The 136,239-nt window shown below is 36.5% G+C and overlaps 1 protein-coding gene across 1 annotated transcript; it reads left to right on the top strand.

Moving 5' to 3' along the window:
- Positions 1-16,696: 16,696 nt before the first annotated feature.
- MIB1 (MIB E3 ubiquitin protein ligase 1) lies at positions 16,697-128,885 on the top strand. Its single transcript, XM_061169637.1, has 21 exons — positions 16,697-17,020; positions 35,775-35,946; positions 37,749-37,878; positions 43,696-43,800; positions 45,702-45,768; positions 47,070-47,274; positions 53,699-53,882; positions 60,100-60,244; positions 61,881-62,014; positions 68,057-68,164; positions 78,733-78,930; positions 81,081-81,232; positions 105,607-105,739; positions 108,855-108,941; positions 111,060-111,221; positions 113,401-113,582; positions 115,007-115,199; positions 119,954-120,032; positions 123,861-123,974; positions 125,389-125,489; positions 127,969-128,885. The coding sequence occupies exons 1-21, from the start codon at positions 16,792-16,794 to the stop codon at positions 128,107-128,109; spliced, it is 3,021 nt and encodes a 1,006-aa protein (XP_061025620.1). The 5' UTR covers positions 16,697-16,791; the 3' UTR covers positions 128,110-128,885.
- Positions 128,886-136,239: the final 7,354 nt, after the last annotated feature.

Raw genomic sequence — 136,239 nt, 5'->3', positions numbered from 1 at the left:
ACAGACAGAAAGAAAAAGAGAAACGATCATATGGGTTTCAATTGAAGTGGTTGAGGTCAAAATTATCTTAATAGAACTTCAATAACTAGCCTTCATGCAAAGATGCAGCTTTCTGATCATATGTAGTTGGAAAGAGAAAGATTTTTGGCCACCTTGACATCTGTGAAAACACTCTGCCCTGTTAATTCCCAAATACCTTGTTTACAAGTAAACGTACCCATAGTAGGCAAGTGTGGAGTGGTCATGTGAAACACTGCAAGAATGTGATAAAATCAGTTCTTAAGCAAGGCAACTCATTTAAGTTAAAAAAAAAAAGAAAGAAAGAAAGAAAAGAAAAGGAAAAGAGAATAGTATGTTCTTATGTTCTCAGTTGAGTACCTCCAAACTTACCTGTATACACACTCACACTTGTATGACTGATGGGATATGGTCCTTGGGGACATAGAAAGGGGAGGATGATACCCAAACACAGGCGAAGGCAATGTCCTTTCCTACTTCATCAAAGATCATAACCTATGGTAGGCAGAATTCTAAGATGTCCTCCTCTCAAGATTCCTCCCCGTTATGTTCAGGTTTACCTCGGAGATATTGTGCTTGGTTCCAGATCACTGCAATAAAGCAAGTATCACAATAGAGCAAGTCACACAAATTTTTTGGTTTCCCAGTGCATATAAAAGTTATGTTTACACTATACTTTAGTCTATTAAATGTGTAATAATAGCATTATGTCTAAAAAATGTACATACCTTAATCGAAAAATACTTTATTGCTAAAAAAAAAGTTAACCATCACCTGACAAAGCAGGGTTGCCACAAACCTTCAATGTGTAAGAATGCAATATCTACAAAGTGGAATGAAACAAAGCACAATAAAATGACGTATGCCTGTACTCACCCTTGTATAATCCCCTCCCCTTGGGTGTGGGTGGGATGTGTGAATATGATGGGATATCATTTCTGTGATTATGTTACATTTTATGGCAAAGGTGAAGCGATTTTACAGGTATAACCAAGGTCTGTAATCAGTTGACTTTGAGTAATCAAAGGGGAGATTATCCTGGTTGGACTGACCTAATCAGATGAGCCCTTTAAAGGAGGGTCCAGGGGTCAGACATGGAAGAAGTCGGAGATTCTTTCTTCTGCTGAACTTTAAGAAGCAAGGCTCCATGAGTTCTAAAGCTGCAAGAAAATGAATTCTCCAAATAACTACGTGAACTTGGAAGAGGACCCTGAGCCTTAGATAAGAGTACAGCCTTGGGACTTCCCTGTCGGTCCAGTGGTTAAGACACGCCTTCCAATGCTGGGAGTGCGGATTCAATCCCTCGTTGGGGAGCTAAGATCCCACATGCCTTGCGGCCAAAAAACCAAAACATAAGACAGAAGCAATATTGTAACAAATTCAATAAAGACTTTAAAAATGGTCCACATCAAAAAAAAACTTAAAAAAAAAAAAAAGAGTACAGCCTTGGGAATTCCCTGGCGGTCCAGTGGTTAGGACTTGGTGCTTTCACTGCCGTGGTGAGGGTTCAATCAATCCCTGGACCCTCCCCCACCAAAAAAAAGAGTATAGCCTTGACCATTGAGTAGAATGTTAGCAGTGAGTTTTTTATAAATCCCCTTTATCATGGTGAGGAAATTCCTTTCTACTCCTAGTTTGTTGAAAGTTTTCATCATGAAAAGGTGTTGGATATTTTCAAATGCTTTTTCTGCATCAAATGAGATGATCATGTGGGGTTTTTTCCCTTCATTCTGGTAATGTGGTATAGTTTTCATATGTTGAACCACCCTTGTGTTCTAGGATAAATCCCACTTGGTCATGATGTATACTCCTCTAACTGTGCTGCTGGATTAGGTTTGCTACTATTTTGTTGAAGTTTTTTTTTCACCTATATTCATAAGGGATATTGGTCTCTAGTTTCCCTTTTTTGTGTTGGTTTTGTCTGGCTTTGGTATCAGGGTAATGCTGGTGTCATGAATGAATTAGGAAATTCTTCTTCCTTTTTTTAAATTTTTCGGAGGAGTTTGAGAAGCGTTGGTGCTAATTCTTTAAATGTTTGGTAGAGTTCACTGGTGAGTCTTCTGGCCCTAGGCTTTTTTGGGGGGGAAGGTTTTTGATTTCTGATTCAATCTTTTACTTGTTATAAGTCTGTTCAAATTCTTCTAATTTTTTCTTGAGTCAGTTTTGGTAGTATGTGTTTTTCTAGGAGTTTGTCCATTTCATTTAGATTATCTAATTTGTCAGCATACAGTTGTTCATAGTATTTTTTTATAATCCCTTTTATTTCTGGAAGGTCTCCACTTTCAATCTGATTTTAGTAATTTACATCTTCTCTGTTTTTCTTAGTCAGTCTAGGTAAAAGTTTGTCCCTTTTGTTGTTTTCGAAGAACCAACTTCTGGTTTCACTGGTTTTGTTTTTTTATTCTTTATTTCATTTATCTCTGGTCTAATCTTTATTATTTCCTTCCTTCTGCTAGCTGTGGGTATAGCTTGCTTTTCTCTTTCTAGTTTCTTAGGGCATAATTTTAGATTATTGATTTGAGATCTCTCTTCTTTTATAATGTAAGCATTTTCAGCTATAAATTTCTCTCTGAGCACTGCTTTTGTTGTATTCCCATGAGTTTTGATATGTTTTCATTTTCATTCATCCTAAATTATTTTCTAATCTTACTTTTGATTTCTTCTTTGACCCACAGATTGTTTAAGAGTATGTTGTTTAGATGTAGAGAATGGACTTGAGGACACGGGGAGGGGGAAGGGTAAGCTGGGACAAAGTGAGAGAGTAGCACTGACATATATACACTACCAAAAGTAAATAGATAGCTAGTGGGAAGCAGCTGCATGGCACAGGGAGATCAGCTCGGTGCTTTGCGACCACCTAGAGAGGTGGGATAAGGAGAGTGGGAGGGAGATGCAAGAGGGAGGGGATATGGGGATATACATATGCATATAGATGATTCACTTTGTTATAAAGCAGAAACTAACACAATACTGTAAAGCAATTATACGCCAATAAAGATGTTTAAAAAAAAAAGAGTGTTTTGTTTAATTTCCACATATTTGTAAATTTCCAAGTTTCCTTCTGTTACTAATTTCTAGTTTCATTCTATTGTGGCCATATAAGATACTTTGTATGATTTCAGTCTTTTAAATTTATTGAGACTTGTTTTGTGGCTTAACATATGGTCCATCCTGGAGAAATTTCCATGTTTAGTTGACAAGAATATGTATTCTGTTGTTGTTGGGTGGGGTGTTCTATAGATGTCTGTTAGGTCTATTGGCTTAGAGTGTTGAATCTTTATTTCCTTATTGATCTTCTGTGAGGTTGTTCATCTATTACTGATATAGCGTATTGGAGTCTTCAACTGTTATTGTAGAGCTGTTTATCCCTTCAATTCTGCCAGTTTTTGCTCATATATTTTAGGGCTCTGTTGTTAGGTGGATATATGTTTATAACTGTTATATCTTCTTGAAGGACTGACCTTCTTATCAATATATAATGTCTTTCTTTGTCTTTTGTATCAATTTTTTACTTAAAGTTTTTATTTTAAGCTATTAATCTAGCTACCCAGCTCTCTTTTGGTTACTATTTGCATGTTGTAGTCGATTGAATAGTGACTGTAAAAAGATGTGTCTAAGTCCTGATACTTGTGAATGTAACCTTAGTTGGAAATAAGGTCTTTGCTGCAGCTGGGTTAAGGGTCTTGAGATGAGATCATCTTGATCTTAGGGTGGGCCTTAAATCCAATGATAGATGACCCTACAAGAGAAAGGAAAGGCATATTTTAGAGATACACAGAAAAGAAGGTAATGTGAAATGGAGGCACAGATTGGAGTGATGTATCTACCAGCCACGGAATACCAAGGATGCTAGGAGCCACCAGCAGCTAGGAGAGAGGCATGGGATGGATTTTCCCCCAGCAACTGGAAGGAACTAGTCTGGCTGATACCTTTATTGTGGACTTCTGGTCTCCAGAACTGCAGGAGAATAAATTTCCATTGTTTTCAGCCACCCAGGCTGTGGTAATTTGTCATAGAGAACTAATACACATGGAATATATTTTTTCCATCCTTTCATTTTCCACCTATTTGTATCTCTGATACTAAAGTGAATCTCTTAGACAGCATATGGTTGGATCATGTTTTGTAATTATTTTTTATCCATTCAGTCAATCTCTGCCTTGTTTTTAAAGACAGCTTTACTGAGGGACTTCCCTGGTGGTCCAGTGGTTAAGACTCCGTGCTTCCACTGCAGGGGGCACGGGTTCAATCCCTGGTCAGGGAACTAAGATCCCATATGCCGTGTGGTGTGGCCAAAAACCAAACAAACAAAAACAAAATAATAAATAGCATTAAAAACAGCTTTACTGAGGTATAATTCACATACCATACAATTACAGCGCTTAAAGTGTACAATTCAATGGTTTTTAGTATATTACATCATAAATTTTAAAAAACTATAAATAAATACATATTTATGTAGTAAATACATGTGCTGTCATTATATGTATTATATGTGGTCAAATACGTATAACAAAATTTGTCACTTTAACCATTTTTTTAAAATTAGTTAATTTATTTTTGGCTGCGTTGGGTCTTTGTTGCTGCACACGGGCTTTCTCTAGTTGTGGCGAGCAGGGGCCACTCTTTGTTGCGGTGCATGGGCTTCTTATTGCATGGCTTCTCTTGTTGCAGAGCATGGGCTCTAGGCGCGTGGGCTTCAGTAGTTGTGTCACTCGGGCTAAGTAGTTGTGGCTTGCGGGCTCTAGAGTGCAGGTTCAGTAGTTGTGGCGCACGGGTTTAGTTGCTCCGTGGCACGTGGGATCTTCCCGGACCAGGGCTCAAACCCGTGTCCCCTGTATTGGCAGGTGGATTCTTAACCACTGCACAACCAGGGAAGTCCCTAACCATTTTTAAGTGTAATACTCAGTGACATTAATTACATTTCAATGTTGTGCAATCATCACCACTTCCATTTCCAAAACTTTTTCATTGCCCCAAGCAGAAACTCTGTAACCACTGAGCAATAACTCCTCATTGCCTTTCCACCAACCTCTTCGGTAACTTCTAATCTATTTGCTATCTCTGTGACTTTGACTATTATAGGTACCTTATATAACTGGAGTCATACAATATTTATCCTTTTCTATATGGCATATTTCACTTATTATAATGTCTTCAAGGTTCACCCATGTTCTAGCATCAGAACTTCACTTGTTTTTATGGCTAAATAATATTCCATTGTATGTATATACCACATTTTGTTTATCCATTCATCTGTTGATGAACACTTGGGTTGTTTCCACCTTTCGGCTACTGTGAATAATGCTGCAATGAACATTGTCATACAAATATTTGTTTGAGCGAATGCTTTCAATTTCTTTGGGTATATACCTAGGAGTGGAATTGCTGGATCATATTGTAATTCTTGTTTCATTTTCTTTTTGTTGTGTCAAAACATACATAGCGGGCTTCCCTGGCGGTGCAGTGATTGGGAGTCTGCCTGCCAGTGCAGGGGACACGGGTTCGAGCCCTGGTCCGGGAAGATCCCACATGCCGCGGAGCAGCTAAGCCCGTGCACCACAACTACTGAGCCTGTGCTCTAGAGCCCACGAGCCACAACTACTGAATCCCGCGTGCCTAGAGCCCGTGCTCCGCAACAAGAGAAGCCACCGCAATGAGAAGCCCGCACACCGCAATGAAGAGTAGCCCCCGCTCGCCACAACTAGAGAAAGCCTGCACGCAGCAACAAAGACCCAATGCAGCCAAAAATAAATAAATAAAATAAATAAATTACAAAACAAAACAAAACATACATAGCATAACATTTATCATTTTAACCATTTTTAAGTGTACACTTTAGTGGCATTCACTGTGTTCGGATTGTTATGCAACCATCACCATCACTCATCTCTCATCTTCCCATCAGAATATCCCAGTGAAATGTTGTAAGTGTGGTGGATCTTGAGGGTAGAGAAGTAATAGATAAGGGAAAGTTTGTATGGTTTAGCACTAGGAATTATAATTGCACTCACTGTCAGTTGGCAACTTTTTCTGTGATGGAATGCCTGAGGGGACTCAAAAGGGTTCATGGTAACACGAGGAACTGCTGGAATTTATATGTTGAGCATCTGAACACATGCCAACAGGGAGGGAAGGATTGCTCTCTCATCTTCCTGGGAACAAAACAAAACAGGGCTTCCCTGGTGGCTCAGCGGTTAAGAATCCCCCTGCTGATGTAGGGGACATGGGTTCAAGCCCCGGTCCGGGAAGATCCCACATGCCGTGGAGCAACTAAGCCCGTGTGCCACAACTACTGAGCCTGCGCTCTAGAGCCCGCGAGCTGCAACTACCGAGCCCACGTGCCACAACTACTGAAGCCCACACGCCTAGAGCCCGTGCTCCGCCGCAAGAGAAGCCACCGCAATGAGAAGCCCGTGCACGGCAATGAAGAGTAGACCCCGTTCGTCACAACTAGAGAAAGCCCGTGCGCAGCAACGAAGACCCAACACAGCCAAAAATAAATTAATTAATTAATTTAAAAAAAAATCTAAGATTTCACAAGAGTCTTATTACATTACATATCAAGTTCTCACGGTTGGTGAATCTAATTTGGAAGGACCAAAGAAAAGAAGCGCTGTTTGTTGGCTGGGATCGGAGGAGATGGGGGGATGACGCAAGTGTGCCTCAGCTCCCAGAGACGGATTCTGACAGGCAACAGGTGTGTGGGGGCTGATACTGTCCCTACTTCTGAGCGGAGTGCCTTCAAGAGCCAGCATGGCGCGCACGTCAAAGATTATGGCCCCTATAGGCTTGCGTTTCTGACAAGTTTGGCCACAGAAGTGCTTGCAGTGACTCCTTAGACACCAAACTTTGGCGCTTCTCAAACCTAAGCATGTTGGGATATGTTAAAAAAATGAACCAAGAACCATTATATGTACAAATATTATTAATGCCTTTATCTTACAGGTGAAGTAACTGGGATCAGAGAAGTTAGGTGATTTGCTGAGGCTCACAGAGCTGGCAAGCCTCAGCGTTAGCTAGAACCAGTCTCTTCACTTCAGTGCTCATTTCATTCTACCACATTGTTTCTATTCAAAAGGTTGACACTGTCTAAAATGTCAGATGATTTTCTCTGAATCTGTTTCAGAATTCAAACAATTTCAGCTTAAGCATTGCACGATATGTTCCAACGTACTCATTAGTATTCATTTTCCAAAACATTTTTTTTTTCTCGAGCATTTATTCCACTTTCTTTGGCACTGGTATCCTTGCTTCTACTGCTAGACCAACTGCTTTGGGTAGAGCTGACACCCCATCTAACTTAAGAGTGACATGAAACCCAGGCCTATCATGACCTCAGAGTTTGATTCAAGGATAGGTACACTTTCCATTCAGAGTCACTGTCTCACAAGGAGACTTTTGCTGAGAGTGTTGGGAGGGGGCGGGGAACCTCTTTTCTGCTAGAACTTCTAGCAGGAAGGATGAATGAAGCCAGGAGCTTGAGGCCACTTTGACTATAAAGGAAGCCAAGAAAAGGAAAGGCAGAAATGAGAACTGGAGAAAACCTGAATCCTAAAGATGTCGTTTGAGTTCCTAAGCCAAAACACGCATTAAACTAGAACTTCTTTTTTTTTTTTTTCTTTCAGTTATATGATCTAAGAGATTTCCCCTTTTGGTTAAGCCAATTTGAGTTGAATTTTCTGTCTTTTGAAATAAAAAGGTCCAACTAATATAACATTGTTTTGATTGTTTAGAAAAAATAATTTTAGGAAGGAAGAGGATGGAAATCACTAGAGAGTAAAATTTTAAAATATTATATCTAATTATGAGTCAAGAACTTGAATTAGTTAGGACTGCTTTCAGCTTCAAGTTACAAAAACAACTAAACAAGAAGGATCTAAAAACAACTTAAACAAGAAGGATATTTTTGTTTTCATATAAAAGAAGTCTAGAAGCAGAAAAGCAAGGAAGTACCAGGGTTGGTTAACTCATCAGTGCAGTATCATTGAGGACCCAGAATCCCTTCTGTGGGCATAGATTGGGACCCTGAGACTTAGAATGAAGGCATTTGGATTCAGACAAATCTGAGAAACTTGAACGCTCATGTCCCCCTTAGATTCTTCCTTCCTTTCTTTCTTCCTTTCTTCTTTCCTTTCTTTCTTTCCTTTCTTTCTTCCTTCCTTCCTTCCTTTCTTTTCTTTCTTTCTTTCTTTCTTTCTTTTTCTTTCTTTCTTTCTCTTTTTCTTTCTACTTCTTATTTTAAAACTTTAAGACTCATAATAAGTTGCAAAAATAGTATAGAATTCCTGTGTACCCTTTGCTCAGTTTCCTCCAAAGATAATATCTTACATAAACATAGTACCTTGTAAAAAGTAGGAAACTGACACTGATACAGTATTATTAACTCAGATGTAGGCTTTATTCAGATTTTGCCCGTTTTTACACGCCCTCCTTTTTTTCTTTTGAGTGTACAGTTCTATGAAATTTTATCATATGTGTGGATTCAAGTAACTATCACCACAGTCAGGATTCAGAACTGTTCCATCACCACAAAGAAACCCTTGTGTTGCCCCCAATAGTCATACCCTTCCCTCAGCTCTAACCCCTGGGAACTATTGATCTGTTCTGTATAACTTTGTCACTTTAAGAATGTTATATACATGGAATTACGCAGTATGTAATCCTTTGAGATAATGCCCTTGAGATCCATCCAAGTGGTTGTGTGCATTTCATTCCTCTGAGCTTTCTTTGCCAACCAAAATACTCCTTTTCCCCATGTCTCAGGAGACTAGCTTTCTATTTATTGAAGACACTGTAGTGAATTCATCTGAAGTAGTTCGTCCTCTGACTTGGGAGAAGAAAGATCATAAGCGCCATCCCTACCTCCCAACAAATTGCAAGATTTTTCAAATTTATATTGTCAGAGACCTGAGAATATATAGGGAATGGATTCTCCAAGCGCCTGACAAAAAACAAAAAGGAGAACTTAACATTGGACTGGGATGAATTTAACATGGGAGCACTTTCCAGAGTTTTCAGATACAATGTGTAGTTCAAGCTGCAGATTGGTTGATAATGGTGGCTTATTTTCAGTAGGTTGAGAGGCCAAAACTTCCCTGGTATAATTTCAAGGAAGGAACCCAAAAGCTTCAGAAGCAGGAAAAATTGTCCCAGAGGACACTCTTTTCACTAAGACGTTGAGAAATGCATTGGAATATTTGGAATAGTTCATTTATGTTCTAGTAAAACTTAATGGTAGATTACATGTATTAGTTAGGATCAGTAGCGTCTTTAAAAAGCTCACTGATGGCTGCCAGCTATAGGTCAGGGTTGATGGTGGGAGATTTCACCATTTAAATAGGTTCCTTGACTTCAAGCCACAGTAACAGGCCAGGTATCAGTGCTTAACCACCAGAGACTAGGTGAACGCAGATACTAAGATGGGCCAATAGGATCAGAGTGGCAGTCAGAATGCTTTAACTCACATAGCTCCATGGTGGTGGCTATTAATCACAGTGAATTAAATAGATGGGCACCTCACTTAAACACTTTTAGATCTATACAATCAGAAAGATTCTAGCTCTGGTAGGCATAGACCTGAGTCAGCACAGTGAAGAGCCATGGCCTTTCATCCAGTGTGTGGATATACACCATTTCACAGGTTCTTGAATAGAGAAGAGGTTGGGTCTTCTTGAGAAAGCCCTGTGACACAGCCAAAAATTTATCCTATAACTCTCCTTCCTTTTTTTCTCTCCCCCCAAAACCAGCAGCCGTTTTCCAGAGTGAATGGGCACTAGGGAAAGGGAAATTTCTCTTTGAGGAATTTCTACATACTGGCTATGAGTATGCCAATCCTTGTGGGCACCCAAGTAGCCACTGGAATCCATTGGTCAGAGTGGTAGCTTACGGAGGTCACGTGGTTAATCCAGTTTTGGCTCTAGCACACTGTACAATGATTTCAGGGAACTAACTATGGTTAGTTCCCTAGTTCCTGAATGCGTAGTTGGAACAGACATACTTGGCAACTGGAAGAATATGCATATTGGCGCCCTCATCTATGGAGGGAAACATAATAGTAAGAAAGTCCAAATGGAAGTCCTGTAACTGCCCTTCCTTATCAAAACAATAAACCAAAAGCAAATTACATCCCTAGGGGAGTTGCAGAGATTAGTGCAACCATCAAAGACTTGAAAAATGCAGGGAGAGTGATTCCTATCACCACCACCCCCACCCATTTAAGTTGCTCTTTAGCCTGCAAAGGAAGATGGCTCTTGCGTATTATTACAAACTTAATCAGGTGGTGACTCAATTGTTGCTACTGTTTTTAGATGTGGTCTCTCTAATGGAGCATATCAATGTGTAGCTCCAGCTATTGCCGATCTACAAAATGCTTTGTTCTCAGTACAATTTGACAGGCATCATCACAAACATATTGCTTTCATCTAGCAGGAGCAGCTGCACATCTTCAATGTCTTTCCTCAGGGCTATGTAAAGTCTACTGCTCTCTGTCATAATCTAGTTTGTAGAGACCTTGATTCCCTTACCATCCCACAGAACATCATGCTGATCCATTACAGTGATGACATTATATTGATTTGACTTGGTGGGCCAGAAGTGTCAAGAGCCCTAGATGCCTTAGTAAGACACATGAATACCAGTGGATGGCAGATAATCTAGGAAAATTTAGATCCTATCACTTTGATAAAGTTGCCAGGAGTCCAGTGGTCTGGGGCATATCAGAATATCCTCTGTAAAATAAAAGGCAAATTGTACCTTTAGCTGCTAAGAAAGAGGTAAAAACACTTGAGGCTTTTTGTATTTTAGAGGCAAGATATATCACATTTATATTGCTTTGTATAAGCCAGTTTTGAGTAGTTCCTAAAATAAGAGAAAACTCTGAAGCAGGTCCAGACTGCAGGGCAAGCTTCTCTGTCATGTGGGCCATATGACCCAGCAAGGCCCATATGTTACATATCTGTGACAGACTGTCATACAATATGAATCCTCTGTCAGATGTTGATAGTAGAATCCCAGTGCAAAACTCTAGGGTTTAGTTCAAAATTATGCCCTCTTCTTTCAATAAGTATTCTCCCTTTGAGAAATAGCTCCTGCTTTCTTCTAGGTTGTGGTTGAAACTAAATGCCTGACCATGGAACACCAACTGAGATATGTGCTTTGAACATGTGACCAATAGATGGTGCTCCCATAGTCATAATCAATAGGTTCAGGAATCAAGGGGTTGACATGGCTCTTTTCATTCTTACACTAGTAGATAACCACCCTGGAAAAATGTTTTGATTCCTATTTCTACACCTGTGTGTTTTACTGGTTATAAGAACTTATTTCCCAAGTGAGGAGTGTTTCCACCAGAGGATACCAAAATATTTCCACTGTATTGGAGGTTGAGACTGACACTTGAACATTTTGGGTTTTTCAAACCACTAAACCAACAAGCAGAGAAGAGAGTTGACTGTACTGACTGAGGGATGGGTCCCAATTATTGAGTGGAAATGGGATTCTTGCTACCAAAAAGGTTAAGAAAGGACTGTGTTTGGAATCTAGAGATTCTTTGGGGGTACATTTTGGAATAGTTCATTTATGTTCTAGTAAAACTTAATGATAGACTACATGTATTAGTTAGGGTTCTCCAGAAAAACAGAACCAATAGGATGTACACATGTATACACACACATCTTCATATATATAATATATACAAATATATAAAATATACTATGTATATTTTAGTATACATAGTATATCATACTATGTATGATAATATATAAGTAGACACATCTTTATATATAATGAAGAGACTTACTATAAGGAATTGGTTCATGGATTATGGAGGCTGAGGAGCCCAAAGATCTTCAGTTGGTAAGCTGGAGATGCAGGAGCGCTAATGCATGAAGTCTGAGTCCAAAGGCTTGAGTACTAGGAAAGCTGATGACAGGTGTAAGGTCCAGTCTAAAAGTCCACAGACTCAAAACCCAAGAAGAGTTGATGTTTTGGGCTGAGTCCAGGGCCAGAAAAAAACCCAATGTCCCAGCTCAAGTAGTAAGGCAGGAGAAGTTCCCTCTTATTCAGACGTTTTGTTCTATTTAGGTCTTCAATTGTTTAAAAGAGGCCCACTCATATTAGGGAGGGAAATCTGCTTTACTCAGTCTGCTGATTCAAATGTTAGTCTCACCCGGACACACATACACTCACAGATACACCCAGAATAATGTCTGATCAAATGTTTGGGTACCCTGTGGCCCAGTCTAGTTGACACATAAAATTAATTATCACAGTACAACAACCCACTAAGAACTGAGTGAAGTCCTTCAAAAATGAAGATTTGGACCACCTGCCAGGTATGGGACTACAGTCAGCTGACATGCTGGCAGAGGGAAAAGGAAATGTGGGCTGTGTAATGGAAAGAGGGAGTTATAAACATCAACTATGGTATTGTGAGCAGTAACAGAAATGAGGACAGTAACAGCTATGCTTATTTTCTTCCTTTCTTGTTGTATTAGTTTCCAAGCGCTGCTGTAAGAAATTATCACAAACTTCGTGGATTAAGACAACAGACATTTATTTTTTCACAGTTCTGGAGCCTAGAAATCCAAAATCAAGGTGTTGTCAGGGCTGTGCTCTCTCTTTGAAGGCAGCAGGGAAGGATCGTTCCTTGCTTATTCCTGGTTGCTGGCAATCCTTGGCATTCTTGTTTTACAGGAGCATCACTCCAATCTCTGCCTCTGTTGTCACATGGCCTTCGTCCCCATATGTCTGTGTGCCCAAATCTCCTTTTCCCTTCCCCTGTAAGGACACCAGTCATTGGATTCAGGGCCCACTCTATTCCAGTATGATCTTATCTTAACTTGATTACATCTACGAACACTCTTTTTTCAAATAAGGTCATATTCATAGGTATCAGGGCTTATCTTTTTGGAGGACGTAATTCAATGTGCAACACTTTTTTTTTTTTAAACTTATATATTTTTCATTTTTATTTATTTAATTTATCTTGGTTGCACCAGGTCTTAGTTGTGGCATGTGTGCTCCTTAGTTGCGGCATGCATGTGGGACCTAGTTCCCTGACCAGGGATTGAACCCGAGTCCTCTGCATTGGAGGGCGGATTCTTAACCACTGCACCAGCAGGGAAGTCCTGTGCAACACTTTTTATGCATAAGACCAATTATTTTCCTCCTTCTCATTTCCCAGACTATTTTTTTTATTGAGGTATAAGTGACATACAACCTTATATTAGTTTCAGGTGTACAACTTAGTGATTCGATATTTGTATATATTGCAAAATGATCATCAAAATAAGTTAACATCTGTCACCACACATAATTACTGAATTTTTTTTTCTTGTGATGAGCACTTTTGAGATCTATTCTTGTAGCAACTTTCAAATACACAATATGGTATTACTAACTATAGTCGTCATGCTGTACATTACATCCCCATGACTTATTTATTTTATAACTGGAAGTATGTACCTTTGACCTCCTTCACCCAATTCACCCACCCTCCAATCACTGCCTCTGGCAACCACCAATCTATTTTCTGTAACTATGAGCTTGTTGTTGTGGTGTGTCTACTTTGGAGAATACTAATTTAAACATCCAGGGATGCAGAAGATGATCTATTGGAGTGAAGGAAGAAAGTATGAAAACTTTCCTGTTTCTTTGGTATCTTATCCTCTTGTAATTTCTATTTTTGAGTATGTTATATAACGTAACATGCTAATACGTATATAAGTTATACATTAATAAGTACACATATTGGAAGTACATGTTCAAAAATTTTGTACTGAAAGGATGTATGATCAAAATATTTAGAGACCATTGGCAAACTGAATTAATTTAAGGGCCTTGAAATAGTCTTAGCAACATGATAGTGTTATAAATTCACAATGTATTTAATAAGGGGATGGATGGATAAGAGTGTTTAATATACAGAAATTCATCCAGTATTATATGGGTTATAGTTTTCGCTTTTTTCTTAACTTCCTCTGAAATCCTGGACAAGTTACTTAATCAGTGCTGGCCTCATTTTCTTCTTATCAAATATGTGGATTAGGTTAATTTGATTAATTGTGCTCAGTGGTACTCCAGAGGTTTTGATGAGCTTCTGCAGAGCCCCTGCAAAGGCAGGAGGAAGGGAAGACTACAGGCAGGTACCAGCCTTGTTATATTGCTGGACCGTCGGGGAATTCCTGAATTGCTTCATCTAGAGCGCCTAGCTCCCATTATAAGTCAGGGTAAGAACAGAGGATTTGTCAAGCGGCAGGGAAGGGATGGGGGAAGAAAAGAAAAGAAAACCACTGGGCTAGATCACTTCTTAAGATCCTTTTCCATTTTAAGGACAAATGAAATTCAAAGTTATTATAACAAATCTCTGGTATTGAGAATAAAAGCCTGTCTAAATATGAGATGATGTCTTCATAAGTATAAAACTCCTGGGTGAGATAAACACAATCAAACATATGGAAAGCCATTATCAATAGACTGGGTTTGATGTAAAATGCAAGGTTGCACTATTGTCTTATCATCTCAGTTGGCCTTTTCTCGAGTTAGCTTACTTTACAAAGTCAACCACAGTATAACTTGTGCAGTGGCTATATTTTTTTCTAAAAATCTTTTATCAACTTATTAATGCATGTGATCAGTTTAACTGGTGAACAAGAAAAGAAGGAAACCAGAAAAAAACCCAGAGAGAAAAGAAAGAGTTGGCAGAGAAAGAATAGCACATTTAACACTTCCAGGATGAAAATGCTTTGAAATAGACTACATATTTGGCTGCTTATTTTGAACAAATATTTTAACTGCTTAGTTTCTAAAATAAGCTCTGTTTGGCCTTTGGGATTCCATATTGGTATTTTCCTGTTTCACTGACATGAAAAATTAAGAACATTTATTTCACTACATAATTATTCACTGGTTACTCTTTTTTTTTTTTTTTTCCCACTGGTTACTCTTTAACACCCCCTTTCTTTCCACTTGATTATTCGTTCCTGCTGGAGTATTCCTTGCTCCCTTGGCTCTCAGGAAAAGCAACAGTATGCTAACAATGCATCCGTGTGGGCTGTGAACCAATGACTTTAAATCCTACGCACCATGATGTCATTTAAGTAATGGCAGCCAGAAACCACTCTTACAGTCCTCTTATTTTGTTGTGTTTCTGTGATTGGGGGCCGAATTATGTAATGGATGGGCAAGATGTTGTTAAAATGGGCAATATGCTTGTGAAGTCTCTCCCAGGAGCTTGTGCTGTTTGGAGTCTACTTACCACCCTGACTCCACATAAAGGCAAGACACACATCATTCAGTAACATTCTGCTCAGTTTAGAAACACATCACTAATTACCCACTGTGGTCTGAAATACTTTCAATTTACGTATACAGAAATACAGGTTGCCCTTAGTCTATGTCATAATCTGTCCTATTCCCCACCCCGTTAAAAAAGAAAACTACATAAACACCCTACTATATATAAAATAGATAACTAATAAGGACCTACTGTTATAGTACAGGAAGCTCTACTCAGTACTCTGTAATGGCCTATATGGGAAAAGAATCTAAAAAAGAGGAGATACATGTATATGTATAATAGATTCACTTTGCTGTACACCTGAAATTAACACAACATTGTAAATCAACTATACTCCAATAAAAATTAAAAACAAAAAGACTAAAACGTTATGTAATCCCAAATTCACACTGAGTACATCCAGGTACGCTAGAACTTGATGAAAGACTGACCTCACCAGAGGTACCGGGTCTCAGCAGCCCAGACCACATCCGGATCCTCACAACCTCCAGTCCACCTCAATATCGGCCAGACGCACTTCCTTGCCCCGCCCCTTCCCTCACAGCCAATGGGACGCGCGGCACAACCGGTCCGCAACAACTCCAGGGAACCGCCCCTCCATCGTCTCAGACTGGGCTGGGCGTCTGCCCCTTAGCTTTCCAGGACGTGCGCATGCGCACCCTCGCAGGGCCTTGGCGAGGCGCTTAGGGAGCGATTTTCCTCTGCTTTCTTTCTCCAGTCGCGCGACTCTCCAAAACCCTTACACCGTACTGTTACTGGGGAGCCCTCTCCTAATCCCTCAGAGAACGTGCTGCTGCGGCCTTCGGTGCGCCAGTACCCGGATGTGGCGCCGCTCTCGCCCGGCGGGGACTCTGTTGCTGGGCGGAGCGCGGCGGCGTGCGCGGGGGCAGAGAGAAGGGGGCCGCTGGGCCCGGGCGCTCGCCGGACGCCGGCAGGTACCATCACTGCCCACGGGGGAGGAGGCGGCGCCGGCGCTCGGGCGTCCACCCCGGAGCGAGGGCCCGGGGGAGAAACTAGGCCGGCAGTTAAGCTTGCTCCCCGCCGCCCGCGCCGTCTCCCCGGGGCTAACCTCCCCCGGCCCCCTGTGCTCCCCGCGCTCCCGGTCGGGGGAGAGCGTGGTCTCCTGGCGGCCGTCGCTGTAGCCCGGCCGGGGAGCCCGGAGGAAGCGGGGGAGTCCCCGCCCACGGCCCCCTCCTCTCTGCCCTCCCGCCGCCGCCGCCTCGGAGCTGCTGCAGTCCGGCTTCCAGTCCGAGCGGGGGGCGCGGCGGCGGCGGCGACGGCTGGGGAGCGGCTGTGGGCTCGGCGGGGACCGCGCCGCCGCCCCCGTGAGTTATTCTCACGTCCCCCGGGGCTCGCTGCCGCCCCCGCCGGCGCCAAGAGTCCGGCCCGGGCCCAACTCCCTCACGGGTCCCCCGGCGGCGGCGGCGGCGGCGGCGGCGGCGGCGGCGGCAGAGCCCACCGCTCGGGCCCCGATGAGTAACTCCAGGAATAACCGGGTGATGGTGGAAGGGGTCGGGGCCCGAGTGGTGCGCGGCCCGGACTGGAAGTGGGGGAAGCAGGACGGCGGCGAGGGCCATGTGGGCACGGTCCGGAGCTTCGAGAGCCCCGAGGAGGTGGTGGTGGTGTGGGACAACGGCACCGCCGCCAACTACCGCTGCTCCGGGGCCTACGACCTGCGTATCCTGGACAGCGCGCCCACGGGTAAGCGGCGGCCACCTGGCCCGGGGCCTGCGCGCGTGGGGGCAGGGGCGAGGCGGGGTGCGGGGGCGTCGGGCGGCCTGGGAGAAGCCCGCGGTGGAACGCCTACCGTGCAGCGCCTGGCTGGAGGGAGCGGAGAAGGAGCCAAAGGGAATTTTAGGTTCAATACCTGGTAAACAAAAAGTTGCAAAAAAGATCCCTCTTCTCTTCCCTCCGTCCCATCCCCAAGGGAAATGATGGCTGCACCATCACGGGGATGCTTTCAAGCCTGGAAGGCACAAAGCACCGGGAAGACCACAGACACTTCCCCTCCTCCTTCTTCTCTAGGGAAGGGGTCTGGAGAGGCCTGTCTAATAAGCCATTGAAATTAATCAGCCACCGAGTGATGAGTGTCTGAAGGGAGGCTTGCCTTGCCATATGGTGTTTAGTTGACCGGTTACAATTGCCGAGGGGCCGTTGGTACCTCGGATTTGTTGCGATACCCTTTTTTCCTCCTCATCTAACACATAGAAAGACTTGGAGTTCAGTAGCTGAATGCTGCTACTTAGTACCCTGTGGAATGATTTTTCATTTTAATTGTTTCGTTGTATATCTTTATACCAATAGAGGGAAAAACAGCCTAAGCTGTTGAACCCTTTCTTTGTGTTAAATACTCTTTTCAAGTGGAAGATAGGTATAGGGGACACCTGATATCTTTTAACATCTCAGTTCATTTGTAAGGTTATGTCAGAGACTTATCCATTAACACAGCAATGAGTCAGTGTCCTTCTTGATTCACCAAATTTCAGGGAACTGTTTGCTATTGACTCTAGAATTTTTATATAATATGATAAACTGAAAGCTTGCTCTCAAAATAATTTAATCGAATTCATTTTCACATAGATTTATCCTTGGTACTCTGTTCAGTAGGAAATAGTTTCAAATTTAAAATTTGATAATTTTCGGAATGCTTAAATAAGCTATTTTTAAAGCTTTATGATTGAGTTCGGCAGAACCTAACAAATCCTGAAATGGGTACATAGTTATTGTTAGCACCAATAAAAAGGAAATTAACACAAGGCAATTCAATTTTTGAATAGATAATTCATAAAATTGTGTTTCTTTGCTGGCTTTTTAAACATTGCAGAGGATTTATGTGCAGGACCAACACGGTACAAAAAGGGGCCACCATTGTTATCAGTTTCTTGTGTGTTCTTACAGAATACTCATTGCAAGCATATGTATTAACGTATTGTAAATCTGCAACCCTTTTAAGGCCCAGTGGTAATAAATTACTATATTCTTTTCTGTGCTTTTGCTTCTTAACTTAATAGTACCTATTAGTGATTGTTCCATGTTTGCACATAGATGTCTGCCTTATTCTTTCACAGCTGCATAATATTACAGTGATTGGATGCAGTAATTTATTTAACCAGTGCTTTGTTGATGGGCATTTGTATTCTTTCAGGTTTTCTTATTACAGTGATGCATTGAATGAATCCTTGTACATATATCCTGTGCATGTGTACTGAGTACTTTGGAAGTGGAATTGCTGCATCAAAGAGTGCACATATTTAATATTTTGAGAGATGTTGACTAAATGCCTTGCGAAGACATTTTACCAATTTACCCTCCTACAACACTGTGTGGGGCATATTCCTGTTTCTGCACACTCTTAAAGTTTTATCCTGCTAGCTAAAGCTAAAGTTTGAGCTCAATAATTTGGAGGCATCTTGGGATCAGTAATTGTAGGTTTATGGGGAATTTTAAATATCTTTCCAGGGTAAAGGTAAAGTGTAACAAATCCTGTACTACAGCAATTTTTGAAGGGATATTCATGTTGTCTGTCTGTTTTCTAGTATGGAGTATATCTGTCGTGTAAATTGTTTTATTATCTTATGTAAAAACAGGTGTTTTTCAGAGGTTTAAAAATCTTAATTTACTTTACAGGATAATTTTACACATTATTTAATTTGTTGGTATGTATCAATTCATCTTGTTCATTTGATTCTGTTAGCAAACATTTTAAAAACACTTCTGCAGAAAATTAATGTTAAGCAAATAAAGCAAGAAAGTAAAGTTTCTTTAAAAAGAAAACGTATGGTATGTTAAAATGTAGAACAGTACTGTTTGTTGTTTAGGACAGGGTTTCTCAGTTTTGGCACTATTGCTGTTTTGGACCGATTAGATGATTCTTTGCTGGAAGGGGCTGTCCTGTGCACTGTGGCAGCATCCCTGGTCTCTACCCACTGGTTGCAGTTATGATAACCCAACATTTTTCAGACATTGCCAGGTATGATTGCTGCGGGTTGGTACTCATTGGTTTGGGGATATGTACATATGTGGTAAAAGTATACCAAAAAATAATAATAAATGCCAAGTTCAAGGGAGTGGATATCTTTACACTGAAGGAAGTGGAGTGTAGTAGTTTTTTGGGTAAGTTTTATGTCTTAAACTGGGTGGTGGTACATAGGTGTGTGTTATATTTTTATGCCTTTTGTATTCTTAAATTTCATAGTTAGTTTTAAAAAGTCTTGTAATATTTATCAGGACAACTGAGATTGCCTTTGGTTATTCATTCTTTGTTCCTTACTTGTTACCCACATTATATGAACAGAAAATTTATTGCAGTCTGTTTCGGAATTAAGAAATGGGTAGCTTTTAAAATAAAATTCTGTGAAACTTTCCTGAGAATTAAGGATTCTGGAATGGTTGAGTCATTTTGAATCTTTCTGATATTTCTATACTGTGTGTTGGAGATTTTGTCTGAGGGTTGTATGTGGGGTCTGTAACATTTTGGCACAGAAGCTTTTTTTTTTTTTTTCTTTCAGGTGACACATGATAAATTTGAATTTATGGTCTAGGATAGTCAAACCTTGAGAAGAGGAGCATTTAGTGTATATTTGAATGATATAACTTCTATCTTGTATCCAGATATATTTGGTTAATTTGTAGTGAGCAAGAAGATCGTGAAAATATATATGTTATTGGTGAATTAGTTTGGAGTTAATTTTGTGAAGTCTGTAATCAAGTAGGTATAGTTGACCTTTTATCATTTAGGTACTGATTTTATAGGATTTGGGGAGAAATGTGTTTTTACTTAATGCTTGTTTTTTGGTCACTTGACTACAGTGTTGTATTGTTACCAGAGAAAGAGTGGAGAAAATAAATGTGGGTTTCCTATTAAAGTTCTTTCTACCTTCCTGGGTATGGATAACGAAAGTTAGGAGTATAGATGATTAGGTTTATTTAAAACTAGCTGGTATTTTTGGTCCAGGCTGTTTGGGGGCAGTTCTTTGTACTTTTCTTCCACCCCTAGCAAAGAGTGCTTCTTAGGTCATTTGTGGACCAGCTCCTTAGACGTCATTATGCAATTGAAGGTCTAGAAGTGCTGACCCTGGATAAAAAGTGAAATGGATTAATAACCCTCAGCGTTGCCTTTCTGAGGCCTCCTGTTTCTTTTCTGATCTGTTTCTAGAAGTACAGGAGAAAAGAGTGTTATCAGGGGACAGAGTCTTAGGAAAAAACAGGACTTGTGTGAACAATGTTTGGGGAATAGGATGCCAGACCTGGAAAGGATGAGATTTTGTGAGAGGTTTTTTACTAATGGCATCTGTAAGGAAAACTTGATTTTCCTATAGATCCTATCTATTTTAAATACTTATGTAAAATGTCTTTTCCTTTTTATCTTCATCTGCTAAAACAATGTTTTAAGTGATGAAAGTCCATCTAGTTTTAATACTCCTTGTAAATTGCAGCTTGGTTGAACTGAGGACCTCAAGAAATCAACTTGAAGATCTCAAGAAATAGTTATCCCTCTGTCAGTACTTCTCAAACAGACAGTAAGCATGCAGATTAACTGGGAACCTTCAAAAATAGACATTCTCATTCAGTAGGTATGGGATTCAGCAAGAGTAGTTTAAAAGCGCCCAGGTGATGGAGATGATGCTGGCTCATGGACACACTTTGAATAGCAGGATGCTAAGTGACTGCTTGTCTTTTGAGATGTCCAGGCTCTTTGTTGTTTCCTTTTCCCCTCAACTGATTCCACGCCTTCATTGTTTGTTAGTAATATATGTCTTCAGTTTTGGAGACTGACATTATTGGGCAGGAAGAAGGGGAGGAAATAAAGGAACATGAAACAGCTTTCTTTTTTTTTTTTTAAAAAAAACTACTCTTTTTAAAAAATTTATTTATTTTATTTTATTTATTTTGGCTGTGTTGGGTCCTAGTTGCTGCGTGTAGGTTTTCTCTAGTTTCCACGAGAGGGGGGCTACTCTTCGTTGTGGTGCGCGGGCTTATTGCAGTGGCTTCTCTTGTTGCGGAGCATGGGCTCTAGGTGCGCGGGCTTCAGTAGTTGTGGCACCCGGGCTCAGTAGTTGTGGCTTGTGGGCTCTAGAGCGCAGGCTCAGTCGTTGGGATGCACAGGCTTAGTTGCTCCGCGGCATGTGGGATCTTCCCGGACCAGGGCTCAAACCCGAGTCCCCTGCATTGGCAGGCGGATTCTTAATCACTGTGCCACCAGGGAAGTCCCGAAACAGCTTTCTAATATATGTATTTGTTTGCAAATATAATGCTGTCTTAATATATATTTTCGTCCTAAACTTTACAGCCTTATCCCTCTGGTTGGATTAGGTACTGCTTTTGGATGTATTTCCCGGTAGCTGCCCACCAGGTTCTCTCTTCCACCTTCCTTAATTGCTAGGCAGTGTGATCACAGCGCACTCTGTGCTTCTGTCTACTGCCACAGGTATGCTGTGTTGTAATTGTCTTTTGCATGAGATTATTAGTTTGAGAGGAAGGAGTGTGTGTGTGTGTTCCTTGTATCTCCATTTTCTAGCAAAGCCATAGCTCTGGATGAATATTTTCTGAATAAAATGCTCTTTTCAAAGAACTTTGGACTCATTTGATCTGCGGTTAGGTAGATGTTATCCTAACACAGATAAAAGGGAACTAAGGCTTGGAGAGATGAAGAAACTTGTCCAGTCACAAAGCTGGTGAATGGCAGATGTAGGGATGAAAACTCAGTTCATTGCTTTTCCTCATCATTCTCTCTTCCATTTATAGTATAGTAGTTCAGAAATGATCACCATTTGTATTACTTTTCCTGAGGGAAAATTGATTAGGAAATTTAAATAATTTATTCTAGTCTGTGATATGGTTATTTGATTAACTTAATGTAACATTGTTGGAGATTAATGGTTTTTCTGTGTGTATCCAACATGACAGGTAGTTTATTACATGTAATTATCTTTAGCCTCCTTTAAGAAAACATTTTCAGTCCTGTGAAAGAGTTTTTGCAAAGTAATTGCTGTCAAAGCAAGTAATTGAGCTGCACATGAGGCTGTCAGATTCTCCATCTCAGCTGGTCAGCCTTTACTATATGGTATTGTTTTTTTGCTTTATTGGGGTTCTTCATCTTTTATGTTTTCTTTGTTCCAAACAGTGGCTCCAAGTCCCAGTCATCCTGCACTCTTGAAGCCAAGCTCTGCCCTTGGCAGAAGATGTGACATGGTCATGTCTCTAAACTATCAGATCTTACTGAAACTCACCTTGTTCATAAAGCTTCTTTTGTTTTATGAGAAAAATTGGCTTATTAATATTTATGTTTGTATGTGTGTGCTCAGGGGCAACATAGATACTTACATTACCTGGTGTGGGAGAAAATTTTCAATTAGAAGTTAGAAGCCAGCTAGCTAGCTTTTTCGTTTAGCAATGAAATAAATGGATTATATCAATTTAAATATAAATTTCCCTCTACCTTTGAAAATTTGATTTAATGTTAATAGTAAAGAGCTAATATCTATTCATACAGCTAAATCACAGCTAACCTGGGAAATACAAATTAAAAAAATAGATTTCACCCCATTCAGATTGATTAAAAGTCTAAAAATAGTATGCATTGGTAAAGAATATGGGGAAATCAGAACTCTCAAGTTACTGGTGGGATTGTAAATTAGTACAACTACTTTGAGAAGCAGTTTGGCAACATCTTGTAAATTAAAAAAAAAAAAATTCATGTATCCTGTAGTTGAGAAAATTTACTTCTAAATGTTATGTCACGAGATTCTCAAGCACACATCCATAAAGAGATATGTATAAAGAAATTCACTCTAGTCTTGTTTATAAAAGCAGTAATTTGAAATGACTGAAAATTTATATGTAAAGTATATTATGTTGCATGAGTCCCATACAATAAAATATTATCAGTTAAAATGAAAGAATTAGCCTATATTTACCAGATGTATGGTGAGTGAAAAAGTAGATTTCAAAGAGATACTGTAGATAATACTGTGTTTTTTATGTAAGTTTGGAAAAAGACTACAAGTTTTTTTTTATGGAAAATATATGTAGAAAAAGGATAAAGACTTAGACTGAAAGGATCTAACCTCAGGGTGGTATTTTGGTATTTTGCTTTTCATCTCATCAAATTATTGTTTTTCTTTTTCATGAGAGCAATGTGATTTTTCTTCATTGTTTTTGGAAATCTTGGTTTAGTATGTTAGTAAATCAAGTCTGATTCTAAATTGAGTTTGTTTCCATTCTTGATTTTGTTGGACGCATTAGCTCTCAGGAGACCTCACGAAGATAGACGATAGAGCCAAAGGGAAGAAGTGCATTTCTGATGTGTGCTTGCTGGTTATTAAGCTGTTGTCTCTTGCCTTCAGCTCACCCTCTGTGCTCCTACCCCTGAGGCTGGTCTGGGAGTCTGCACGTGGTATTTTTCCTTTGTCAGCTGGATCCCTGTTGGCTCTGCCAATAGGGGGCGCTGGATGGAGACTGGAAGGCTTGGGGGTGGGAAGGGATACACTCTTTCTTGTTTTGCTTGCTCTTCCTTCAGGTATCATTTCACTGAGCAGGATTTCAGTGTCAGTATTTGATTCCAGTTTGCTTATTTCCAACACCATCAGAAGTAGCCTGATGTGCGCCCCCCCCGCCCTGTGACCCTGGCACCTGCCAGTTGCAACCCCTCTTTAAAGGTCTGGATCCCAGCCCTATGAGACCCCTCCTTAAAACCTCTTCCTTTTTTTTTTTTTAATACGCCATGATTTATTATTTTTTTAAAATTTATTTACTTATTTTTATTTTTGGCTGCATTGGGTCTTTGTTGCTGCGCACGGGCTTTCTCTAGTTGTGGTGAGCGGGGGCTACTCTTTGTTGCAGTGTGCCTGCTTCTTATTGCAGTGGCTTCTCTTGTTGTGGAGCACAGGCTCTAGGCGCGTGGGTTTCAGTAGTTGCGGCTCGCGGGCTATAGAGCACGGGCTCAGTAGTTGTGGCACATGGGCTTAGTTGCTCTGGGGCATGTGGGATCTTTCCAGACCAGGGCTTGAACCCGTGTCCCCTGCATTGGCAGGCGGATTCTTAACCACTGCGCCACCAGGGAATTCCCCGCCTCTTACATTTTAGTAATACTATTTTTTCATTGTTTCCCCATTTCTAGAAGTGGTGTGGTTTCCTGTCTCCTGACTGGACCCTGATTAATACAGTGTGTTTACCAAATCTCAGTCTTATTTTTCTATCCCATTTATCAGTTAAGTAAACATTTTTATTGAAATTTAGCTAGTAATTTTCCATCTTTTCTGATGCTGATCAATTCTAACAAACGAATTGGACCGTGTTTCACTTTTACATTGTGAATAAATAAATTCAGAATCCACTGAATTTAAAATGAAATAAAAGTGATTTTCTTTTATGGATGCATATATTAGAGTTTATTGGTGATACACATTGTTTCAGCATTAAAGACCATATAATGATGGAAGTATCTCCAAATGTCAGTTTTCACCGTGCTTACTCTAGTTTCTTTTGGACTGCATTTATTTTCTTATTTATTGTCAGACATCACCTTTACCTGGAAGGGATAGATTAAATGGTATAATTTAAAAATATATGTATCTTCTAGGGAACACACCGTTAACAACCACTTTTCATTCCAGAAAAGGTGTGCAATTTGGGAGTACTTATTTTATTAAAAAAAAATGGAACTATTCTTAATTTTGACTCTCAAGCACTTTGTTGCAAGATAATCAACAACATGTTGTTTTGTATCATTAGGAGGTGCTCCACAAGACTGCTTAACTAGGCACAAAATAGGTGCAGCCCATTTTAATGTGCAAGAAGTGAGCAACAGTGTTATTTAGACCCTCACGCTGTCAAACTCCCACTCACCTTTAGTACACCTTGTATTCCATGTGTGATTTTTTTTCTTTTTTTTGTGGAGACCCACTGAGGGTGCTAATATCAGCTGAATAATGTACAATTAATAACCTAATTTCATTCATAGATTTTTAGCAAAATAGTAAATATAGGGAATTCCCTGGCAGTCCAGTGGTTGAGACTCTGAGCTTTCACTGCTGAGGGCCTGGGTTCAATCCCTGGTCAGGACCTAAGATCCCACAGCTGTGTGGTGTGGCCAAAAAAAAAAAAGGAAAAAAGAAAAATAGTGAATATAAAAGTATTAATGGAGGTCCACAACCCTTTATTCAGAATGCTTGGGACTGAATTTATAAACTTTTGTTAATGCCCACTTCCAGGTCCACAGCAGCACCCTGTCATCAGATACACCAATATTTCTGCAGGAAGCATATGAATGGTTATGCTAAGGGGGTAAATAAAGACTACACAGCCTCTTGTTTGTTCAGATCAGGATTTACCACTAAGTGAGTTTCCTGCTCATTTACAAAAAACTTAAGAGTTTTGGGATTTTGGAACAGATAAGAGATTGTGGGCTTATCTCTTTAATTTCAGAGGATCATCTTTTGTATTTCCTGGGTCACGTACTTCACTTTGAAAACCATTGCACTGTCATCAAGCAGGAGCTTATGCATTTTAAGTATCTGTAGGGAAATGGCTTTTTTAGAACACTCCTCCTTCTCCTAAGCCCATTTCTTTACTCATATACTTTCATATGTCCCCGTACCAATTTAGCTTGCCTTTTTTTATCATCATGTTTGCATTACAGCCATTAAACCACCTCCTCAGATGGAACTAGGAACACAGGAACAATTTCGATCTTTGCCCATAGATGAGCTCTATGTAAATAAGTTCTTGTGAAATAGTCTGGTACCTAAGTTATCTTTAAAACTTTGTTTCTGAGGGAAAATGGTTCTGAATTCTAAACAACCGGCTTTTAAATGAACTTGAAGAACGCAACTAAGATAAGGTGGGGTTTAAATTAATGGAGGAGATAATGGAACACAGCAGGTAGTCCAGACATTCATTTCTGGCTTTGGAGTGCCTTTGGGAGCATATTTACTTTTGTAGATGCTTGCTGTGGTTAGGGTTAGGTTATATTCTCTAAGCACACTCATGATAAGAGTATATAGCTTTCTCCTGGGGTGGATTTATCTTCTTGATGATAATTTTGTTCCGAAAAAATCAAGAAATGGGGTAGAAACGTTTTGATATTAAAACAAATCATTATTTGAATTTTGGGAGTTTTGCAGGGCTAGTGATAATAAATCATAAAAGTTTGAGATTGTAATATTTTACATTGTGGTGCCTTGCTCACCCCTCTTTCCCAGTCTCTTATCATGGAGTAGTGGAAAATGCACGAGCTTAGTAGGGAAGTCAAGGTATTTGTTCATTCTAGATTTTCTCACGTGGCCTCGTTAACTAGGGGAATGGACTAACATTTACTGAGCTCCCATCATGTGTCAGGAACTATACTAAGCTTTTTACATACTTTATCTCATTTAATCCTCATAAAAGTGTTGTTTGATAGCCTTCATTTTACTTAGGAGAAAACAGGCTATGAGAAATGAACTAATTTGCCCAAGATTTCATAAGTAATTGGTTGATGGTTGAGATTCAAATCTAGGTTTGTCAGTCTTTTTTTTCCCCCTACCTATAACATTAGTCTCTTTAAAACTTTAATTCTTCACCTGTAAAATGAAGTTGGAGTAGGTCAAGGTACACAGGTGTTTTGCTTGTAAAATGAAAAAATGAATTTTTATCTGTTAGGAAAAAAATAAAGTGGATAAAATTCTTATTTTTGTTTGACCTCATTAATTTTCTACTCTTGTGTAACAAGTGCTAAAAATAACAAATACATTACTAAAATTGCCAGTTGTATGCCTTATTTGATGCCTTGTTTCTTTTGTTGGGACTGTGTAAGGCATGATTGTAATTTTATTATGCAAGCTTATAATAAAGTAGAGTAGCAGAGGCTGCAAAAATGGATGAGAGAATAACTTGTCCAACAGAAAAGATATGATGAAAGAGTTCTAGATTTTGGGTGAGGCACTTTCAAAGACATCTCCTTAACTCATAACAGGAGTTGGTTGGAAGTAGATGGTGTTTCACTCTATAACACTTTTGAAATTAACTAAGAAGTAGATAATCTTTTCAATTTTAAAAATGTATCTCTTTGAGATTTATTTGAATATTAGAATAGGATTTAATAACTTATATTTTGAGTGCAGAAGGTTGAATGGGGAACATGATGCCCTAGATATGTAATTATTCTTCAAATAAAATCAGAGCTAAGTAGAGGGAAAAACCCTGGTAGGGTAAGAGCATAAGAGGCCAAGCTTTGTAATCAGACTCCTCACATGGGTTTGAATTTGAGCCTGCCACTTACTAACGTGTGACTTCATATCCTCAATTTCTTCATCTATAAATGAGGATAATAATGCCTACCTTTTGGTATTGCTGAGAAAGTTAATAAAATATATGTGAAGTACCTAGCTTGGTACCGATTTAAGTAGTGGTTAGTATTATTAATAATAACAATACTATTTTCACTAATTTACTGTTTCTCAAGAGTAAGGAATGTGGAGTACACCAACCAGCTGGCAGGTCACAAAGGCCTCACCCTCAGTAGGAATTTTAATTACATTTCAGCCAATTTCTAAACCATAAGTACTTTGATGGTTCAGGGAGAATAAGATGCATACTCTAGTTGGTTAACCCTCTTTAATCTCTGTAAACTTTTTGTCACATTGATTTGGGGTTAAAATTGAATGAATCCATAAATCAGAAATAGGAATTCTTGGTTGGTTGAGTGACATCAGCAAATGGTTATGCCACAATAAGTAATTGCTTTTAAACACTGGTTAATGACTTGTAAATTATTCTTTAAGGTTAGGTAAAATCTTTTAATTAGGGCAAAAGGTTAGAGGATTAACTAGGCACTGTACTGGTCTACTAGGAATGCTTATTTTTTATTTTAAAAATGTTTTAAAATTTCTTACATAGTATTTAAGATGTCCAAGTGGATAAGTGATTAATAAATAACTGAACCTATCTAGAAATAAAGCATTTCTAATGTTTAAAACACTCTCTGTACTTCTTCCCAATTTCATTCCCTTCCTCTCCTAAAGTAACCACTGTATAGAAATTAGTAATTCCCATGGGTTTCTTTACATTTATGCTGTGTTGTATATATCCGTAAACAGTGCATAATACTTTATTTGCAACATTCTGTATTCTTGAATAATTTTTAAAATTCAGCATTATGGTTGAAGGATTCATCCATGTTGAATTGTGTGGCTCTTGAGCGTTCATTTTAGGTATTCCATTGTATACCTAATACATATCTTCACTCTCTTGTTAATGAACATTTACATTGTTTACTTTTTCTTTTGCTCTTATACAAAGTGATAATTCACATATTCTTGTTCCATGTTTAAGTGCTTCACATAATGAACTGCTTGTAGTGAGAACCTTCTCTCTTTCAATCATTTCTTCTCTCTAGAAATTTAACATTTTACTTAAATAAATCAGTGCTTTATGAATTTGAGCTGTTTTTCTTGGCTCTTTTAAGAACTTGTGGTTATTGATCTTGACCATAGTGTTTTACTGGTCTCATAAAATTTGCCAACAAAAAGACTTAAGCTATGTAAATTCTCTAAGTTATTGAATTTAGGTGAGATGTCATTAAAATGTAGAGCAGATGGTCATTTGAGTATTAGAATGAGTCAAAAGCTATCATCAGGTGGTTCATTTAACGGTGGCAGATGTCTTCATAAAGCTTAGCAAAGGGAAAGAGTGTTAACTCTCTAGGGTGATATGGTATTCTGTAGGAAGGAGAAAAAGCATTCATGGGTTTAGTCAGGGAATTAAATTTTATTGAATTTTTAAGGAATAACTCTTGCCAGGGCTAAGGAGGTTTAGAATGGAAGGGAATGCTTTTAGTTGAGAATGAATTGGGTGGATGAAGTAAAGGGAAACAAAAAAGCTACCAGAGTGAGAGACCAGTAAAATGTTGGCCTTGTTCATTTAATCCTTTTTCCTTTTTTATGTTTTCTTTAAATGTCATCTTTTGTTTTAAAGTCAGTTAATTGCATTCTCATTAAAAATTCTGTACTGCTCATTTTGGTAGTGGAGTGGGTTGCTTTGTTTACTTTTTCCAATTCTCAGCATTAGTCTGTTTCACAGCTGTTCAGTAGCTTTGTTGGCATTTGAACTGTGGGAACCAAGAAAGGATTTGGATGTGCTTTTGTGTGCATTAGTGGTCTTCCTGAAGTATTCTTTAAAACCGTGAATTGTAGAAGTTTTTTATTTTTTTTTGACCAGTTATCACATTGTATGTTTAAATGGTTGCTTTTAAAGAAAGCCTGTACTCAGATTAAGAGCTCATGAATGTTATTGTATTTTGGAGAAAATGAACTTAGAGATGAAAAATATGTAAATAGGGGAACAGCTGAAAACTGGGCTTTTCCTTTTCTGGTCAAGTGAGGAGGTTGGGATACATTTTCCTTTTGCCTTTCATCAGTCAGCACTCATTTGTAGAGCTGTGCAGGTAAATTAGGATATACCTCTTAGTGTGTATTGGATACCCATTTGTTTAGTGTATTTGACTTTTTGTGATGGCATAGGAGACCTATTTTAGACCTGTTCAGAAACTTAACTACTGTGTGGACATTTACTGTTACTGCTATTTGACGTTAATTAGGATGTTTTTGGTCATGATGCTTTCCTGTGGTAAGACAAATTAGACTCTTAAGGCACGTGGCAATAAGGAGTGTACTTATTAGCTATATATTTTCTTTTCATAAGCACAGAATACTCAGTTAGGGTAAGGGTTAAAAGACGTAAAAACTTCTGAGTAGCAGTGTACCACATTGCTAAAGTAACTATTTGAAAGTTGGTTTCTGTAAGTACTTGGAGTTCCTCATGTTTTTGTTTATTTTTAGCTTTTATTTATAAGTGACATATACCAGCATTTCTGATGCTTATACTGCATATTAAATGCCCTTTCTCGCCCAGCTGCTTCCTAGAATTAATACATACCCAGTGTAGAAAACTTGGAAAACCCCAAAGGGCGATCCTGTCAAGCACATTTTGGGGGATATCTTTCTAGTTTTTCTGGGCACATGTGTTATATGTATAATGTAATTTATGTGCCAAAGTGCTCTATTGTAATTCTTTGCATACTGCTTTATAAAATAATAATACAGTTTACCATCTCAGTAGCATTTCTTCTACAACATGGTTTAATAACTGCATAGAATTTGTATGGATTACCTTAGTTTACACATAGATAGCCGCATCCCCATCTTTTCAACATGTTATGTTAAATTTTTATTTACTGCAAACAATTTAGTATCATGAGATGTACCTTTTAAATTTGAAGACAGGGTCCAAATCTTTTAAAGCATTTGAAACATTTTGCAAGTACCTTCCATAGAGATTGTATCAATTTCTGTTTCCCTCTCAGCAGTATGACTGGCTCTCTTGACACCATCTTCATGTACACTGACATATTATTTTTAATCTGTTCCAATTTAAGAGGATAAAGTTGGTATCTCTTGTTTTGTATTTTCTTTTTAAAATTATGAAATTAATATACTTATAATAAAACTAAACAATTGAAAAGTGTATATAGAAAAAATGTGAAGGTGCCCTCTCCTTCCTCATCTGTGTACCCTCAACTACTGTCAGCAGTTTGGAGGCGTTTCCAGGTTTTCTCTATTTATACACTTCTACATGTGTGTGTGACTTCTAGGTTTTGTGTCATGCTTAGAGAGACTTTACTCAGAACTGTAAAAGATGCTGTTCAACTGTTTTTTCTAGCACTTGTATGGTTTTCTTTTTTTCATATTTAGCTCTTTAATTTATCCATATTTTTGCTATGCTGTACTGCAGGGAACTGTAATTTAATAACGATTGTAACTTATTTTTAACTTGCTTTGTTCTAGTTGCAATGGTTACACAACAAATACCCCCAAACTTAGTGGTGTGAAACAGTTTCTATGCTCAGGGCTTCTACCCCTCAGGGATTTGGAGAGGCTCAGTGGGGAATGGCTTGCCTCTGCTCCACAGTATCTAGGGCCCCAGCTAGGAGAGTCAAACAGTGAAGGGGCTGCACAGCCAGGCTTCCTCGGGCATCTCTTGATACCTCTTTATGGCCTCGCCAAGTGGTCTCCGCTCTGTGGCAGCTTCAGGGTAGCCAGACTTAGTATGAAAGAGCTGCCAAGGCATGTGGGGGCATGAATCCTGAGGGGGAGGGAGAGACGTGGACAGACAGGTGGCACAGACGTCATATGGTGTCACTTCTGCCACCTTCTATTAACCAAGGCAGTTGCAGATGTCCCCCCAGGATCAGTGGGGAGGAAAACAGACCCGCCTCTTGATGGCCACTTGTCATTCATTGTCCTCTTGTCAGAAGAGCACTTGGGGTGGATATAGATCGGTGAGGCTTTCTTTGGAAAATACAATCTGCCACACCTTTCCTCCATTTTAAGTATATACTCGGTTTTCCAGGAATGTGCCTGATATAAAATGCATAAATAAAGCAGGGGTGTACCTGTATTTCAGTATTTAAATTGATGAATTAAAAAAAACCTCATATTGTGATTCTTGCTATTTCTTATTAAAAAGTGCAATTTTATGAAAATTTAAAATTCATTTTAGTAGGCTTGCATCAGACAATTATGACAGTTCTTCAAAATCTTTGTCTGTTGATAGGTTTTAGAATTTACCTTAAAAAATATATTTATGTGAGCTAGGATAATTTCTTTCTTAACTTTGTAGACTTTTGCTATTTGTGTTAGGAGATAATATCAGGAGTAATTACAAAATTATGTTTTCAAAGTGAACATTATAAGGAATGGTTATATATTGATTTAAAGCAAAATATAGCAAATTCTTAGTAACCCATGGGATGATTAGCCAGGTTATGGATTATTTGGTACTTAAAAAAAAAATCCTTCTGTGATTGAAAAACACCAAACAAATCCTTTTCTGTGTATTCATTTATACACCCCAAAAGGAAGAATAGATTTGGCCTTTTGATTTATATTGTAAAAGACTGAAGCATGCAATACTAGTGAACGCTGGTAGCTCTGAGTTGTGCAGCTATAAATTTGGTTTTTAATTTTAGTTTACAGTCTGTTAGACTAGAGTATAATTTCTTTTGGACCTATGGCTGATGATAATTTTCATGATTGATGCAGTCAGAATTAGCCATAGTTTAGAATGAGAAGTGGTGGATGAACTACTCTTGTGTAGGACTGTCTCACGTGGCAGTTGTGTCCTCTGTTGCTATTCTGGAGTGAAAACAATTAAAGGAACGGAGCGGGACAGGTACAGCTGCAGGGAAGCCATACACTTGGGGGAAAACCTGAGATAAAAGAGTAATTAGCAAATGGAGAGGGCGGGTAATTTGCTAAAATGGGGGTAATCCACACATGAATAATTGAATATTTTCTGTATGCAGTCTCTGGGAAATTGAGAAATTTATTGAGTTCTTTAATTTTTGTATAAGTATTGCTGAATTTGCCTGGGGTATGTGATGACTTTGATCATTAAATTATTTAAATAGATGACTAGTACATTTAATATATCTATATTAAGATTAAATTAATTGCAGTATAATTCTTTATACTTACTTTTATGCTAATGCCTTTCAGAGTATGTTTACCTCTATTATATCACTTTAGCTTCACAGTGTCCCTTTCCATATTGTCTTAGTCTGCTTGGGATGCCATAACAATCTACCACAGACTGGCTGATTTAAACAACAGGAATTTATTTCTCACAGTACTAGAGGCTGGGTAGTCCAAGTTCAGGGGGGTGGCCACTTCGGTTCCCTATTGAGGGCTCTCTCCTTGGCTTGCAGATAGCTGCCTTCTTGCTTTGTTTTCACATGACAGAGAAAGAGAGAGAGAGAGACACTTTGGTCTCTCTTCCTCTTCTTAGAAAGACACTAATCCCATCATGGGAGTCCCACCCTCATTGCCTCATCTAAACCTAATTACCTCCCAAAGGCCTTATCTCCAAATATCATCACATTGGAGGTTAGGGATTTTGGGGGGAACCTCCCAGTCCATAACATCTATGAAAGGAAGTATTTTCTCAATTTATAGATGAGAATATTGGTCCCAGAGTAGTTTAAAAAGCTTGATTCTGAACATTACCTGGCCAGTAAGTTATGTAAGTAGTTTCTGAAATCGCATACCTTTGTTTTCCCCATTTAATGCAACAATTTTAAATATACAGATCAGAAATTATGTTTTATCTTATTATCTCCCAGCATGACTCTAAAATTTATCTCTAAGTCTCTGACTATATTTCATAATCCTGCCAAACAAAGCTGCTCCTGGTTCATTGAACATACTCTGTGCTCTTCTGAGGTTTCTTTCTTCCTTTGAAAGGTCTACTCATCCACCATTTCTAAAAAACGTTTCCTGATTCTTTTTTTTTTTTTTTTTTTGATTTAGTTTCTTGAATGAGTTTCTCAGTGGAGCCCTGAGCTTGCATTATTTGATAAGCATGTGCTTATTTATGTTTTTGTTGGTGGCTCCCTTTCTGTTTTTTAAGGGAGCAGTTCTAGGTTTCAGTGTATTGTGCTGTTTGTTCCTAAATATCTCTAATACTTATCTATTTGTATTCTCTTTAATGATCTTTATACTTTTTTTTGTTTTTTTTGTTACCTTCTACATCTTTTATTTTCTAACCCATAGCCACCAAGACCTAAATCTCTCTTGACTCTATTTCTCTCCACTTCCACTATCATCACCCTGGCTTAAACTACCATTATCTCACCTGGACTGCTGTGTAAGCTTCTTAGGACTTGACTTTGTTTCTCTAGCCCCTTTTACTTTCTTCCTTTCTGTTCTTCCTACCATAGCAAGAGTGATATTTGAAAGCAGCAGAGGGCCTGCCCACAGTAGCAGTAAAGAAATAGTTACTGAATGAATCAGTAGGTACTGATGTCTGCTGTCTTCTCTGTCTCTACAATCAAGCATTTGTGTGGTAGGAGACTGCAGAAGGATTGCACGCAAAACATATTTGGTGTTGGTGTCATGCTCTTTTGTAGTTTACTAGACATCCCAACTTCCTTTCAATGTTCATTCTTCCTCCTTCCCTCCCTCCCTTTTTTCTTCTTAACCATCTCAGCGAGGGCACTTTATTTAGAATCTGGTTACCTTACTCATAGGGATTTTAAACCGGGATATAGAAAATGAATTATGTAGGATTTTTCCCCTTACCAGGAAGTAGCAATAGTGTATTAGTTCTTGCAGAGTTTAGCTACAGTATTACTACTACTGTATTCAAGTTCTTGCGTGTACTTCACATTCTCATTTTGTTCTTAGAACATACCTTTCCTTTAAAGAACATATTACCTCCTCCAAAGGAAGTTGAGGTTCTGAGAACTAAAATGACTCATTTCATTTTTTAATTATTGAACATCTCTAAACTTACACACAATAGAAAATAGTATAATGAACCCCCATGTTACCTGTTAACCAACTTCAACACGAGCAATCTTGTTTCATCTAAACCCACCTTACTTCCCCTCCCTCTCCACCAATTATTTTGAAATAAATACTGTTGTTTTATATGTAAGTACTTCAGTTAAAATGACTTTTTCTTGGACACAGAGATAGCTATTGACAGAGCCAGAACTTGATCTAGGGGAGTGTCAGTATTGTACAGACAACTTAGCCCTTGCTTGTAGTTCAACATTGGGCATGACCATACAGCATGTGTCATGAAATAGTGACACTGATGTTCACAGGCCACACATTGTTTTAAAAAACTCCTAGTTTTAATTTATTGAACACGTGATCTTAATAGAATAGTAAAGGAACATTATTCCCCAATCTTATTACCCTACAATGTCAGTTATTTTTATTAATTTATAGTGGTACTTTTATAGTTCTAACATCTATCTCATCTATCCATGTGAACATTTTTAGTATAGGTTATATTACCAAGTGCTTGTTTTCTTTTTCTAGTGTTAATTTCTTCTTGTTCTTTAAGGAAAAAAGAAAACCCATGACAAACTCAAGTTTGTTTCCCAAACTGGGAAACTTGCTTGCTAATCATTGTCTAAAGTTTATTGTTGATGGGGAAAATGTTGTCAATATGTAGGGATAAATGCTAAAGTTAATTGATAGTTTGTTTCTGATATCATGAGGATAAAACTGTCTTTTCTTTTGGAATTTTTACCTGGAGAATAGGTTCACATTCCTCAAAAGATTTTTGTGTGTTTGAAGTCTGAAACATCTACTTGGTGATAAAGGATTCTTCTTTCTTTCTCTGGATTGAACCTAAATTTCAGTTTGTGGATGAGAGCAAGGAAAGTGCTACTGAGAAGTGTTCTTACTAATGAAAAAAGAAGGGATAGAAAATATTTAGTCTATAATTTGTACTGGTTAAAATATTCGCAATCTGTTATCTTGAAACTATATATGGTACATTTGAAATATTATTTCTTTATTGAACTATTTTGTAAAATGCTGTGTTCTTATTTTTTCCCTTAGGGAGTAATATTCAAGTAAATAATACTTGAAATTAATGTAAGCATGTATCCTTGTTTTAATAGGCATCAAGCATGATGGAACCATGTGTGATACCTGCCGCCAGCAACCAATCATTGGCATTCGATGGAAATGTGCGGAGTGTACAAATTATGATTTGTGCACAGTTTGTTATCATGGAGATAAACATCATTTAAGGCATCGCTTTTATAGAATTACTACACCAGGAAGTGAGCGGTATGGCAATCCATTTTTTTTTTCAATTGCAATTCCTTGTTTCTATTGAATTTTTTATACCATTCAGCATTAAAAATAGGATCAGGAAATAGCTTCTGACAGCTGGTTTAGTCAAGAAGTAGCAATTACCAGGCTAGATGTGGACCAGGCCTACCACATAGCGAGAAAAGAGCTCTGAGAAGATAGAGATACATGTATTTTTCCAGGATAATCTGAGCTGTTCTTTCTCTAGTGTAGAGACTTGGCACTGCTCAGTGTTTGGAAATGAAAGGGTGGCCCAAGGGAGGCTGATTGTTTTCTCTGTATGCATTCTATCTTGTGAACACTAGAGCCTATTTATTGAATCAAGAGACATTTATTAAGACTACAGAGCATTAAGACTATACTTGTGTAAGTTTGAAGATTAATAAGACATGTTATTCTTAAGGAGTTTACAAATTAAGGTATTATTTGATCAACAATGATTATCATGTGATGTTTCAGACTGTATATAGAGATGCGTATTAAGTGTCTTAGGAGCAAAGAGAGAAGAGTGTTAATTCTGAATGGGTGCAGAGTTTCAGGTGATTGAGTATTCTCATGTAGCTATGACTAATGCATAGGAGCAAGAATCAAGTCAGTGACAAGGAGGCAGCGGGAGTAATAGGAAAATGGATTTTTGTGTCAGACTGTCCTGGTTCAGATCCTGGTCCTGCCATTTATTAAGTGAGTAACTTTCAACAGATTATTTATTTTTGTCTTTTGCTTACAATTTTTAAAGTTAGGGTGTAGTAAAGATATTCTGAAAATGAATAGAATAATGAGATAAAAGCAGAGCAGAAGAAAAAACCCTGAATCTTTTTGACTTTTAGGAATGAGAAGGATGTAGAAGAATAAGGGATAGAAGGCCTTGGAAAACCATGCTTGTCTAGATAGTTGAGTATAGAATCTTTTTCAAGGTCTGTAGTTTCTTGTAGGTATGCACTACTTTAGAGACAGTTTAGTGTAGGTCAAATCCAGGCCACAGATGTATTTTACTTGACTTACGCAGTGATCTAAATTTTTGAACAATTGCTAACCTTTTAAAACCGGGTGATTTCACAGAAAAATCAGGTTTATGAATTCTAACCCTATTCTGCTCCCCCACCCTCCAAAGACTGTCAACACAGGGCCTGCATTTGTTCCTGGCAGCAGTTGGCTGAAGCACAGGAACACCTGTACCCTTTAGACAGATCATACTCTGGAGTTCACCAAAGTCCCTACCACTCCCTATTGTTTTCCCCAGCCTGAGGTCAAGTGCCATTTGCCATTTGTCATTGCTGTGGTGCTGTCTTTCTTAGGCCCTCATTTGTAGTACTTGCCTGACAGTTGTAGGGTTTTGAATTTGCCACCTCTAAAGTAGTGAAGAGTGTGGTGATACCCTGAAGTGCTTAGACTGGATTCATGTGTTGATTCCATTCCAGTTTAACTTTTGTGACCTTGGGCAAATTACTTACCTCTTTGGGACTTAGTTTCCTTATTTGTAAAATGAATAATAATACCTTCATCTTAGGGACCGTAACAGGCTTTATACCTCTGTAAGTGATTTTATGTATAGGAAAAGCTAAGTAAATATTAGCCGTTATTATTCCAACTACTAATGTCTTCATCATCATAACCTATGTAATGTGGAAAGTGTTCCTGTACCATGCTGTTATGGTATTAACCAGAACAAAGAAAAATCTTTTATATTTTCAAAATAACCTTTTTTATAATCTTATTTTAAAAAATAAACTGCTGTTACCTATTTTTATATAAATTTGAAAATAAATACTTTTTTTTAGGGTTCTGTTAGAGTCTCGTAGAAAATCTAAGAAGATTACAGCCAGAGGGATCTTTGCAGGTGCCAGAGTGGTGCGAGGAGTGGACTGGCAGTGGGAAGACCAGGATGGAGGAAATGGACGCAGGGGAAAGGTAAAAATTGTTTCTGATTCATCATGTTATCCTAGAATATTGTATATTCAGTAGATTTTAAAACTACTGTAGTTGACTTTCTTGGCCCGTTTTTTTAATGCCAATAACAATTTCTTAAGTTTTCATTTTTTTTTCCCCTGGAAGAAAAAATATTGTTCCTGCTCTGTTGTACATATTGGCGTTCCGTGAGAAGGTTGTAGGGTAGATTTTACCTTCCCACTTTTAGACTTCATGTGGCCGTTTTGTTGCCCAGAATGCCTTTCTGAAAATCCTGTTTGGGCTAGTCCTCCCTAAGTATCTCATACTCTTGACTTTCTTGTTATTAAAATTTCATTTGAATGTACTTGTTTTATATTCCATTCCCCCAAAGGTCTGTTTCTGAGGGGTAATAGGCAGCTGCTTTGTTATTCAGTCCACTTAACTCCTTACCCTTCTCAGGAGGCGTGTAGAGCTGTCTAGGGGTCAGTTATAGCAGTTATTCTGAAGGGAATTTTGTACAGCCTCTTTAATGGGGTGGGATAGCCAGAGATATTAGGGTGAATGGGTTGTTGGTTTTACTTATTTGGATTTCATGTTGCTTTTGCTGATGATGCATTCGTTGATTCAGTCAGTCACATATTAATGTGTATTCTCTGTGTTTTCCTAGATGTACTGAAATGAACAGCATTTCACGTTTGACACTTTGATGTCAATTAATATCAGTTCTGTTACCTTCTTTAAATTATTGTTTTTAGCATTAAGGAATGATGATTTTAAAGTCTCTGTCATCTGAGGAACTCTTCCTAGGAACTCGAAAGCCTCTTTTGTACAACTTGGTGCTATATAGATTCTTTTGAATTTGAGATTTTTAAACACTTTGTCAAATAGATGTTTTCTAAATTCAGAGTATTGTTATATTGATTTAATTTCAAGTAATAAGGTCTAATTTTAACGTTTGGAAGTCGGACAGAAATATTTTGGCCTATATGTTTTAAGTACTTTGATTTTTATTAAGGAAGCAATGTTTTGTTTTTTTTTAATTTAGTAAATATTTATTGAACACTTAGGTGAAGGATTCTGTTCCAAGCATGACGGTTATGGGAATAAACAAAAGAGGCAAAGTTCCTACTCTTCTGAAACCTATATTCTAATTAGGGGAGATGGACAACCAGAAATATAAATCTAAATTCTGTGACTATAGTGTGGCCTGTTGACCAGCAGCATTGGTGTCACCTGAAAGCTTGTTAGAAGTATAAGAGGTAATAGGTCCCCTTCCTCCTAGACTTTCTACATTAGGATCTTCATTTTAACAAGAGCCCTAAGTCATTCAGGTGTACATTAAAGTTTGAGAAGCACATTTCTAAAAAGAAAAATAGACCAGTGTGAATTTGGGAAAGGCGCCACTTCTGGATGGATGGAGTGATGTGGGGACATGCTTGGCAAGCCAGTGGTAGAGAAGAGGTACCCCTTTGAGCGTGGACACAGGAACAGCCTTGTCCCTGTGCATAAGGTCTTGGTAAGTGGAGCTCAGGCTGGAGGTCAGCCTCTATTCTCCTCCTTGGCAAGGCCCTTTGTGCAGTTAACAACTTCTGTAATCATTTATAGCAATCCTGTGTCACATAGGATGTATAAAATGTATGTTAAACCTTAAAGAATAGTAATAAAATTTTAAAAAGCAAACTTTTGTTCCTACTATACAGATTAAAAAATAGAATGTTATGAATACCTTTAAAAGCCTTCTGTTTACCCTTTCCCAGTTGCAAGCCCTGCAAGGACTCATTAGTGAGTCCTGGGAAACACAGGGCTCAGCACGGTCAGGACATCAGGCAGGGCAGAAGTATGGGCCAAGTGCAGGACACTGGACAGGAATATGGTCAGAGGACATGAGTTACTATGCATTTTTTGCTTCTAAGCTTACCATGGTCCACCTCAAAGTTTTAGGAGTGGGTCAAAGCAGAATATTCTGCGGGGTAAGATGAAAGACCTCAGCTGATTTAGGTGGCAGAGAATGGGGGGGTGGAGGGGAGAGTGGGAACCTCATCATTACGTAGTCCAACAAGCCAAGTACAGTCGAGAATTTGGGTCAGGCTCACTCAGGCAGTGTGACCTTAGGTTGATAAAATGGTGCAATGGCAGTGGGCATCTTGGTGATAAGAGCCTTTAGCATGTCTGGCCTGTGAATCACATGGCTACAGTACAGACAGATTGCCCTTGATGCCTGGTACCCAGCAATCATCCTGGCAGCTCCCTTTGATGGATGCCTTTTCCTCTTTCCTGGCTGGATCCCATGTTTTCTTTTTTTTTAAGCATTTAAAAAAATTTATTTATTTTTGGCTGCATTGGGTCTTTGCTGCTGCATGCGCGCTTTCTCTAGTTGTGGCGAGCGGGGGCTACTCTTCGTTGTGGTGCACAGGCTTCTCATTGTGGTGGCTTCTTTTGTTGTGGAGCTCGGGCTCCAGGCACGTGGGCTTCAGTAATTGTGGCACGCGGGCTCAGGAGTTGTGGCTCGCGGGCTCTAGAGCACAGGCTCAGTAGTTGTGGTGCACGGGCTTAGTTGCTCCACGGCATGTGGGATCTTCCTGGACCAGGGCTCAAACCCGTGTCCCCTGCATTGGCAGGCGGATTCTTAACCACTGTGCCACCAGGGAAACCTGGATCCCATGTTTTCTGTATCCGATTACATCATCTTACTTAGCTTACTCTTTCCTTTGGTGGTGTACACGTTCTAGTAATGTCTTTTGCGAGAGTGCACAAGAAGTAAATTTTTTAATACTTTCATTCTAAAATTGTTTTTAACTTTATATTCTTCCTCACACTTAATTTTATGGTCAGAGGGTTGGAAAAATTTTTTTTCATCAGCTTTTCAAAAGCAGTTGCAGCTAAAGTCTGAAGCCACATAAATGGAACTTCCTGGATTTTTGTTATATTGGCACTTCTTAGGGGGATGAAAAGTAGGCATTCTTGAAGCTTTGAGTCATCAGTATTACATTTTTGGTTTGTTATGATTTAATACTTGTTACATTTTAAGAACAAAATGAAAAGTAAATGAAACCATCTTGAGCATGTGACTCTAAGTGAGGGAACTTAATATAATAGAAGTCTTCAGGGTAACATTATTTAAGCACAGTTTGAGATGAAATGTAATTTTTGTCTGACTCTTTTTGACTATGTGTGTGAATGAAGAAAGTTTTTAAGCCTTCCTGTGCTGGCCAGTCTTCAGTGCTGGCTGCTCTGTCCCAATCCTCTTTTCTTATCTTTTTTTCCCTTGAGGTTCAAGATTCCCACCCCATTCTCATTACTACATGTTCTCAACAATATGGCTAGTATGAGCCATATTAAGGGGTATAAACCAACCTAGGCTGATGTTGTAATACTGATACAATCTATGGCCTACCATGTGCCAACATGTACCATGGTTTTTTGCTTTGCACCATGGCTTTGGCAAGCATGATGCAAGGTCATCATGGAAGTGTGTAGTGTATTCTTAACTACCTATGTTAGTATTTCAAGACTGTTTTCATTTTGCAAATGCTTTCGAATATATGTTGATTGTTTCATACAGGTACACTAGATATATTTTCTTCTCTTTAAAAAACTTTATTATGGAGAATTTCAAACATATACCAGAATAGAAAGAGTAGTATAACAAATTCCCATGCACCCAACATCCAACTTCAAAAATTATCAACATTTAAAAAAATGCCATTTATTTGTTGAAGAAATCAAGGTTCTTTGGATTTGGCTGATTGATTCTTTATGATATTCTTTAACTTGTTCCTCTGACCCTTGTATTCTTATAAACTAGTTGTTAGGTGTAGAGACATGATTAGATTCAGGTTCAGGTTCAGGTTTTTTTGTCAAGAGTACCTCATCAGTTGTGTGTGTACTTTCATCGCATCACATCAGGAGGCACATAAAGTTTGATTATCCTACTATTGGTGACGTTAAGATTGATCAGTGCAGGTATTGTCAGTTTGATCCTTTACAGAGTTTCTCAGCAACCTTTTACCTAATGGTTTTAGCAGCCATTCGCACATATTCTTAATCAGAATTGAAAGTATGAAATTAATGTAGTTATTATGCCTTCCACTTTCCTCCTTGATAAACCACATCATATTAACAAATGAAGGAATTTCATTTAGTGATTCAGAGCTTGAGTAATGAATTTACTTATATCCCAAGTAATTTGAAATTTAGGATGAACTTGATTTAAAGTTTGTAGTCTTTGTTTTTTAGTTGGTCACATGCTTTTTTGTCCCTCTCATAAAAACACAGAGTTATTTAATCTAGCATTGTATTTTTAAAAATGAATGAAATAGAATCTGACTATATTAGAATCAGAAGGGATTTTTTTTGCTAAAAATTGCATGTTTCTTTCACTTTAGAGTGTTAGAAACTCTTGCTTTGGAAGGTTATACAGTGGTTCGTTGTGAAAATCAGAAAGCAAAGCATGGCAGTGATGGACTCTGCATTCAGGATGGTAGTTACCTCTGTTGGAAGGCAGGAGGGTGGGATTGATGAGAGGCGTGCAGGGGAATTGAAAAGTACTGGTAATATTCTTTTTCTTAGTCTGATGTTCATTTTGTTTTTTATTATTCTTTAAAATTTACATATATATTTTCATAATGTATAATTTACTTTAAAATTAAAAAGAATAGGGACTCTCTGGCAGTCCAGTGGTTAAGACTCCACGCTCCCAGTGCAGGGGGTAGGGGTTCGATCCCTGGTCGGGGAACTAAGATCCCGCATGCTGCACCGTTCGGCCTTACAAAAAAAAAAAAAAATTAAAAAGAACAGATAGACTCATTTACTAACAATTTGAAATATTGCTCAAATATTTGATTAACTTTTAAGCATAAGAACTTTTTATCTCTACAAAAGCACCATAAAACACGTAGCTTGCAAAACTATTTCTTTAGTACAGGGTGAAAATTAAATGGTCATTATGTATCTTATTTGAAATAGTCTGTTTTTAAGGGCATGCCTTAAAAATTACGTTTAACATCAGCCTGGCATTCTAAGTAACAATGTAGCGTGGTTGATTATAAGTGTCAGGGTGGAGAAGAGTAATGAGTTGCGCATGTGCGACTTCCCATTCTGAGCTGTAGACTGGTTCACTTGAGAATAGCCAAGTTTAGTGCTCGTTGTGCGTCAGTTTTGTGTAGTTGATTCTTGGCCCTTAAGCAATAGCAACTCCAGTATTTTTTTTTTTTTTTTTTTTAAGTATTAAACGCTCTTACTAATCAGCCTGCTGGCATGTGGGGCCTAGAGATTGTGTCTGGGTCTCCACTGCAGTCACAGTGTTTCAGCTTAGATGGCCTGCTTTTTGGGGCAGCTGAGGGGTGCTGCTGGAGGAGCCAAGTCACTCAAGTCTTCTTTAAATGTGGCCTTTGAGCCTCATGCTTATCAGTGTTTAGCTGACCAGAGAGCGGGTTTATCTTGAATTGTTCAGGGTATTTGGTCAAAGATTTTAAATTTTGTATCAAAGAATAGGTTTAAAAGAATACACTGTTGTTAGAGGGAATCCTTTAAGAGTGAAGATTTTAAATTTTGTATTGAATTATGTATTTTCTGATAATCCATCACTGTAATCACTAAGCTTCTCTATTTAAAATTTCTACAGTGGTTTTATAAATTACCTTATAATATTCCGGAAAATTGTCTGTATAATTTCAGTTATATGTTAGAAGTGACATATATTTGGTAAATAAGTATTTTTCATGATCCTGTTACACAGGATTGGAGCTGAAATGTTTTTAAAGATTTAAATATAATTAAAAGAACCAACCTCTCCTCTCCTCTTTCAAAATTTTTTTTTTCCTCAAAAATTTCCCTTAGGTAACAGAAATCCAAGACTGGAGTGCATCAAGCCCACATAGCGCGGCCTACGTTCTCTGGGACAATGGTGCTAAGAACCTTTACAGAGTTGGCTTTGAGGGCATGGTGAGTGTAAGAACCACAAAAGATGAAAATACTGGACGGGTGAAAGAAAGGAAGTAAAAATAGCCCTTATTGTATTCTTTCATTTTTTCTTTTGTCATCTCCTTTTGTCACAATACAGCCATCTGAATCATGAGTATGCAATTCGAGGGAACATCTGTAAAGTGGGAATTTAATACAATAGGTGTTAAAATTATTTTTAAGGAGTTTTTTTCCTCTGTATTTTTAAAGTGTAGTGTTGATGATTGAAAATGACTGACCTAGAAACACTTCGAATTACTTAAGTGCTTAAGGAGCATAATGGTAGTTTATTCAGTGGATTGTCCTATATTTCTGCATGTCATGGATCATTGTTCAAATGTTGACCTCAGCTGTTTAATTTATAGAGTGTAATTAAATATTATATTAATGCCAAAATATTAATGCCTTTTATATCCTTTCCATCTTGAATACATTTTTCATTCAAAGAATTCTTAAATTTCATTTTTTTTTCCAACTGTTTTATGCTCATTAGGAGGGGAAAAAATATCCCACTGTCCCTTTGCCTTAATCTATTCCTTTTATACATAAAAGCGAGCCTTGTGAATCTAGACAGGTAGTTTACTTACCAATTTTTACAATTGTATATAGCATTGGTCATTAGTTTTTCATTATTATCTTCATGCCTCTCCCTGTTTTTAAATTGGGAATTTTTGTAGAATTCCAACTGATTATTAACTTGCTTCAAACGAAGCTTTACATGCTATGTGTGCTCAGGTACTTATTGAGTAGTATACATATAGATTGATCCCATTCTTTTTGATGGCTGAGTAGTATTCCATTATATGGTTATGCCATTGTTTATATAATGAGATTTCTGTTGATGGGTATCTGGGGTTATTTTTGTTTTTTTCATTGTTGCAAGCAGTGTTTCAGTAAGCATCCTTGTGCATATGTCTTTGTACATTTATGGGTATATTTCCTTAAGATAGATTCCTAGAAGTGGAACCACTGGGCTAAAGTATCACATTAAAACTGCTTGACCCATGTCTCTTTGGCTAGGATTGAACTAAATGTGAGCTATAGTGGCAAAGGAGGCTGTAACAGAGAGTTGGGTTGAGGTGTGTTTGTGTGTGTATGTGTCTGTATAAAGGAGCTCCTTTCCTTAATATAGTATGTATATACTGATCACTTTATACATGTATATGGTACTGTTAGGCACTTTTAGGTAATCTATTTCTGAATTTTCAGTCACCCTCAAGGTTGCTCTTCTAAGTTCACATTTTCTGTACTTTTCATTATACCACAACTGCCTCCCCATTCAAATACTTAAATACTTTCTTATAAAAGCTAAGTGGGAAGGAACTTGAGTTAACCAAGTTATGGTAAAGTAAGGACTAAAAGTGATTATAAATAAGAAATTAACTGGACAAGGAATCAAAAGACTGGATTTGGTTCTTTCCTTTTCTACTTTCTGACTATTTAGTTTTGGCTAATTTCCTTTATACAATACCTGCCTTGTATATATCATAAAATTGATTAGAAAGATCAAATGAGTTGAGCTCTTTTTTGGTAAAAATATCTTTAAAATGGAATATGTTATGTACTTTTGAAATACGAGATTTTTGTTTTAGTTCTTTTTTTCCAACATGTGTTTTTGAAAGTATGATAATGGTAAAGATCCAGGCATTTTAATGTTGAAGTTTAAAAGAAATCTTAAAGTAAAGTGTGACCTATCTGAAGGTCAAGTTTATAGTTTTTGATGGGTGTTTTTGAAAGCAATGTTTAGTGTGACTATTAACCCAGAGCTACTCTTCACTTCTGCTGAGGATATGTTCTGAATGAACATTTTTGCCTATTTTAGGTTTTAAGCTGTAGTTGACGTTTTCAAGGGTGATTTTTCTGCTTTCTTTTCTTTTTCTTAGTCTGACCTGAAGTGTGTCCAGGATGCCAAAGGAGGTTCTTTCTACAGAGATCATTGTCCTGTGCTAGGTGAGTTAGCAGGCTAGAGAAAATTTCTAAATAATGGATCAGAGTTCATGGAATCAGAAAAGTGTTTAAATTGGGCTTTAAAAAAGTTAGTTACCATTAAAGCTTTTAAAAGACATACTCTTTTGGTTTTATTTTGTTTTAAAGCATTTGTTCTTTTTAATTTATTTAGACTGAAAGAATTGTCATGACTTGATAATTGATATACCATTTATATGGCATACTGTATTTGAAACTTTTGTCTTTTAACCATAAACTTATATTGTTGAAAAATTTTGTGTTATATGATCAATGTTATATCTCTTATACTACTGAGAACAGGACCTAACAATTTAATGCTTATAAATTCCTTAGAATTTCTGTAAAATTCCTTTGAAAATACAAGAACAGCTCTAAGATTAAGATAATATGATAAATATAATTTCATGTATCATTAAAATAAAAAAAGAACAAGAAAACGAAAACTACTTTCATTTTATAGATTCTTCATTGTTGGCAAGGTGAACATTTACCACATTCTTCTGATTAAACCTTTAGTCTCTGAATGCTTTCCTTTCTCATGTGAACGCTCCATTCCTCTTTCCAAATCGTTTGATTTGCCTTATTACCCAGAAGTGCTGTTTTCTTCCAGCATACCTAATTTTTTTAAAAAGGAGAATGTAGAAGAAAATCTTATGGTTTTGATGAGATCATCTCTTTCTCTTGCTTTCAGAAACTTCGTTTTGTATCTGGGCTTTACAAGGAAAGCGTAGAATCAGCATACCCATTTCAGATCCCTCAGCATAGTGTTTTATGATCATGAATCCTTTATCCCATAAGTAGTTTTGAAAATAATCTCAGAAATGGGCTTTGAAATATTTGAAAATGCTCTTTAGGCAAAAATCATAAGAACTATTTGGTAACTAATAACAGTAAGCAATTCAGAGGGAAAAAAATTCCAGGTTTCTCTTTCATATACTTTAGTTAGTTATGTTGGCTCTTCAGCAAGTCATCCAGGCAGAAAGGTGAATATTATCAATGCCCAGAACTTTGTGTTCTGATAGATGGTTGCCTAGTCTTCTGTAGATTCTGCCCCTGTTCAGTCATTGTTGTAAATCATTACATTATTTCTGGTTTTGAGTCTGTTTTCTTTCTTTTTTTAAAGCTCTCTAATTCTAGAATTCACAGTAAATTCTCAAAACATTTTAAGATTAGGTAGTAACTAAAACTCAAATATCTTGGGCTTTTTCTTATTTAAAACAGTGCAGTTGCCTGTTGTTGCTGTGATTTTCCTTTTCCTTTGTCAACTCCCTCTGCAATTATAGGTGAGCAGAATGGCAACAGGAATCCTGGTGGATTGCAGATTGGTGACCTGGTCAATATAGATCTTGACCTAGAAATTGTACAGTCTTTGCAGCACGGTCATGGAGGATGGACTGATGGCATGTTTGAGACTTTAACTACAACTGGAACTGTTTGTGGCATTGATGAAGATCATGACATTGTAGTACAGTATCCCAGTGGCAATAGGTTGGTTATATTTTTTAATTTTCAGTAATGGCAAATAAAATTAGTATATAGAGGAAAGAGCCTTAAAGAAAGCAAATAATGTGATATAATAAAGACTTCTTACAGCTAGCTCTTCAATAATAGATGAAAATCCAGAATATGTTGGTAAAGTGGAGGGAAACAAGTAAGAACAGTGTGTGTGTGTGTGTGTAAGTATATATATTTATATGAATATATTTATGATTCAATGTTCTGTGCACTTTTTTTTTCCTTTAGGGGGCAGAATACATTGTATCAGTATTAGGTCCAAGTATAGCTAAAAAGTTCTGTGTTCTGTTGGACTGCATCAGTCTACCCTGAATGAACGGGATAACAATAAAACTCCTCTGGCCCATATCTCCAGCGTCATCTCATGGTAACACAGCTCTCCCTTGCCACAGACACCTGTGCACACACTAATGCTTATCAGCAACACAGCACTGCGTGTGTTTCCTCACTTCTGTAACCTTTGCACACACCACTCCTTCCATGCAGAATACCCTTTCCTCCTTGTCTCCCTCCTTCTCTGGATTAACTCCTTTGCCTCCTATAAATATTGAACATTTATGCTTACTTCCTCTCTCCTTCCCCCCTCCCTGGTACATGCATACGCTCTTTATCTGTTTAGGTCTCCTGTTATCTACTAAAATGGTTATTTATTTGGTCTCTGGGTTTCGTGTTTCTTGGAGACTGGGCCTGTGCCTTTTATTTATTTGTCCCTAGTGGCCAAAATATATCCAGTTTACTAGTATGTTTACAGTATTTTAAAGAAAAAATTCGGTAGTTAAATTGAATAGTTGTCAAAGCTTTATTACTGACATGTACATAAAGAAACTAACTCTGAGATTCTTTAGGGGAAGGATTATATTTGAAATAAGAAAAATTAACATTAAGTTGCTAACCACATTATAGAATTAGCTCTAATTGTGTTTAAATCTTAAGGATACACATGATAATATCAAGAGATACACAAAAAGCATTTGCCAAAATCCAACATCCTTCATGATAAAAATACTAAATAAACTAGGAACAGAAGGGAACTTCTTCAGCTTGATAAAGGACATCTATGAAAAACCCACAGCTAACAGCATACTCAGTGGGAAAGACTGAATGCTTTCTCCTTTAAGATCAGCAACAAAACAAGAATGTCTGCTCTCCTCACTTTTATTCCATATTGTCCTAGAGGGTCTAGCTGGGGCAATTAGGCAAGAAAAAGAAATAAGAGAAAGGAAGAAGTTAACCCTCTCTGTTCACAGGTGACATGATCTTGTGTATAGAAAAATCTAAAGACTCCACAAAAAAAACTATTAGAACTAATAAATGAATTCAGCATAGTCACAGGATACAGGATCAGTATAGAAAAATCAGTTGTATTTCTGTATACTAGCAATGAACAATCTGAAAATGAAATTAAGAAAACAATTCCATTTACAGTAGCATCACAAAGAATAAAATACTTAAGAATAAATTTAGCCCGATAAGTACAAGATTTGTATACCAAAAACTATATAACATTGTTGAAGGAAATTAAAGATGACCTAAATGGAAAGACGTTTCATGTTTATGGATCAGAAGATTTAATATTGTTTAGATGGTGTATTAGTTTCCTAGGGTTGCCATAACAAATTACCACAAACAGAGCGGCTTTACAACAGAAATTTATTCTTTCAAATTCTGGAGGCTAGAAGTCCAAAGTGAAGATGTTGGCAAGACTGTTTTCTTCTGGAGATCTGAGGGAGAATCTCTTCTATGCCTGTCTCCTGGCTTCTGATGGTTGTTGGCAATCCTTGGCGTTCCTTGGCTTGTCGATGCACCACTCATTTCTCTGCCTCTGTCTTCACATGGTCTTGTGCCCTGTGAGTCTCTGTGCCCCTGTATTGTCACATGACCTTCTTCTTCTTTTTTTCCTTCTGGGTACATAGTTTATTTTCAAATTCATTCAAGTCAGTCTCTGATTAGTCAAGTTCAGACAGTTGTAGGGAGATTATTTGATACCGAGAGCCACATCAACAGTCCTCCAGCCTGCTATTTATTTTCGTCAAGCCAACATTTGTACCTTAGCCATCCATAAGGAAAGAACCCTAAGGAGGCATAGAAGAAAGTTAATTGAGCTAATGGAAATTCTAGAGTCTTTTACATAGAAAATGATCAAAAGATGATTTTTCGTGACCTTATAAGGACACCAGTCATTGGATTTAGGGCCCATCTTAGTCCGATATGACCTCATTTTAACTTGATTACATCTGCAAACACCCTGTTTCTAAATATGCTCACATTCAGAGGTATTGGGGATTAGCATTTCAGCATATCTTTAGGGGGAAATAATTCAACATTTAACATATGACAGTATTCCTCAAACTAATCAACAGATTCAGTGCAATCCCTATCAAAATCCTTGCCTTTTTTTTTTTTTTTTTTTTTTTTTTTTTTTTTTAAACAGAAATTGGCAAACTGAACCTAAAATTCATATGGAAACTCAAGGGACCCAGAATAGCCAAAACAGTTTAAAAATGAAGAACAAAGTTGGAGGACTCACACTTCCCAATTTGAAAGTTTACCACAAAGCTACAGTAATCAAGACAGTCTATTACTGACTTAAAAATAAACATGTAGATTGATGGAGTAGAATTGAGTCCAGAAATAAGCCTTTGCATTTAAAGTCAGTTGATTTTTGACAGGGGTTCAGCACAGTTCAATGGGGGAAGAACAGTCTTTTCAACAAACGGTGCCGACAGTATTTACAGATATTCAGTCATTATGGTGTACGTCTAATTTAATGTTATATGTCAAGTATACAACAGTCTAAAAAATAAAGCTACAATTAAAAAATGAAACAAAACAAATGATGCTGAGTCATTTGGATATTGACATGCAAAAGAATGAAATTGGACCCCTGCTACACACCATGTACAAATATTAAGTCAAAATGGATCACAGATCTAAATGCAAGAGCTAAAACTATAAAAGTCTTAAAACATAGGCATAAACCTTTGTGACCATGAATTAGACAGTGGTTTCTTAGATATGACCTCCAAAGTAGAAGCAACCAAAGAAAGAGTGAATAGACTTCATCAAAATTAAAACTTTTGTGTTTCAAAGGAAACTATCAAGAAAGTGAAGAGACAACCCATGGAATGGGAGAAGATATTTGCAAATCATATGTCTGATTAGGGACTTATATCTAGAATATAGTATAAAGAACTCTTAAAATTCAACAATAAAAGATAAATAACCTAATTGAAAAATGGGCAAAGGATTTGAACAGACATTTTTCCACAGAAGATACAGAGATGGCCAATAAACTCATTGCATTAGTCTGCTAGGGCTGCATTAACAAAATACCACAGACTGGGTGGCTTAAACAACAGAAGTTTATTTTTTTACAGTTCTGGAGGCTGGAAGTACAAGAACAAGGTGCCATCAGGGTTGGTTTCTGGTGAGACCTCTTCCTGGCTTGTAGAGGATTGCCTTCTCACATGGCACCCCACCTTTGTGACATCATTTAACCTTACTTACGTCCCTAAAGGCCCAGTCTCCAAATACAGTTACATTAAGAGCTAGAGAGCTTTAACATATGAAATTTGGAGGGGTACAATTCATTTTATATCACCCTTGAAGAGATGCAGGACATTATTAGTTATTAGGGAAATGCAATTCAAAACCATGATGAGATACCACTTTACACGCTAGAATGGCTAGAATAAAAAGATAGGATAATTACAAGTGTTGCTGAGGGTATAGAGAAATTAGAACCAAACCTTCATACATTGATGGTAAGTACTTGAAGTGGTCTAGATGCTTTGGAAAACAGTTCAGTAGTTCCTCAAAATGCTATGTATAGAGTTACCATATGACCCAGCACGTCTACTTCCAGGTTTGTACCCAAGAGAATTAAACCATGTGCCCACACAAAAATCTGTACATGTACGTTTGTAGAAGTATTATTCATAACAGCCAAAATGTGGAAATAACCCAAATGTCTATCAACTGATGAATGGATAAATAAGATGTGATATATCCATCCAATGGAATATTATATTTGGCCATAAAAAGGAATGGAGTACTGACATATGCTGCAACGTAGATAAATCTTGAAAATATTATGTTGAGTGAAAGAAGCCAGTCACAAAAGGTCACATATTATCTGATTTTATTTATACAAAATGTCCATAATAAGGAAATCCATAGAAACAAAGTATATTACTGGTTGTTAGGGGCTGGGGAGAGAGGGGTGAATTCAGAGTGACTGCTAATCGTTATGGGGGTATCTTTTTGTGGTAATGAAAATGAAATTAGGTAGTGGTGGTTGGTTTATACAACTGAATATACTAAAACCACCGAATTACACGCTTTAAATGAGTGAATTGTATGATATGTGAGCTACATCTCAGTATAGCTCTTAATAAAAAAGAAGGAAAAAATCTTAACACAATTTAAGTTCAGAGTAGCATGTACTACCATATTTTGTCTTAAATAGTATCTTGTTTGTTGTTTGGAAATGTTAGGTTAACACAGATTAGGATTATTACTTGCAGAATTCTTCCTCGGTCAAAATTCTTTCTTGGGCAGTAGTGTTATTAGTAACATGACATTTGACTTCTAGAAAATAGTCTTTTTTTATTCTTTATTCAACACCAATTTATTAAATACTTATCCTGTATTTAGGCCCTGTGATTATGTTAGAATTACCAAGACAAACAAGACATGGTCCTCTGCTTTGAAGGAGTTTCCCTATTAATTTGGATAGACAAAGTCAGAAATAGCTGTATTAAAATGTTTTAAGTAGTTATGATAGGTGAGTATTCAGGCTATTCTGAAGGTACAAAAGAAGAGTGGTCATTTCAGCTGGGCAAATCCGAGAAAACTTAAGAGAGCATATTACATTAAGTAAGGTTGAAAGATTTGGTTTTCACCTGGGCAAGGAAGCGCTGTACGCAGAAGGAACAACTTGAGTAAATAACTACTGTTCGGGCACTACACAGGTCTAGTAAATTTTGGAACTTTGGGAGTGAGGTAAATAAAGGGCACCATGACTGATAAGACTGAAAAGAAAACTTTTTGTATTTGAGTTTTATTCTTAACTGATCAGAGGCACTTCTTTCTCTTTGTGGTTGTTTTAGAAAGAAAGTTTACATGGTTATAGGAATTTAGTAAGCAGGTTTTTGTGTGTTGTGACCTCTCAGAGCCTTTTATATGCTAAGGATCATTATAATAAGGAAAGGAGGGTATAATATGCCATATTGTAAAAGTTTATTTGACTAGGGAACCTTTTTTCCTTTGGAGTACCATATGGGACTAGGAGAAATGTGTTATACACTGTGGTACAACTTTTCGATGGGATATTAAATAGTCAATAGAATGGTGGTTATGAAGATGGTAGCAGCATAGGAAAATGCTTATGTATAGGAAAGAAGAAATCCGAGTCCAAATTTGTTTTGATACAGTGATTACAAGGATGTAAGATACCCATACATGGCAGTTTAACACTAGATAATATTTTTATCCATGAGATTGGCAATGGTATGGGAAAATAGTGTACTCTTTGTAGAGCTGTTTGGCTCTATCAGAATTGTAAACAAATATATACTTTGATTAGGTGGTTCCTTTAAGAATCTCTAATGAAATACTGACCCCCATGTGCACAAAGATGTACATACAGTGATGTTCTTTATAATATTGTTCGTAATAATAGTGAAAATGTGGAATTACTTTATATGATAGTCAATAGGAGAATCGCTAAGTACATTTGTGTATATATCGATGCTATGGAATACTCTGTAGCCATTAAATCAAAATAAATAGATCTATATCTGTCACATTGAAAAATAAATGTTCCAAGATGCATTCTCTGAGAAAAAAGAAGTCACGGAATAATATATATATGTATATTATGATCCCATTTATGGAAAACAAAACAACTCTCTCTCTCATAACCATCATTCTGCATATTAATAGAAGATCTGCAGGGCTACGCAATGGAGTATTAACTGTGGTGTCTAGTGGGGTGGGGAATGGTGATCCAGGTGTGTTTGTGTGAAATGGAACTTTCACTTTTACTTTACATGTTTATGAAATGTTTTAATTTTTAACGAGTGTGTATTGTTTTTTTGAGTGTGTGTTACTTTTTTTATAACAATTTTATAAGACATGCAAGTGCGAATAAATCTAGACAGAAGTGCTAGACAGAAGTGTATCATAGTAGGGTGGTGAGATTATGGATAACTCTTTTCCCAAATCTGTATAATAAAATCATAAAAAGAAATACAAATCATTCAGGATGTAATTGTAAAGGATTGCTTTACACTGTTGATGTGTTATAAAGCTTTTTTCCCTGCAACGGTTAACTAAGAATTTGTGCTAAAATTAGGTAAACTTACCCATGTTGAATTTTGGCTTTGATTTTTAGGTGGACCTTCAATCCTGCTGTTCTCACTAAAGCGAACATTGTCCGAAGTGGGGATGCCGCTCAGGGCGCAGAAGGAGGCCCCTCACAGTTCCAAGTGGGTGATCTTGTACAAGTTTGTTATGACCTGGAAAGAATTAAACTTCTACAGAGAGGACATGGAGAATGGGCTGAAGCTATGCTCCCAGTAAGTACATATAAAATAATTTGGGACTAGGAAATATACCATGTTTATGTAGTTTTTAAAAGTTTTTAAAACTTTGATTTTAGAAACTAAATTAGCATAATCCTTTGAGAATTGTAATCTTCATTGGCAGCTTAACATATGTATGCCTTTTATTTTCTAACTTATTTCAGTTAGATTAGCCTGGCAAGGTCCAAAAAAGAGCTCTAGTTAATATTTTTCGATAGAGCTTTTAGTGGAGAATGTAATGTTGGGGTGAGGCAAAGAGGCTTCCTGATACTTCACCCCAGAATGAGAGCGACGTGCTCATCCAGCCACCAGCAGTGCTGGACCACCGCTGCTCTCCTCACTTGGGGGCATGCCTCTCTAAAGCTTAGACTGCAAGAGCAGCTCAGGACGTGTGCCTTCTGAGATAGCTTTGCTCCCAAAGAGCTACAGTTTAATTTTTTATTTAGTCAGTCAATACATTTTTTGTCAAATGTTCAGCAGTAACAAAATAATTTGTTTGTTCTGCCCTCTTTTCATTCATCTTTCTCTTTCTCCATCTTTTCCTTGCTTCTGTCCTCCTGTCCCCTTCCTTCTGTACTACCTGTTCCATCCTGCCAACTGCCCTTAACTGCCTTGCCCTGTATCCCATTCCCTTCCACCTTGCTATATCCTCCACTTCAGCCCTCCACTTTGCCCACTCCCTGCTCCTGTCTCATCCTGTTACAAATCCTGTCTTCCCAAGTCCCATCCCATTTAAGCACCCCATTCCTGTCCCATGTACCTCCCCTCCCACCCCCTTCATATGACATCCAACCCACCCTGGTGTGTTGTCCAGTCCCCTGTCCTGGTCAACACCTTTTTCTCTTCCTGTCCAGCCCCAATTCCTGCCCCATTTGCCCTCTGCCCCCTCCTATCCTGTCCAGTCCTCCTTTCCTATCCTTCATGATGTCCTGTCCCTCCATCAGTCCGTTCCTCCTTTCTGCCTTAGTCCTTCAGCAGATGTTTTAGCAGAAGCAGTGTGCCTGTTAGCCTTCAGGGATGTAATAGTGAACACAACAGAAAAAAAAAATCTCTGTTGTTGTGGTACTTTCATTCAAAGACATTTCATAGTTTGCACATGATGCTGACATTTTTTATTGCTTTAGTTAGGTATGGAATAAGTGATAGTTGTATTTCAGGACTCTATTTTAGAGTCATTATTTTTCTCCAGAAAGTTGAGTTCTATATAATCCCTCTTTGTTTTGTTTGCTTTTGGTATTAAAGTTGGTTAAAAAAATGTATTAATATACTTCAGGCCTCACTATAGTGTGGTGTTACTTAAAATGTCATTTTTTGACGTGTTTTATAGGAGCTATATATACTATTTAAAATTATTTTATAGTCAAGATGTTTTTGTTTTTTCCCCTTATCAGTGACACCTTACAGCATCTTCCATCTGTTGAGTGCCCAGTTATTCTGAGCACTGTGCTGAATGATGTATACGTACATATGCAGCACATGCTATATATATGTATACACATATATACATAAACATACAGACTTTGTCTTAGGAATATTATAAGTAGGTGGTGGTATGACATCCTTATTTTACATATGAGGAAATCAGAACTAAGATAATGAACTGGAATTTGAACCCAAGTCTATATTACTTCAAAGCCTGTCTCCCATATTAAGCTGCTGTATAAGCAAAACCTCTAGGTAATTTCTAGAGGGCAGTACTGGGATTCCACTAGTGAAGATGTAGATTTGAATCTTCTCAAATCCTCATGATAAAAACAGTCAACAACTAGATTAGTTAGCATAACCAAAAAAGCTACAAACATCTGTAACAAAGCCAGGTGATAGAATAGTCTTTTGAACCTTAAAATGTGAATGAGTAAAGATAAACCATTGACAGCTACAGGGTCTGCATCTGTGTGGCAGCAGAGAGAATTAATGGAGCATCAGGTGGACCTGAGAAGGGGGAAACTCCAGAATAGCTAATGAGTATTCATTGGTTAGTGTGGTAGATTAATGTGATAACAACAGCCGAACCTGGGAGGGCTCTTGTAGACTCCAGTTTGGGGTGAGAGCAATAGGTCCATGCTAAAGTCTGAAGGGACTGGAGTAGCCTGGGGCTATAAACTTTCCAAACCAACCAGCCAAATCTCCCTTCCAGGGCAGAGCCCTCCATTGAGGAGAAAATGCTGGGAATAGAAGCCATATTGAGTAGGATAGAGACAATAGGCACAAAGGAAAGAGTAGATCTAGGTAAAAGTTGGAAGGGATCGTGGTCGAATCCCTATGCACTGTTATTATTGAAAAAGGAGAATAAGGAATAGAATAACTTCTCTACAGATAGATGAAAGTACATCAGAAAGATATGCACAGAAAACTAAAATCTGATAATTCAAAATGAGCTAAAAAATTAAGATGATAAAAGACATGAAAGGATGAAATAAATCATAATTAGAAATGAGGTAGAACTTAGGAAAGAATTTTTAAAAATTCATTTCAGAAATGAAATAAGCTAGAAGCAACATAGAGCAAATAAATACAACAGATAATGCCGTAAGAGAAACAGAAGGTAAAAAGGAGGAAAATTTTTAAAATCAAAAAGATAAAATGTATTTGAGAGAAAGTGACAAATATAGAATATCTAATATATGTGTATTAGGGAATCCTTGCAAAAAGGAAAAAACAGAAACCAAAGTAATGGAATATAACAAATGCTAAAATTTGTAATTCCAGGAAAGTTTACCTGAAATTGAAAGATTTGAAATTAAATATTAAAAGGGCACATTGCATACCTGGGAAAACTAACCCAGAACACCAAACACAGAGCCATATTCTGGTAAAATAATTGAATCTTCAAGAAAAGAAAAAATTCTTTGGGTATCTAGGAAAAAAGACCAAGTTACTTAAAGGAAAGAAAATCAGATTGTTGTTAAGAAAAAAAATGTGATCTCAATGTTTTATGCCAGAAAACAATGAAATAACATTTATTTAAGGTGCTCAAGGAAAGAAAGCATAAGCTAAGGATTTTATATATAACCAAACCGACTTTCAAGTACTGTACAGGCTGTAGACTGCTGTGAAATGTAAGAATCCAGAGACTCGAGTCCCCATGAGCCTTTTCTGAGTAATCTACTAGAGAATTAGTTTTAGAAAACCAAAATGACTGAAGAAATGTCAACTGAAGGACTGGTAGTGATCATTAGATACATATTTATTTATTGAACTAAGATTAAATGATAGTTACAGAGGAAAGGGTAGAGTTTATAATGGTTATATGATCTAACAACATAAAGTATGACTGTCAGAAAATGGGCTGGGAATGCAGAGAGGATATGGTAAGTTTAATGAGCTGTTTGATTGCATTTTAGTTATTAATTGGGACTATATAAAGTTTAATATAAACTTTATATTTAAAAAAGCAAACAATGGAAGGATTAACCATAAAGTTAAAAAAAAGTTTTCATGTATAGAAAGGTAATATGATATGGGGGACAAAGGTAGAAGGAAAACATCTTTGAATGTGTCTTGTTTTATAGATTTGATTTGAAATCACATGTATTTTATACAATTAGAAAACAAAATTAAGTTCAAAAAGGAAACTCCCAAAAGTGGAGAATAAAATGAAACGAATGAACCTAAGTGTGTTTCCTGTTGGCTTAATCATACAGAGAGGAAATTCCAAGTGATTTCCAAACACAGTAGTTTGTCCTTATATCCTTATAGGAGGTCTATGCCCTTCAGAACTGCATGAAAAAAAATTTAACAATTTTCGTAAATTTATTGTTTGTGATAGTGTTGATATTGTTACTCTGAGACTGTTGTGTGTGTAATATGACAAAAAATCAAATGAGCAGTTATATGATAATTCTAATTCTGTTATTCCCAATGACCCTGAGGACCAGAATTATCAGAGTGGCAAAAAGGAGACGCAGATGTAATATAGAAGAGGTTAAGTAAAGACCCTGTAGGCTGGAATTTGAATTGGGAGAGTGTTTAAACTCAGATTTATTTTATCTTTGTTTTAAAACACACTGCGCACCCCTCCATTTCCTAGCTCTGTCCATGAAAAGGCGTGGAAACAGTGACCGTTCCAGTAACAATAACCAACCTTAGTGCCTAGATTATGGTCTCGAAATAACCTTTCCCTCTGTGAAGAATCAGGGCTCTTTGGAGAAATGGCTAATTCTAGTTCTTTGGCAGGAAGTGAACAAGATGAGCCTCATACCAGATAGCAAGGAAGCTATCAAAGATTTCTAGGTGATGTGAAAAAGATCTAGCAGCCAATTCGAAGGGTTTCTTACCAAATACAAAGACAGATGAATCTATTAAACTGCACCAATTAGTAAAATTAGGATTGGATGAATCTTTATAGGATGAATAACCCTGTTTCTTCAACAAGTAATTTGCAAAGAAAAACAATGTGTAGGTTTTGTTAGGAACTTGATTTAAACAAACTAAAAAAAATTGTCATTTGTGAGGCAATCAGAAATTCGAACACTGACTAGTACTTTATTTTATTATAGAGTTATTGATAATTTGGGATAGGTTGATAATAGTATTGAAGTTATATTTTAAGAAAAAGAGTTTACATGACAAAATAATACAGGAGGGGAGAATGGATAGGGAAAACAAGATTGGCCATGAGCTGACAGTTGTTAAAACTGGTTGATGGGTACGTGAGGATTCAATATACAATTGTCTATTTTTGTGTGTTTGAGATTTTCTGTAAAGAACAGTTAAGGAGGAAAAAAAAAAAAGAATGCAGCCTCAAAGAGTTTGAGATGATGGTGGAAAATTCCAGGTGAAAATGTCTAATGAGAAGTTAAAATTGGTGTGTGTTTTGGGGCGAGGAGAGGGGTAAACAGGGCTGGAGTAGTATATTTTGAAGCCTTTGGAAGTAAGACGATAGTTGTCAAGTGGATTAAATTTCCAAGAAAGTAGAGTGAAAAACAAGGAATAAAGTTTGGGAGAATGAACAGACCTAGGAATCCGAAGAAGGAAAAGGAGCCAGTGAGTGGAAAAAGGGAAGGAACAGGCAGAAAGATTAGGCTGTCATCCAGAAATCAAGGGAATATTTTCAAGAAGTTGGAGTCAGATGCTGTGGAGAGGTCAAAAGAGAAAACAAGTTTAAGGGCAGTTTCCTCTGTGTTAGGAAATAGTCAGATATTATCACTACTCTTCACCAGTTTTCTAGTGTTGTTATTGGCTATTCTGTTGTGCACAAGAGAATGGGTTTTGGACCTGAGTTTGAAATGGGGCTAATAAGATTACATAGCTTTCAGGATTTTACGTATTAGGTGAGTCAATACGTATAAAGCTCTTAGAACAGTACCCGCCACATGAGGGCTGCTGCTTCTGGTTGTGTTCCGTACCTAATTGCTCTTCTTACTCCATATATTTAATAAGCATGTTACTTCTACATACTTCTGTTTTGAAATCAGGCTTGATTCCAAAAAGGATTTAAACAGAGATGTAAGCTTTGAGCCCTTTTTGGTTTAAGTTGCTTTTTTTAGAAATCAGATTTTCTTTTTTTAGGCTAGATTGATGATGGTTTTGGACTACTTGCGTTACAAGTTCTCAAGAAGTATCTTATGAGGTTAAAAAAGGATTGGGGACTTCCCTGGTGGTGCAGTGGTTAAGAATCCTCCTGCGAACGCAGGGGACACAGAAGATCCCACATGCCGCGGAGCAGCTAAGCCCATGTACCACAACTACTGAGCCTGTGCTCTAGAGCCTGCGAGCCACAACTACTGAGCCCACGTGCCACAACTACTGAAGCCTGCGTGCCTAGAGCCTGTGCTCCGCAACAAGAGAAGCCACCGCAATGAGAAGCCTGCGCACCGCAACGAAGAGTAGCCCCTGCTTGCTGCAACTAGAGAAAGCCCGTGCGCAGCAATGAAGGCCCAACGCAGCCAACAATCAATCAATCAATCAGTCAATAAATTTACAAAAAAATAGGATTGAATATCAGAAACCAAGATTTTGTGAACTTTTATGAATAAAATAGATTGTCATGATTGTTTTATATCCTTGTGGAAATGTAGTTTTATTAAAATATTTTTAAAAGATACTCTTTAAAGTTTGTAACTAATAAACCCAGTTGAATATGATTATCCTTTAAAAGTTTTTTTTATTAGGAATGAAGTAAAATTAGTACTTTAAATATGTAAAAACTGGTGATTGATTTTTACGGTATATACTTCAGACTTGAAACATGAATCTAATTTTTTTTAAGACTTTAGGTAAAGTTGGCCGAGTACAACAAATTTATTCAGACAGTGATTTAAAGGTGGAAGTCTGTGGAACATCTTGGACGTATAATCCAGCAGCAGTTTCCAAGGTGGCATCTGCAGGATCAGCCATTAGCAATGCATCTGGTGGTATGTTTTGTTTCATGTTTCTCTAAAAGTAATATGGTTTACATTAGAACATTTCCCAATTCCCCAATTCTTGTATACAGATAATGTCGTATGTGTTCTTGATTTTCTCATAGATCACATAACCTCACTTGAATATTAACTACCTTTTAGACTTTCGCTAAAGGTTTTTTGTTTTGGTTTTTTTTCTGCTTTTTTATATGATGAACAATCTTTGTTCTGGCTGAGGTATGCCCTGGAAAAGTTCCGTAAATATGTGCTTTTTCTTTGATATATCAAGGGCTTCTCCACATGAAATCTGAGATACCTGAAATTCAACATTCTTACTCCTTAGTCGGAAGTTTTGTTTTCTGCTAAAGAACCATCGCTTTCTTAGACTACTTTATTTTCTTTTTATTTCCAATATTATTGCTAGCCGATGGCTTTCTTTCTGGATATTTTTACATGTCAGCTATACTTCTTCTCTTGTCATTTAATAGGAGTTATATACATGCCACAATGAGTAGAAAGCTGTGTTGAGATGTGAGTATGCTGGATGCTTGGGTAGACTCACGCCCAAAATCTTTCCTTCTTATGCTCCAGCTTTATATATACACTTAGTTCATTCAACAGCAAATTACAACTTACTGTATGTGTATTGTTGTCATCCAGAAAAGAAGATAGAACCATAACTGTGAACAGTAAGAAAGTAAAGGAAAACATTGGGTGACCTCCAGTTTTATTTTGTACTGCTTTCTACTTCTTTGCTTCTGTCTTGTCTTTCCTGCTGTAATTTGCTGATGTATTTGAAGTTTAAATCATGTGGTGTTATTTTTACCTTGAGGTTAGATGGCATCACAGTAGGCTGACTTTTAACAAATTGAAAGTGAAGGATGGTTAATATCCTTCTCTCAAGTAATGTGGACTGGGTGTTGGGCCTCTGCCCCACTTTGTGACTTCTTTCCTTTCCAGTAAGTAGATCCAAGAGTTAAGGAGTAGAACTGGGTAGATTTGCTACTGATAAATGCTATTTAGGAAAAAAATCATATTGAAAGGGTTTATGTAAACACATCTCTCGTTCTTTATTGTTTTAGTCAAAACCAATCAGTTGGCACCTTTGAAGTATGTTACTAACCCTTAGAGATCCATTTTTAACTGAAATTGGTTTGTTCCTAAAATATTTCCCCAGACATTATAGAGATTATATTGCTTTTGAATCATAACCATTGATCTGTTGATCTAGTCTAAGATCTGTAACATTGAGCTCTGAGTGTCCATATGATATACTTAAGACCTGAAAGACAATTTGTATCATTATGATACTCCCATTGTAGGGTGTTCATTTATAATATCTTTGGTATGACTCCTAAATCTTGATTACAGTTTGTATGTAACTCTCTTCTTTTTCTGAAATGTTAACTTGAAATACATGAATTGGAGTAAACTGGGAATAACTGTGGGCTCGAATTTAATGCAGCTTTATATGGTAGTAATTATAACGTGTATGGGTAATATCTGTAGCATAGTACAAAAATAATATTAATGATAGAAATAATAAAAAAGGAAAAGTATGTATTATAGGCATATGGGTAATGCTTGTCTGTTAGTAGTTAAGGTTTGAGATCCTCCTATATTAGCAGCTTTATTTGATGCTTTACAGAAAGACTCTCCCAACTCTTGAAGAAATTATTTGAAACCCAAGAATCTGGTGACCTCAATGAAGAATTAGTTAAGGCTGCTGCCAATGGAGATGTTGCTAAAGTGGAAGATTTGCTAAAAAGACCGGATGTGGATGTGAGCATTTTAAAAATTATTTTGAAGCATACACAAGAATGGAATAGTTATAACGAACCTTATACTTCAACAGTTATTAATATTTTGCCACATGTGCTTCATCAATTCCTTCTTGCTTGTTTTTCTAAGGTATTTTAAAGAAGACACTGGGCATCACTTCTTCATTGTGCATTTCTAAAAGATATTGACATTTTCTTAATACTGACTTTTTAAATTTTATGATTGACAAAATTTACTTTTAGGTTTTTAAGTAGTAGTGTCCTTTTGGGAAATTCAGTGAAATTTTCTCATATAAATGTTATCTTATTATGTTTAAAAAATATATTTTAGTAAATTTTATAAGCAATTTTCCATCTCTCTTTTCAAAACATTTAATCTAAACTTTTTCCCTCCCCTCCTTATGAAAATTGACTGTTTCATAGTTTATAATGCAGGTGAATTAGGGGTCATGCATTTTGTGAATCTTAATAGTTTATGTTGTAATTTTACCATTTACAAAAGCCATATTTTAAACGGGTTCAAAATTTAAATTTTGGTTCTCGCTTAGTCATCCATTGGCTTTGTCATTGCTACTGTTGTGGCACCAGTATGATGTCAGTACCAGCCAAGAGACTGTAGGTTGAGTGTCAACTTGGATCATTGTCACTGTGTAGTGAGGGCTTTTGTTGCCACATTTTTGTGTGCAAGTATGCTAGATAGTTTGACAAAGATCAGATCTGTAATTATAAGGTGTAAACATCTTCTATGATCTCATGTGGCATTTTAGGTTTATTAGAGATCAGTTGCAGCAGCATGACACAGTGGTTCCTTGATTGGTTATGAGCTATGTCACAAATAATTTGTTTCAGATATTAAAGTTTTTTGTGTTTGGAAAGTAGAGTCAGACTTCTTTTATATTCAGTCAAGCAGATGTACATGTTATTGTACTTAATTTTTTCCTTTATTTAATTACTGATTTAGTTGTTTTTTAGAATTCATACATTCTAAAAATTTCAAGGGAAAAACAGTTCTACAAGGTGTGTTATGAAAAACAGCATCTCTTTCTCAATCTTATTTTACTTTTCTTCAGAGGCAACTATTTTCACCTCTTTCAGCTGACTTTCTTCATATACTTACTTCCATATCTTTCAATAACGTATTTCTATTGTTATTTCTTGATTTTTATGTTTTAGGAGTTATCTTTTGATACCTCTCTGTGAAGGTGAGGATTCAGCTTTCTTTTGCCACCTCCAGCCCATCCCCACTACACACATACACACCTCTTCCAGGTTCTTAATGTGGTATTATATTGTATTGTAATTTTGTTAAGATTAAAATTAATTGTGCATGTTATTGTTCAAAAGACATTCATATCTAAGCTGTGGAGGATACTAGATTGTGTTTTCTTACACAGCTTTTTGTTTTCCTTGGTGTTCATAATTGTTCTTTAAAAAAAAAAACTGAGGTGTAATTTACATACAGTGAAATACATGGATCAGTTTTGACAAATGCATATACCCACGTAATCCACAGCCTTGTTAAGATGTAGAACATTTCGTTCTTTCCAAAGAGTTCACTTGTAGTTTTTCCCAGTCTCTCTTAATCCCAAGAGATAATCTAAAAATTTTTTCACTTATTAGTAATCTATATTGTTATAATTAATTCTTCTCCAAAATTCTCTCTAATTGTGCAATCTGTCAATTCAGGCACATCAGGTATGTATTCATTTCATCTTCTGAGAGAGATTTCTCTCAGTGCTTTCTGACCTGTTCCATTTGGCCAGGTTGCTCTCTATGCCTGATGCCCATTTGGAATGTATCTCACCCATCATCCTGGAGGTGCCCTTCCCCTCTCTCCTGTGTTGGATTTTTTGTTTTCTGTATCCTCTGTCCTTCTGTTTCAAAGTTTATTCCCTCTTCTGTGAAGTATAGCTTTTAGTAGCTTCTTCAGAAAAAGAGTGCATGGGAAATAGACCTTCAGTATATATATATTTTAACCTTACTATTAGGTTTTAGATGGGAATAGAATTCAAGGTTAGGTATTATTTTCCTTCAGAATAATCCCATTTTCTTCCAGCATTCAGAACTGCTGTTGAGAAGACTTATTAAGCCATTCTGATTCCTGATTGATACTGCATGTGAGCTGTTTTTTCTTTTTTTCTTTCAAACATGAACATCTCTTTTTGTCACCAGAGTCTGAACTTGTACAGTGTTGTGCCTTGATGTGGATCCGTTTTCATCCATTACTTTTAATGCTTGATCTTTTTATTCTGGAAAGCATGTCTTTCATATTTGGGAATTTTTGATCATTTTTTATTTTAGATTTTATTTTTAGAGCAGTCTTACAAACTAAAATTGAGAGAGGTACAGAGATTTCCCATGTATTCTCAGTCCATCCAAATGCATAGCCTCTCCCATTATCAACATCACTTGCTAGAATGGTACATTATTTTACTAAGGATGACCTATATTGATATAATCACCCAAAGTCCATAGTTTACCTTAGAGTTCACTCTTGGTGTTGTACCTTCTATGGGTTTGTACTAAGGTATAATGATATGTATCCATCATTATAATATCATACAGAGTATTTTTACTGCCCTGAAAGTCTTCTGTGGTCTGCCTGTTCACCTATTTTCCCCACCCCACCTCTGGCAACCACTGATCTTTTTATTGTATTCATAGTTTTGCCTTTTCCAGAATGTCATATAGTTGGAATCATACAGTATGTAACCTTTTCAGTTTGGCTTCTTTCACTTAGTAATAGGCATTTAAGTTTCTTCCATGTCTTTCCGTGTCTTGATAGCTTCTTTCTTTTTAGTGCTGATTAATATTCCATTGTCTGGTTGCATCAGGGTTTATCCATTCACCTACTGTAGGACATATTGGTTGCTTCCAAGTTTTGTCAGTTATGAATAAAGCTGCTATAAATGTCTGTATGCAGGTTTTTGTGTGGACGTAAGTTTTCAGCTTTCTTTAGATTAGTACTAAGGAATGTGATTGCTGGATCATATAGTAAGAATGTGTTTCCCTGATGATACATATTGTGGAGCATCTTTTCATATGCTTATTTGCCATTTGTATGTCTTCTTTGGTGAGGTGTTTGTTCAGGTCTTTGGCCCATTTTTTAATTGGGCTGTTTTCTTAATGTTGAGTTTTAAGAGTTCTTTGTATATTTTGGATAACAGTACTTTATTAGATATGTCTTTTGCAAATATTTTTTCCCAGTCCGTGGCTTGTCTTCTCATTACCTTGATATTTTGTTTTGCAGAGCAGAAAATCTTAATTTCAGTGAAGTTCAGCTTATCAGCTATTTCTTTCATAGATCATGTCTTTGGTGTTGTATCTTAAAAAAAAAGTCATCACCATACCCAAGGTCATCTAGGGTTTCTCCTATGTTATCTTTTAGAAGTTTTATAGTTTTGTGTTTTACATTTAGATCTGTGATCCATTTTAAGTTAATTTTTGTGAAAGGTGTAAAGTCTGTGTCTAGATTCATTTTTTGCATGTGGTTCCAGCAGCATTTGTTAAAAAGATTATCTTTGCTCCGTTGTATTGCCTTTGCTTCTTTGTTAAAAATCATTTGACTGTATTTATGAGAGGCCATTTCTGGCCTTTCTGTTCTTTTCCTTTGTTCCGTTTGTCTGTTCTTTGGCCAGTACCACACTGTCTTGATTACTGTAGCTTTGTAGTAAATCTTGGAGTCAGGTAGTGTCAGTCATCCAGATTTGTTCTTCTTCAGTATTAAGTTGGCTATTCTGGGTCTTTTGCCTTTCAATATAAACTTTAGAATCAGTTTGTCAGTATCCATAAAATAACTTGCTGGGATTTTGATAGGGATTGCATTGAATTTATGGATCAAGTTGGGAAGAACTGTTAGTCTTTCTATCCATGAACATGGAGTATACTCCATTTATTTAGTTCCTTGATTTCATTCATCAGAGTTTTGTAGTTCTCCTCATGTAGATCTTATACATATTTTGTTAGATTTATACTTCAGTGTTTGATTTTGGGGGGTGTAATGGTAATGTGATGGTATTGTGGTTTTTTATATACATTTCCTTGATTTTTAGTAATATTGAGCATCTTTCTATGTATCTGTTGGCCATCTGTATGTTTTCATTGGAAAAATGTCCATTCAGATCCTCTGCTCATTCTTTAATCAAATTGTTTTTCTTGCTTTTGAGTTGTATGGGTTCTTTATGTATTTTGGATATTAACTCCTTATCAGATATATGATTTGCACATAGTTTCTCCTATTCAGTAGGTTGCCTTTTCATTTTGTTGATGATTTCCTTTGCTGTGCCGTGATATTATGTTTTCAGTTTCATATTCTACTTGTTTGTTAGTATAGGAATGCAATTGACACTTGTGTATTAACCTTGTATCCTGCAACCTAGCTATAATCGCTTATTAGTTCCAGGAATTTTTTGGTCTCTTCTTTCAGATTTTCTACATAGATGATCATGTCATCTGCGAACAAGGACAGTTTCCTGTCTTCCTTCTCAATCTGTATACCTTTTATTTTCTTTTCTTGCCTTACTGTATTAGCAAGGATTTCTAGTATGATGTTGAAAAGGAGTGGTGGGAGTGGACCTGCTTGCCTTGTACCCAATTTTAATAGGAAAGTTTGGAGTTTCTCACCATTAAATATGATGCTAGCTGTAATTTTTTTGTACCTAGTCTTTTTCAAATTGAGAAAGTTGCCCTTTATTCCTTGTTTACTGAGAGTTTTTATGATGGGTGTTGGATTTTGTCACATGCTTTTTCTGCATCTATTGATACGGTCATGTGATTTTTCTTTTTAACTCTGTTCATGTGATGGATTACGTTAATTGAGTTTTGAATGTTGAACCAGCCTTTCATACCTGGGATAAATTCTACTTGGTTGTGGTGTATAATTCTTTATGTACTCTTTGGGATTTGATTTGCTAACATTTTGTTGAGGATTTTTGCATCTGTGTTCATGAGAGATATTGGTCTGTAGTTTTCCTTTCTTGTAGTGTCTTTGTCCGGTTTTGGTATTAGGGTACTCTGCCCTCATAGAATGAGTTAGGAAGTTTTCCTTCAGCTTCTATCCTCTGAAAGAGATTGTAGAGAATTGGTATAATTCTTCCTTAAATGTTTGGTAGAATTCACTGGTAAACCCATATGGGCCTGGTGCTTTTGGTTTTCGAAGTTAATTATTGATTCAGTTTCTTTATTGAACACAGGCCTTTCACATGGTCTGTTTCTTCTTGTGTGAGTTTTGGCAGATTGTGTCTTTCAAGAAATTGGTCCATTTCATCTAGCCTATCAAATTTGTGGGCATAGAGTTTCCAGAATATTCCATATTATCCTTTTAATGTCCATGGGATCTGTAATGATATCCCCCTTTTCTTATATTAGTAATTGGTGTCCTTAGCCATTTTTTATAAAAGGTTTTATGGATGGGAGTGAATGTAGTGGGATTAAGGAATTACACTTAGACTTGGGTGTATCCATGAATAAGTAATGCATTTACACAACATCTGAAGTGAAGAAAAGGTTGGTTGAAAATTACTGCTTTATATTAGAACAGTTGTGTATAGCTACCCTGGTAACTCACTTATGTATGCTTCATGGTAGTTTGCTTACCATTAGCATTTGGTTATATTGGCTGAATTGAATTTCTTTATACTGTAGCAGACAGTATCTTTTCTAAAGGTTTTTCCATTCACCTCATTGCTTTTTCTTCATTGAAACAGACTCTGAGATTTAATAATTCAAGTAGACATATACATACAAAACGAAGGTAACTTACTTCCCTTCATCCCTTCTCCCCCTCCTTCTTTTCTATTTTCACCTTTGCAGACTGCTTAAAAGTTCTTTCATAACTCTTTGAACAATGGAAATTTCAAAGTGCCTGTATCCCTCCCTAAATTAGAGAAACCAGTTTCTGGTGATCTATGCTAGGATATATAGAACACCAACCTAAATTGTTTTCATAGAATCATATAATTTGCTGGCTTTAAACCTACACTGTATGTATATATTGGCTCTTTCTGATTTGTGACATTCCTTCATCCTTTCTTTTTTTATTTAGGTGAATGGACAGTGTGCTGGTCACACAGCCATGCAAGCTGCTAGTCAGAATGGACATGTTGACATTTTGAAGTTACTTTTGAAGCAAAATGTGGATGTAGAAGCAGAGGTAATTAAAACTAAGCTTAAAGAATATTTTAAGTAAAAATTAGTGTCCTAGAAATGGTACTTCTTATCATGAGATGGATTTTTTTCATTTTGAAATTTAATATTAACCTAAGCCTCTTCTGATTGAAAAGAAAAATTTGACAAAAGACAGCTCGAAGCATTTCGTGTTTTTCTGTGATCGCTCAATATTCTAGGCATAACCCTAAGTGAAGATAGTTGAGTTTCCCTTTGCTACGGTAGGACCACCATGTTGTTGGGAGCCCAGTTGGATTTACCCATGAGTCATGCTGGGGAAATAGAGGGAAGAGGAATATAAATCATGTGCGGCAAGATTTTTCCTGATATGTGACACTCAGAGGCCTTTTGTTGTTGTTGTTGTTTATCTCCTGAGGGAAAAAGTAAACTAGAATTTGTTTAGTCTTTTTGTTTCCTGATCTTTATATGGGTTTTTGAAGATTTTTACAATGCACGTTTATCACTCTGTGTGTATATGTGCTTAATTTAGAGTATATTCTTTTTTATTTACTTATTTACTTATTTATTTACTTATTTATTTATTTATTTATGTATGTATGGCTGTGTTGGGTCGTCGTTTCTGTGCGAGGGCTTTCTCTAGTTGCGGCAAGTGGGGGCCACTCTCCATCGCAGTGCGCGGGCCTCTCACTATCGTGGCCTCTCTTGTTGCGGAGCACAGGCTCCAGACGTGCAGGCTCAGCAAGTGTGGCTCACGGGCCCAGTCGCTCCGCAGCATGTGGAATCTTCCCAGATCAGGGCCCGAACCCGTGTCCCCTGCATTGGCAGGCAGACTCTCAACCACTGCGCCACCAGGGAAGCCCTAGAGTATATTCTTATTAAAGGAGAAATAAATGATTTTTACTATCATTGGAATTTCATTGTATGGCTGGTATGAGGGATGGCTCCCTTTGTTGTAGTTAACTATAACCTCATCACTTAAAGAGTATATTAGAATTACATTTGTTTTAGTCTAATACAAGATTATTTAGGAATAAGCCAAATTCTGTCAAAGTTAAACTAGGCAAAAGGTTGCAATTTTGTCCAAATGACACTCTCATCTGAGGAAGCTATTTAATGTGGATTTGAATTTCTGAGGGCTAAATTTGTTGACCAACCTGTTTTTTACTATTTATAAAATTTTAATGACATATATTTGAAAAGAGAAGTCTTACATTATTTTTGCTTTTTTCCCCCAGTTGTATGTATCTTGAGTTGTTCGACAGCTACTAAAGAGCCATTGGTTTTGTAGGTATAAATAAGTCATCTTTGATGTTGGAATTTTTCTTTTGCCTAGAGCTTGAATTTTAAATCAGTATATTATACGTTTGTAAACTATATGAGACGTTGTGTAGAATAGGGATGCAGCTGTGGGGTGGGGAACAAAGTTAGCACTATTTCTCAAGAGTAGGTTTTTTTTTTTTCCTTAAATGAACTCAAATACAAAGCAAATTGTTAGTTATTACTGTACGCATAAGCTTAGAGTTGGAGTGAAGCTCAGTAGGCTAGGTGTTTGTCAATAATTTATCTTTCACTTTGGAAGCCACATCTCTTACTAAAGCTGTAAGGAACAGGTGGACTTCTACCATACCTCCTCCTTTGGATTTCCATTCTGTGCATTTTCTGTTTTAAAAACCATTGTAGGCAGATGTAATTTGTAGAAATAGTGTGAAAAAGGAATATTTACACATCAGGTTAAATTAATAACACAGTGTCCCAATTGGTAGAGGAAAAATTACATTTAAAAATTGGATTGAAATATAAATATAATTCATTGCCTAAGAGTAAAACAAAAATTTATCAAAGTTTCATTTTTCTAGAATGTAAGAATTAACGTTGTCTGTCATAAACAGCAATATAGTTTGTTTAAAACAGTGATTCTTAACTGGGGCGCATTTTTGTCCCATGGGGGACATTTTGTGGAGACATTTTTGATTGTCACAACTGGTTGCTGGGGAGTATTACTGGCATCTAATGGGTAGAAACTAAGGATGCTACTAAATATCCTGCAGTGTACAGGACAGCTCTCACAACAAAGAGTTATCTGGTTCAAAGTGTCAGTAGTGCTGAGGTTGGGAAATCCTGGTTTAAAAGTTGGAGAAAATAGTTAATTTTACGAATGCACTTAAAATTGTGATTCATCATGCACTAGCTTGTTTGTAAGTTGATTGGTTGCTATTAATTTTTTTATTATTGGAAATTTTAAACATGTATAGAAATAGAATAGTATAATGAATCCTGTGTACCCATTACTCTACTTCATTTATTTTTCCTGGTCAATTTTGTCTTATCTGTACCCTCTTGCCTCCCATTTCCTCCACTGACTTATTTTGAAGCAGATCCAGATATCATATTATTTAATCTGTAAATATTTTAGTATGTATCCTAGAAGATAAGTACTCTTTTCTAAAAACTTTATTGTACCTTTAACACATGAAGACACGATAATTTAACAATGATTTTTAAAAAATCTAATTTTATTAAAAGTTTTGAGGTTAGCTGAACAATAAAGAGAATAATATATTTCGTTGTCTAGTTATCTCATTCTGTATCTGTATTAATTTTTTTCATCTCCATCAGGAAGTGAGCTCAAGATAGTATAGATTACAGGTTGCAAACTATAGCCCACAGGCCAAGTCCAGCCCTTCATTTGTATTTTTAAGTATTATTGGAACACAACACACCCATTAATTAATTTTATTGTGTATGGCTGCTTTTGTGCTACAACTGCAGAATTGAGTAGTTGTGTAGTTGTGACAAGAGATCATATAACCTGTAAAACCTAAAATATTTACTTTCTGGCCCTTCACAGAAAAGTTTGCTGGCCCCTAATGTAGATGACTATTACAGGTTTTAGTTGATTTAAGCTGTTATTAAACTAAATTATTTGCTATATATTATACCTTTCAAATATGTGATAAGGTTACATTTTTTCCCTATTTCTTTTTCTTAGGGAAAACTCAGAGAGCTATTTTGGAAAGTTGGTTGTCTCCATGTATGACCTACTGAGTACAGTAGGATTACATTCTGTTTCCTTCTTAATGTGTAGTTAAAGTCACCGAGGACTGTGAGATCTTAGGTATGTTGATATGGGTGAGCTAATGTTTGATCCTCCAGGGACTCAGTTGTTTTTTTTTTTTTCCCCTACTGATGAATATAATAGGTAAAGGTGTGGAGGATTTATTTTAATGGAAAGGAAGCCCAGTTTTAAAAAGTGTGTTCTTTACAGTAAGTTTTTCAAATACAGTACAAATATATACTGAAGATATCAGTAAACTTTAGGTGGTTTCACTATTTAAGGTTAATGATGAAACTCTTTTAATGGAGAATATTAATAGTAGGGAACAGTACTCGACATTGTCAGAAAACCCAAGTTTTAATGGTATTGTTGCTGTCTAAAATGATATTGGGCAAAAAGTTTAATTGGTATAAGCTTCAGTTTCCTCATCTATGAAAATAACTGAAAGAGTTGGGGAATAGAGTAAGGGAAATAATTAAGATACCATTTATAATGTAGAACACAATGGGAATTTAAAGTGTCATTATTACCTGTGTTTGTTCTTTTTTTTTTTAATTAATTAATTTGTTTTATTTTGGGCTGCATTGGGTCTTGGTTGCTGCACGCGGGCTTTCTCTAGTTGCAGCGAGCGGGAGCTACTCTTCGTTGCAGTGCGCGGGCTTCTCATTGCGATGGCTTCTCTTGTTGCAGAGCACAGGCTCTAGGCACACGGGCTTCAGGAGTTGTGGCTCGCGGGCTCTAGAGCACAGGCTCAGTAGTTATGGCGCATGGGCTTAGTTGCTCCGCAGCATGTGGGCTCTTCCCGGACCAGGGCTCGAACCCATGTCCCCTGCATTGGCACGTGGATTCTTAACCACTGTGCCACCAGGAAAGTCCCTGACTGTTCTTATTAAAGATTTCTTTCCAACTAGTGGGAGTTAGCACAGTTTCTCAAAAAAAACCCAGATGCTAATTCTGTCTGATTTTGCTTATCTAGTTAATGAAAACAAAACTGTATAAACATTTTATTTAACTGTAATCTGAAAAGGAACGGGCAAGTGGACTTTAAGACTGGTCAGTTTAAGGAAATTCTTTTCTTAAAAACAAGTCAGAACTCAGAATAATAACATCCAGAATGGCTCTAGGAATTGGTATACGTGGTTCCTGGGGATCCATGTTAATTCAGGTTGTGACTAGAGGCTTTCTCACATGCCCCCCCTGAAATACTGGCACTATTAAAAACGTGGGATGTCAAGAGAAAAATTTGATTTATAAGACCCAGAAAACAGTCGTTAAGGTGCCTTTTACAGGAAGGCAGACTGCAATCTAAGATTGCCCTAATAAAAAAGGTCAGGTTTTAAAAGGGGACATATCATAGTTTTATAGTTCTCCCTTATCAGTAAATTTAGTTGTGCAGGTTGGGTCTTAAGAATCGTCATTCATTGATTCCTCTTTTTTTCCCCCATATTCCTCATTTGGTCTATCACTAAATCCTGTTGGCTCTTTAAAATATATCCAGAATTTAAACAGTTTTCATCATCCTGCTGACACTGTGCTGGTCTCCTCACACTTCTCTTCTCCCAGATATCTTCATGGCCTTCTCTCTCACTTCTTTCAGGTATTTACTCAAACCTTCCCTGGAAGGGGCCATCCCTTGGCTGTCTTATCTAATCTTTTTTCCCTGCTGTTTTTTCTCCTTGGCACTTTCTACTACCTAACATTTCCATTTTATTTACTTATTTCATTTATAATATTCTGTCTCCCCCACTAGAATGTAAACTCCATGAGGGTGAACTTTATCTTGCCCATTGTTGTTCTCCAGTGTCCAAAACAGTACTGAGCTCATAGTAGGCACCTAGTAAATACTCATTGAAGGAATGAATAAATGAATGAACGAACAAACCAGAATACACCATTTCCAGACAATCTAAAGGTTTTAATATGATCACAATACCAGCATCTTGATTAACTGAACAAGTTTTAAGGAAAATAAGATGAAGTACAATATTATATTTGAGAATAATAAAATATTGACCTAATAATATAATAGTTCACCTAATTTACTGAAAATATCAGTGAGTTCAGGAAGTATTTAATTTCATTGATGGCAGAAATCATGGGGACTTCCCTGGTGGTGCAGTGGTTAAGAATCTGCCTGCCAATGCAGGGGACATGGGTTCAAGCCCTTGTCTGGGAAGATCCTACGTGCCGCAGAGCAACTAAGCTCGTGTGCCACAACTACTCAGCCTGTGCTCTAGAGCCTGCGAGCCACAACTACTGAAGCCTGTGCGCCTAGAGCCTGTGCTCTGCAACAAGAGAAGCCACAGCAATGAGAAGCCCACGCGCTGCAATGAAGAGTAACCCCCGCTCACTGCAACTAGAGAAAGCCCACGTGCAGCAACAAAGACGCAACGCAGCCAAAAAGAAAATAAATCATGATGGTTACCAAGAGGATTCTGGGATGGTGGTGGAGTAGGAAGTACTAGGAATCCATCTCCCCATCTAGACAACAACTGCACTGGCAGAATCTTTCTGGTGTAACTATTTTAGAACTCTGACTTCTGTTGAAGGCTTGTGACTGCCAAGGGAAGGCTTGGGGGTTAATTGTGGTTAATTTTGGTCAATTTCAGCTCTTAGCTCAGCAGGAACTACACATACCCCACCCTCCAGCCCAGTGACAGGCAGCCCAGGTATGTGTTCTTAGATCAGCTTGCAAGGTGTTCTAATCCTTGATTGCTGCTTCTCATTATGGAGGTGCAGGCACAGAGGTGGGTAGCCATTGTTGCACCCTCCCATTGTTGCGAGCCCTTCCTCATTGGCTGAAGTTACTTCCAGAGGATTTAAGGGTCTGTGCTCTTTTCTGCTTCCCCTCCTATTTTTCTCTTTTTCTCCTTTTGGGAACCTGGCATTAAAGACTATGACATTCAAAAGCAACTGCATATATGAGGGAAATTAGCAAGGCATTGCACATACCTGAGGAAAGGTGCAGGCTCAGAAAAGACCCAAGGAGACCTTAAGTTTACACCTCAGGCTGTAAGCATGAAGACAGGCTAAAACAGTCAAAACCAAAAACAAACCCTGCAGAAGGAGAAGACTCTGATTTCCAGACTTATGGCATTATTAGATTCAAATGTCGTTTTCAACAGAAAAATCACAAGGTAAACAGCGAAATAGGAAAGTAGGGCCCATTCAAAGGAAAAAAAATAAACCAACAAGTAAATGTATCTGAGAAAAACCAGATGGCGATCTACTAGACAATGACTCTAAAACAGTTGTCTTGAAGATCCTCAAAGAACTAAATGAAGATGTGTAGAAAGTCAAGAAAATGATGTGTGAACAAAATGGAAATATCAATGAAGACATAGATCACCTAAAAAGAAACTAAAAAATTCCAAAGCTGCGAAGTACAAGAACTTAAATGAAAAATTCATAGGGGTATTCAAAGAGAGATTTAACCAGGCAGAAGAAAGAACCAGTGAACTGGAAGATAGGACAATGGGAATTATCAAGTCTGAGAAACAGAAAGAAAAAAGACTGAAGAAAAATGAAGAGAGCCTAAGGGACCTGTGGGGCATCATCAAGCGGACCACCACATGCATTGTGAGAATCCTAGAAAGAGAAGGCAGAAAGAGAGAAAGGGGCAGAGAGGTTATTTGAATAGAAACTCCCCAGATTTGATGAAAGATATAAACATCCAAAAAGCAGAATGAATTCCAAATAGGCTGAACTCGGCCCCACATTGAGATACATTATAATCAAACTTTCAAAAGACAAAGAGAGAATCTTGAAAGCAGCAAGAGAGAAGCAACTTGTCACTTATAAGAGATCCTTTTAAGATTTTCAACAGATTTCTCATCAAAAACTTTGGAGGCCAGAAGATAGTGGGCTGATATCTTCAAAGTGCTAAAAAGGAAAAAACAAAAAACAAAAAAAACCCTGTCAACCAAGAATCATATATCTAGCAAAACTGTACTTCAAAAATGAGGGAGAAATTAAGACATTCCCAGACAAAAGCTGAGGGCGTTTGTTGCCACTGGACCTGCCTTGTACGAATCCCAAAAGGGAGTCCTGCAGGTTGAAATGAAAGGATATTAGACAGTAACCCGAAGCCATATGAAGAAATAAAATCTCCGTAAAGGCAAATACAAGGGCAATTATAAAAGAAAGCATTATTTTAACAACAGTTTGTAACTCCACATCTTATTTTCTACATAATTTAAGAGACTGATGGATTTTTAAAAAACAGTTATTAGCTTATGTTTTGGGGCACACAGTGTACAAAGATGTAATTTTGTGACATCAGTAACTTGAAAGGGGTGGGGATGGAGCTGTAAACAAGTAGAGTTTTTGTACGTTGTTGAAATTAAGCTGGTATAAATTCAAATTAGATTGTTATAACTTTAAGAAGTTAAATGTAATCCCTGTGGTGACCACAAAGAAAACAGTTATAGCATAAAGGAAATGAGAAGGAAATTAAAACATTTCACTACAAAAGATCAACTAAATACAAAAGAGACAGTAATGTAGGAAATGAGGGGGAAAAAAGGCTGTATGGCGTATGGAAAACAAATAGCAAAATGATGGAAGTTTTTCCTTCTCAGTAATTACTTTAAATGGATTAAACTCCAAAAGACAGAGATGGCAGAATGGATTAAAAAAAATATTCTAACTGTGCGCAGTCTGTAGGAGACTTATTTTAGATGCAGAGACACGGGTATGTTATTTGTATTTTACCACAATAAAAAAATCATTAAAAAAATGATTGAGAAAAAAAATGCATGATTGTTATTAAGGCATATTAAGGATTCAATTCAACACCCATTTTGGTTCTTACTAGTAGTAGGTACTGTGATACGTCTTGGGAATAAAGATGATTAAGACGCAGTCGTAGCCCCCACGAAGCTCACAGTCAAATAAAAATGACTTGCAAACAAATTATTATTCTGTAGTGTGATAAGTGAGATGACAGAAGAAGAGTTAAAATAATTTTGTGAGAGTCAGGGCAGGTTTCATAGGAGAGGAGTTACGTGAGCTGAGTTTTAAAGAATGTGTATTTTCAAACCAACAAGGTAATGAATAAGAACATTGAAGTCTGAGAGCAGCACATGAACATATGGGGTGAAGTACGTTGGTAAGTTAGTTTTATACATGAGGGAACATGGCAGCAGATGAGTCTGGAATGGTCCACAGAAGTAGGCTTTAAAAGAGGTTTGTTCTTTATATAGTGGAGTTACATTAAAGAGTTTTAAACATAAATTCTGTGTTTTACAAAGAGAATTCTGTTTTTTGTGTGAAGAATAGATTGGGTAAGAATGCTGGGTGAGCTATGGCAGTAGGTCAAGTGAATGAGAATGAAGGAAGGTCTGAATTAATTAGCTGTAGAATTGGACAAGAGAGATTAGATAGCCATAGAATTTGGTGTTTGACCTAGGGATTCAGGGAAAGGAAGTAGGTGAGCATGACCTACAGATCCTGATTTTGTTGACTGTACAGTCTGTGGTTTTATCAGCTAAGATAGGGAGGAGTGGAGCAAGAGCAGGTTTTGGAGGTTGAGAGGAAACGGGAGCAAGAGGATAGAAAGAACCAAGATCAGTTTAAGATTTAATTTGAGGCCCCTTTACAAATCTTTTTAGGTAACCTCTTGGGAGTGAGCTATTGTGTTGTCCCTCAACATCTAGTTTGTTGGCAGTATCAAAGACAGAATAATGACCTCAATGTTTGAGGTTTTTTGGAATATTTAAGATAAATTCGGAAGAAAGCAACAAAACCTGTAAGTTAAGGTCTTTGTTCAACTGAGATTTTCTAATTTAGAATAAAAATCTGGAAATTAATTGTTGTTTTCTAGTGTGTATATGTATTTTCCAAAATCTTTAAACTTTCCTTATGTATTTCCCTTTGACATATATTTGGGTTTTAAGTTTTTAGGTTTTTTTTTTTAATGTAAACAAATTGTTGATGGAACCTGCATAAAAGTGTTTCGGTAGCAGTTTTCTAACAATCATAAATATATGGTACACTTCATAAATAGTTCCTGTTTTTATTCAGTGAGTGTTAGTGGATTCCCGTTTTTAATGGTAGGAGTACCACTAGATAGGCTTAAAAATTATAACAGAAAATAAATCCAGATTGGAGGTTAGGAAGATCTTACATCTAAGATTCTGAAATACTGAAATGTGTTACTAGAGAGGTTAACAATACATACACACAAACATATCTTTTTTTTGTAAGAAGCTTGTTTTTCTGGAATGTTTAAATATAATGCTACTCAGAGGCACAAGAGTTGAATCTTAAATCTTTCCTGTGGTAGTTTGCCAGTTCCTTTATGCTTAGTGTTAAGAGGTAACAAAAACTCCTAACCTTGTTTAGCTGGAATGTTAGTTAAGGTAGAAGTCTCCTGAGTCTTGGTTTCCTACCTTTTCAAGAATGGTTGTCAAGTCGTCATGGACTTCTACTTGAGCAGTTTTACTTTTAGTATCTGTTTGAGAAAATATGCAAAGACCAAAAACTGTTTTGAATTCAGCAACTGTTTTGTTTATTTGTTTTAAATATATTTAACCACAGCGGTATTTATCTGTGTTATCTTTGAACAATAGTTCAGGTAAGCTCGAGTGCCATGTGGATTTTCAAACCACTTGCAAAAACTAGAGTCCACCAGGGGCTACTATGGGTTGGAGAAAGTCTGAGAGTATGCTTACATCTGGGTGTTAAAATTTGAGATGTGTATGGAATAAAGACAATACCCTTATAATATCCTTCTCCATCTGCATCTAGCAAGGTAATGAGACTCTTTTTGGTATGGACTGTGTATATTATCTTTATGGTGCAGTACAAACATTTTTTTTTTTTAAAGCAGTTTCTTGCATTTGAAAAAAATTAAAGCAGTTGGGTCTTTTTCTACTTCTCATCTCCTCAGAAATATGCCAGCAGAAGGTGAGGCATTGCTACTGGATTCCTCTGAAATAGTTTTGGAATTTTGGATGTATAGAATTATACTTGTTTATGTTTCATTTTTATCTTTAAATTAAATACTTAATTTTTTTCTGTTCTTAAATATACAGAAAAGTGTATGCTCACCAGCCAGAGGTAACCAATGTTAACATGTTGATATATTTCTCCCCCTTAAAGCTAGTTGAGATCATACTGTTTGGCATTCATTCTTTTTTTTTAAATTACTCAATCGCTAGCATAATTTTTATGTTATTAAAAAAATCTGTGTAACATTTTTTAAAATGAAAAACTTCATATAGTTGTGTCGTGATTTAACATTTTCTAATGTTGGCTTACCATCATGGCTGATAAATTAGGGGTGCTGAAGAATCAAGCTACTTCTGATATAACTATTGGTCTGGTATATGTGTGCATGATATAATGATCCAGATCATCATTTATCTTTGGAGTTAATCACGATTCAAGCGAATTTCTAGTTATTTTGTTGGCTCCATTCTGTTTTCTGTTTCCTTTTCTCACATTAATCTGGTTCTTGATGAATTATTATAGCTTCGAGTTTTCTTTTTCTTTCTAAAATATTCACTGACTCAGATTTAAATGCTGCTGTTTAGGATAAAGATGGAGATAGAGCCGTTCACCATGCAGCTTTTGGAGATGAAGGCGCTGTTATAGAAGTGCTGCACCGAGGCAGCGCTGATCTGAATGCACGAAACAAGCGCCGGCAGACACCACTTCATATTGCTGTCAATAAAGGTCACCTTCAAGTGGTGAAGACTTTATTGGACTTTGGCTGTCATCCCAGTCTTCAGGTAAAACCTTTAAAGGAATATATTCTGCAGGTATTGCTAGGATTCTTTTAAATGGAAGTACTAGGTTTTGTGGTAAGCATTCTTTTGTTTTCAGTTCTTTTTTGTATGATCAGTCATACTAAATGATACTGAAGGTATAGAATGTCATAAAATTGGCAGTTATTCCTTCTTAGAAAAGCCTTTTTTAAGAAAGTGTCAGTAAATCGATTTTGTTTGAGGGAGTTGGGGATGGGGACTTGTGAAAATATCAGCTCTGAGTTGATTTGATTTAACTTTATTGATCATGACAGTGAGCTTCAGCATTTCATTATAGTTACTTCAGAGGTATCAAAAGTATTTTAATTGTAGCTTAATTTATCTTAGAGTCTGGGTCTAGTCATTAATCCAGTCTTGGAAGATTTTCTGATTTGGAAAATATATATAGGGTTTTAGGATTGATTTGTAGTAGGACCTAAGGAAGAGTCACCTAAGAAATGATTATTCCCATCTAAAGTTTTGGCAACCAGGTGAATTAAATTGGATACATCTCAGAGAAGTAATGAAGAAGAAGAACCAGAGTAATGGGACTGAGGGTTTGAGAAGAACTGAAAGAATCAGAGATTTTGTTTAGCTAGATGGTTGCTATGGACTGATATTTCTGAGGTACATCCATTTTGGAACTGATGGAGTAGGGAACCGACGGCTTCTGGGTGGAACTGACGGCTTCTGATGGTTGGATTGGAGGATGGGGGGAGGAATTGAGGGGAGTTAATCTGTTGAAGGAGTGGGAATTTATACCTGCTAACTTTTTTTGTCTGAGATGGGAGGCAAAGTCATCTGTTGAAGAGTGAGTGGGGAGTGGTAGGTGTAGAAAGGGTGATTGAGAAGAATGATGAAGGTTTGGAATAGCTACTGTGGGGAACAGAAGGCAGGATAGATGAGGACCTGTAAAAGCTTATGCCAGCCATGTTAAGAGCCCATCTCAAGTTGGAGACTGTGAATTTTTAGTGCCACTGGATAGGCGGATAGAAGTTGGATTGTTGGATTGAACTTGTGTTGGGAATTTTTTAATGTGTGTGGATGAATATATACCTGAGATTGGCAAACTTTTTATGTAATGGGCCGGATGATATTTTAGGCTTTCATATGATTTCTATCACACTATCCAACACTGCCATTGTAGCCTGAAAGCTGCTGTAGATAATACATAAATGGATGTGTGTGGCTATGTTCCAGTAAAACTATTTACAAAAATAGGTGGAAGACTGGATTTGGCATCCGTGGTATATGCCGTAGGATAGGCTATATATGGCTTTACTGAGAATAGTATTTATGACTATGATATGAAAAAGGTCTAAATTACCCATTTATCCAGATGACTGATAGTGAATAACAACTTACTGCTAAATCATTGATTAATGAAAAAAGTACCTTGAGAAAAAGGTAGACTGAGACTGTCAGAGTTTCTTTTTCATTTGTCTTCACTTTGAGTTAACTAGCCACTTTCCTGCCCTTTGAAAACATTTAGATTAATGATTCTCAACTGTGACTGCACAACATAATCATCTGGGGAGCTCTGAAAAACTGTTGATGCCTGGCTTTCACCCCCAGAGATTCTGGCTTAGTTGGTCTGAAGAACAGCCTGGGTATTAGGGTTTTTAAAGAACTCCCCACAGATTCTAAAGTGCAGCCAAGGTTGATAACCACTGACTTTAAATTCATTACTATGGGACTCCCAAGACTGGTGTAGGTTTGGTGTGGAATTTTAGAGTATAACAATTAATGGTAGGAATGTGGTATAGCAGGCCATTGTAAGCTAAAGAATTGGGGTGGGGGGCAGCTTTTCCACCTCATTAAATTTTGTTATTTGCTAAATTATATTTGAGGGTACTTCTTTGATTTTATTTTTTATTTTCTTTGGAAAGCTACAGCATGCTTATTGTCTTTTCCATCTAGATTGAGTAGGAATTTCTTTACTATAATGAGGCTAATATTTCTTGCCTGCATTTTAAAATTTAACACACAGCGTGTTTTATTAACGGGTTGTTGGATATGGCTTCTGCTTTTGTCTCTTTGTTCAGTAGTTCATTATAAGTATTAACATTACATATAATGATTAATTGAAAAAGAACTAATGAAAGTCTCTTTAAACTTTAAAAAAAAAAAAAAAGGATTCTGAAGGTGATACCCCTCTTCATGATGCAATAAGTAAGAAACGTGATGATATCCTGGCAGTTCTTCTGGAAGCTGGAGCAGATGTTACCATTACAAATAATAATGGATTTAATGCTCTACACCATGCTGCACTAAGAGGAAATCCCAGGTAAAGATGTCACGTTTTACTATTTTATATGCAATTTAAAAATATTTTCCTGTTGCTGGTTCTCTTTTTCTGATACTTATGAGGAAATAATTTTGGTTTACTTTAATGTTTTAAGGTCTGTGGAAATTATGAACTTCATTAAATAGATTAGTTTTATATGTTTTTTTTTTTTGGTTAAACTAATACAAGTATTATGAAATGACTATTTAAATATATATTAAATATGGATATAAAGTATCAGGAATACTTGCTTATATGCTAAAGATTTAATTAAAATGCATTCCATTTGGAGATTTATGTTTCTTCAAGATCATTCTCAGGTGTCCTCTAGCCCCATGTTATTTATTTGCATGGTAATTATTTTTTTAAACTTGTGGCTAAATAACTATTAAGTTACCTAATTTCTTATTAATAATATAATTACCTATAAACTTCTAGTATAGAGGTCCTCCAATCATTGTTATAGTGATAGGTGGTCTACTGAAAAAAGTGCTTGCTGGTTAAAGTTCTAGAAAGACTTTTGGGAAGTCATAGAATTCATAAAGGATCTGCGAAGTCTCACAGAAAAGGAAAATGGTTATTAGCTTTGCTTAACCTAGAACTTTCTATGAATGAATTTTTTGGAACAACTTTACCTTGAGAAGCATTTTAGAAAGTTCTGTATTAGATGTCTTCTGTTTATAGTTGAATCAAGCCCATGTATATTGACTGAGGGAGATGTTTACTTAGGAGTTTATTTTCATAATTTAATCTACCCTAAATTTAAAAAAATTAAGGTATAATTGACATATAACATATTAGTATCAGGTGTTACAAAATAATGATTTGATATTTGTATATATTGTGAAGTGATTGCCACAGTAAGTCTAGTTAACATCCATCACCACGCATAGTTCCATTTTATTTTTTTCTTGTGGTGACAACTTTTAAGACCTATTCTCTTAGCAGCTTTCAAATATACAATGCAGTATTATTAACTATAAACACCATGAATTCTTATTCTTTGGTTCCATATTGCATTTTTACATCATGTTTCCTTTTACTTTGTTTTGCTCTTTTTTAGCTTCTTAGGATCACCACTAGAGGGTGAGCACAGAGAACAAAAGGATTTTATTGTGATTGGTTGTTGGTAGCTGTAACAATCGGTGTATAATCTAGGATGAAATAAATGACAATGTTTTAGGTTATATCTTGATTTGTTTTTTCAAATTACAAATATTTGAACACTTCATACGTTAGCACTGTAAAGGAGACACAGTAGTATTATATGTTCCCTGCCTTTCAAATAAAAGATGATAATGATAGCATTTACCACATGCCTGGCCTCTACTAAGTAGTGTACATGCATTATCTCATTCAGTCCTTTGAACAGCTTTTTGAAGCAGGTGTTAATATCCTCATTTTATAGATGAAGCATGTGAGGCTTATAAAGAGATGAATTTAGTTATTCAAGATCATGCAGCTGACTAGTGGAACAGTTGGAACTTGAGCAAGATCTGTTTGACTTCAGAATCACTGATCTTAGCCACTTTATATTATTTTCTCTGTATTACGGTCTGTATGTGAGGCAAGACTGGAACACGTGGACAGTGAATGATTTAACTAAGAATGTATTAATATATCAAGCTCACTTCTTGTGCTTCATGAGCCTGTCTTTCTAACTTTATCTCCTACTAATTAAAATCCCTCTGCCCACCTTGCCCTTCAGCTACATTATACTACTCTCTCTCCCTAAAATTGTCTGCTCTCTTCCTTCATTTATTAAGCATTTTCTTTCATTAAGATGCCCTTATCCCTTCTTTTTCTTAACCAACTCTCCTCCAGAGCTCCTCTATATCATCACTGAAGTTATTTTCTGTTTGCCCTATACTTCCTTGTTCTGTGTTTTTGTTTTCTTGTACTTATAATCTGCTTTGTGCTGTTCCTTAGTATGTGCATTTTTATGTTTCTTTCTGATAAAATTGTGGGCACAAATATTTATCTGTGTATCTCCTGTAATGCCTTGACTATACTGGGGACTCAATACATGTTAGTCTTAATTTGACAGTCAGGACAGTGTTAGATATCACAGGAGTATATGATCAATTAAAATATAAATTCTGTAGAGAAACGGTCAAGAGTTGAAACAGCAATTATTTCAAATTAGGATGGTCAAAAAGAGATTTTATTGAGGGAATTTAATTTAGGTTATAATATTTTTAAGTTATAAAGTTTAAGATAGACTGAAAATTAAAGTGTTTAGGAAGTAACTTTTAAATATTTTGAATTGTTTAACTTTATTGAGAATAGGCATAGTATATTTAATATAATGTTAAGCCTATACAAGGAGGAAAAAGATACTACTTCTGTTTCTTTAATTCTTGAGAATTCCTCTGGAAATTTATAACAGTGACTCCTCCAACCAGATAATTGGTGTCAGGTGACATAAAAAAAATAACTTTCATTCTACAACAAAGTGGTGCTTTAGTTAAAGGTACACAACTTCTTTATTCCTATTTCCTTAAGACATTTTATGCAGTTTTGACTGTACATTGCCCAATAAAGTGTGATTTTAATTGGACACGAAAGAATATCAGAAGATAACACAAGTTATATATTGGTTGTAATTGTAACTTGGGTTGTTTTGAGTTCTTTTTTTTCTACATCAAGTTTCGTATTCTTAAAATTGGCTTTTCTTTCCTGGTACTGACCAGTGAGGTTGCAAGACAGAAGAAACCATTTTAACTCAGAATTAGAAAAAGTCTTCTCATTTTACAACTGAGGAAACATGTTTGGAGAGGTGAAATGTCTACATAAGTAAAAAGGTAGCAATACTTACAAGTTTTTTCTTTTTTGAGGATTAAAGTCTTTTGGTTCAGGGTCAGAAGAATTAGATACTTTCTGTTTAAGTCTGTCTGTAAGATGCTCTGCAGTGGCATCATCTCCTTTTCCACCTTACCTATCAATGTTCTATTAAATAGCAGTAGAATTAAATGGTAATCATATGGAAGGTAGTGACTCAACATTGCTGGAGTTTTATTTTATATAATGTTACATTTTTCTTTAACTTAAAAATGTGCATGCCCACACTGTGACATTCCTGTTATGGTTTCAGGTGACCTTCCCAGATATTTTCTTCCTTTGAAGGAAGTTTTGTTTTTTTAAAATTGTGTGGCATAGTCTACATTTCAATACCATTTCTTTTCTGAAGGATAAGAAATTTAATACCAAGAGACCATAAATGAATAAAATAATTTTATTTGAAAGCCTTATGTCATCCACACATTTTTCATAAAGCTGTTTATAAACATTATTTACCATTATGGCTCTTCCAAGTAGAATTAACAGTAACAAATTATTTGATTTAAACCACAATCTGAGTAATTTAAATAAGTTGAAATTAGTTGATGTGATTGATATTGATAAATGAAAACGCTGGCTGTCCTGTAGTAATCAATGCATAGCTACAGCTGGTTGAAGGGGACCAAATCCATTGAAGAGGCGATTTGGTTCCATTTTACCAGCTCTAGCAAAGCATTGCAGTGCCGCTAGTTTGGGACCCAGAACAGTTAAACTGTTTTTTATTTGAAAAATTATGGTTATGGTCCTTACACAAATGTTAAGAGATTCTCATATCAGTATTTCAGCCATTGAATGTAAAACTTTATGTTTTGAAGGCACTTTTCCTACTATTCCCTTCTCTAGTGGTGCAGAAATCTTTACCCTTTAACACGTCGTTAGTGCATTAAGGAGTTATCAATGTACGTCTTTATTTTTAACACTTTTGCTTAATTCTTAAATACAGACAGTGACCTGTTTCAAAACCCACACCATTTAAAAGAGCAAATAGATCTTGATGTGTATCAGAGTAATGTTATCTATTTATCCTTGGGCAGTAAACCAAATAAGTAAGTGAAATAGGTTAGGGAAGAGCACTGCTAGTCATACTTTTCTACTGCCGCTGCTTTTTTTAGTATTATACTTAAGGACTAACAGCAAGTTGCTGACGGGGTGGAGGAATGAGTAGCCTTAAGAAAGTACCTCTGGGCTTTGGTTTATAAATAGATGACACGTGTATTCGGTGTATTGCTTAGACTTGTGTTGAAAGGAACTGCCATGCATGATAGCTTATTTTTCTTTCTTTTTGCTTATGTAGTGTTACTAATCATAGGTTAATAATTTAACCCTTTTAAAGGTCTAGTTCCTTGACTGAATTCTCTGTCATTTTGGGTACAGATTGCCTAGTTACTTCTCATTATCAGCTTAATAATACATTGACTTGCGGTTAGTAATAATCATGAATTTGAGTATTAAAACTACCATTAAAACTCAGTAGAACAAATTTTTGTTATAAGGGGATTTCAGTATTGGGAAAGGATGTCTTCTGAAAATACTTGCCTTGAAATAAAAGTTTGAGCAGTTATAGTTTGCCTATAAGTGCTGTCAGTGAAATATAAAGAAATAGTTATCTGTTTTGAACCAAACTGGGAGAAGGTCAACACTAATTCAGGCAATATTCAAACAATTCTCATATTAAGTACATTCTGCATCTGTTGGTTGATGAGTGTCATGCTGCTGGTGAAATTAATGTGACTACAATTATTTCCATCATTCTAATAGAAATGAAACAGGTGTTAAATTGCGTGGACTTCAGTGCTGATGATAGCAATAAAACTGGCTTCTATTTTTACTAGTTATATGGGAGCCGTTTAGCAGATCCAGTTGCTCAACTGTGCTTTTGGATGGCAGTTCAGTTTCATATACTGGCCATATCGGGGCAAGGAGAGGCCATGGAAAAAAAACAGTACAGCATTTGATAATGTCAGCATCTGTTATCCCTGTCAGCGAGACAGTTGAAATGTTTGAGTTACGCCAGTGTCAGCAGATGCCCAGAGTTTAATATGTACTCAGTTAAAAATGAACAGCTGATCTAAGTGATAGATGTGACATTTTAGAGTGATTGAAAATACTCTTAGATATGTTAAGTTGAACTTGTAAGCACTAGAATCAGTGTATAATTTTACTTTTTCAAATGAATAACAGATGCTGTCATTTTATTTTCTAGGGATTATATACTCTTAATATTGTAGCAACGAGATTCTTAGTTGCTGGGATGTTTTAAAATAATTATTAAAAACATTTATACCTATAGAATGATGAATATAATTGTTTATTATAAAACATGGATGCAGTAATACCCTTTGAGTAGTTTTATAGAGGAACCTCTACTTTTGAGGTATATATTGTCAGTTTTTGGTATTTAGGGCATGTACAGTTAAACTTAACAAATGGAATATGCAGCTTTGCCATTCTCTTTGTAGATGATCAGAAAGAAGGGCTATTCTTGAATGAGTTAAGCTTTGAACTGATTTTTTCTTTGAAAACGTGGAATTTTAAAATTATGAACTTTTTGTAACTTCCAATAAATATTCAATAATTTATACGCTACCATATCTAATAGTCATTCTCTCATTCTTTATAATCTGCCGATAAAATGAAAATCATCTTTTGACAATTATCTAGTTGTCTTATTAAACAGAAAATTGGATAACCTTATAGCCATTTCTATTCAACTGTGACACAAAAAAATTTAGACATGTAATACATGTCTGAATACTCTAGTCAAAATAAAACTTTTAGTAAGAAATGATTAGAATATATGAATATTAATATTAGTATTTCTTTTTTCAAAGTCTATTATAGTAGCTTAAAGTCGGTACTACTTATAAATTGTTGCTAAGAGCTATATCATTTATAATTTATTAGTATATAAATATATATTGTACAAAATAAATTTTATATAAAATACAAAAAAGTATTTTAATATATCTAACATACTATAAATAGTAGGTCTATCATATTTATAAAAAATTGAATTATAATTGCATAGTACTAATAAAAGATGGTTATTCTTTCTGTATAAATTGGTTTCTTGACTATAGTGTTTTCATTTTATGTGCCCTCTTTGGAGAAAGCAAATTCAAGGATAATATAGATAATAAATTAATTTATTTTAAATATTTGGCAGTCTGTGACCAATGTGCCCTGTTGACTTACAGCTATTTCCCAGAATTTTGTCATTTTTCATGAATAAATCTTATGTCTTGATTCATTCTAAGTACTTACACAGCATTGAAAGTGGAGACTGGATTAGGGAGAAGGACAAGGACCATTTTTTTTTTCTTTGAGAGCAGAATTTTACTTGAAAGATAGCCTTTTAAAATCATAACTATGTCTATAGCTTTCAGAAAGAAAACCTAAAACAGCAAAACTTGCTTCAGAAATTCCTCTAATATTATTAAATTATAAATTTATCAAAATATGAAGAAGAGCTGTTGAAAGGCAAATGAAGTTGGCTTTTGTTAAATCAGTCAACACTACTAATATGATACATTTAAATTAATGTCAAATTGTGGAGACAGAAAATAGGTCATGTGTATCCCTCATTGTTTTGTACTAGTAATACTCTATTCTCTTTTGTGTTCAACTTTAATCATGTGAATACTTAATTTAAAAAATGTAAAATGTAGTATGCTTAACTTAAAAGATTTAAAAGGAATTTCATGATAATTTAAAATCTACTTCAGTAAAACTTTTTTTCTTCACAAAATATAAATCTTAGCAACATTTAGTTTCCATCTGTAAGTAGTAGGTACATTTTTCTGGTGTTAGTATTGCCAAAGGTCATCTCTTTGATATTAGGTTAATTTACCATATGAAGGTCATTCACATAGTTGCATTCTAGTTCCCTCTTGGCGGTTTATTGCCTACCAAAAATACATACTTCTTTACATTCCATAGCATTGTATGTTCATATGGGTACATAAAGAAGTATGTACTCTGAGTAGGTATTACTAAGTTGTTAGCTGTAAAAACACGAAATGTTTTATTTTCGCATTTGTTAGTAAAACATTCAGCTTACTGATGGAGAGAAATGGTAGATCATTTGCAGAGACTATCAAAGACTAAACTTTATAACAAATTTACCTGAGGCATGGCATTAGTGCCATTCATGGTTCCTTGTTCTTGGTGGACATACACTTTTAAACTTTGACCAGTTATCTGTTGAACTTTGTCCTGGTTTGGTTCTGCAAGAGATCCATAGTATCAGTGGGGATTTACAGAGTGTATTTCAGATATTGGTAAGATCAGCCTAGTGTTTCTTCATAGTCTTCAGAGCAAATTTCTTCTTATTTTGCAGTTTGCTTCTAGATCCTACAAGTAGACAATAATTAATTTGGTGCAAATTCTTTTTACAAACTAAATGTCTTATTAAAAACTTAACAGCCAATTAGTACTTCTTCTGATATTAACTCTAAAGTTGAAAAGACAAGGAGAAAAACCAGATCTTTTTAGGGTGTGAATGAACTGAATTTTTAAAGATGATGATATTTTTTGTTAGTTTTTTTAAGGTCATAGATAAGAACTCATGATCATTTGAAAACTTCTTTGTTGTTCCTTTCTTTTTATTAGTTACTTACCTGAATTTTGCACTTTGGTGCTCCTTTTGGGTTAAATATAAATTTAGATAGATGAATTAATATCTAATTTTGGTGAGTTGAGTTGTTTTGATTCTTTGTTTTTTTGTTTTTAATATAAAGGATAAGTACCAGAACAGTACTGTCCAAAGTCTCACTTAAAAACAGCTGAAAGGTATTAGCCTATGAGCAGTTGAGTTTTAGCTTGATCATTTAGCATGAAAAGAAATTATAGTTGGTGAGTTGCCTTTTATTATTGTGGTATTAAAAGGTTAATTTAAAAGAAAATGAGAAATTTTCCTGTCTGAGAAAGGACGGGAAGAAAAGACACAGAAAGTAGAATTTCTGCAGTCTGTGATAAAAAGCTAGTGCAGCTTATAGAGAGCAAATCAGAATGTAGCAACAGATAGCCCAGTACTACAGCAGTTTCAGCAATGCAGAGTTAGAATTTCACCATGCACATTCTGATTTATTTTTGTGCCCAACTATTAGAGTTGGCAATAAAAAGTATTTTGTGATCTACCAAGTATCTTGGTTGACTAAACCTTGAAATAGTTAATAGTTTTTAAGCGATAGTATACTTTGGAAGCAGGATGTGATTTACTAGGGATGCAAAACCACCATTTAATCTGAAACAATGAAAACGAACTCTTTAATAATGTAAATGACAGGAATGGATTTGTACAAGTTTGAGATCGAGTTACCTGTCATGATATTTAACAGCATTCCTTTTTATACTACATAAGCTCTCTACTTGAACTGTGAAACTAGGCTGTGCCCAGATAGAATTTAATCTAACAATAAAAACATGTATCGAGTCAGTAATAGGTAAGCATGCAGAAAGTCATAAGCATCCTTAAAAGTACAGGCCTGTGGTGCTGTGTTACCTGTAAGCTTAGTGTCATGCAGCGTTAGCAGCAGGAAGAGAGATAAAGACCTAGAGAGTCACATCAGCAGCAGCCATCTCATCTTGATTGTTTCTTCACTCTGTTTGCTGAATTAGCGCTTCTTTTCATGAGCCGGGTGAAGTAAGGGGGAAGAAACAGTGAACACAGAACCTCACCTTTTAAGATAAATTTGAAAAACAAATGAACAAACAAAAATAAGTCAGCCATCTTTTCCCTCTCCCTTCCCTTATGCTTAAGGGAAAAGAAAAAAAACTACAGTAAAATTGAATCAGCGTTGGCTATTTGATTTAGAATGTCATATTACTAGTATTGCACAGTTATAAGCACCTTGTATCTGCTGGACAGAAAGTTAAGCAACGGAGGAAGGTTGCTACAACGGCCAAGAAAATGAACCTCACTTATTTCTCAGATGGAATGCTTCAGAATTGGGGAAAAAGTTGCAGAGGAGGTTAATTTTATAATCTAAAAAAGACATAAAAACCCAACAAAAATCAAAACACACCTTGCTCCCCCCCAAGTAACTGTAGACATTCACCCTGTTTTCTTTGCGCACCAGAATACATTGGGGTCTTCTGACTTCTCAGGAAATGTTCTGCATCTTTCTTGCTGTGAGATTTTTTTTGTTTGTTTTAGTTTCCAGGATTAAATGGTAGATCTGTATTGAAGCTACCTTGTCATATCCAGAGGTCAAGTCTGCAAGCAAGGTCAGGACTTCCACATGGTCACTACAAAGGTTAACTTATATTCTTCCCTCAGTGGCCACAGGCTGAACTGTTACAGCTTTATAGGCAGCTAAGCATTTGAAACATGCACTCCCAGGCAAACAGGCTCTCTTGTGCCTCTCTCTTCCCTGACCATATTTAGTCAACCATAGCAAAAAATAGTCTCTCAGCTGTCGATTGTCGATCCAGAAGCTGAGGAAGCCTCTATCTTGCTTTCTGCCTATTGATTGTTCATCCTGCGGTCCAAACACTGCCTTGCCATTTGTCCTCCTTTTTTTTTTTTCCAAAGCACTGCCAAATAAAGCGGTCTCTCATGTTTCCACTTACACATCCCAGATTTTCACTGAGCTTGCGCTGAGACTAGGAAAGCCTGATGCGGCTGTCACTAAACTTAGATGCACTGCAGAGAAAAAAAGAAAGAGGAAAAATATTACCCTGGCGAGTAGCAAGACGATCTTTAGACAGATATGGAACAAGTAAAATCCCTCTGCTGCCAAAATATGTTTCATGACCTGATTTTTTTATTGGTAAAAAATCAGGATAATGATGTTTTATACAGCTAAAGGCCAGAAGGGATTTTGTAGTGTTACCTTTTAGAGCTAGTTGTTGCTATACATTCTTTTTAAATTTAATAAATAATATTTGAATGGCAAATTTGTAAAAATGGTAAATAGAACCTATATATTGAGGGTGGAGAGAGATCACTAAGAAGAAAGGAGTAATGTGTAAATGAAATCTTGGAAATGCTACTTAAAACTTTAAATTCATTGTCAATTTGAGTAAATTTTTTTGTAGTACTTAGGTGAGAAACAGTGTCTGGAATGCTTTTGAGTAATTGTGTACTTTTATATTGAAACTATATATACTTATATAACTATTAAAATGCATTAATTAAATTTTATTTTATGCTCAAATGTGAGGTGGTTTTTTCCTCCCTTCTACATTGCCATTCCAATTTTATTTTCTGAAATTGCATGTAGGCATGATCATTTCACACTTTACTGCAGACTTAAATAGTCATTAACCTATATGTAACTTTGTCACATAGTGTATGTTGCAGAGGAAAAATACTTTTGCTATAAATTTAATAGCATATTTACCATAAATCTTAATATTGAAGTTTATTTTTTAGCCAAGGAGAAAAAAATATAACATCAAATTCCACAAACCTATGGAGATACAATTTAAGATCTTACAAACCTAAGAATGCCCAAGAGAAACCAACTATACTTTGTTCTTAATTCAAATATAGTCTCTTAAGTATTGATTCAGTTAAGAATCAAGAAAAACAGTTATCAGTTTTCTGAGCTTATTCTCCTAGAAGGGAAATTTGTCCTTGACATTCTTTTTGTCTTTAGCATTTAATAACATAGCAGTTTAATTTTTTTGGATGGCTGTTTTAAAACAGTGACATAAAGAATGCTTCTGTAGATATTTGGCAGTTTTAAAGAGTCAGCTTTTCTAGATATTGAAATAATTTTAGACACATTGTGATAAGATGACACATCTCAGAGTGTTAAGATAGGTTAATTTTCAGGTTTCTAAATTACCCCATCTTTGCTGACCATTTTGTAGCAGTAAAAGTACCCCCCCCCCTCCAAGCAAACACTCATATAGTGTATGAAGGTCTGGGTACTCTTCTAAGCCCTTTAAAATTTTCATAACGATACTATGAAATAGGATTTGTGATTCTTCTCACATTTTATAGATGAGGAAACTGAGACATAGAAGGTAAGTAACCTGCTCAAGTCATTAGCTCTTCAGTTTGTTGGTGCCAGAATGTGAGCCCAGGTAGTTTGGCTTCAGACTGAGATCTTCACCACTGTGCCTGCTGTTGCTCTGGTTTATGAAAATGCAAGTAGTTAGGGAATGGACTCTTGGGGACTGGAACGTCAACCAAAAATGTAGCATGGTGAGCATTCTTGCTCCAGTATGCTCAGAAAGATGGTTGTTCACTTGATTGTTTCTTCTTTTGTTCCATTCAGCTAAACTTTGAGCACCTAATACTGGGTGCACAAAGCGGGTATAAAGATAAGTAAACTAGGCTTCCCTGCCTTACATCATAGAAGAGATCATTTTGGTTGTCTTATTTTAAGAATGATCGAGTACTCACCTGTACAGCTCTCCTGTAGCCTGCATTGTCATTACATATCTCTCTCATTTTGAGCTAAATTCTACTACATTACCAAATTCCTAGTTAATGAATTTAAGCTAAATTAATGAACCTTTTAATTACGGTGTCTGTCAAAAAAGAGTTTGTGGGAAGAAAATTAAAGCACACCAAAAAAAAGAATTAAAAAACATTTGAGTCATGTCTATCACTATAAATAGATGAAAGAAAATAAAAACTATCCATACTCATTTACTAAAGTGATTATCACAGATAGCATTTTGGTATATACCCTCCTAGACTTCTTGTCTCCATCCATTTAGATAGGGGTGTGTATTGAATAAAAATGTATTCAGACCGTTACATACTAACTTGCTTTTAGCATGCCCTACAGAACTTCTACTTGGGATTCATCAACTTTTTTATTAAGTTTCTTTATGGATTCTGGAGTAACATGCTTAAACTATATTTGAGGGATTGTTCATTAACTCAGCAAGCATTTATTGAACACCTAATATGTGCTGTTGTGCCGTTCTAATGTCTGTTTACATTAAGTAATCCTAATATGTAAGGCCTCCTCAGTTTAGCTACTATGGTTTATTTGGAAAAATGTTGCCCATCTCTGAAGAAAGATTGCAAAGCATGGCAGGTCCTAAAAATGGACCCAGCGCCATTTGACTGTTACATACCATGCAGACAGCTGCTTGTCCCCTCTGCTTCTTAGAACTCATTTGTTCATCATTCAGCAAACGTTTGAGTATTACCATGTGCCAGGGATTATGCTAGGCACCACTATTAGTTGTTCCGGAACTTAATGCTTCTTTGGCAGTATTCACAAATGCCTGCTTAACTGGTAGTAAGATCTTATCCTTAAATCATCCATGTCCTTAACCTTTTGGAAAACAACCAGACTGAGAAATAAAGAAGAGTGTTTGAACGTTAGGGAAAGTATCTTCAAATCTCATACTGTGCTCCACAAGTGAGAGTCTATTGGCTTAGTATAATTATTGATTTATTGAGCTGTAACACCCTTATCCCGGTAACTCTATGGGCCTCAGTTCTTGCAACCTAACAGCAGAATCCTCTTAATTAACTAAGGTGCTGTGGGGAACAGCTGACCTTTGTGGTTATCTTTTGGGTTCCTCAGATTGTCTACCCCATGAGAAGAAAGGAGACAGACCACTCAGAGCTGTTCTGGACATGAGGGTGAGGGGACCAGGGGCTATTCTGTTTTTTTCTTAGCTCATCTTGCAGGCTAGGCCCAAAGATTGGCTCTTTTCTTGAGACATCATATTATTTGTTTTTGTTTGTTTGCTTTTTGTGGGGGGAAGATCAGGAATGAACATTAATTAGCAGCTTTCTAATTAAGATGAGAGGGTTATAGGTCTCTGTTAAAATTAATCTACCCCAAATCTCCAGTGTAGAAAAATTCTAAATAATTTATGTGGATATTCCACCTTCAAGGAAGTGGAGCATAACTTTCCACGTGTTAAGTTTAGGCTGCGCATAGTGACTTCTTTCCAAAGAGTGTATGGTATATTTTAGTGTTCTATAGTATAGAAAAGGGGAAAAAGAGTAACTCTGTGGTGGAGAAACCTCACAAACACTGCCTCAGCCAGATGATCAGGGTTAACATCGACAGTGATAAGTCATGTTTATAGTGTGTACCCTTGATGTGACGTGATGAAGTGGCACTACCTTTGAGACCTTCTTCTTCAAAACTCATAACCCCAGTGTAATCATGGGAAAACACCAGACAAATTCCAACTGAGGGGCAGTCTACAAAATAACTGATTAGTACTCCTCAACATTGTCAGCATCATCAAAAACAAGGAAAGTCTAAGAAACTGTCAGAGCCAAGGGGAGCCTAAGGAGCCATGACAACTAAATGTAATGTGGTATTCTGGAGCAGAAAAAGAACATGAAATAAAACTAAGGAAGTTGGAATGAAGTAGTTAATAGCAGTCAGTGCTGGTTCATTAATTAACAAATGTACCATACTGATGTACAATATTAACAGTAGAGGTGAGGAACTCTCTGCAGTATCTTCACAATCCTCTGTAACTCTACAATGGTTCTGAAATAAAAAGTTTATTTAAAAACAGCAAAAACAAAAATGTACCCACTCCTGGCTAGTTGACCATTGACTTTTGCATTAATTTTGATTTGGGGCTATCTGCAATATTTTTCCACAACTTAAACCATTTCATCAGGAGTTGATTTTGTTATAATTCAGTTATCAACAAAATAATAAGTTTAGTCTCATATTCTTTTAAAAGTATATTAAAACAAAAAGTATATTTCAGAATAAGTTTTATCGAGATCAATCGTATCTTAAAAAGATTTAGTTATTTTAAAGGGAGCCTTTTTAATTTGAGTGCTGATAATTTTGAACTTGTGAAAATTGTGAAATGATTAGATTTGTGTGGAAGGGGGTATAGAGGATAGATTTGGAAGGGGGCTGTTACAGATGTTCAGAGGAAAGGTAATGAAAGCCTATATAAAGAATATTGGGGCCCCTGGGAAAGAATAGTTTAGTTTTAAAAGGGAAAATCAAGAGAACAAATTGAACGCAGGAGTAAGAAGGGAGGAAAGGGTCTAGAATGATTCCCAGGTTTCTGACTTGGGTGGCTGGTTAAATGGTGGTAAGAATAACCAAAATCAAGAATACAGGAGGAATTCTTGGGAAGGAGAAAAGGGAAATTTGTACTGTGTACTTTATAGGTCTATAATCTTAGAACTGTAATAAAATAACACTATTATATTGAAGAATTTTAGACTCTACTAAAACATTTACCTACATTATGTCATTTAATTCTTACAGCAATCTTACGATATTTTACAGAGGTTTCTATGGAAGTGTTGGTATTTGTTCAGTTAGAGATATGAGATAGAGCTGTTATGGGTGAGAGTGTTTAGTTGGGGCTTCACAGGGCCCGAGTATGGACCTTGGCTTTATAGGTCCATAGAGATGACTAACACTAATTAACATTAATAAAGAATGCCAAATTACTATTTACAGAAAGAAATATTGCTAAGTGGATTGTAGTACTTACACCAGCTGATCAGTAGATTTTTTTCCCCTGCAGTGGGGAGAAAGAAATCTATGAAAAGCTAAGTTAAAATTGGAAATTGATTGGTGAGCAAGACAACTGGTTAGATGATCTTAATTGACAGTACCATCAACCTGTGATGACTTTGCATATGACGATGATAGCATTCTCCTGATTCTACTGGAGGGTAAATTAGAATACTGGGGTTGCTCATCAGGGGGCTTTTTCTATAGATAACGCTGGTGATACACTGACAAATTATTTTTCTCATTCTTTCTCCAGGCTTTGTACAAACCATTTCTTCACTCTTTAACCAATCATTATTTTCCAGAAAAAGACATAATTTTCATCTTTTTAATAATTCCATCCTGGTGATTTATTTATCTATCTATCTATCTATCATCCTAATTCGACGTCTGGATCTCCTCTTATAAAAATCTCTTTTTCCCTAGTTATCCACTTGTTTCATTTACTTTATTAACTATTGTCTGGTGTATTCACCTCATTTGCCAATATAACACTGTTGCTATGGGAAATCAAAAATTACCATTTCTCTTTAAAATATGTTGATAATATTATAATTTAATCAGTTTAAAATAAGGCATTTGGATTAATTCAAATTTCTTTCAATTTTTATTTTTAATGATATATTTCTTAATGTTTCAGGATTGTGAGGAAAAAATATTTTAATATGGTTATTCTATAGTGTAATATACAACATTTATGTCAGTGAGACTAATTAACAGAATAGATTTATTCTGAAATAAAAACTTGCTCCTTGAAAATCTTGAATTTTGCATTTTGATATTAGGATTTGATATACTTTGTAGAATGTGATCTAGAAGGGACTAGGGTTGTTTTTGTCACTGCCAACAGTAGCCTGGCACTGCCTTTCCCTTGTTCTGACAGTTCAGTTATATGTACTGTACTAAGAGAGGAAAAAGCAAAAAGACACAAAGTAATAAGAGTGCAGGGAGGCAATTGGCTTTCAAGAATACATACATATCTATTTATTTTTATTTTTATATAGTTTTATTTAATTTTTTTGGCTCTGCTGTGTGGCTTGTGGGATCTTAGTTCCCCGACCAGGTATCGAACCTGGGCCCCGGCAGTGAAAGTGCCAAGTCCTAACCACTGGACCGCCAGGGAATTCCCTCTATTTCTTTTTAAACGCCTTAGTAACTTTCTGAACCATTGGCTCTTCTTTCTGAGGGACCTCAGGTTTTCTACCTTGTTGACTTACAAATGCAAGAAGGAAGAACAAGTAAGTGAAAGCTATTAATATCCTCTATTACCACCATTTCTCTCAACACAGTTATAGTACCATTTTTCTTTGTATCAATAACGTGTGTTTGGGACTTCCCTGGTGGTCCAATGGTAAAGAATCCACCTTACAATGCAGGGGACGTGGGTTTGATCCCTGGTCAGGGAACTAAGATTCCACATGCCACGGGGCAACTAAGCCCGCATGCCACAACTACTGAGCTCACGCGCCTCAACGAGAGAGCCCGCGTGCCGCAAACTACAGAGCCCACACGCTCTAGAGCCCACGTGCCACAACTACAGAGCCTGCCTGCCACAACTAGAGGGAGAAAACCTGCGCACCACAACTAGAGGGAGAAAACCCGTGGGCCACAACTAGAGAGAGAAAAACCCACATGCCACAACTAGAGAGAGAAAAACACACGCACCACAACTAGAGAAGAGGAAACCTGCACGCCACAACTAGAGGGACGCCCACGCATCACAACGGAAGATCCCACATGCCTCAACGAAGATCCAGCGTGCCACAACTAAGACCTGACACAGCCAAAAATAAATAAAATAATTTAAAAAATGTGTTTGTCTTATTTTTTTTAACATCTTTATTGGAGTATAATTGCTTTACATTGTTCTGTTAGTTACTGCTGTATAACAAAGTGAATCAGCTATACGTATACATATATCCCCATATCCCCTCCCTCTTGCATCTCCCTCCTACTACCCTCCCTATCCCATCCTTCTAGGTAGTCACAAAGCACCGAGCTGATCTCCCTGTGCTATGCGGCTGCTTCTCACTAGCTATCTGTTTTACATATGGTAGTGTATATATGTCAATGCCACTCTCTCATTTCATCTCAGCTTACCCTCCCCCCTTCCCGTGTCCTCAAGTCCATTCTCTACGTCTGTGTCTTTGTTCCTGTCCCGCCCCTAGGTTCTTCAGAACTTTTTTTTTTTTAGATTCCATATATATCTGTTAGCATATGGTATTTGTTTTTCTCTTTCTGACTTAACTTCACTCTGTATGACAGACTCTAGGTCCATCTACCTCACTACAAATAACTCAGTTTCGTTTCTTTTTATGTCGGAGTAATATTCCATTGTATATATGTGCCATGTCTTCTTTATCCATTCATCTTTCGATGGACACTTAGGTTGACTCCATGTCCTGGCTATTGTAAATAATGCTGCAGTGAACATTGTTGTGCATGACTCTTTATTTTTAAACGTCTTTATTGGAGTATAATTGCTTTACAATGGTGTGTTAGTTTCTGCTTTATAACAAAGAGAATCAGCTATACATATACATATATCCCCGTATCTCCTCCCTCTTGCGTCTCCCTCCCACCCTCCCTACCCTACCCCTCTAGGTGGTCACAAAGCACTGAGCTGATCTCCCTCTGCTATGCGGCTGCTTCCCACTAGCTGTCTATTTTACATCTGGTAGTATATATTAGTCCATGCCACTCTCTCACTTCGTCCCAGCTTACCCTTCCCCCTCCCCGTGTCCATTCCTGTCCTGCCCCTAGGTTCTTCATAACCTTTTTTTTTTTTTTTTAGATTCCATATATATGTGTTAGCATACAGTATTTGTTTTTCTCTTTCTGACTTACTTCACTCTGTATGACAGACTCTAGGTCCATCCACCTCACTATGAATAACTCAGTTTTGTTTCTTTTTATGGCTGAGTAATATTCCATTGTATATATGTGCCACATCTTCTTTATCCATTCATCTGCTGATGGACACTTATGTTGCTTCCATGTCCTGGCTATTGTAAATAGAGCTGCAATGAACATTGTGCTACATGACTCTTTTTGAATTATGGTTTTCTCAGGGTATATGCCCAGTAGTGGGATTGCTGGGTCATATGGTAGTTCTATTTTTAGTTTCCTCAGGAACCTCCATACTGTTCTCCATAGTGGCTCTATCAGTTTACATTCCCACCAACAGTGCAAGAGGGTTCCCTTTTCTCCACACCCTCTCCAGCATTTATTGTTTGTAGATTTTTTGATGATGGCCACTCTGACTTGTGTGAGGTGATACTTCATTGTAGTTTTGATTTGCATTTCTCTAATGATTAGTGATGTTGAGCATCTTTTCATGTGTTTGTTGGCAATCTGTATATCTTCTTTGGAGAAATGTCTATTTAGGTCTTCTGCCCATTTTTGGATTGGGTTGTTTGTTTTTTTGATATTGAGCTGCATGAGCTGCTTGTATATTTTGGAGATTAATCCTTTGTCAGTTGCTTCATTTGCAAATATTTTCTTCCATTCTGAGGGTTGTCTTTTCATCCTGTTTATGGTTTCCTTTGCTGTGCAAAAGCTTTTAAGTTTCATTAGGTCCCATTTGTTTATTTTTGTTTTTATTTCCATTTCTCTAGGAGGTGGGTCAAAAAGGATCTTGCTGTGATTTATGTCATAGAGTGTTCTGCCTATGTTTTCCTCTGAGAGTTTTATAGTGTCTGGCCTTATATTTAGGTCTTTAATCCATTTTGAGTTTATTTTTGTGTATGGTGTTAGGGAGTGTTCTAATTTCATTCTTTTACATGTAGCTGTCCAGTTTTCCCAGCACCACTTTTTGAAGAGGCTGTCTTTTCTCCATTGTATGTTCTTGCCTCCTTTATCAAAGATAAGATGACTATATGTGTGTGGGTTTATCTCTGGGGTTTCTATCCCGTTCCATTGATCTGTATTTCTGTTTTTGTGCCAGTACCATACTGTCTTGATTACTGTAGCTTTGTAGTATAGTCTGAAGTCAAGGGAGCCTGATTTCTCCAGCTCCGTTTTTCTTTCTCAAGATTGCTTTGGCTATTCGGGGTCTTTTGTGTTTTCATACAGATTGTGAAATTTTTTGTTCTAGTTCTGTGAAAAATGCCAGTGGTAGTTTGATAGGGATTGCATTGAATCTGTAGATTGCTTTGGGTAGTATAGTCATTTTCACAATGTTGATTCTTCCAGTCAGGAACATGGTATATCTCTCCATCTGTTGATATCATCTTTAATTTGTTTCATCAGTGTCTTAAAGTTTTCTGAATACAGGTCTTTTACCTCCTTAGGTAGGTTTATTCCTAGGTATTTTATTCTTTTTGTTGCAGTGGTAAATGGGAGTGTTTCCTTAATTGCTCTTTCAGATTTTTCATCATTAGTGTATAGAAATGCAAGAGATTTCTGTGCATTAATTTTGTATCCTGCTACTTTACCAAATTCATTGATTAGCTCTAGTAGTTTTCTGGTAGCATCTTTAGGATTCTGTATGTATAGTATCATGTCATCTGCAAACAGTGACAGTTTTACTTCTTTTCCTATTTGGATTCCTTTTATTTCTTTTTCATCTCTGATTGCTGTGGCTAAAACTTCCCAAACTATGTTAAATAGTAGTGGTGAGAGTGAGCAACCTTGTCTTGTTCCTGATCTTGGTGGAAATGGTTTCAGTTTTTCACCATTGAGAATGATGTTGGCTGTGGGTTTGACATATATGGCCTTTATTATGTTGAGGTAAATTCCCTCTATGCCTACTTTCTGGAGAGTTTTTATAATAAATGGGTTTTGAATTTTGTTGAAAGCTTTTTCTGCATCTGTTGAGATGATCATATGGTTTTTCTCCTTCAGTTTGTTAATATGGTGTATCACATTGATTGATCTGCATGTATTGAAGAATCTTTGCATTCCTGGGATAAACCTCACTTGATCATGGTGTATGATCCTTTTAATGTGCTGTTGGTTTCTGTTTGCTAGTATTTTGTTGAGGATTTTTGCATCTATGTTCATCAGTGATATTGGCCTGTAGTTTTCTTTTTTTGTAACAACATCTTTGTCTGGTTTTGGTATCAGGGTGCTGGTGGCCTTGTAGAATGAGTTTGGGAGTGTTCCTCCCTCTGCTATGTTTTGGAAGAGTTTGAGAAGGATAAATGTTAGCTCTTCTCTAAATGTTTGATAGAATTCGCCTGTGAAGCCATCTGGTCCTGGGCTTTTGTTTGTTGGAAGATTTTTAATCACAGTCTCAATTTCAGTGCTTGTTATTGGTCTGTTTATATTTTCTGTTTCTTCCTGGTTCAGTCTCAGAAGGTTGTGCTTTTCTAAGAGTTTGTCCATTTCTTCCAGGTTGTCCAATTTATTGGCATATTGTTGCTTGTAGTAATCTCTCATGATCCTTTGTATTTCTGCATTGTCAGTTGTTACTTCTCCTTTTTAATTTCTAATTCTGTTGATTTGAGTCTTCTCCCTTGTTTTCTTGATGAGTCTGGCTAATGGTTTATCAATTTTGTTTATCTTCTCAGAGAACCAGCTTTTAGTTTTATTGATCTTTGCTATCGTTTCCTTCATTTCTTTTTCATTTATTTCTGATCTGATCTTTATGATTTCTTTCCTTCCACTAACTTTGGGGTTTTTTTGTTCTTCTTTCTCTAATTGCTTTAGGTGTAAGGTTAGGTTATTTATTTGAGATGTTGCTTGTTTCTTGAGGTAGTATTGTATTGCTATAAACTTCCCTCTTAGAACTGCTTTTGCTGCATCCCATAGGTTTTGGGCCGTCATGTTCTCATTGTCATCTGTTTCTCGGTATATTTTGATTTCCTGTTTGATTTCTTCTGTGATCTCTTGGTTATTTAGTATGGTATTGTTTAGCTTCCGTGTGTTTGTATTTTTTACAGTTTTTTTCCTGTAATTGATACCTAGTCTCATAGCATTGTGGTAGGAAAAGATATTGATACGATTTCAATTTTCTTAAATTTACCAAGGCTTGATTTGTGACCCAAGATATGATCTATCCTGGAGAATGTTCCATGAGCAGTTGAGAAGAAAATGTATTCTGTTGTTTTTGGGTGGAATGTCCTATAAATATCAATTAAGTCCATCTTGTTTAATGTATCATTTAAAGCTTGTGTTTCCTTATTTATTTTCATTTTGGATGATCTGTCCATTGGTGAAAGTGGGTTGTTAAAGTTTCCTACTACGATTGTGTTACTGTCGATTTCCCCTTTTATGGCTGTTAGTATTTGCCTTATGTATTGAGGTGCTCCTATGTTGGGTGGATAAATATTTATAATTGTTATATCTTCTTCTTGGATTGATCCCTTGATCATTATGCAGTGTCCTTGTTTGTCTCTTGTAATAGTCTTTATTTTAAAGTCTATTTTATCTGATATGAGAATTGCTACTCTAGCTTTCTTTTGATTTTCATTTGCATGGAATATCTTTTTCCATCCCCTCACTTTCAGTCTGTATGTGTCTCTAGGTCTGAAGTGAGTCTCTTGTAGACAGCATATATACAGGTCTTGCTTTTGTATCCATTCAGCCTGTCTGTGTCTTTTATAGTTGGAGCATTTAATCCATTTACATTTAAGGTAGTTATCGATATGTATGTTCCTATTACCTTTTTTGTAGTTGTTTTGGGTTTGTTATTGTAGGTCTTTTCTTTCTCTTGTGTTTCCTGCTTAGAGAAGTTCCTTCAGCATTTGTTGTAAAGTTGGTTTGGTGGTGCTGAATTCTCTTAGCTTTTGCTTGTCTGTAAAGGTTTTAATTTCTCCATTGAATCTGAATGAGATCCTTGCTGGGTAGAGTAATCTTGGTTGTAGGTTTTTCCCTTTCATCACTTTAAGTATGTCCTGCCACTCCCTTCTGGCTTGCACACTTTCTGCTGAAAGATCAGCTGTTAACCTTATGGGGATTCCCTTGTATGTTATTTGTTGCTTTTCCCTTGCTGCTTTTGATATTTTTTCTTTGTATTTAATTTTTGATAGTTTGATTAATATGTGTCTTGGCGTGTTTCACCTTGTATTTATCCTGTATGGGACTCTCTGTGCTTCCTGGACTTGATTGACTATTTCCTTTCCCATATTAGGGAAGTTTTCAACTACAATCTCTTCAAATATTTTCTCAGTCCCTTTTTCTCTTCTTCTTCTGGGACCCCTATAATTCGAATGTTGGTCCATTTATTGTTATCCCAGAGGTCTCTGAGACTGTCCTCAATTCTTTTCATTCTTTTTTCTTTATTCTGCTCTGCGGTAGTTATTTCCACTATTTTACCTTCCAGGTCACTTATCCGTTCTTCTGCCTCAGTTATTCTGCTCTTGATTCCTTCTAGAGAATTTTAAATTTCATTTATTGTGTCGGTCATCATTGTTTGTTTGCTCTTTAGTTCTTCTAGGTCCTTGTTACATGTTTCTTGTATTTTCTCCATTCTATTTCCAAGATTTTCGATCATCTTTACTATCATTACTCTGAATTCTTTTTCAGGTAGACTGCCTATTTCCTCTTCATTTGTTTGGTCTGGTGGGTTTTTACCTTGCTCCTTCATCTGCTGCATATTTCTCTGTCTTCCCATGTTGCTTAACTTACTGTGTTTGGGGTCTCCTTTCGCTGGCTGCAGGTTCATAGTTCCCTTTGGTTTTGGTGTCTGCCCCCAGTGGGTAAGGTTGATTCAGTGGCTTGTGTAGGCTTCCTGGTGGAGATGACTGGTGCCTGTGTTCTGGTGGATGAGGCTGGATCTTGTCTTTCTGGTGGGCAGGACTACATACGATGGTATGTTTTGGGGTGTCTGTGAACTTAGTATGATTTTAGGCAGCCTCTCTGCTAATGGGTGGAGTTGTGTTCCTGTCTTGCTAGTTTGGCATGGGGTGTCCACCACTGGTGCTTGCTGGTTGTCGAGTGGATCTGGGTCTTAGTGTTGAGACAGAGATCTCTGGGTGAGCTCTCGCTGGTTGATATTACGTGGGGCCAGGAGGTCTCTGGTGGTCCAGTGTCCCGAACTCAGCTCTCCCACCTTAGAGGCTCAGTCCTGACACCTGGCCGGAGCACCAAGACCCTCTCAGCCACATGGTGTAGACAACTGTGGTAAAAATCTTACTGGTGTCTTGGATTTTTCTTTGCTGGGTGATTTATCCAAGCCAGGTTCCCTTTGTCAGAAACACAGCAAGCCAAAACGCTAAGATATCCGAGGTTTGCAGTGAAGACAGGCCTTATTCACACGGCATCCAAGGAGAAGACAGGAGAACAAATTTCAAATCTGGGTCCTATCTTATTATTTTTAATGATTGATTACATTTTTTCTTTATTAAAACTTTTTTCACATGATTTAATACTTGCATCTTCAAAACTCTCCAAAAGAATCATAAAGCTAAATTCTGTTTCTCACATGGTCAAGTGTGTAAGGTAACAGATAATCTATGGCATTAGCATCATGATTATGCCAAATCCAAACACTCAGTAGTATATTGTTGTACCAGTACTTTTCCCCATTAAGAATTTGAGTCAAAATCTACATAATTTCTAGTATTCTATTTTAATCCACTGAATGAGGAGGTATAGAATCCTTATAATTACTGAAAATGAGCTAAAGCAGGAATCTTTAGCTTTGTATGAGGTCCATGAATGGAACTTAGGGGTTTTGGACTTCTTTAAAATTGTATGTAAAGATTTTTATGTGTATTTTCCGGGAGAAAATGGTTCATAGATTTCCAAAGAAGTCTTGTTACCCGTGAACAGTGATTGTAACTTCAGTAACAACCACCAAAATCTGTCTTAAAGTTTTGATTCTCAGTACACCTTGGGTCATAAACCTGTTTAAAAATCTGATAAAAGCTATAAACTTCCAGATGTGAGTACAGTTTTGGAGATTCTTGGATCCTCCAAAGCTTGTTCTCAGATGTCTTGGACTTCCTGTTTGGGATTCGTAGACCACTGCCGTTAAGGAAACACGCTCTGGCTCATGTTAGGCCTTAGTCTCATTATTTTAGAGACTTACAGTTTCATTTACACACATTCTTATTCTGCATCTTCAGACTGTTTCTCCATACATTTATCACATTTCTCTATTAAAAATTTTTCTCTCATATGTATCACCTTACGAAACACTATCCCGATATGTATCTTACTGTTATTTCTTGCCCTGTTGTACTCTACTGGCACAATTTTAAAAGCTTTTCTTTTCTGTGTTTACTGCATTTTTTAGGTGTGAGGGAAGATTCAGTATCTAATATGTATATCAGTGTTGTCTGAGCCAAGTCCAATACTCTTTGCAGGAGCAGTTTATCTTAGGTCACACTCTAAAAAAAAACAATTAGTTGATAGATGTATTAAGGGAGATTTTTTCCAAATTACGTTATGAGTTTTCCACACAAAACCTCTATGTTAAGAAAAGTTAGACTGGTTAGGGTTAGGAAAGTTGCTTCTGATTTTATTTTCCTTTTTGAGTGGTAGGCTAGCTTTTTCTCTACAAAGCATGATTTCTCGATAATTAGTTCCCCTGATTTTTTATGGTTTAATCTTTGGTGCTCTTTAGGATAACTTTGTCTTTTTTGCTTTGGAGATACTTTGTTACCATATCTTAAATTTTAAATATTAGATTATAGTGACCATTTTGTGTGTTTTGATATCAACTGGATTTAGCACTGCTAAATGACATATATCACATTTTTAATTCTGCAGAGTTCATGATAATCTGCCAGCTACCTAAAATTTGTCTTATCACTATTTTTCCTTCCTAGCTGTTGTTACCTGGTTGTTCTTTATTAACTCTTTGTTAATATATACTATTCCAGTTGAACCTAAGAGATTCCACAAGGCCAACATGTATCCTTATTAGGGTATACTTCTTTTACCTTTGGTTTTTTTCCTCTCATAATGTTTCCCTTTTGTAGCACTCCCATTCTGTTTTGATTCTGTTCTCCAAACAGCAATAATTCGTTTACCTCTTACAATATCAAAAGGCTGTGTATTTAAGATTTAGAAATTTTGAATTTCTGTTTGTCTCTAAGGGCATAATTTTCTTTAAAGAGGAGTATATTCATTTGATTTTAAAAGTTTCTTTTGAATATTTTTTCTAAAGAAAATAATAAAATATTTAATTAAATATTTGACTTTCAGTGCAATGCGTGTTTTACTGTCGAAATTACCAAGGCCATGGATTGTGGATGAGAAGAAAGATGATGGTTATACTGCCTTGCATCTGGCTGCCCTTAATAATCATGTAGAAGTGGCTGAACTGTTGGTACATCAGGTAGGAAAAGCAGTTCAGTAATTTTTAACAATTTTGGATCATTGCTATTTATTTTTTACTTCATCAACTACTTATTGATAATAAGTAAAATCCCATGATGATGGTATCTTACAGTAAAATCCCATGATGATGCAAATTCAGATATAGTATGAATTTAGTCTTCCGCCTAACATTGGTTTTTGTTTTTGTTTTTTTTTCCCTGGCTGCGCCACGCAGCGTGTAGAATCTTAGTTCCCCAACCAGGGATCGAACTCGTGCCCTGTGCAGTGGAAGCACGGAGCCCTAAAGACTGGACCACCAGGGAATTCCCCTAACATTGGTTCTTAAATGGAGGGAGTTAGTGGTGTGTGTGGGGAGAAGGGGGCGGGGGGGAATCCTTCAGTCTCCAGTGTTCTCTCTGCACAGTCTTCCTGGATTGGTCCAACGAAATAGGCATCAATGAAAAGGGATTTTCCAGGGTCACTGCCACTATTGTGGAAGAATCACTCTGCTGTAGCACCAAGAACCGTCATGTTGATATCTAAGCTGGTGTGGGCAGGTGCCACCAGGTAACACCAGGCTGCAGCTAGGCTCTAGGGATGCAGTTCATGACTACTGCTGGACCCCTTGGATAGCAGCATAGGCTCACCTTGGTCATTTCATTCATCTCAGGAATAAGATGGCTCTACATTTTTATGAGATTGGATTTTGAGGGAAACCCATTTATTGCAATTTTATGATATTTTGGTATATTCAGCAAAATTTTTAAATGCTTCAGTCAAGCATATGCCATAGCTAAGCACTAAAGTTACCAAAGAATTATCTGTGATCCCTGACTTCAAGGAACTTACAGTCTAGTTAAGAAGATGAAACAGCAGAAAAATTTAGTAGATAGTACATTATGTGTAATTAGGTCATAGATCATAAGATAGACATTCCATAAACTACAGAAGTTTAGGTAAAAAAAAAATAGTTCAAAAGTTAAACAAACCTTTCCCCTGCCATTGTAAGCCTTTATTATTAAAATTGATTTTCTTAGAAGTGTTGTTAATTATGATAAATTCCTTTTCATCCAAAATCCAAACGACTGACCTTAAGCCAGTACCACACTGTCTTGGTTATTGTTGCTTTATAGTAAGTCTTGAAATAGTTAGAGTAAGTCCTCTAACTTTGTTTTTCTTTCTCAGAACTACTTTAATGTTCTAGATCTTCGGAATTTCCCAGTACATTTTAGAATCAGGTTATTAGTTTCTATTAAAAGTCTTTGGGGGAGTTTGGTTGCTCTTACACATATTAGATTTATCTTTAAGTAATTTTTTGATCCTATTGGTAAATTGTATTATTTTAAAATTTCAATTTCCAGTTATATATTGCTAATATATAGAGTTGCAATTTTTTTAATATATTTACCATGTATCCTGTGACCTTGCTTAAATTACCATTGGTCATTAGGAAAACAGAAATTATACCAACACTACTAATCACCAACTACAATGACTAAAATTAAAAATGCCAACAAAACCAAGTGTTGATTGGGATGTGGATCAGTTAGAATTCACAAACGTTGCTGGTGTTTTTCAGGGTAGCCATGTTGAAAAACAGTTTAGCAGTTTCTTATAAAGTTAAACATATATTCATCCCAGCAGTCTCACGTCTAGATATGTATCCAAGAGAACTGAGGGCACATTTCCACGAAATACTCCTACTAAATACTTGTAGCAGCATTATTTGTAATAGCCCTAAACTGAAAACAAACCAAATGTTCATCAACTAGTGTCTGAATAAAGAAATTATGGTATATCCATACAATGAATACTACTTTGGAAAATCTAAATGATGGAAAAAAGTTCAGGAAACTTAAAATGGAGATCCCTCACTTTTCTGCATTTATATGAGAACAGACATGATAAGAAAACAAGCTGAGGGAAGTCACTGGTGGTCCATTGGTTAGGACTCAGTGCTTTCACTGCCATGGGCCATCGCTGGTCAGTTGCTGGTTGGGGAACTAAGATCCCACAAGCCACGTGGCACGGCTCAAAAAAAAAAGGGGAAAGCAAGCTGAGATCAGGAGCCTAATGATTGCACTCAAAGAAACATAAATAGTAAAAACAAACCAGAAACTCCCACCTTCCCGAACATGTCATAGCATGTTCAGACCAACCAAACTCCCGTAAGGGAGTTTCAGCTCTACCTGATGCACCAAGCAGGTGCACAGGTGGGGGTGTCAGAGTTGTGATCATAGAGCATGAATGGTTCTAAGACACAAATGGAATGATACAGTTTATTTTTTGACTCTGTAGCCCTCTACTTAATTTTAGTTTTTAAAAAAAATTTATTATTATTTTTTATCATGCCAGACATGGTGCTAGGCATTTTGACATGTTATTTTTCTTAATCCTCACATTGACCCCTGGAATAGGTTGTGCCCTTACCATTTTGGAGCTGAGGAAATAGGCATGAAATGATGCAGTGCTTGCTTAAGCTCACAAAGCTCGTAGCTGACAACACTTGAACCTAGGTCCACTGACACTATGTTCATTGCTTTTGCTTCTCCGTCCCTTTCCTCTGTGCTTGGCATCAGCTGTTCTCATGGTCCTTTGTCTATCTCAGGGCCCTGGTGGGACTTTCTGCTCTTCCTTCAATAAGTGTTTGTATGTACTAATTAAGCGTTGTCTTCTTCTCACCCTCCAGCAGAGTTCCTTTTCACTGAATGAGGAAGAGCTGAATTATCCAGCAAGAGGAACTGACCTTATTAGGTCATTAAAATAAATCTAGGTCCAATATGAAGACTCATTAATATATTTTCAGGAAATATTTACAGTTAAAATGAGCTGATTATGTCCATTGCTCTATAATGGAGATTAAAAGGGAGCTGTGTTTGTACTGTACTTTGTCCTTTAACTGTTCTTAGACGGAATCACCGTAATAAAAATAATTATTTTAAACTTGCTGTTCTACTTCAGAAAGTTTGCTGCCCTATCCACTTCTTCCTATGTTACCATATGAGAACAAGGTCCCAGCCCCTAGGAAGGGGGCGTGGTCAGTAGTGTCCAGTGTTACCGATTCTTCGCAAAGAGTTAGTTTAGTATGCTTCCCTCTTGTCACATTTAACTGTGTATGCCTTGTTCTTCTTCAGGGTAACGCAAACCTGGATATCCAGAATGTGAACCAGCAGACTGCCCTACACCTTGCTGTTGAGCGGCAGCACACCCAGATTGTGAGGGTAACGTGTCTACTAAAGTGAATCTTTGCTTATTAAATCATACTTTGTTAGATTTCTCAAAAGGCATAGTTAGAGGTAAAAATTATGATTTTAGGCTAATATTGTACATCAGTTGGGTAAAGAGTTTTAATTTGTAATAGGGAAAATCATAAGATTCTGATATTCAAAGTCTTTATAATTTTGTTGCCAGATTTGTAAATTCCCAGAATATTAAATCAGAGGATTTCAGAGTAACTTACAAATTTGTTGTTGTTGTTTTTTTTTTTAATTTATTTATTTATTTTTGGCTGCATTGGGTCTTTGTTGCTGCACGTGGGCTTTCTCTAGTTGAGGCGAGCGGGGGCTACTCTTTGTTGTGGTGCGCAGGCTTCTTATTGCGGTGGCTTCTCTCATTGCGCAGCACGGGCCCTAGGTGCGCGGGCTTCAGTAGTTGTGGCTCGCGGGCTCTAGAGCGCAGGCTCAGTAGTTGTGGCGCACGGGCTTAGCTGCTCCGCGGCATGTGGGATCTTCCCGGACCAGGGCTTGAACCCGTGTTCCCTGCATTGGCAGGCAGATTCTTAACCACTGCGCCACCAGGGAAGCCCGACAAATTTGTTTTTTTTAAAAAAGTATACTCCCTTTTAATTTTTATAATTGAGAGTGAACTGTAATTAAAGGCTTTGGCTGGACATTTGCTGAACAGATTCCAAAAAAGCTGACATGTATATTTTTATTTTACTAATCTGGTGATTCCAGTCAAAAGACTTGAAAGATTATCTGTTTACAACTTTTTTGTAGAGCAGTGATTCTTAAAGTTTGCAGGCTGAAGCAGCAGCAGCAGCATCACCTGAGACTTTGGTAGAAAAGTAAATTCCTGGGCCCCACCTCAGACCAACCAAATCAGAACCTCCAAGGGTGGGAACTAGCAATCTGTGGTTTAACAGGCCCCCAGGTAATTGTGATGCATGTTCAAATTTGAGAAACTGTCCTGCAGAGACATTATATAATCTTTTTGAAACAAAGGAAACAAAACAAAAGAAAACAGTAATTAGCCAAGACAGGTAGGACCATGTGCTTGAGATCGGTTTCTTTGTATGGTATTTTTCTAAAACTCTGATAGCATTTACAGAAAGGATTAGGGAACTTGTTAAAGCACTGTAAGCAAAGTTTTATGTTTACCACTTAAAATATCGATTGAGGGCTTCGCTGGTGGCTCAGTGGTTAAGAATCCGCCTGCCAATGCAGGGGACACGGGTTCGAGCCCTGGGCCGGGAAGATCCCACATGCCGCGGAGCAACTAAGCCTGTGCGCCAGAACTACTGATCCTGCGCTCTAGAGCCCACGAGCCACAACTACTGAGCCCGTGTGCCACAACTACTGAAGCCCGCGTGCCTAGAGCCTGTGCTCCGCAACAAGAGAAGCCACTGCAATGAGAAGCCAGTGCACCGCAACCAAGAGTAACCCCCGCTCGCTGAAACTAGAGAAAGCCCGCATGCAGCAACAAAGACCCAATGCAGCCAAAAATAAATAAATAAATATATTTAAAATATATATATATATATCGATTGAGATATATCAATTATGCATTATATGTAAGAGATTGCAGTTTAGCAAACACTTCACGTTTATTATTATTTAAAATCCCTCTTGCCAAAAATTCATTTCTCTGCTATTTGGACTTATAACCCTTATAACCGTACATTTGGAGAAAATTAACCAAAGAGAATGGAAATAAATAACTTGCTTATTTAAATAATAGAAGAATTTTGAACGTTATGATTTGTTCCTATTGGAAATACTTAAAATATCCCAACTCACATATCTGAAATTAAAAGGAGAAAAAAAATGTCCTAAATTTCCCCCAGTTATCTTGATCTTAGAGTAGATTAATTGAGCAACATTTTGGTTCTTATTTCTTTCTGCTTTCTCTAACTCAGTGTATTTGAATAACCAGGTTCATCATTATTTGTAAGGAGTCACAGGGATATAGAGTAGTTTAGCAAGCAAATACATAAAAATAATTAACTTTCATGGCAACCCCGTCAGATAGGTCCAGGGCTCTCACACTGTTACTTTAGAGATGTTGTAGCTTCTTGTGGGTGGAATACTTTAGCAAAATGAGATGTTTTTCTCTTCTAGCTTTTGGTCCGTGCAGGTGCCAAATTAGATATTCAGGATAAGGATGGGGATACTCCTTTGCATGAAGCTCTGAGGCATCACACTTTGTCTCAGCTACGTCAGCTTCAAGATATGCAAGATGTGGGGAAGGTCGATGCTGCCTGGGAGCCATCCAAAAACACCGTGAGTAAAGATAATCTTCAATTCAGTGCCAGTGGGAGCATCTTTTAATGCAGAGGCTTATATTTATGGCTAATTTAACTTGCACCTGATAAAATATTTCATCAGAGCTACAAATATACACATTTAGTTTATGAGCTAAATACTAGTCAATGCTAACTGTATTGTTTTGCATTCTTACTAAAAGTTGTTTGGTTCTCCTTTAATAACTTTAGCCATTCACACAGGAGTATTGTGGTGTCTTTTTGTGGTTTGAATTTGCATTTCCTTATGACTGCTGGTATTGAACATCTTTTCATTTGCTTGTTCACCACTCATGTATATTTGATGAAGTGTCTCTGCAGACCTTCTTCATTATTTTGTTGAGCTGTCTTCTTACTACTAAGTTTTGAGGGTTCTTTTTTATAAACTGAATACAAGTTCTTTATCAGATATGTGGTATGCACATACTTTCTCCCAGTCTGTAGCTTGTCTTTTCATTCTTTTTTTAAATTTTATTTATTTATTTATTTATTTTTGGCTGCGTTGGGTCTTCATTGCTGCACATGGGCTTTCTCTAGTTGCAGCGAGCGGGGGCTACTCTTCATTGCGGTGTGTGAGCTTCTCGTTGTGGTGGCTTCTCTTGTTGCGGAGCACAGGCTCTAGGCGCGCGGGCTTCAGTAGTTGTGGCGCACGGGCTCTAGAGTGCAGGCTCAGTAGTTGTGGTGCACGGGCTTAGTTGCTCCATGGCATGTGGGATCTTCCCGGACCAGGGCTCGAACCCGTGTCCCCTGCATTGGCAGGTGGATTTTTAACCACTGCGCCACCAGGGAAGCCCTCTTTTCATTCTTTTAACAGTATTTTTCGAAGAGCAGAGGTTCTTAATTTTAATGAAGTCTGATTGACCAATTTTTCTTTTATTGTTTGTGTCCTGAGAAATCTTTGCTAAATCCAAGGTCACTAAGGTCTTCTCCTATTTTGTACTAGAAGCTTATAAAGTTTTAGCTGTTACATTTAGGTCTGTGATTCATTTTGAGTTAATTTTTATATGCATAATATGAGGTATGGGTCAAAGTTCTTTTTTGTTTTTTGTTTGTTTGTGGATATCAAGTCATTCCAGCCCCATTAGTTTGAAAAGACTGTCTTTTTCTACTGAATTGCCTGTTGTGCCTTTATCTAAAATCAGTTCTCTTATACTGATGTGTCTTTATCTATGTGATGCCAACCCATTGTCTTGATTACAGTAGCTTTGTAATAAATGTTGAAGTCAGTGGTATAAGTCTCTTCTTCTTTTTCAAAGTTGTTTGACTATTCTGAGTCCTTCACGTTTCCATATGAATTTTAGAATCATTTTTAAGAATGTAAAGGGTTCTGAGACCAAAGTGTTTGAGAATTGCTGCCTTTCTATATGACCATAGGTAAATACTCTAACTCCTATGTGCCTCGTTTTTCTCATTTTAAAACGAGGGGAAGTGAGTAACTACCTCCATAAGGTTGTAAAGATTAAATGAGTTAATTCATGGAAACTGCTTAAAATAGTTCTTAGTCCATTGTAGATGCTCCATAAATATTAACAATTATTATGACTATTTTCAGACAAGATGTATGAGTCAGAACCTCAGATGACAGTAGAACCTGATCTGTCTCATTCTCCACTTCATGGCTTAATTCCTGGTTCTTGGTTCTTTTCTCAGTTGTCTCTCCCCTTTTCGTTTCACGTTGGTTGCTAGCAGTTCCAGAGGCAAATTGAGTAGAAAAGGGAGACTGTCTCCTCAATATCTCAATCAGAAGTCTTGTTCTTGAGTTTTATTGGCCTTAATTGACCTGATTTAGGTTATGGGTCACCCCTGAACTAATCACATAGATGAGATGGGTCTCTGAGTGGTTTGAGCCATCTTTGGTTCACCTCTAAAACTGGAGATGGGTCAGTCCTCATACTATACACCTGAGGAAATTGGGGGGTAGGTGACATGGAGGAAGGATACTAGGACTGCAACTCATAAGTGTCCACCACATCTATATAGTCTTGCCAGACATGTTTTTTACCACACATACATATTCATATATACATACATATATATGCAAGCACGTGCACACCACACACACATACACACACATTCTTGCATATATATATATATTTGGTGATAAGAATTGATAACAGATTCCTAAAGGGAAAATAATGAATTTTTTCATTTGATTTCAGTTAATAATGGGACTTGGTACCCAGGGAGCCGAGAAGAAGAGTGCAGCATCTATTGCCTGTTTCTTGGCTGCTAATGGTGCTGACCTTAGCATTCGAAATAAGAAGGGTCAGTCGCCACTTGATCTCTGTCCTGATCCAAGTCTCTGCAAAGCTCTGGCAAAGTGTCATAAAGAAAAAGTCAGGTTTGTATTATTATCATAAAACCTAATATTCTGTACATAAAGTATCATGTGGTTCCACAGTTATAGGGAAATTAATATAATGAGGTATATACATTTCTTTTTTATTCTATTCTTTTTTATTTTTTATTGAAGTATAGTTGAGTTACAATGTTGTGTTAATTTCTGGTGTACAGCAAAGGGATTCAGTTATACATATATATACATACTCTTTTTCATATTCTTTTCCATTATGGTTTATTACAGGATATTGAATATAATTCCCTGTGCTATACAGTAGGACCTTGTTGTTTATTTTATATATAGTAGTTTGTATCTGCTAATCCCAAACTCCTAATTTATCCGCCCCCCACCTCTTTCCCCTTTGGTAACCATAAGTTTGTTTTCTATGGCTGTTTCTATGTCTGAGTCTGTTTCTGTTTTGTAAATAAGTTCATTTGTATCATATTTTAGATTCCACATATAAGTGATATCATATGATATTTCTCTTTGTCTGACTTGCTTCACTTAGTATGATAATCACTAGGTCCATCCATATTGCTGCAAATGGCATTGTTTCATTCTTTTTTATGGCTGAGTAGTATTCCATTTTATATAGAGGTATATACATTTCTTTAAGTATATCCTTAAGGGGCATTTTATTAGAGCAAGGCAGAATGCATCTAAAAATATATAGATAGAGGCACTGTAATTACTGCAGTAATAACTTAAACACTGGGGTGTAAGGGGAAACCACTTTGAATGTGTGCATGTGAGCCCGCATGTTCATGAGTTTCTGAAGATCATAGTGGAAACAGAGTGTCCCTTTTCTATCTGTACCTGTAGTTGGTTGTGCATATGTATTTTTATGTCTTGTATATATATATTTATAGATGTGTTCTGTCTTTCTGTAATAGAATTGTATGCTCCTTAAGGATACACTTAAAAGAAATGTCAAAACAGCAGCTGCAGTGACATATTTCCAAAGTGCCCTGTCAGTTGTGGACTCTGATAATGCTTCATTCTGTCTGTAGTTAGGATAACTAACATGGGCTCGTTAGGATTTTTGTTTTATTGCTGTATCCTGTGTCTTCCTCAGCTGGTCCTATATAGATAAAACAGTTTCTGATGTAAACTGTTTATGTTAATTTTTTTAAACTACTGTTTTTGATTTCTTTGTTAGAAGAAGATTCACTCTTTTCCATTGGGTGAGGATTTGTTGAATTGAAATTTGAATTGTACTAGAAGTACGTAAAAATGCAGAGAAGTAGAAAAATATAGTATACAATGTTTCATATATAGATGGTAAAGCTTAATTTTTTAACATAACTAAAGTTGTTTTTTACCCATACCAATGATGCTCTAGATGTTTTAAAAAACATTTAAATTAATGAATTTGTAATATGAATATTCTCATAGGCTTGATTAGAAATATTTTCTTTTACTAGTGGTCAGGTGGGTTCTCGAAGTCCTTCTATGATTAGTAATGATTCTGAAACCTTAGAAGAGTGTATGGTGTGCTCAGATATGAAGAGAGATACTCTTTTTGGCCCATGTGGACATATTGCTACCTGTTCTTTGTGTTCTCCACGAGTCAAGAAATGCCTCATCTGTAAAGAACAAGTTCAATCCAGGACAAAGGTAATATGTTTTTAATATAGCATTTTATTATTTTTTGAAGTTCTTCAAGACTACAGTTAATGATAAATAAGATTATATGATGCCACGTGTCTTTTAATTTTGTTCTTCCTAAGACTGATCTAAATATGGGAATGTATAATTTATACATTTATCAAGACACCAATTGAAATACATAAACTACAGTACTAGTTAAAAATAAAAGTAATCTAATATTTTACTTTCAAAGTCCCTTATAACCTAAAGATGTATTTAATTCCACTTTGTGTTGTAGTTACTTGTATACTGCACCTTTTTTGAGTACATGGATTGTTTTGTATTCATCTTTGTAAAAGACTAGTTGATTTTTTTGGTAGAATATCACACATTCTGGATTTATTTCATTCTTGTCATGGTGTTCTTTAATTTGTTTCTATATCCTTTGTGTTTTTGTAAACTGGAAGTTAGATCTAACGGCTTGATTAGGGTCAGCTTAGACATACTGGGCATGAAAACTTCATAGACGATGCTATTCATTTCGTACTGTATCCCACCATTAGGCAAATAAAGTCTGATCATCCTGCAGTTCTTGGTGGTCAAATTCTGATTCTCCTCTGAACTTTTTATCTCATCTGACTCCTTTTGCTTTTTGAGAAGCAGTATTCTTTTCTGGGTTTCTGGTTTCATTTTTCTTTCCATGTAACTTAGTGCTTTTCCATCTAACTCATTTTGGTTTACTGAAATAATTGAAAAAACCAAAGCTCAAAGAAGTACACTGACAGTTGGGTCTTCAACGCAGTTTTCTTGATTCTTAAGTCACTATTCTTTCCTCTGTGTTATGATACACAGACAGAATTAAAACCAATGTCTACAAGGGAGGGTTGACAGAACAGGAAGGCAGAGAGGAAGGATTATGTTGTCACTCCTTTTTAGCCCAGTTCTGAATTCCAAGAATTAGTAAGGTGTCTGTTTGTATTTTAAGTTATAGAATTTTCAAACCTGTACAAAAGTAGAAAAACTTACATACCCACCAAAGAGATTTGCCAGGTTCGTTGCAGAGCCTTCGAATGTAAAGAAATAGCGACCCCAAGTGGTTAAAGGATCGTGAACATCTTCACTGAAGATAAAACAAATTGTAAAACTAGTATTTGGAGGGAGGGAGAATAAACAAGCTTGGTCTCTTTAGCAATTAAAGAAATACAAATTAAAAATTATGAACTATTATTAGCCATTCTTGTCAAATTAGCAAAAGTAAACTTTAAATAATGCTAGGAAAGTGAGAAATGAGTACTCTCTTAACACTGCAGTTGGCTGAATAAATGGGTTTACATTTTTTTGAGAGACCATCCTGACAATATATATACAAACAATTACAATAAATATGCTTTGATATAGTAATTCCACTCCTGGGAATGTAATCTGAGGAAAAAAATTCAGAAGGGGAAAAACTTATGCTTAGAAAGATTTTTTTTAATAATAGCTGAATGGGAAGAGAATCATCATGTATTAAGCGCTGATTTTATATTAGGCATTGAACTAGACACTGTACACATAATATCTAATTTACTTTTTTTAAAATTGTCACATTTTAATGTTTGACCAGTATTTAGCACATACAGTTCTTAAAATATTTATATGAAGGTGCTCCTTACGTACATATAAATGGCTAGATCAGTCAGAGTTTCACCTCCGTGTCGTCATTGCTCTTGAGACTTTTGTCTGTCTGTCTAGTTGCTAAAGTTTGGGATTTTCACTTCTTTCACCCATATTGTGCCTACTTTTCTTTTTAGCTTATTAGCCAGCCAGATAGCTGACTCACACACCTTTGAAATTTAGCCATGGTCCTCAGCCCTTCCTTTATTTTATTTTGTTTTTAATTAATTTTTATTGGAGTATGGTTGCTTTACAATGTTGTGTTAGCCTCCACTGCACAACAAAATGAATCAGCCATACACATAGAGATATCCCCTCCCTTTTGGACTTCCTTCCCTTTTAGGTTACCACAGTGCATTAGGTAGAGTTCCCTGTGCTATACAGTATGTTCCCATCAGTTGTCTATTTTATACATAGTATCAATAATGTATATGTGTCAATCCCAGTCTCCCAATTCCTCCCACCCCACCCCTTTCCCCCTTGGTATCCGTGCATTTGTTCTCTACGTCTGTGTCTCTATTTCTGCTTTGCAAATAAGATCTATACCATTTTTCTAGATTCCACATATATGCATTATTATACGATATTTACTTTTCTCTTTCTGACTTACTTCACTCTGTATGACACTCTCTAGGTCCATCCATGTCTCTACAAATGACCCAATTTCATTCCGTTTTATGGCTGAGTAATATTCCATGGTATATATGTACCACATCTTCTTTATCCATTCCTCTGTTGATGGACATTTAGGTTGCTTCCAGGTCCTGGCTATTGTAAATAGGGCTGCTATGAACATTGGGGTGCATGTGTTTTTTTGAATTATGGTTTTCTCTGGGTATATGCCCAGTAGTGGGATTGTTGGGTCATATGGTAGTTCTATTTTTAGTTTTTTAAGGAACCTCCATACTGTTCTCCATAGTGGCTGTATCAATTTACATTCCCACCAGCAGTGTATGACGGTTCCCTTTTCTGCACACCCTCTCCAGCATTTATTGTCTGTAGATTTTTTGATGATGGCCATTCTGACAGGTGTGAGGTGATACCTCATCATAGTTTTGATTTGCATTTGTCTAATAATTAGTGATGTTGAGCATCTTTTCATGTGTTTGTTGGCCGTCTGTATGTCTTCTTTGGAGAAATGTCTATTTAGGTCTTCCACCCATTTTTTGATTGGGTGGTTTGTTTTTTTGTTATTGAGCCATGTGTGCTGCTCGTATATTTTGGAGATTAATCCTTTGTCAGTTGCTTCATTTGCAAGTATTTTCTCCCATTCTGAGGGTTGTCTTTTCATCTTGTTTATGGTTTCCTTTGCTGTGCAAAGGTTTTAAGTTTCATTAGGTCCCATTTGTTTATTTCAGCCATTCTTTTAGAGAGAGGAAAAACTTTGTTGGGAGCTATGAAAAGTTAGTGTACCTGCCTCCAGGCTATGGGTTCCTTAGTCGCCCATTTCCAGGGTCTTCCTATCTCTGCTCCCCACTGTGGTTCTGGTAGTGTACTGCTTAGTGTTTGCAGTTTGTGGGCTGGATTTGTGTACTGAAGGTAAACATTCCCTTCGTTATAGTCTGACCTTCAGTAGGTCTTAAAGCCTGTATGTATAATCCTAGAGTTGGAAAGAACACCCTGGTCTTGCATCCTATAAGCTGTAGGCGACTGAAATTTGTTTCTTTCAACTGTTTTAAATCAAGTCAGAAACTTAGCAGATATCTTAGATCTCTTCTTCACCATTCTATACATTTTATTAGTTACCAAGTCTTCTTAAATATTTCTCAGAACTCTTTCTTCTACTCTATATTGCTATGTCTTACTTAAAATATGCCCTCCTATCTCATAGTTAGAGTTGTTCTAGGATATACTTGAATAAGGGCCACCTGAGTCCTCTCCTTGTCTTCTAATTGACACTTTACCACCTTGTGAAGAAGGATTGTTCTTTATTGTTCAGATTTTTAAAAAGCTGCAGCTCTACAGTGTTAGGTAATTTGTTAGTATTGGAGCTGGAATTGGAACGCAGGAACATAAAGGTCCTGACCAACCATGTCTTACTGCTTCCCACTAGGTTACTACGACTATGTAAATTCTGTGTACATAGCAAGGTCTAAGTTGGGAAGGTCCAATATTTTGGTTGTTTAGGTGAAGTGGTGGTCATCATTTTTGGACAGTAATGTTAAATGACACAGCTAGGGGTGAATGTGTGTCAGAAGGGAGGAGAATCAGTGAAAGATGGATGTGGAGCCAAGGGCAGTAGGCAGATGGAGGTCAGAGAACCAGAGCAAAGTTAAGAAATAGCTACACATGCAGAACTCAGATTAAGTGGAGAAGAGGAGGAAAAATTGATGGAAATTATGAATAGGTTGTGGAGGACTTGTGGAGATCAGGCGAAAAGAATAGTCCAGAGCTCTGGGCTTCAGCCAGTGGGGGGGAATTCCAGGTCCTGGGAAAGGATGAGTTAGGTGGAATTCCTCGGATGTGGGTAAACAGAAAAATCCCCCTTAAGCTTTAGCAGTCAGGCTAATCTGGCTAGAATTTTATGAATATTAGAAATCTATCTTATCTCAGTCATTTGTTCTTTTGATTTTTCTCTCCAAAGTAGTTTTTTGTTTTTTTTTTTTTTGATGTGGACCATTTTTAAAGTCTTTGTTGAATTTGTTACAATATTGCTTCTATTTTTTATGTTTCGGGTTTTTTTGTTTTGTTTTTTTTGGCCCCCAAGGCATGTGGGATCTTAGCTCCCCGACCAGGGATCAAACCCACACCCCCTGCATTGGAAGGCAGAGTCTTAACCACTGAACTGCTAGGGAAGTCCTCAGAGTAATTAAAAAAAAAAAAAGAAAGAAAATTGAAGTCTAGTCTGTTCTCCCTGACCTCAGAGGAAATGGAGTTTTTCTGTATCATTCTTTAGGACAGGTAGGGAGACTAAAGTGGAGCTAGACCAGTTTAGCTGGGGTCTTCAAAGATGTGAAAATGAGTAACCAATAAAGTAGAGGACAGAGGAAAAGTGTGTGTTAAATTCTTCTGTGCAGGAGTGTTTCCTTATAGAGGAGAAATACATTTGGATACAGAAGGAACTGTTAGAGTCACTAGATTTATTTGTAGATGTTTACGCTTTTGCTGTAACCTCTTCTTTGCAGATTGAAGAATGTGTGGTATGCTCTGACAAGAAAGCAGCTGTTCTTTTTCAGCCATGCGGACACATGTGTGCTTGTGAGAGTAAGTAGCCCATACAGAACTTCCTCAGAATTATTATAAAAGTAGAAAGTGAAACAAATTATGTCTTTGAATTACTTTTTTAATAACTCATGAACAGAGAAGTTGGTGGGCCTCTAGAACCCTCTGTCTGTTCTCTGTACAAGAGTGTCACCTCTTTCCCTCCTTAGTCCTAAGTGTTAAGGAAGACTTGATGTGCTGCATTCTCCCAGCTCAGCTTTTTTTTTTTTTTTTTTTGGAGTATAGTTGATTTACAGTGTTGTATTACTTTCTGCTGTACAGCAAAGTGGGTCAGTTACACACATATCCACTCTTTTTTAGGTTATTTTCCCATATAGGTTATTACAGAGGATTGAGTAGAGTTCCCTGTGCTATACAGTAGGTCCTTATTAGTTATCTGTTTTATATATAGTAGCGTGTATGTGTCAATCCCAGTCTCCCATTTATCCCTCTCCCCCTTCCTTCCTGGTAACCATAAGATTGTTTTCTACATTTGTAACTCTATTTCTGTTTTGTAAATAATTCAGCAATATCAGATGATACTTGTCCTTCTCTGTCTGACTTACTTCACTTAGTATGACGATCTCTAGGTCCATCCATGTTGCTGCAAATGGCATTCTTTCCTTCTTTTTTATGGCTGAGTAATATTCCATGGTATATATGTACCACATCTTCTTTATCCATTCCTCTGTCAGTGGACATTTAGGTTGCTTCCGTGTCCTGGCTATTGTAAATAGTGCTGCAGTGAACATTGGGGTGCATGTATCTTTTCAAATTATGGTTTTCTCCAGGTATATGCCCAGGCATGGGATTGTTGGATCATATGGTAGCTCTATTTTTAGTTTTTAAAGGAACCTCCATATTGTCCTCCATAGGGGCTCTACCAATTTATATTCCCACCAACAGTGTAGGAGGGTCCAGCTTAGCTTTTTATTTCATTTGTTGTATGAGCACAAAATGACCACTTCTCACACACAGGAGAAATTTATTTCCGAAAATGAGTGTTGATACATTTAGTCTAGACTTTTTTCACATATGAAATTAACACATCTTCATCTTCACCTTTATGGTGCCTCTCCTGTATACTTTCCCCCCTGCTGAACCACCCTCAGCAACCATTTGGGACAATAATTTCTGGCCTTCTTAACCTTCCTTAACCTCTATGTCAAGAGAGCTTATAGAAATCTTTGTGAGGATGATATTAAAGTTTAAGAGGAGTTTTAAACTTTGCTTTTACATATCTCCCTTGTTCTTTTCAAGTTAATATACTTAGTATTAATATCCTCCTCCTCTTTTTGCTTTTTACTTGTCAGTGAAGAATTTTAAATAAGTTTAACAATTTATACTTCACTTAAATGGACCCAAGGTAAAGCATGGTGTTTCAGTCAGTTAGGTGTTGGTTTTTCATATAACATTTGACTAAAGTAACAAACTGTGTAATAGATTAATCTCATTGGCACAGATTTGCTTTAAGAGTTGGTGTTTTGTTTGTTTGTTTTTTTCATTTTGATAGGCAGCTCGTCAACTAAGAAAGGATCAAGGTTTTCTACTGTAACATTCTGCTCCAAGTAATTGTTTCTGTTTACCAAAGACTGGTATAATGGCTATTATCAGCTGTCAGAGGGCATGAAGAAAGAGAATTCTGTCTTAAGTAAAAAAGAGCTCAGGTTATGTAAATTTTCATAGCCCAGGAGTTAGCAAACATTTTCTGTAAAGGGTCAAATAAAACATATTTTTGGCTTTGTGGGCCACATGATTTCTGTAGTTACACCTCAGCTCTTTCCAATTGCTTACCTATGCCATTGTAGTGCAAAACCAACCATAGACAATATGTAAACAAATGGGCGGGACTTGTTTTCCATTAAAACTTTATTTATAAAAACAAGTGACTGGGGCTTCCCTGGTGGCGCAGTGGTTGAGAATCTGCCTGCCAATGCAGGGGACACGGGTTCGAGCCCTGGTCTGGGAAGATCCCACATGCCGCGGAGCAACTAGGCCCGTGAGCCACAATTACTGAGCCTGCGCGTCTGGAGCCTGTGCTCCACAACAAGAGAGGCTGCGATAGTGAGAGGCCCGCGCACCGTGATGAAGAGTGGCCCCCACTTGCCACAACTAGAGAAAGCCCTCACACAGAAACGGAGACCCAACACAGCCATAAATAAATTAAAAAAAAAAAAAAAAGACTTTCTCTCTATTAAAAAAAAAAAAACAAAAAAAAAAAAACCAAGTGACTGGTTGGGTTTGGCCTGCAGGCTGTGGTTTGCTGACCCTGTCAGAGACCAAAGTGACTTGAAAGCTGGTTTTAGTTAGTAGTTGGTAATACAGATTCTAGAGCCTTAAAGTAATATTTTCCCCCAGGAGTTTACCAACGTTTTTACATTATTTTTGCTTTAGAATGTAACAAGAGCAACAGCTAACTTTTCTTGAGCTCTTAATTTGTACCAGGCATTTTAATCTCTTTTTGAGTGTTTCCTCTTTTATCTTTACAAGAAACCTAAGAAGTAGAGTTTTCTCCATTTTACAGGCCATTGGTAAACATTTATTTGCTAGGGAAGATGAAATCGAGGTGGAAAATGTCCCTTTCTCGAGTATACAGTACAGCAGGTGGTCCAGTCCCCACATCACAATAATCAAAGGAAGGAGAAATTACATCCCTTTTGGAGGGATGGAAGAAAGATTTTATATAAACAATATAACAACCTAACTTAATAGCTACAAGAATTTAAAATAATTGTGGTTACATATTATATACTCAGGCAATTAAATTAATTCTTTAAATTCAAGAAAAAAACCCTGCCCTCAGATTGAAGACAAACCCCAAACCAGGTATCTACTAACATTAGCTCCTACCTAGTGCATCTTGCCTAGGCCAGCATCAGACCCATCTCTGTTTAGGCCTCGGCACAGGGTCGGCCTTGACAGAGAATTGTTATTCTGCGTCCACCAGCATAAGCACTGTTGGGAGTATGTGACCCCCTTGTCCACATTGGTGGTTTTGTGCTTTGCTAAGGTTTACTGTCTTGTCATAAGACGTCCTGCCACGGTTTTTGCTATTTTTCCTGTTTTTGAAATGACAAAGACACTTGGTATGTAGGCTAAGATATGGAGTATACTTTCCATAATAAATGCTAATGGGAAAGAATGTGTTGAAACACTGTGTTATTTTATAATTAATTAATAACTTTAGGTGTAGTATTAATAATCCATAACATAGAATTGTGCCTGGATATTTCTTCTTGGAATGGGGAAGCATTCTACCGATATATAGGTATTAGAAAGATAGTCCATTATGATAAATTTTTGATATTTTCCTGACTGCTACATTAAAAAAGTAGTCACTAAGCCATTTCCTTGTTAGATTACATCAGTTTGATAGAAGGGAGAGAATTGTTCAACATATTTTAGGAATTTAAGAGATAAGCGATTTACAAAAGAAAGTATTTTTTTTTAAAGTATCATGTGAGCAGCCTTGTAATTCTTGTGGTAGTAGTTAAATTTATGAAGGGTATCTCCCTCCTTTATTCTCAAGCCTTAAGATCTTGAAATATTTACATTACATATTTTAAAAAAACTCAGAACCTCCTCCTCCTCACAGTTTATTCCAATGTATTAGAAAATGTCATTAGTTTCATGATGATGGGCTCTGTATTCTAGAGGCTACCAATGAAAAATATACATTCTTAGGTTGATAACATTTTAAGAAGGTAGAATTGTGTATTGATATAACTTAGTGTTTATCTCAGTGTTAAATTTAAGTTATGACAAATGAGCAGAGGAAGGCCACCCTGTTGATGTTCTCTTGTGTGAGAAGTGTCCTATTGCTGTTTCCAGACTGTGCTAATCTGATGAAAAAGTGTGTGCAGTGTCGGGCAGTAGTTGAACGAAGAGTGCCCTTCATCATGTGTTGTGGAGGGAAAAGTTCAGAGGATGCCACTGATGATATCTGTAAGTGGATTTCCTTACTTTGCTTTCTTACTGGGACTTTCATAGACGTGTCTTCTCATAGTACACTGTCTCCTTGTAAAACAGAAGGTATGTGACTTGAATCTACAAGGAACAGGTAGGGTTTTGCTCTTGTTACATTATTAGAAACCTGAAATTGTATTTTTCTAACTTGTAATATGATTATGGACCTTTAAACATTAGTCTTTTAAGAAACCTCCATGTGTGTTATAAAGAGCATTGTAGTATTCTTGCTTAAAGAAAATTTGCTGGCTATTTTTAAGATGAAATTTATTGTGTCTTAGGGTGGGAGGACATCATATTATAAATTATTTTCTCAATTTACACAAGTATTAACCTCATTATTTTATGACATAGGTTTACCTCGTGTGTTTAAGTATTTTATGGAATAGTAATTCTTTGTGACAGAGTTACTGTAGATAAACTGAAGTGTAACCCAGTGAACAAGTGGAAAGATGAAAAGTAAATTATTTACCTTCAACCTTTTCAGCACAGTTGACCCTCGAGCATCGCAGGTTTGAACTGCCAGGGTCCATTTAAACTTGGATTTTTTTTTTTGGCCACGCTGCACAGCTTGCTGGATCTCAGTTCCCCAACCAGGGATTGAACCTGGGCCATGTCAGTGAAAGCCCGGAATCCTAACCACTGGGCCACCAGGGAACTCCCAAAACTTGGATATTTTTTAGTAGTAAATACTACAGGACTGCACGGTCTGTGTGTGGTTGGTTGAATCTGGGAATGTAGAGAAACCGTGGATGTGGAGGGCAGACTATGTTATTTGTTGATTAACCCCTGCATTGTTCAAGGGTCATCTGTAGTACAGCTGTATAAAAATATTTTTCATCTCTGCACTAGACATAAGCTGGATGGTCTCTTTGATATCTTTGTTCTGTGTACAGATGAGGAAGAACATTAGCGTAGCTACTTTGCCCAGAGCTTTTTTTCTTTATCACCGATAGGGCAGGATAAAAATCCTGAGGACAGATTAACTAGAGTAAAAGACCAAGAATCTAGAGAGTAGGAAAAGGGAAATAAAAAATTTCCTTCCATTTAGTAGAGCATGACCTTTCTTTCATGGAGTTCCTCATCTCAGATCAATAACAAAACAAGGAGAGCCTTGGAAAGCCCAGAAGTCTGTGTGTGGACTATTGTCTAGCTGAGTTAAATATAATTAGAAATTAATGTGGAAACCTATTTTTTTCCCAAAGATTATAAATGAAGGAGTATAACATGAATGTCACTGCTGTTTCTGTTGTCCACGTGGGAAAATAAATTTTTTAAGAGGATTCTAATAATAGTCTTGTGTTTTTAATAAATAAAACTAATGATTTTAGAAATAAAGAATCATTCTTGCTTCAAAACAGTAACATTAAGATTCTTTATCTGTACTATATAGCAAGTGGGAATATTCCGGTGTTACAAAAGGATAAGGATAACACCAACGTCAATGCAGACGTGCAGAAGCTGCAGCAGCAGTTACAGGACATTAAAGAGCAGGTAACGGTGATGTCTTCATGGTGAACAGTGACTCGAACGGCGTTTCATCTCCTTCTGTAAAATTACTAGTGTTTTCTGTAGTCAGCGTGGTTCATATTAGTGTATCACTTGTAGTGTTTGAATATTTGCAATCAGCTAAGTCTGATTAGAAGATTTCATCAAGTACTTTACAAAATAGGAAACGCACCAGTGACCAACATGAAAGAATGCTACACCACACTGAGGTGTCTTTTCCTACCTATCAGATTGAGGGGAAAAAATGTTAGAAACTGTCAATATCAAGTGTTTAGGCAAAATACTTAGCAGCTGTAACTCATACAGTGCTGGTGGGAATATAACTTAGTAAAAACACCTTGGGAAAGTTTGTCATTGTCTCGTAAAACTAAATAGGATATTGTTTGGGGATGCAAACTTGGAAGGAAAAAATCACACAGATGGTGATTAAAATCAAGGGCAGTGGTTTTTTTTGGCTGAGATGGCTGGGAGGGGGCACGAGGGAAGTTTCTAGAGTATTGATAGTTCCATTTCATGATGTAAGTTGATTACTTGCATTTGATCAGTTTGTGAACGTTTATTAAACTGTACATTTATGATTTGTGCACATTTCTGTATAGATGTGATACTTCAGTAAAAAGGAGAAAAGGATGCACACACACACACACACACACACACACACACCTATAAAGAAAAGCAAGGGAAAGGTAAATAAATGCAAAATTCAGCATAGTGGTTATCAGTGAGGGGTGGAGGAGGATATATATTCATGTGTTAAGCTGGGTGGTGGTTATATTGTTCTTTATATCTTATACATATCAACAGAAGTACTCTTTCATATCTGCTTAATATTTAATAAAAGCAACAGTAAAATAAAGTTACCTAAAATTTTTAGGTATCTGGTAAAAAAGTCTTTTTTTTCCCCCTTAGCTTACCATTTGACCCACCAATTAAATCTGAATCTGAAGATTGAATCAAATTAAAGGACTGAGTAGCAAAGGGTGTTCTTTCTCTAGTTTGGCAGTCACATCAGTGTTGTCATGCACTTGTTAAGAGTCTCACTCTTGTCTTTTCTATCTGAAGTTTTTTCATTCTTAAATAATCATCATGGCCATATTTCATCACTAAAGTATTTAAACAGTTAAAACTCATTTTCTGTGGAATGTTGGAATTTCTTTCAGGGACCCCTTCAAGGTTACCAAGAGAAAGCATCTGAATAAGTCTCTTTTTAAATTTTAAATCTCCAATCTTTCTATTACCCCAATGTCTCTTTAAAAGACAAAGATTAATTTTATGTGCTATTAAGCATATATTAATCCAAAGTAGCTTAACCCAGACTGCACAGATGTGTTTACTTTTGGAAGTTATTAATTAACTACATAGACCTCTGGAAAGTTTAATGAAAAAGAAACTAATTTAATTTTAAAAAGCTGCTTTGGCTTTTTAAAATAAAAAGTTACGATTTTTCTACAGCTTTGCTTCTCAAAACTTCAAGGATAAATGTGAAAATTTACTTTGGAAGAATGGAGCTAGCAAGTTAGACTATGGTTCTTTTTTTCTGTTGTTTTCTTCACAATGATTTCTGGTATTGCCAGAGTTGGTTACCACATTTTCGTATAGGCTTTAGGCCTGGTTTATTAATCTAGACATTTTTATTTAATTATTTCATTTCTGTGTTATTTGGGAAAGGTCTAATTCAGAATGAAGTATTATGATATATTAAGGTAAAATGTTTTTATAAATATAAAATGTAAAATGTGCTTTGTGAGTAAGTATGTGATTTTCTAGAAAACTTCACAGACGTATTCTCCTTAATTCTTCTAAGTTGATGAAGTTACATTTAACAATATGTAACTAAGGTTAATTGTTTTTAACTAAGGGGGTCTACGTTGAAAATATTGCAGTGCAGCATCATTTTTAAAAGCAAGAGCTCTGGGGCCACGTGGACCTGAGTTCACATTATAGCTTGCCCTGGGAAGTCTTTAACCCCACTAAGCCTCAGTTTCCTCTTTTTTGAAGTGGGAGTGATGTAGGCCTTGAGACTGGATCATATCCAGCATGGTGCTTGGTATGTGTGTGTTCTCAGCAACATCTCTTCACTGCTCCCCCCTCCCCCCAATACATTGTGTTATTTTCATGCAAGAACAGCATAGTACCTAGAGTTGGAGAATCTGAGTCAGACAGAATGGGGCTATTTTCATCCTTTTCCTCTTAGATTTTGGCATTTGAATTTTAAATTCTATATACTATTTGTTTTATGTAATATTTATTTTAGATAGTACCTTTTATACTGACCTGATAGTACAACCAATATTTCTGTTTTATAAGGATGATATTTTAACTGTTTAAAAATTTTAAAGCAACAAAAGATTATTTGACTAAAACAATAAAAGAAAATTAATGATGTTACAGAGTTGTTATATTACACTTTTAAAATAGAAACTGTCTCAGCATTTATTACTTTATTTGTTATCTCACTTTCCAGACAATGTGCCCTGTGTGTTTGGATCGTCTGAAGAATATGATTTTCCTTTGTGGCCATGGAACGTGCCAGCTCTGTGGAGACCGAATGAGTGAATGTCCTATTTGTCGAAAGGCTATTGAACGAAGGATTCTTTTGTATTAACTTAAAAACTCAGTGTGTTTTGTTAGCTAAAGTATTTGGTCATGAGATCTTAGTGAGCTAGTTGGAGGTTCTAATGAATTAATTTTTAATATCATAGTTTCTTTACTAGAGTGTAATTAGACTGTAAATGTACCAGAACAACAACAACAAAAACTCTACAAAACAGTGTTTGAAGCTGTGTTTTTTGTTTTTTTTGTTTTTTCCTTTCAATCTGAGACATCAAATCCATGTAATTGATAGGTGATTTACCTTTGACTTCTAAGGGGGAAAATCCTTTAAGGATCTCCTGTTATTTTTGTTTTTATTGCATTTTCTCTTATAGTTTATAAATTTGTTAGACCTCAAAAGATATACTTCCTTATGATCAGCTATCTTTCAATTTATCATGATTTTACACAGTGAGCTGATACAGGTACTCAGAAAAGTCATGCATCAAATGAAAGGGGGAAGTCAAACCATTATGTCATGTATGCTAAACGATAAAATTATAGTACAAGTTCTGCATGGTTAAGGGAATACTGAAGAGAGGATTCTCTTTTTAAGATAACAAAGTTATCAAGTGATTGTTTCTAAATTCTTAGAGTAAATGGAAATATAGAATGAGAGAATATTAAGTTTGCATTTAACTTATTTTCTGGATTCAAAGGAAAATTGTTTAACTTGAATCAAATTGCCAGTTTCAAAATGACTGATAGACATGAAAAGGAAAAATAAGCAATCATAGTGGGGAACTGAAGGGGGTGGGGGGAGTCATCCAATAAAAGAGCACCTATTAACTGACTGTTAACGGTTGCCTTTCTTATATTAATTTGTACACTGTTTTGTTCAGCCAGCTTTTAAAAAACTGTCTGTGGAAAGTGTGCCTCAGTTTCCCCAGTGGTTACTTATCCAGGCTTGATCTGACCAATGAAATGATATTGCCCTGTTTGGGTCTCTGAGGTTCAGTTTAGCTTCTCTAATGTGCTCAGTAGCAGTGATCCGAGAAGGGTAATGCACTGTCCAGAGGCAGCGGTCCTTTCTCCTCCGTGTCTGTTAATTCTGCCAGTGTTACTGATTCTACCTTCATCATAGGCCTCGCTTCCACTCTCTCTCAGACAGTAGAGCTTACTATAAAGAACAGGGTCTCTCTTCATACCTAACGATGGGGATGTTATTTCAACTGCCAGCAATATCCAAGACCTAGTAAATAACCAGTTGATAGATACTTACTTTAGAAAGAATGACTAGGACATTTACAGAAATATGTCTGATTACCTGTGGTTTTGTTTTGTTTACTCTAGAACATCTAATTATTTTTTCTCCTTGGAATGAGTAGTCTTTCAGCGTCTAAAATGAATATACACATAAATAAGTGTTTTGGGGTTCATTACTGCTAGATTATAAATAAATATATATTTATAATTATATAAATAATCAGCTGTTTACAATAGTATCTACTATATACTGTGTATAAGTTAACTCCTAAGGATAGTTAAATTTTTTGTAAGTTTTTTCCCCTTTGAATCTGGTTCTTATTTCAGTTTTTCTGCTGCAACAGCTAAATTTGAAAGTACAAAGTCTCTAGCCCTCACAGCATCGTATTTCTGGCTAATTAATGGCTGCCGCCTCTGCAAGTCCTGGCGAGAACAATGGTGCGCTTTGCTGCCTGGCTTTATAGTCTCGGTAATTCCGTATCTGTGTTGAGCTGAGTGGCTTATTTAGAACAGTAAAATTTGTATAAATTTTAAATTTGAAAATTTATATTGACTCTACCCAGTTATCTAATAACGAGCCACTGAGGCTGTTGATTAAGCCATATTTTGAAGTTATAAAAAGATAGAATATCTGTCTGAGGATGTTCACATAAAGAGACAAACAGACTGTTTTCTTTCAGATCTGAAAACAGTGTAAGTCAGGGTTTTCCTTCTCTTCCATGCCAGAGGCTGCCCATCTCTTTTCCACTAGATCAACTTGTAAGGAGGGAACATTTAGCTGACTCATGCATAGCTTGGCCAACCAGAGAATTGTATGGTCAGGAGCTTTACTTCACTTAAATTCTTGTTGTTTGTCTTCTGAGCTGCAGTGCTTAAACTTATATCCCTAAAAGGCAGTTTCATCTTCCAGACTAGTTTATTTCCTCCATACTAAAAATATAATAACTTATAAACTATTACAAAAGTCATAAAGCCACTATAATTATAGTGCTTCTGTGTTTGTACCACATTGAAATTTGTCTAGTGAAAAGAAAATGTTTCTCTATTCATGTTTTTAAGCACCTAAAAAATTAGGTGCTTAAACTTATTTTCAGTTTGTGAGAGAGAATAAGATTAAGAACTTAATTGTTTAATGACTTTGCTCTAACTCTGTGAAACTGCTACCTCTTATTATATGTCTCAGCAGTACTTTCCCAATTAGGATGTTTCCTTGTCATTATCATCTCTTTACCTTGTGCCTCAAAAGAGCTTTTGCTTTTCCTAGATTCGTTTAAAAAACAAAACTGACATGCATTCATTCAAAAACATATTTATTGAGCTTCAGGGGCAAGATACACAACAGTGAAAAAATTGTCAGCTTCTAAGCACATACAGAATTTATCATGCAGCCATTGTATATTTGAAGTATTCCCTTCAAAAGGAAGAGACCTAAAGACACTGATAACATTTCTTCCTAATGTTTTGGAAGAGTTGTCATTAAGTAGTATTTGGATTCCCTCTCTGTACCCCCTCACTCCTACCAGATTTTTTTCTTTTATTCTCCTAACATTGTCAGCTCTGTTACCCAAAACATAGATACAACTTACCAGATGGTGCTATTCTAATAGTTTTTCTTCACATAATTTAACATTCTTACTGTTTATACTATATACATATTTAATTTTGTTGGGAGCAAGAAAGGTTTTCAAGAGAAGATCATTTTGTATTAGTATAGGAATATTATATTGCACAAGTGTTTTAGTTTAGCTGGCCAAATTATGCTTGGTTATTTGTAATTTTAAACATTGCAGATTGACCATCTAGCTACTGAGGCATAAAATTAATTGATAATGTTGAAAATAACTTTCTTAAATTTATATATTTGATGGCTTTAGCCTGTAAGAGCATTTTAGCATATTGCAATGCATGCTGCTGAAGATTTATCCAATTCAAATTTCAGAGCTTGCTAGGTCATTTTTACATGGTAGAAACAGACTGTCTAGTTATGTGTTGCCCAATTGCTGTTCTTTGTTTATTATGAGTTTTGGACCCTTTTGGCCTAAGAAATATTTAACCTTACGAACTAGGACAATTGGTGATGGAGTTGGATAGGGAGGATGGCAGGGGTTGCAGTAAGAAAGAAAAGTCAGTTTCTGAGTTTAGAGAAAAATGGGGATCATGTAGATTTTATCAAAGCAGTTAAGTGTAGAGAGTATATTCAATTGAATAAAGGGTCTTTCAGGCAGTTTTTAGTGTAGTTTAATTGATGATTGCTTTGGAAATTATAGACTTTAGAACAGCTTGCTTAAAAAAAAAAACAAATCCGAAAGGAAAAGCACTTATCCACTTACCCTCTCAGAGTATCTAAAATATTTATAGGAATAATTTGTGTAAAAATTGAATTTCGGAATAGAATTTTTTGCATTTTTAAAATTGTGGTTAAAAACACAAACCATAAAATTTACTATCCTAACAAGTTTTAAGCATACAGTTGAGTAGTGTTAAGTATATTCATGTTGTTGTGAAACAGATCTCCACAACTTTCTCATTTTGCAGAATTGGAACTATGTACCCATTAAGCAACAACCCCCCTCTCCCTCCTCCAGTGGAATAGAATTTTGATTAAGTATAAATCAAGAAACACCTGAATTATCTTAAGAGTTTGTTTGTGTTTGCAGGGTCTAAAGTGATGGTAAATATCAAATCTGAGGGAGACAGAATTTCTCCCCTCCCTCCCAGTTATCATCAGTTGTAACTGAGTAGGTTTTAAATATCTTTTAATTAGAAGGGTTTGTTATTTCATTTTGAGCCAGAGGGGAGAAACACATTAAACATTAGAATTAGGTTAGCTTTGAATTTGTACTAAATTGGGAAGGTAATAGATTTTCACAAATTTTGTGTGCCTCTTTGTTGAAAATGTCAGTTTTCTTTAGGTCTACTTGTAACTGTTTCAAAATGTATTTTTCTCTCAAAAAGGCAACCTAATTTTATTTGCTTGAATATTATGATAGGAATGCTTACTGATATTACTTGATAATCATGTATAGCCTTGGAACTTTAACATATATATAAAACTATAACAGTATTAATTACAGTTGTACTTCTTCAAAACATTAAATTTGAAGAAAAACTATTTAATGCTGTCTCATGTATACATTGCTTTGCTGCAGTGAGGGGAAAATTTTTTAGATTGAGCCTCAATTTGCTGATAAATGGTTTGTAGTGGGTGAAACTAGAGTATAAAAATATGAACTAGTTAGTAGAACTGGTGAATTAAAATTGTAAATTGCTACCTTGGCATTTTCTACCTCTTTTTCTGTCAGAGTATTAGTTTTCCAGCATTTATTCATATTTGTGATTAAGGAGGAGATGGAAACCTGAGGTTAAAATTGAGATTTGTATTTTGTTGAGGAAGCAGTAGGTACAAGAAAGGTGACTTGCCACATCAATTTGGTGCCTAAATCCGTAACTACAAGTTACAATTGACACAAAATGTGTAAGAAAGATAATATTGCTGAGTACTTTACTTTTCTTGTGCAGTCTATCTGATTTTGTTTCATAAACATTACTTCTTTCCTCCAAAAAGCAAAATGGTCTTGTAATTTTCTATACAATAAACAAATGTGCCATTGTGTCTGAAATCTGTAATTTCAGGAAGCTATTGAAAGTTCTGACTCAGGGCTTTTTAACAATTTAAGCAATTGTTAGTTATATTTTGGAAAATCCATCTACATAATTCTTCAGTGCCTTGAAAGAATTATTAACTTGGCAGCACTACTAAAACTTTATAGAAGGTGGTCTTTAGTGTGCGTTTATCATCATACACACGTTCATAAGTTGTACTTCTTAGCTCGTGTAATAGCGATCCTGCTTGTGTGCTGGGTTTGGGTAATTCTTTAAAGGAAGTTTTCTTAGATTTGCACTTGATCATTTGGTTTTTTTTAACTGGATTATTTATGGCCATGACACTGTAAACAGGAAAGTACTTCTATGTTAAGTCATTATGCAAAGTCATGTATAAGTAGCACCTGGGAAGAGGAGCTAGAGTTCATACAGTTTGCTATTTTAGTATAAAAGGAGAATCTGTTTGGAAAACAGATTGTCTTCCCCCTCAGATGAAAAGAAGACCTTTTGTTCAAGTGATTTGGTTTAAAAAAAATTTTTTTTAAAAGAAAATCGTGAATTGCATGACACTCTTAATGCTGGTCTTACTTAGACTGAGTCCACAAAATTGATTTTCTGTTCAATATGCTTGTGTCATTCTAAATATATTTAGTGATAGAAGGCGGTTTAATCGACTCAGCAGTGTTTTGTATTTTTTCCAGTGTTTTTTAGCTTTCACTTGATTAAAGTCTTGTTTGTGAATATAGTTTTTGTATGGCAAATGATTCTCATTTATTAGCTTTTGCTTAAAAATGCTTAGCAAGAGCTAAGCTTTTAAAAATGAATGCAAACATTTACCATTAATAAAGCCTCTATGATATAATATCATTATATAATGCTTTTCTCTGATCTTTTGAAGCTATTCTTTATAGATGTATACATGAATTTTGATTGTTACGGCATTTGAAAACAAATCGCAGTACATCAAATCTTTTATTATTGGGAAGGAGATTATCATGTCTTTGAGAAACAAGGAAATACATCTCCAACTCTATACAAGACATAGGTGCCCACATCTAGAAGGATCTCATTGCAATTGTTTACATTTAAGGTACCTCTCTATCTATAGGGCCAAAGAAGGTTTTCCTATTTTAACACCTCACATTCTTTCAGGGTTAAGAGATATTGTGAAAGTAATCTGAATAGGGTACACTTGATAGAAAATAAATTGACTAGTCATGAAGGCTCAACTTCTATAAAAAGTTTATTATGCTTCACAACTCAGATGTAGATTTCATTTTCAAGAGGTACACATTTTAAAACAATGATTTACTTGGCTTTTTTAGCATTTTGTGACTAAATCAGTAATTGAAGGGTTTGGGGGTTATTTTCTTTTTCAGGTTAATAGAAACACTTATTTGTGAAGTTACTGAGAGGTTGTCTGATTTTAGTTCAAAAGATTAAGTATGTGTAGCCTGGATGTTTTAAGAGGAAAATCATCTGAAACAGTTTTAAAATTGTTTATTTGAAAAAAAGCATGTGTATTCCAACTTTAAAATAGTGAATTTATTTTTGGATAACCTCTAATTAACTGTATTTGGGGGTTTATTTCTGTTGCTGTATAATTAGATATTTCATGGCAATATTTTTTATTAAATCAAAACTGTATAGGTTTTTAAAATAAAGCCATTTTAGAAAATCTGCTTTCTATTTTTTTATCATTGATAGTTATTCATCCTTCACAGAAGTTAAAATTGTTAGTCTTATAGTGTAGCATTTCCCAGACTTACTAATAATAAAAACTTTTAAATGGTGCATTGCAGAGCAGTGATAGGGGTTTATAAGACAGAATGAGTGCACGGATTAAAGTAGAACACCAAAAATGATCTCTCAGATAAATTAGTTGCTAAAGAATGATCATTTGGCTAATAGTTTTTCTCTTTATAACAAAACTAATTGATAAATTTATTTTTATTTTAAGGACAAAATGATGATAAACATGATACGAAAAGACAAGGCCTGCAACAGTGACCATCAATCCCTGAGTTGATGCATCACTGCGACCGCTGGGCAGTGCTGCCTTTGCACTGATGCTCTAATCAGATGTCATACGTTCATGCTTAAAATACCCCTTCATACCAGGTCCTCGCATTCTTAGATATGGCAACTTTCTGAAAGGCAGATTTTCAATCAATATATAAATATTATTTCTCATATATTTAAGACTATTGATGTCACTTCCTTTCTCTTTACTTCCACAGAACACCAATTTATATCTTGAGTGGAACATTGACATACAGTTTGGGAAAAGCTTTTATAGGTGAAGTTAACCCCGATTTAATACAAAAATAGAGAAACAATCTAATCAGAATGCCTTTGGCTGCTGACCATGGCCAACCTATACTGAAGAAAGACTGAAGTTCACAAAGATTATATGCCCTTAGTATGTATGCAATAGTACAGGAGTATTGTGTTAGTTTCCTATTGCTGCTGTGTCAAATTACCGTGAAGGTGGTGGCTTAACACAGTAAGGACTTTGGAGGTCAGAAGTCTGACGCGAGTCTCCCTGGGCTAAAATCAAGTTGCCGTCAGGGCTTTCTGGATGCTCTTGGGGAACATCCATTTCCTTGCTCTTTCTGGTTTCTGGAGGCGGCCCATTTTCCTTGGTCCCCTTTCGTCTTCAATGCCAGCAATGGCCAGTTGAGTCTCACGTTGCATCACCCTGACAATGCCTCTTCTGCCTCTTGAAATTTTCCACTTTTTAGGATCCTTGTTACAGCATTGGGCCCATCTGGATAATCTAGTATAATCTCTATTTTAATTTTAGTTGATGAGCAACCTTAACCCACCTGCAACCTTGATTTCATTTTACCATGTAACATAACATCTTCATAGGTTCCAAGGTCATCTTTTGGGGGATGGGATATTATTCTGCCCACCAAGGTATAGATGGGAATTTGGGCCTGTATTTACTACATGTTGAGCAAAATGTTCTGAACAGTAGATTTAGAGAACTGATAAGATCTCATTGAAAGGTTAACTTAAATCCGCCACGATTAACAGAATTGGTATACAGGCAGTTCCCGTATGAATATGGGATGAATCTCAAATAATTTGCTCAAAATTCTGAATGTTTTCTAGAGGAAAGCGTTAATGACAACCCTAGTTTATGAACATGCTGATATGTTACATGCTGCTCCTTATTCATCTTCATATTCTGTATCAATGATCTCATTGCTGTGGCTCAGTTACTATCTGTATGTTTGGAAGATTCCTGATTCTATATCCTAAAATTCTTATTTTCAACTTAACTTGGGGCATATTTTAATAGATATCCAGGCACCTCAAACCTAAT

This window comes from Eubalaena glacialis, chromosome 15, assembly GCF_028564815.1.
Source record: "Eubalaena glacialis isolate mEubGla1 chromosome 15, mEubGla1.1.hap2.+ XY, whole genome shotgun sequence".
In the NCBI taxonomy this organism is placed as follows: domain Eukaryota; kingdom Metazoa; phylum Chordata; class Mammalia; order Artiodactyla; family Balaenidae; genus Eubalaena; species Eubalaena glacialis.
The sequence above is the reverse complement of the archived record's forward strand: the minus strand, read 5'-3'. Positions and strand labels throughout refer to the sequence as shown.

Coding starts and splice junctions, on each gene's coding strand:
- MIB1 (XM_061169637.1), top strand. CDS start 16,792: ATGAGTAACTCCAGGAATAACCGGGTGATGGTGGAAGGGGTCGGGGCC. Junction 43,801..45,701: donor GAGTTGGCTTTGAGGGCATG/GTGAGTGTAAGA, acceptor TCTTTTTCTTAG/TCTGACCTGAAGTGTGTCCA. Junction 78,931..81,080: donor GCTGTCATCCCAGTCTTCAG/GTAAAACCTTTA, acceptor AAAAAAAAAAAG/GATTCTGAAGGTGATACCCC.